General features: G+C 33.9%; 1 protein-coding gene across 11 annotated transcripts; it reads left to right on the top strand.

Moving 5' to 3' along the window:
• The first annotated feature begins 58037 nt into the window (after nucleotides 1-58037).
• On the top strand, nucleotides 58038-143771 carry LOC143252678 (uncharacterized). Of its 11 annotated transcripts, XM_076505186.1 has the most exons (7): nucleotides 58038-58254; nucleotides 67255-67325; nucleotides 117034-117197; nucleotides 127508-127635; nucleotides 130746-130984; nucleotides 139596-140481; nucleotides 142364-143771. In XM_076505186.1, the coding sequence occupies exons 5-7, from the start codon at nucleotides 130915-130917 to the stop codon at nucleotides 142758-142760; spliced, it is 1353 nt and encodes a 450-aa protein (XP_076361301.1). In that variant the 5' UTR covers nucleotides 58038-58254; nucleotides 67255-67325; nucleotides 117034-117197; nucleotides 127508-127635; nucleotides 130746-130914; the 3' UTR covers nucleotides 142761-143771. The 11 variants fall into 11 exon arrangements, with proteins under 11 accessions (XP_076361301.1, XP_076361303.1, XP_076361305.1 ...); XM_076505188.1 differs by lacking the exon at nucleotides 117034-117197; XM_076505187.1 differs by lacking the exons at nucleotides 58038-58254; nucleotides 67255-67325 and adding an exon at nucleotides 95433-96102.
• The last annotated feature ends 408 nt before the right edge of the window (nucleotides 143772-144179 follow it).

Here is a 144179-nt window from a genome sequence, read left to right as displayed (position 1 = left end):
ATTAATATCCGAAACGCTTAACACAAATATCTTCCACCACAAATTTGTAACTTACTGAAAATGTAAAACGTATATACAGTCGTGGAATGCGCGGGTGGTTGTACGCACAAAGAGGACACAAACGATAGGATTTTGCAGTCAAATAGTGAATTTATCTTTAATATTAAAAAAGGGATAGGTTGTACAATGTAATAGTCGCTAGACTTTGTTCAAATGCTATCATAAGCTTATCGATGCATTATCGCGAAATATTTTTCCGAATGTTATTGTTATTTCGCACAATTCACCCAAGCTGTTTGCTTGCCGTTTAGTCTTCTCAACCCAGATCAATCTAACACAACATTACTAATGTTCACATCAGAACTCTGTTCAGGTCAAGCCATGATTGGAGTGTTTCTTTAGTTTTTTTTCTTTTCTTTCAGGTATAGTTTCACCACGTTGGCTGCATGTCTGGAGTCATAATTTTGCTGGAAGATGAATCACCTCGCAACAGGTCTTGTTTCAGGGGGAATGACATGATGAATAAAAATCTGATTGTACCTGTCAGAAGTCAAGGTGTCATCAATTTTGTGCAGACATTCAAAACCACAGACAGGGATACAGCCCACACTTGTGTTAGTACCAAGCATGTTTCAGTGTAGATGTTGGACGTTGACCGTGATACGCCTCCTCTCTGCCATCGAACGAACTATCTATCACTGTTGTCAAACTATTCGAATTAGAATTCATCCGTAAAGAGCATCCTTCGTGAAGCTGTGGTCATCCTAATCTTTAAAGCCCGATACCCGTTTCAACCTTTTGTTTTAGTTACCTCTCCCAAGCAGTATTTTATTTTGTTGTTTTGTTGTTTTCTTTTTTGAGTAGCTACGGTTTAATTGAGGTCCCTTTTCTGAAGGTAAAATTTCACGCCTGTGTTTACAGCTTTGAAATTGACATTATATCTATTGGGTTGTCTTGTGTCGCGAAAAGAGAATACACCGAGTTACGTAACATCACTTATAAAGAGCGTGAGTTTTCTTCATCGACTGTTTCTATTATCAACGGTAATAGGTTCATTACTCTGTAAATAGTTTCAGTGCAGCTCCTACTGAAACTTTAAAACTTTCCGTAGTCTCTAACATGGCGTAAGTAACTTTTACCAAACAAAACTCTGATTTATGTACTTTCGTAATATATGTGTCCTGGGAACCATGAGTGTTATTTACTACACAAGTGCTTGAAATAGTATGACTGCCTCAGCTTTTAAAGGTATTATTCTAAGGACTTATGACTGAAAGGCATATTAGAATAAATAATATGTTATAATATGCCAAATGCATAAGGATCACACTCTCAATAACAATATATTCTGGAATAGTTTATGTCAGTTAATGACTCTATTCTGGGATAGTTCATTTCAGTCACTGACTCTATTCTGGGATAGTTCAAGTCAGTCACTGACTGTATTCTGGGATAGTTCATGTCAGTCACTGACTGTATTCTGGGATAGTTTGTTATCGTACAATAGAAGGGAAGTTGCAATCCCATAATGTTGGTACTTAATTAACACTTTATAATGTTTTTCTAATTGTTTTTGAAACTGTATGTACATCCACATTGCACACTCTCTTTCATAAAATTATACATAAATAAATGCTTTTCCAAATAGTTGTTATATTTTTAACAGGTAGACAATAAAAACTACTTAGCGTGAATTTTGGTTTTAGCATTGAAATATATATCTGCTAAATATACAGTATTCTAAAGGAAAGCATTAAATTATCATGTTTGGATACTATCCAGCAATACTATATGTTTTAGTTTTAGATACCCTAGACATCATTTATTTGGATATGGTATAGCCTACATAAAGTTCACAACAGTTACGTGTGAAATCTTACAGATTGATATGGTATAACCCATATAAAGTTCACAATAGTTGTCTGTGAAATATTGCAGATGGATGAACTATACACCACAAAGCATGAGGATCATGACATACTATGTTAAACTTCGACAACAAGTATTATTACTTATAATAGTTACTATTATTGGGCTGTGTAGTCTAACCTTACTTCTATTTTCGAACGTTTATTTTAAGTGAAACTGAGATCAAAGAAAGTTGAATAATGTAAATTGTACATAATAGTTCCAAACTTGTAATAAAACACGCATTCTTTGTACTAACCTGCTTATAATCCTTTCGTTAATAAAGTTGCACTCGTTCTGATGGGTTTAGTTTGTTTTGAATTTCGCGCAAAGCTACACGAGAGCTATCTGCGCTAGCCGTCCCTAATTTAGCAGTGTAAGACTAGAGGGGAGACAGCTGGTTATTCACCCATCGCCAACTTTTGGGCTACTCTTTTACCAACGAATAGTGGAATTGACCGTCACTTTATAACGCCCTCACGGCTGAAAGGGTTAGCATGTTTGGTGTGACGGAGATTCGACGTTCTGATGGGAAAGATAATTCATAAAGTATGCATTTCGTCTTCGAGTGTTAGAATGCTAGTGAAAACAGTATTGTAGTGATATTTATTAAATGTTCCGTCTTATTTTATAGAGATCTTATGTATCTTATTACACAAAAGTAAATAAAAAAGAGACTGGATTTATTTAAATTTATTAATTTGATCGTGTGTATGCTTTTAGTTTTGCTACGTCGAAGATTACATCTGTTCTAATAGCTTCTTTATAAAACTGTTTTCCTGTATTAATAGGAAACTGAAAGATCCTTTGATTATTTGTTGCCGAATTATGATGTACAAATGATTAAAGGAACCCATACACGTCGCTAGGGGACGCTATAGTTACTACATTGTGTCTGACGTGATAGAAATGCGATATAACGTCATAAATTACGAGAAGATACATCTCTTGCTAAACAATATAACAAAGAACATACATTACTACACTGTTATTGTAATTATTCAATAATGATAATATTATTTTTCTTTATTTTTCAAAATATACCCGTGAATATGTGTAAAGTTGATGATGATATCATAGCAAATTCTGCCAATTTTCGAGGGAAAAAACAATAGGAAATAACTTGATAATTTTAAAAAGAACTTTATCACTATATTGTGTCATTCTGTCCTCTGTCTGGGTTGATGTATGTTCATACAACACCCTCATAGCGCCACTCCTTATGTGTTTTGAAGCAATAAAAGCATCACCGTGCAAGATAAATGTGGAATAAAAGGGCTAGCCGACGATCAAAATCTCTCTCTCTCACTTGTTTTTTTTATTAGACCACTGAATTATTACCAGGCGTGTTTTTCCACAACCTCTCTCTTTAGTGCCAACACTGATCAATTCAGAAATACGATAAAAGACTTCATCTAAGAAGGTGAAACCCTTAATTTTCGAGACCTTCTTTGTGATGTGATAGTGTACACTAACGTTTGATTTTTCAGGGCGCCAGAACGTCGGGCTAGAGCAAGACCCTTGGAGGTGGTGTTGTGAAGGTCAAGGCACCTTAGCCAGCGTGCTATCGTGTACAAGCAGTGCTGATTCTCAAGTGTACGATAATCACAGGTCAACTTTCTTGCGCCTGACTGGTGGCAGATAAAGGTCTCAATGACGAGCGTGCATCTGCTCACACTGGACTTCGGCAGCTGCAGGCATTACAGAACTCGTGGGCTCCACCCCCACTCAGATGATTAGTTTTAAGGACAACCTATAAAATTCGAATCGTATTATCTGCCTTTCGTTTTTTTGTTCCTTTACGACGCCAAAAAATAAACATTTCCGAACCAAGTGATTCTAGTTTTTTGGTCAACTGCAATTCTTAAAATATTTTCTTGTTAATATTTCGTAATTTTCTAGGCGAGTTAAGGCGTTCGACTTGTAATCCGAGGGTCACGAGTTCGAATCCCGGTCGCACCAAACATGCTCGCCATTTCAGCCGTGAGGGCGTTATAATGTGACAGTCAATCCCACTATTCGTTGGTAATAAGAGTAGTTCAAGAGTTGGCGAAGGATGATGATGACTAGTTGCTTCCCTCTAGTCTTAAACTGCTAAATTAGGGACGGCTAGCACAGATAGAGGACCGGTAGCTAGTCAAAAGCACTAGCCGCCAGCACTTGCGCTACTTTTGTGTGATCGAGTAGTGAGTTTGACGGCTGAAAAGTACGGAGCGCAGTTTTGAGGCACCACACCGCAAACCATGAGCCCGCGGATTCACATTCCGAGCGTGGTAATTACTATGCTCCGCCTGGTCAATCAGGACTAAAGTGACAATAAAATGAGATAAAGGAAAGAAAGGGTTGAAGTTAAATGGAAGGTGAATATATAAACATTTAATTTTGAAATGAGATTAAATATACATTTTAGTTTTACATAAATTTGAGACTGAGAAACATTTTGTTTTGTAAACAAAAAGGTTTTTTTACCTTAGTTATAGTTTTACAGAAGTGTGTACAGACAAGTTCTTATTGGGATTTAATTTCTCTTCAAACAACTCTAAAAAAATACAGTAAAAGAATAAAGGATTGAAAGTAGGATACCTAGATAAGTCGACTTGTTAAAGTATACTGCAAAACGTGGGTATAAAAACAATTAGATTAATCGAAATTTAGATAAACTTGGATTTATAAGCCAGCGCCCACCAAGCTCAACTTTGTGGTTATCAAGTCTCAATAGGTCAATGAGGAGAAAAAGAAAGTCTAATGTGGTAGCAACAAAAGATACAATTAGCCCAGGATTGCTCTTCCATGAAACTTAGTAGCAGTCTTGTTTCAGACCAAACCCAATGTTTACATTGACTCAGCTCAAAGCGTGTGACCAGTTCGGATAAGTCTCCTGTTGATGGAGCCTTGAAAACGATGTAATTAGTCAGATTATTCACGGACGTCCTTCTGCATGTCATTTGGTAAGCTTGTACCTAAATTTAGGCTTAATATATCAGTTATCATCATAGTTAATAACCTATATGGTAATCTTAGCCAACAAAATAAATTATTTCTGTATTACTAAATAGTATATACTAATTAGTTTATGTCTAACGTTTTGGCTGCTGATTTGTTTGCCCTCTTCAGGGAGGTCATGAGAAGAGCTATGTTGTGGTGAGGAAGATTCGATCCTGAGTATTTTGTTAGAAACGAAGCTGGGCTATCTAATAGTAATAATAAAAAAAAGTAACTGAACTTAAGTATTGCATATAATATTAACCAAGACGAGAGATATAGTTTATGATAAGAATTTTTCCATATTTTTAACTCCACCGTCAGAATCCTGTACTTCTTGATAAGCTTATACTTGTTGTAACAGTTTTTGTGTTTTTGACAAATTCTTGTTTTGGATTACAAGCACTCCAACATATTAGTTTCTGTGTAAGATGATTTAAATATTGAATTTGTGTAATTAACCTGGATTAATCTGGATTCTGAACTTATTCCAAAAGCTTAAGTTCGTTCACAAGTACACCTGATATTTGAACTTTGAACACCATAAAAGTTTTCAACTTGAAAAAGAATAAAACAACAGAAACGTGATCTCCTGTAGGTTCTTCAGTTTCATTAATTAAACATTTATAACACACATTCAAAACTGTTTATCTTTTCAAAACCCAATTGTGCAGATGGTATACATACGCATTACACTCGTACATTTTTACCATTATAATTTATTGTACTAATAAAATATCTCCTCTTTGATTTTGATATTACTTAAGAAAATTTCTTACTACATAAAATTTTAATTTAAACTACCAATGACACGAAACTATAATTATTAAGAGTTTTTGATTCGATAATTTGCTTTATTCTTTTCTTCGGGGAAACGCCTACAGTTTAATGACTCGTCACAGATGATTTTGAAATCCTTCCCTTAATACCTCCCCCTTTTATATTCACATTTTTCCTTTTACAGAAACGCCCTTTTATCGCCTTGATTTTACTTTCCATTAGGATTTTATTTTAATATCTTATTCTGTGCTAAACTTTAAATTTCCTTTGTGTGGCAAAGTTAGACAAATATTATGAATTTTGTCTTCTCATCTGTTATGGTTGTTTTACTTGGTCATTCATCAAGTTTTCAAAAATAAACTGATAGATTTAATTCAATATTTATACGTATATTGAATAACATAAGCATTGGAGAAAAATGTGTAGAACATTGTAGTATAGTGTATGTTTGTTGTGAATTTCGCGCAAAGTCAGACGAGGGCTCATCTGAAATAGCCGTCTCTAATTTAGCAGTGTAAGACTACAGGGAAGGCATCTAGTCATCACTACCCACCACTAACTCTTGGGCTACTCTTTTACCAATGAATAGTGGGATTGACATTGACATTATAACGCCCTCACGACTGAAAAGGCAAGCATGTTTCATATGACGGAGATTCGATCCCGCAACCCTAAGATTGCGATTAGAGCGCTCTAACTATCTGACCATGCTGGGCCACGCCAAAAAATAAAATTACACTTGATAGTAACCAACATTAGCCCTACAAACGCGATTCTCAAAACAGACCTATACTTTACTGAACCAACCAGTTTTTAACCATTTATGGTGGTAGTTTCTCTCTCTAAAACAGTGTTTTTATTAACGCTGTGGAATTTAGATAAACGTTTCCTTGTCTGCGCTACCCGTCCCTAACTTAGCAATTTAAAATTAGAGGGAAAGCAGCTAGTCATCACCACCCAACCCCAACTCTTAGACTAATTTTTCCCAACGAATAGTTGGATTGACCGTTACATTAGAACACCCCTACGGCTGAAAGGGCGAATATGTTTGATGTAACTGGGGTTCGAATCCGCGACTCTCAGTTAAACTTCGAGCACCCTTACCACCTGGACATACCGTGCCCTATAGTATAGTGAATCAAAATTTAGTTTCTCAATAAAATAGTTCATTGTATTTGCTTACGATTTTAATTTAGTTTAAATATTATTATGTAATATTACATATTATTTAAATATTATATTATTGGAGTTTCAATGATTTTATTGTGACTCACGACATCGTATTAATTTTGAATCAAAATAATTTAGATGATTAACTAATTGTTATTGAATTAATTAAACACATTTTTAAACAGCTTGAAAACTTCAAACAAAAATTAAAGAGGGTAATACGGGATGTTCGGGAAGTTACTGTACAGTTTTGTAATCATATGCCTATTCAGTCTATTTAAAGCCAGCAACTGATAGCGGTGTTTAGAAACAAAATAAGAAGGATCCAAGCCTATATTGATGCCAACGGGGGTCACTTTCAACATTGTTTATAATTTTCATTTATATTTACCTCCTGTATTATATATTGAAACATGTCTGTTAATAAATATATAAGTGCACAGTGACTTTCCGAACATCCTGTACAATAATCAAGACAAACCTTTGTTTGAATTGGCTTAATTGAAATTAAACATATTTATATGGTAGGCCTAATTTCTTAGTCGTAATTATCAGTCGCTTACACAGTCTGAGATGCGATGTGTCTGCTCGTGGCTGAGTATTATTAAGTAACGTTATTGTCCTTAATACCTCATGTTGTGTAGTTTTGATATCCACAAGTGTTGTACTTAGTATCGCCCAGTTGTTAATTATCTCATTGTTTAAAGCAGTACATTTTTAGATTAACTGAAACCTGAATAAGAAAAACTTTTGTAGCTAATTACATATAGGTGAGTCTCAGATTTATAGATTTTATTGAAATAAAAACAAATGAAGTATGGTATGACCTCACTTCTTTCAACGAAGGAAACTTTCTCTAATTTGAAATCTAGCATGGCGTATACATATCTAATCAATACATATCTAATTTCAAATCTAAGGCGTTTTTGATTAAATATCATGACATTTTATTAATAGACACCAACAAACCACACCAACTAAATTTGTTTCATTTTGAATATCGCTCAAAGCTACACGAAGGTTATCTGCTCCAGCCTTTCCTAATTTAACAATGTAAAACTAGAGGGAAGGCAGCTAGTCATCACCACCCACTGCCACCTCTTGGGCTACTCTTTTACCAAAGAAAGAGAGTATCCCAAGAGTTGGCGGTGGGTGGTGATGACTAGCTGCCTTCCCTCTAGTCTTACATTGCTAAATTAGAGGAGGCTAGCGCAAATATCCTTCGTTTAGCTTTCCGCGAAATTCAAAACAAATAGTCACCGGCTAATGTCACACTCAAAGATAAATGAAATACATCCATAAGTTCTTGAAGGAAATAAAAAAAAAACAGTATGCTGTATGAATTCAGAAAGTAGTTAATATTTCATCAACATATTAATAAAAGCAGCTTGGCATTACTCGCATTGTATCCACGTGTTGTAAAATCATCATTGAATCACACTGAACAACACGTGATGTGTTGAGCTGGGAGCTAAGCTGGTTCTAAATTGTGGTAGTTGATTAGGGAATTTATGTAATCGTCGTAGTTCTGACTTGTGGGCTAACCTTTTAAGTCTTCACACTTAGAGCTGAACCACTGAGAAGGAGTGGTTGAGCTTTTTATAATTTGTTCTAATGTTCTAATACGTTTAACGGATATGTCTTTTAGCCAGCCAACTACTCATACAATGTGTCTAGTGTCAAATGTAAGTCTATTTAAATATTTTTCATTAAAATATATCAGTTAAAGCTTTCATTCGTTACGTCATTTTGAATACTATCGCAACTAATGTTTCACTTAAAATTTAAAATCTTTGCAATACTTGCAATTTATTAATCAATCATCTTTATAGCACGTCATCAGAATCGTCACCAACTTTATAAAAATAACATAATCATCCGATTTAGAAAGATAAACCAACTATGTGTTAAGCTATCCCTCCTGCCATAATCTGATGTAATATCACTACGTAATTTTTTGGATTATTTTTAAAGGCTTTTTGTTTGTTGCTAAGTTACAAAATGGGGATTTAGCATTATAAGCCTTCACACTTACCGTTGAGGCGCTGGTTCTTTTTGGAGGTAATGATAACCTTGTTATATTGTATAAGAAGATGTTTTAAGTAAGGTTAAGAATATCGTTTATTTAAACTATTTTTGTATTTATCGTATCTGGATTATATTTTGTTCCCTTTTCAAACAACAGATAAAATCGATTTTATATTTAATAATGAGAGTACTACATTTCAATCTCCAGGACTGTTTTGTTATTACGTAACATTCAAAGAAATATTTATGATGGGTGTGTGTGAGTCTCCAGGTTTGTTTGTCTAAAAAAAGTAGGATTCATTTAACATTATTTTGCTAAAACCATTCGTGATTTCCATGCACTGTACTTATCCAATTTTAAGTAAGTCATGCTTTCCAATTATACGCGTGTGTGGGGAACTTTCCTTTTTTTTTTTTTTTTTTAGCAAAGATGATGACGTAGTTGAAATAGTCGTGATTTGAACAAAAGTAGCGTATATAGGACGTGAGCTTAGTTTCTGTTTCCTCAATAAAAGGCGTCAGTTGAGTGTCTACGTATGGTCTGTAATAGAATAACTATCAAAAATGATATGTTTGGTTTCCGTCGCTAGTGGAAAATAACAAACTTCTAGACGAAGAATTTGAAGTTACAGTAAGAAAAAAATGCAGGATTCTCAGTTAATATTATTATTATATAATGCCACCTGTTGCACTTCTGGCGGTTAAGAAGATCTAAGGGCCAATTATGCAAATAATCACTTTGAACAGGTCGGCTGACAGTTCCTGGCAATCATTGGATGACTTTCGTGTAAGCTATATATGTTGTTTGCGCACGCGCAATTTATGCAGGTGATAACCGTCTATTTTGAGGGTGGGAATCACGACTTTGTGGTAGACAAAGCAATGCCGTTTCCTAAAGCTGACGATTGGGTGTTTTCCATTCATTCTTTCAGTCTACGGTAGCATATGGTTCTACCAAACTCGTGCAACAAGCCACCCCCAAAAACGTGTAGGGTGAATGAAACCTATGTGAGATATTATCTTCGCCATGATGGATTAGGCTTAGGGATGTAAACAAAAGAATGTGCTAATTTAAAACTTGTAAGACAGACTGAAGTACTTAAAGTTCATGTAAGAGATGAAAAGGGTGTATGATTATACATTTATTCTACTTTGCAACTAAAACATGATTTTTAACATTTTCTTCAAGTTTTTAATTTAATAAATATTCATTACTAATGGTATAATTATTCAGATTGTTATTCTCGACTTTATTACGTGTATTATTGATATTTTCACAACATTTCGACCAGTGAATAGTCTTCTATACATTAATATTGAGGTTCATTCGCGAGTTATGCAGCATTAAAAGGAATAGAGTATATAAGTTTAGCTTATGTAATAAAAGACTGCTTATTTGTCGGCTTCGGATTTTCGCGCAAAGTTACACAACGGTTGCATGCGCTAACCGTCCTTAATTGTGAACTGGTATAATGAAAGGAAGGCACATAATCAACAGCAGCTATCAATAATGGTATTTGACAGTCATCTAAGAAGCCAAACATGGCCTCATGCGGAACATGATTTTGTGGCGACGGGAATTGAACCACGGATCATAGAATTCACATTCCGGCACGCTAACAACTAGCGACGCTTAACGTGTAACAAAATAACTTTTGTTGGACTGTGCATTTTATCTGAAAGCTTTAGAAAGAGAAAATTTCTGTTAGTCATTTTTTCTTCCTGCGATGTAGCTTTCGTGTTTCAATGTCTGGATCTTTCTGATTACTGGTTGCGGGAAGTATAACACCAGAGTAGTGGGTTTTTAAGAACGCGTAGCAAGGTTCTTTAATGGCGGCGCTAGCTTTTAACTCAGTACTCATTCGCTACATGATTACAGAGCAGAACAGTGAGAACTACTGTCGCGTTGTTCTGACCTGGTTCAGCATGGACCATTCATTGTGTACACAAGTTATTACTGTAGTGACAACAAAGCCATTTCATTAGCGGCGCCAGCGTTCCATGTATTTTCTTAAATTCTACGTGTTTGCCTTTATTTTTTTTAAAGTCTATCTACGTTTGCACATCGTCTCATACTTTCTTTAGCACGCTTGATCAAATGCTTTGTTCAACTTTCCGCCGAAACAAAACGATTATATTTTACTTTTATTTGAGGAAGCGCAGAGGGTGTAATTTGTTTAATATTAGGTTAGGTGACCATAGCTTCGTGTCACTTCTCTGAGGAAGCAACCTCACAAGCAGCTTGTCTCCCTGTTCACAGGTCATATGAGATTACTGGGCTTGGCCTCCATTTGACGATAAAACACAACAGCATGGGAACATCAAGAGAAAATAGAGGCTTGTCATACGGATGTTGTTTGATTCAAATGGCTTAGGTAATTATTAAAAGGTCATCTGTTACACAGAAAATCATCTTAATGTGAACTCGGTTGAACTTTACCACTTTTGTTCCTGCTTACGTAATTTTGGAGATCATTTTTTTCCGTAAGGTAAAAACAAAATTAACATTAATTAAGACTTTAGAGGCACAAAGCTCGTGAGAACAAAATGTACATTGAATTACTAAAAATCATAAATCATTGCTTTTTTTTTCACATTGTACTCTTAGTACATAATTAGGTAGAAATGACAGTTATGATAATATATGTTCATAGTTAATGTCACACAGCCCTTTACTTTAACAACTAGAATTGCGACAAATAAACTAAAACCCTATATTTTTATTGATTTCTTAATTTTGTCAACGACGTAGTTCCACCAGATACTAAAAAACAAAGAAGGGGCCATTAGCTGAGTAACTGACATGTTCTAATTGATTTGGATTTGTAAAGGGTTCGCCTCAGTAAGAGGGTAGAAAGAATCTTTAAATGGTGAGAAATTTAGATTAAATCGGCATTTACTGTCAAAGTGGGAATCTTTCTAAACAGTTCTTTCAGCTGATTTCATCCGTAAGTTTATGGACTTAAAACGCTAAAGTCCAGGGTTCGATTTCTCTGTGCTAAAACATCAACAACAAAATACTTCCTAAACGGTTTTCTTAGCTTCTAAGCAGTTATCTGTTAAACATTTTATTACCTGAAGCACAGTGAATTTAGATTTATACAGATGACTATTATCTGAAACGATTTCCAGTTTCTGAAGGAACGTCAAAGTTGTTATCCACTGAATACAGTGTTCTTTGAAATAAAATGAGTTTAAATTTATATAGTTAAACATTATCCAAATAAGTGGAATTATTGATTTATTGGATCTTTTTTTCTCAGGAAACGTAAACTTGAATATTAATTTTTGCAGTTTTTCTTTATTTTTAGTTTTCTGGTCAGACTATTAAGCTTACTTTACTACTTCGTGAGACAGAAGTGGCATGTCAGAATTCTGAAAAAAAAAGTGTACGTATTGTTACGTTTTTAGAAATCCAGATCTTTTTGTACATTATGAACTTAGTATCACGTGTAAAAACGTTTTGGTGTGAATATAAAATAACAAAACAATACACAAATAAGGATACAACCCTCTAAAACAAACAATAGAGAAATAAGAATACAATTCTATAAACAAAAACAATACACAAATAATGATACAACCCTCTAAAACAAAACAATAGACAAATAAGAATACAATCCTATAAAACAAAACAATACACAAATAAGGATACAATCCTGTAAAACAAAACAATACACAAATAAGGATACAATCCTCTAAAACAAAACAATACACAAATAAGAATACAATCCTTTAAAACAAAACAATACACAAATAAGGATACAATTCTCTAGAACAAAACAATACACAAATAAGGATACAATCCTATAAAACAAAATAATACACAAATAAAGATACAATCCTCTAAAACAAAACAATACACAAATAAAGATACAATCCTCTAAAGAAGGACAAGAAGGTCGGTTCTCGGTTGATAAATACGTAGTAAAATATTTTTATTATTAAGTTTGGTTTGAATTTCGCGCAGAGCTACACGAGGGCTATCTGCGCTAACTGTCCCTGATTTAGCAGTGTAAGACTAGAGAGAAGGCAGTTAGTCATCACTACTCATCGCCAACTTCTAGTACCTCTTTCACTGACGAATAATGGGATTGAGTGCAACATTGTAATGCCCCTGCTGCTGAAAGGGCGAGCATGTTGGGTGGGACAGGAATTCGAACCCTCGACACTAATATTATGAGTCGAGCGCCCGCCCTAACCACTTGATCACGCCGGACCACTTATTTTATGAATCATGTGAAATTTGTAAATAGTATTTCAACAGTAAGACGGTAGAAAACCTTGATCGTTGACACCGAAACAGATGATTGGTTAATTTTTCGTCGTTTCTAATATGAAAATGGAAACGAAATTGTCAAATTATATGTTATATAACCTCTGCTTCCACATGCTTAGTGGCTGAAAAAAAATAATTATTTTACACACATAAATATATATTATATTGTTCACTGTATACGTAAGAGTCTAACCATGTGTGTTTTAACTGAGGTTTACCTCATTTAATTTGTTTTTTTAATGTAATCCAGTGAAGTGTTTTCTTCTGGAATACACCCACTACATTATTTTTAGCCTAAAAGTTGTTTTTGCCCATTTTCTCTAAACAACCTACACAGTAATTTCGTGTCTTGGACAAAGCTTTCAATTCCACACACATAATTAAAGCTTTCTCGATTTTTAACATTCCTCCGTTATATTCTATTCTTTAAAAACAAAGAATAAGTTATGGTCATTTCTACGGTTCATCCTCCTACCTTTCACTTCTAGATTTACGAAGGAAAGCCAAAGACCCAGTCGTTGGTATTCGCACAGATTTCTGGTTTAGAGTTGGACCCTCCCAGCTGCCCGATGTCCATTGTACTCGTGCGTGCAACAGGAATGGCGTTTAATTTTGAACATTTTCAACCCCATAATTAAGAAACAAATCCGTGCAAGTGATGGATAAAGATAAAAAAGGCGTTATAGTTCTTTGTGTACAAGACCGATAGTTCTCGTTATATGATTCTCAGTAAAATAACACTGCTTAGTGTTGTGGTACTTTAGTTACAACCTTTACACGTTAAAATTATTCACTCTGTTTTTACTCTTCACATTTGAGTTGACGATTTCAATATACACGCGTTTCACAGCTGATGTCCATTTAAATGTAAGGGTGTCTTGCCCGTATTTGTATAACTGAAGGTGTTTGTTTTATACTTATATTGGTACTAAGAATGGACCGAAACAAAACATGGATAAAAGTTTTATATATTATTTTTAGCGGATGAAAAAAAGGCCAGTATTGTTTCGTCATTTAGTTGTTCTAATAATTTATGAGTGAAAATGCTATAACATGTCAACGACACACACTACTTCTATCATATCCGTTGTTGACGCGACCTTTTTTGCTCAAGGTTCATCAGGCTACTTGGGATACACCAGATATACTAGTAGCCTTGCTACGCTATATATTCAACTTTCATGAACAATAACTGATTTGGTGTGAATCAGATTAAACAAGTGATTTGTAATCATCATCAATTCCATTTATTTACAAATCAGAAATTTAGAGTTCGAATTAATAACATAACATTACTTACTTTGTTTTTGGTTTTAACTTAAATAATTTATTTTATATTCTTATACTGTTGTTATTACCTTAGAACTGGTGAACCGTAAATCTAATATTTTTTGTCCCTGGAATGGATAACACAAACAAAGTGCCAACAGGAGAAAACCGTATTAGCACGATAAATAACAGCCCTAGGTCCGGTAGACGCCCTTGAAACAGTTCTGGTGTTATTAACTAAAACACTAATTATATGTTAGAAAAACTCAAAATCTGTACGCTTACAGCATATAAACACAATGTATATAAGCACTAATTTATTTAAAGAAAAATACTACTGAATGCACATTGTGCGTTACAGACGAGTTTTACATTTGTCTTTACTAATAGATTATTATAAAGGCTACGTTAGTTTATGTGATACAGACAGTTGCATAGTTTATATTAAAACTATTTTAAACATGAACATCGCCAAGTCGTATTACAACCACAGTAAATATAAAACTTGTGGTGGAATGTTATATATCAATTATGCTTTGACATTGTTTGGCGTTTTTTTGGGTAGTGCGATATCACTAAACTTTTATATTGTTTGGAAAGGTATATAATATTCATTTTCGACGTCAAATATTGACACACTCGTATCATAAAGATATGTTCAAGGTGGATATCCATTGTACTTAATGGTACTTGAAAACAAAGGAATGTTGATAAACTTGAGGTTTTAGAATAATCCAGAAACAGATCTGTAATCAGTTGTATCCCAACTGTGGTATGTAAAGTGCAGTTTCATGTAACAGGTGAGAAGCCACGAGCATAAAGGTCAAAGAAGGTAACAATAGTAACACAATCCAGAAAGATCTCCGTCTGGATAAGCGACGCAATTCACGCGTACGTATACTGCTTCGACGATATATCCTTTCAACCGACACATGTCTCAAGCAGCTGGAGAATGCTATTTCATAGAAAGATACGCCATAAGCTCGTAGAACGCAGCATCTAAAGGGTTTTTGTGTGATTGGACTGTTGCAACTTGTGCTGTGAATCTATTTTTCTCGCACTTTAGAAGAACTATGGAAAGCACTCAAAGAGCAGTTGTAAGCTTTGAACATGCCAGTCTCACAATGAAACTACTATGCATAGCTATGGCCAGGACGCACGGTAATTCAAAATGAATTTGTATAATATGTTTCTGTACTTACTTTCTCGGTATTTAGGTGAATTAATCAAATCTCTTGACTGAATTCTTAAGACTGCTTTTTGTATAACATTTTCAAACTCACTGAAAGTGAGTAGAATTTCCAATAAAAGGGGTAATTTTACATCCAAATTAAGTAATTTGCAACCAGATAAAAATTTATAATTTTACCAATCGTCTTTTAAAAAGGAGAAATTTCTTGGTACAGAGTAGACTGAAGAAAAACGTCGGTACATCAGTAGTACATCATAAGAAATTGAACTTACACAAATTAATCAAAATAATATTTGAGTTACTTGACTCAAGCTAGAATGTTGCAGAAAATAACAAAAGTTGCTCTTTACTTGCGTTTCATATTTACATTTTTTTATATTTAATCACAGAGTTTAAACAAGGTTAATAGTAAAAAAGTTTGTTTTCAACACCCATTTAAAAGTGGCTTGAAACAAGATATATTAAGAAAAGAACTTACGCACGTAGTGACATAAAATTAAAAATAGATTTTGAGGAAAACGAAAGTTTTGTAGAGCAAGCATTAAGATTTTCAAAGAAAATAGATTAGGTTTCACGTCTGTTAGACAATTCTCAATTACCATAATATTAACTATCGATAATATATAGTTCTTAAGGGTCACTATGATCTATATAAGACCCAAAGCTATAACAAACAGTGGATGGATAATGTGAACATATGAAGAGTTCAATTTATAGAAAAATGCAAAATATCGATATTTTAAAGTCAATAATAAATGAAAATAGTTTTCTAAAAGCCTTAAGTTTTAATGAGAGCTTACTTTTGTTTTACAGAAAGTCCGTCCATAATACATACATGGTTATGAGCATGTGTAATATTGGATGTTGACCTTACTATTTGTAGGTGTAACGTGCATGACACGTGAGCAAGGTTCGTTTACAAACTGCTCTTTAACGTTAGGCATTCTTATTCTATTAATCCCTTCCATACTTGATGCAAGATAAAAAGAATCCGGTTTACACTCTTGTCTCTTCTTGTGTTTTTTTTTTAAATTGAGCTTCTGGCTTAGCTGGTTTGTGGGTGGCTACTTGAATTAATTTTAACCTATCAGGAATTGATGTGGAATACTAGAGCAAGTTTCATTGGTTATGTATAGTTACAAAACAAAACATGATTGACATTCAGATAGATAGATTAATCTATGGGTGGGGCTTCAGTTTATCCGTGGGAGGGCCTTCACTGTTACGTATATTATTATAAAGCCAATAATACCCTGTAATTTCCGACTATTACTAAGGTATCTATCTATCTTTTGCTAGCTGAGCCACTCATATATACAGCTATTGTATTCACGCTTGAATAACTATCCCAATGTTTTTTTTTCTAGTGACATCCTAATACATATTATAATCGTACACTAGGTAACTTACATTAGAATGTATTTCTATAATCTTGTAACAATAACAGTAAGCCTATTTAACATATTAAGATTATAAACCAAATGTTATACTGATACAATACTTGTAACCTCTTTTCTTTTTCTATTGGTAATAACATGCAATATTATAGTGGCGAATAAGAGCACTGGTCCGTTGGTTTGTAGTTATTACTTCTTATAAGGTACCTTTTCGACTTTATTTAAGCACTTGGCTATGAATATCCCGATTTTGAGTGACAAGTTTTCAATAATATTAAAGTTCATGTATGAAAAGAGGGCATTTTCAACCTAGATGTTACTCCTTTAAATGATCTTCAGGTAGAAGATAATACATTTGTGACATTCTAGAAATGATGACATTTAACTTTAAACTTTCAAAGTAATTTAATATAATACTTGGTTGAAATTTATCAAAATTAAAATTTCCTCAGACATTATGTTGTTTAACTAAACAAGAGAGAGCCCTGAATAGCTACGGCACATGAAATTATTTTAGACAGGATTAAAGCAACTTAATCTATGAGACACTTTTTCTTCTTTATTAGCTATGTTTTTGTGCAACAGCAATACCATCTGTAGGACGCGAGAATACTCAAATCACTCACCGGGATGTCTGCCAACCTATCCTTAAACTGATATTATTTTAGGCAGGATTAAACTAAATTAATCTATAAGAATTGGGTGTGATCAAATAATCAATCGAAAGGGTTTAATCTATTGAGTCCAAAACTGCAATTAGATCTCAAATCGATCAACCCCTCCTTAATGGCACAGCGGCATATCGGCTGACTTACAACGCTAGAAACTGGGTTTCGATACCTAGGGGGGTCAGAGTACAGATAACCCATTGTATAGCTTTGTGCTTAATTTCAAACAACAACAACAAATCGATCAATATGTGACATAAATACGAATTAAAGGTTTATACTTGAAAAAAATGAAACTCAAAGCTGTTCCATGAGCGATGGCTAAAACCTCCTCATAGTCAGGTAATTAGGGTGCTCGACTCGCAATCTGAGGGTCACGGGTTCGAATCCCCATACCACCAAACATGCTCGCCCGTTCAGCCGTGGGGGTGTTATAATGTTATGGTCAATCCCACTATTTGTTGGTAAAAGACAAGCTCAAGAAGTGGTGGTGGGTGGAGATGACTAGCTGCCTTCTTTCTAATCTTTCACTTCTAAGTTAGGGACGGCTAGCACACAAAAACCCTCACGTAGCTATATTCAGAACAAGCCAACAAGCCGTGGGCAAAAATAACGATAGGAAAAAAATCATTCACGTTAGTAAAGGATTAGAAACTGATATAATAAGAGATAGGAAGAGCGTTTTTGTAATTATGGAAAAAATGTAACAATATGCTATCTTAAATTAAGTGGATTGTTTTGGTCGAATTAACGAATTACAGTTTAGATTTAGTTGTTTTTTTTATATGCAAAGAGAAGTGGAATGTATAATGAGAAATGATTCTTCAGATTTCGTATATGTTCTTTATAAATATAATAACCTAAAAGTAAGTATAATAACGGTTTAAATACACTGTTTTATGTCATTCCAATTGTTAGGGGAACAAAGAAAAACACAGAACCTCTTACTGATTCGTTAAACATAGGACTAGTACGGGTTAAGATACTCGACTCGTAATCTGAGGGGCGCGGGTTCGAATCTCCCTCACATTAAACATCCTCGCTCTTTCAGCCGTGGGGACGTTATAATGTTACGGTCAATCCCACCATTCGTTAGTAAAAGAGTAGTCCAAGTACACTGCTGAATTAGGGACGGCTAGTGCATATATCCCTCCTGTAGCTTTGCGTGAAATTCAAAACAAACGTTAAACATTTTCCTGAAATTTTTTAAAAGTTGAAAGGAACCTGTGTTGTTTTATTTTTATTATTAAAATAAAATCACCAATTTTAATACTTTTACGTTGCATCCCAGAATTTAACATGTTTACACATTACAGTAGTTAAATATTAGACATAATCGTGTGTTATTTAAATAATCTTTTATTTTTTTAAGAAATTAGAATTTGTATTAAGTAACTAAGGCACTACACGGAATGCCACCTTTAATAGACTTTTAATGTGAAAATAATGGTATCCGTTTCCCCGATTCCCTGATAGGCCAGAAGTAAGTTTACAGACTAGCAGTGCTAAAATTTCGTGGTCTGGATTTCTCATGGATGACATGGTGGTGACAGCGCAATGAGTGGCTTTGTACAAAGAAAACAAAAACAAGCAATCTATGTACAAAAACAAATTAATATACGTTCAAATACATTGTTGAACTTTCAATTAATTTTGAGATCTATTTTGAACACTCGCAATTTATATTTTAGGCACATCACAAATGCCCAGTTATCATAGATCTAGGGTATTTCAGACGTCTCACTGATCAGTTGAGGTGACCAGAAGACGAACCTGTTTCTGGATCGATTACTCGGCATTCACATCAGAGAATGGAACAAGGCATGAACATTTGAAAGGTCCGGGTTGGTACAACTACGTAGAGTAATATACGTTTATAATAAACTTCATTCACCTGCTATCAAATTATAGCCTGCCGAAAGTATTTTCTAATTCGAGAATGTTTGTAGTCAAAATGCCAACCCAATTATATATATTTACATATACGAATGTGTACAATGGTAGAGACGAAAATGAACCTTTCTCATGTAATAAGAGATGTGATATTTATAACAAAGGCTACCTAAGTACTCATAAAAAGTGTACATGCGATAAAAATATTTTATGTTAATTCTTTTCATAATCGCGACCATAAAAGGTAGTTAATGCTCTTTGTTTTATAACCTTTCATAATTACTCTCTGAAGAAAACTCTAACGTAAAAATACAATACAACATCCTATACGCGCTAGTAAATATTTTTAATAATAATTAATTATCATGGAACCTTGCAGGATAAAATTATTTATTTATTTGTCTTTTGTTCTCTAGTTATTTAACAAGAGGTTTATTTAATAGTGACTATTATATTAATCTCTATGTAGCTTAAGAGGTTGAAAAGTGTCTTTGTTGAAAGTTATTTGCGGTTAGCAACCCTAACCCCCGGCATTCAAATTGGTTGTTATGATTTAAGACATCCTCGGGACTTTTAGAGACCCGGATCTAGCGCGAGGAATAGATTGATGCAAAACGAAAATTAGTACATTCCCTATCAAAAGACAAGACAGAGGTGGGGTTTTGGTTGGAGGCGCTGAAGGAACTTTAATTCTATAACTCCTTTTTTTCTGATTGAACAAAAACGTCTATATAATACAAGTAAAATCAAGATTCATTTACCAGGTGTTACTTCCATAAATGAATAAAATACTTTCCAAAAATACTTTCGCTGTTAGTGGCATGCACCAAAATATCAGGCTTATAGAAATGGGACAAAATACTCCAAACATAAAATTACTATTTAATAATGTAGAAAGAATTAGCCACAAACGGACAAAGTTACCAGAAATTAAATCAGCTTTTACACACTTAACAAACGGGCCACAAAATTCGCCACTAATAACATCACGTTTTGGTATAAAATAAAACAAATTATAGAAAGATTCCATAGTGCAGTGTTATAAAGGTCTGGAATGGCCAGGTGGGTTAAGGCGTTCGATTTGTAATCTGAGGGTCACGGGTTCGAATCCCCGTCGCACCAAACATGCTCGCCCTTTCAGCCGTGAGGGCGTTATAATGTGACGGTCAATCCCACTATTCTCTAGTAAAAGAGTAACCGAAGAGTTGGCTGTGGAGGGTGATGACTAGCTGCCTTCCCTCTAGTCATACTCTGCAAAATTAGGGACGGCTAGAGCAGATAGCCCTCGGGTAGCTTTGCACGAAATTCAAAAAACAAACAGCATTGTTATAAATATTGATATAATAGTGTGGTCACGTAGAACATTGTTTTAAATCACTCTAATATGTGATTTTTTCTCATGGCTGAGGAAAAAACAAAACAAATAAAAATCATGTGAGACCTGTTCAAAACCTCACAAAGAATTAAAGTTTGTTCCCATTACAAAGATTTGCCAAATTTAAAGAAGTCAGATATCACTTGGCCACATATTAAATGTCATCCCGATCTTCTATTCTTATCGACTTAAAACAAGTGGAACTACCGAAACACAAACATACTAAAAAATGAGAATTAGCACGTATATCACACGTTCATAAAATATACGATGCACAATAATCATACACACATCCATAAAATAACACATCTTTTCAAACGACAACTTCCTAGCCAGCTCGTACTTCAAGTAGACTATTCTTCCAATATTTGATTTAATCTTATTCAAGATATTTGCTTGTTTGTTCATCGGAGCATCACACAGTGGGCGAAATGTTCCCCATGTTTCAATAATAACCTTATTGCTTTTCAACCGTGGATCATTACACGGGTAAAAATTCGGAATCAAAGATCTTGCGGTAAAAATAGTATTATTTAAGCAAACGAAACATTTCAACTCAAATATATTCTTTATGTTTTTCTATGCACAAAGTAATTGGTAAGGCCAAACATTTTAACAAAGTACTGATGCGTTTTATGAAGAGAAAAAATATTCTATAAAGCTCCTGAAGAGAATAAAATACAACTGAGTTTTACTTAAGAATAGAATTTTAGCTTTACCACTATTTAGAATAGCGCGAATAATCCGAGGGTTTCATGCTCGCCCTCCCAGCCGTGAGGGCGTTATAATGTGACGGTCAATCCCCTATTCGTTGGTATTTGATGACTATCTCTAGTCTTACACTGCTAAATTAGGGACGGCTAGCACAGATAGCCCTTGCGAAATTTCCAAACAAACAAACAAAATCTATTTAAAGGTTGTTAGATAAAAATTTATTGAAAGCTTGAAACAAATCACTGTCATCGCGCTATTTGAATTTTCAGGCCAAATGGCGTATGGTGTTTTGAGTCCGTTTTTCTATCTAATATGTTATAAGGAAGTTATAATCGATCTAACCCTCAATTTTTCTACGTTGAATCAAACAGAAAAACTCTAATATTTTTACTAGAACCACAAGCATTGAATAATATTTAAAATAATTTTAAAGAGCCCAACACTGACCAATAGAAGACACGGAGTGAATTATGTGTTCGATTTTCATAATAAGCACTGTACTATTGGTTCTTTTTTACTCATTTGGGGAAAAAAAGCATTTGAAAGCAAGTGCAATATAATGTTTGCACCTATTGGATCGACTTCAGCAACAACACATCTGAACATTAGAGAAGTTAAAGTGAAAGTTCATGAGCCATGCTTAGTCCGTCATCCGAGAAGGGGAAGTTTCGTAAATGAGATTATTATTGCATTCTACTTTCTTAAGAAAATTAATGTGTAACCTCTTTAAATGTTTGTCCGACTACCTGGAGCGTCATCTTTCTGGTCGCTAAGGCAAAAAAAAAAAAAAAAGGAAAAGACAGAAATAATCCAAACTGGTTACAATTGGAAAGGTGTGATATTTCTAAGCCGTAGGCTACCATTGATTAAGAGTGGGCTTAGAAATAAAATCAGTGTCTGAAAACATTCACGATTTTCGACAGTTTTACCTTAGAATAGGGTAGGATTGATAGAAAGAATTATAAATTTCAATACTTTATGAATTTGAAGCTAAAGTTCAGTAACACTTGAACGCCTGTTTTCTCTTTTGTAATTGTACACCTAGTTATAAAGCACTACAAGTGAGATTATTGGAACTGTAATATCTTTACACAGATTTTTGTGCAGACCCTAAATTAAAGAAGTGAATTTCGACTTCCCGATTTTAACAATCATGGACAGTGACTGACATAACACCAAAGTATAAACAGTTATAAACTCTCGCATTATCTCATTATCACTCGTCATGAACTTTAACGTTTATGGAGAGTCACCTAGGGGAAATTGATGATTGACCAATATAGGATGGCAGAGGTGAAGGTTAAACGTTTAGCGAGGTTCTTTTCTCTCCAAGGGTTTTCTACGTTTCTCGTTTGATGGCCTTTCGCAAAAATAAAATAAAAATTGCTTCTTCGTAATTGTCTCTTGTTTAATTTATTTTCTCATAAATAAAACCAAATATGTGTTGACAAATATTATTTTTTATTTTTCTATTAGTTTCATAAAAGTTTTTACGATTCGTAGGCCTTTTTAATTTTGAGTCTATACATTTTGTACATTGTTTAAGATTGTAACTCGATATACTTTTATATTTATAAAATTTTCCTTTTAAGATTTTACTCGTTGGTAAAAGAGTAGTCCAAGAGTTAGCGGTGGGTAGTGATAGGTATCTCCTTTCCATCTGGTCTTGCACTGCTAAATTAAAAACGACGAGCGCGACATTCAAAATAATCAAACAATTGCTTGACACAGATAGCCCAGTTGTTATCAAATTATAAAAGATAGCCCAGTTGTTATTAAATTATAAAAGGTAGCCTAGTTGTTATCAACTTATAAAAGTTCATTTTTCCTATCCAGAACGATGTATTCAAAAAAGAAAAGAAAAAAAAAACAGTTTCGAAAAATACCACACATGTAATAGTATAGCTCTATACGAGTCAGGTGTTTATTTTTTGTCATTACTATTAGGAATTATCTCAGAAATGTTTCTCTTTTTTCGATTAAATTTCTGAAAATTTCAATGAATTTACCATCAATTTTCTGTTTCCTTTGTGAATAACGTTTCGTGTTTGTCTATAAGTTTAATAAATCAACCATCACTTCTATTTGTTTCCTTTGTGAATAACGTTTCGTGTTTGTCTATAAGTTTAATAAATCTTCCATCACTTCTCTTTGTTTCCTTTGTGAATAACGTTTTGTGTTTGTCCATAAGTTGAATGATTCTTCCATCACTTCTATTTGTTTCCTTTGTGAATAACGTTTTGTGTTTGTCCATAAGTTGAATGATTCTTCCATCACTTCTCTTTGTTTCCTTTGTGAATAACGTTTTGTGTTTGTCCATAAGTTGAATGAATCTTCCATCACTTCTCTTTGTTTCCTTTGTGAATGACGTCTTTTTTTTTGTTTATATACTTTAAATACAAATGGCTTACTTAAGCTGATGTGGGAGTGAATTGACAAACAACGATTTATAAGCATAATGAAGTGGTTTGTTTTGGGGGAACACACTACATGTTTTGATAGAACACTGATGTCAACATAGACAGACCGATACTCTGTTGAAAGTTGTAGTACATTCTCCCTAAAATAAACCATTTCATTCTGCTTATACATTGTTGTTTACTTGTATAAAAAGATATTTTTTAGTATTGTATTGTTGTGTTCCACTCTTTTATGCAAGGATAACATGCTACTGTTAGTCCAAGAAAATAATGTATGTGTTCCTTTTATATTTCATTTTTGCCTGAAAACACATTTCTAAAATTCTTGTTTATTGGGTAACATTTCATCTACAATAAGTTCGATTTAGGTGTGAAAACATGTTTAACTGAACATGGTAAATAACTTGTACAAAAAATAACACTGGTCGCCTGTGGGTTAGTACGAAAAACTTACGTGTGTTTCAAACCACTCAGTTAATGTTAATTGTTGTTGAAAATTGTAATTAACAACAGCTTTCTACAGGTCCCTTTGAACACGCTGCAAGGATGGTTACTGTTCCGCAAATGTCTTCTAGTTTTTTCGGCGACTTCAACGGCAAGAGAACAAGGCGTGAACCGCTGAGCCTCGAGATTTGTCTCTCGATAATCGGCTGTCATATCCAACAAGGTCGACCGTCCGCACACGGTGGTAGTTTCTCGCTGCAGTGGCAGGTAGTGGTTTCAGCCATGAGTAATTAGTAGAGGGTTCGATCCTTTGATGAGGAAATTTCTTCTTTAAACGTATCGATACCTCAAGGCTTTTACTGGACTGTTTGAATGTTCAACCCACAGGTTAGAATCGTTTATCTAATGTTATTTTAATGTACAATAGAAATGTTGCCAAATTAAATAATAAAGAAAGGCGTTGACAGGGAGAAAACTGTCAGAAGTTAGATAGAGCAATGAAGTTTATCTGAGGAGTATCGACCAAATCCATCTTTATGACAAATTGCAACTCACATCTCATCCCTTAAGTAATGTTTGTTTTTCTAATTTCGCGCAAAGCTACATGAGGGCTATCTGCGCTAGCCGTTCCTAATTTAGTAGTCTAAAACTAGAGGGAAGGCAACTAGACATCACCACCCACCGCCAACTCTTGGACTACTCTTTTACCAACGAATAGTGGGATTGACCGTAACATTATAACGCCCTTACGGCTGAAAGGGCTAGCATGTTTGATGTGACCGGGATGCGAACCCGCGACCCTCAGATTACGAGTCGCACGCCTTAACACGCTTAGCCATGCCGAGCCATATACTTTTCGACTGTTGTTTTATAAATACGACGGTCAAATCATTCATTCAATCAGAAGAGAGTTAGTAACTGGTACTATTAACTAGCTGTCTTGGAGATTACCATCCTCAGGTAGCCTTTTGTAAAAGGAAAACTAAAACAAACAGTCAGACAGGTATTTTAGAAGTATAGATGTCTCAGATCGTTATTTACTACAGTGAAGCTTTTCGTATTCACTGAACGTAAATTTACTCGAATACTAAGAAAAGAAGTATTTCTGTCGTCTGATACCGTTCTTATGACCGAAATCCTCTTTTTTTGCAATAAAAAATAAGGGTTCTTCATACCCTTGAACTGAGCAATCAAATTTTATTTTATTAAAAACGAACAACAACTGATAAGGCGACCGTAAAATGACCATAAGTAAATAGGACGTCATAGCTGATGACTGAACATGAAATCTTAGCTACAACTACATCAGCAAATCCAAAGTATTTTTTAAGTGTATGTCTCAAAAGCGAATTCAAAACGAAGGATGCGGTATACTAGCCTTTAGGCTTAAGCTTGAGTACAGGAGAAGTTAAAACTTAGAAGTCTACTTCAAATGCACTGATATCCGCAAGTAAAATGTGCATTTTTTATGTTTGATATAATGTTATTTTCGTAGTTTCATACACGAGAGTGTTTCAGAAAAAAAAACGTAAATGATAAACAAATGAGTTAAGGTGGAGTGGACACTGCAGTCTAGTATGAAAAAAGGTCTTACATCTCATTCTTGACGATTGATCAATAAAGAAAGTAGGAGGGCTTGAACTGATGGTACAAGAAAGAGAGCAGGGCATAAGGGTGTTTGAACCATGTATTACTAAGGACAAAGCATCAGAGTATTTGGTTTTGTCACTTTAATTATAGGCCTCAGAACGAGACCTATTTTACCCCTCGTGACGATCTTTCAGTCTTAAAAGATTTCCAAGTGGTTCATTCAATTGGCACCTTGAAAAGATATGTTCTAGCATCTTCGCTTCATACCACTGATATACTAGTTCCAAATAAGGATCTTAGGGACCTACCAGGTAACATTAAATTTAGAAATGTCATTTATGGATACTAACTTTCAAATGAGTAAAATTCTGAAGTTGAAGATACTACTAATATTCAGCTTCACAAACGGTAAATTCGATTATTACAAAGTATCGAAGAATCGGCTGCCATAGACAAGTTTACATAAAATGGTTAAGACATCTTGAAAGTCGATATAGTACTAAAGACGTCCAGTCTAGATCACCTCTGCAAATGAAAAATACCTAATGCTAATATAAAAAAAATCAGCAAAGAAAGAAGAAAAGTAAGAAAAAAAAGTCCTGAATATTATAATAGTTGAAGACTTTTGGTACACACTGTACAATGTTCAGTAGGTAACGGGTGCTATGAAAATGACCTTGCTGACCTTCATAGTGAATTTCTATTGGCCAGTTATAGATAGTGTTTGCTTGGCTCTTTTGTTCAGTTAGAATTAAGCAATGATATTATTTTTACCTACAATTACAGCTTTACTTTCATTTACCGTCAACTTTAATGTCTTTATTCGCAAAAAATGAAATGTTATAAGTTCAGGAGAGAGTTTGTTTATTTTGAATTTCGCGCAAAGCTAATGCGCTAGTCGTCCCTAAATTAGCAATGTAAGACTAGAGGGAAGGCAGCTAGTCATCACCACACACTGCCAACTCTTGGGCTACTCTTTTACCAACAAATGGTGGGATTGACCGTCACTTTATAATGCCTCCACGGATGAAAGGGCGAGCATGTTTGTTGCTACGGGGATTCGAACCCGCGACCCTCACATTACGAGTCGAACGCCTTAAATCACCTGGTCATGCTGGACCCCAAGAGAGACTGAATAAAATGTACATTTGGCTGTCATACAGAAATAAAGTAATTTTAAATTTACAAATGGAGTTCATTGATTAGGTAAAAATGAACTGACAGCATTTATTCCACGCGTATTTTACCCCGAGAAGTTTGTGTTTATTTCTTTGTTTTAGCGAAAAGGCACACAATAGGCTAGCTGCGCTCTCTCCATCAGGTTGAACCGAGCACTTTATTTCATCGTTTTAAGTACGTAAATTTGCCGCTGACCCACCGGAGGACTATACCTAAAAGATGAAATAAAACTTTGGTCCTAACAGTTTAATGTTGTACATTTTGTCTCTCGTTCGTTTTCTAACTTTACCAAACTTCAGTTTAAGGGGACCAAAATTCTAATTTGATATTTTGAACCTATTTGAGTTTTCTTAGAGTCTACACGTTTACTATATAAAGCTAGGGATATATTTAAACTCCATGGGTATCTAATCTATATAAAAGTGTCATGCCAAGCTTGATTTCTCGAAATGAGAGGAGTCTTAAAGCCAAAATGCATTAATCCAGGAGGTTCAAGATGGTCGTGGGGGGGGGGGGAAGAACCTTGTAAGTGTAGTAAGTGTTGGAATAATAGGCCTAAATTAAAGACGTAGTGTATATCACCTAACCTAGATCAAAGTGCATAATATTTATCACGAAGGTAAAACATCGATTCAATTTTAAACTTAAATCGTTTCTGTTGTATCGCTAACGTTTTTAATATAAAATAAACCTCTTTAATTAACGGAGACTGTAAATTAAGAAATCATCAAATATTTTTCCAGTTTTCTTATATATACATTTCATGCTATACTTTTAATAAATATGTAAACTATCTAGGTTATATTTTTGTTGCTAAGCGACATGACACAAAGTCTATTATTGGAACGTGGTGTTATCAAAACGTACTGGCTTTTCTATATATCAAAGGTTATTAATCTTACTGATTTTACCAATAATCATTCTGCGAATATACTACAAATTCAATTTATGAATGATCTTAAATTTGATTGACTCATAAAGAAATTTATTGACGTTTGACTACTTCAACTGCACTTTTCTGCTTCTTTCTTGATCAAGCGTGATTTCGCAAAATTTGTTTAGCTTTCAAATGTAAGATTAGGGCATACCATGGGGTGGGGTGGTATTACTTGCCCAGTCATTTTTCACAGGTTTTACGCCAGTATTGCTATAAATCATAAAATTGATCTGTGCAGGAATAAAATTGTTGTTTCACCAAAGAAATGTGGATTGGTTGGTTATCGCTCTATCAAGAATGACGTTTTGCACAATTTCTACATTGAAGAGTTTGTATCTTTTATTTTTATTTAAGCGCAAAGCTGCACGATGAGATACATGCGCTATGTTCAACACATGAATCGAGCGCTTAAATTTAGTTTTATAAAATATTCAGTTTTAGCAGTGAAACACCCGAAAGGCATGTTGAAAGACAAGCGTCTAAGAACACATATTACAGTTTCATTAGAAACATAAGATAGAACTCTGAAACTGTCAGATAATGTTGAAATCCACATCAAAATAGTTTGCAGATGAACACAATAGTTGTACTGCTTAAATACACTCAATATGAAAAGTCTAAAACTTTCTACACTGGAAATATACGATATATTAATTCCATTTTACTTATTAGGTATTGAAACCCATATAGTTTTGTTATTACACGTACTTGTATATTCACTATATATTGTTGTCGTATAACTAAGTTTCTAGTGATATGACTCTTGTTAAAAGCACTGGCTCCCACCTAATTTTTAATTGAATTCGTGTACAAAATCAAAAGATATTTCTATTTCTAATAATATTTTGCATATCTCTAAGCATCCCCATTTGCTCAACGGTATGTCTGCGGATTTACAACGCTAAAAACCTGGTTTCGATACCCGTGTTAGGCAGAGTACAGATAGTCCATTGTGTAGCCTTGTGCTTAATTCAAAATAACAATAAAAATAGCATATTTGTAAATTAAAACCTGGAGTAAAGTAATATTGAAGAATTGTCCATCAATTATTATAGCTGAATATCCTGTATTTTTCCACTTTTGTAAATATTGAGGATAAAATTGTGGATTTTAAGGTAAATATATGGTGCCTTGAGTAAACTAATGTTTCTAATTAAATGATCCAGAAATATTTTATTGTATACTATATCATAGCATAATTTAATGTAAGTGTCTGTGTTTGTTTATTTTTTGAATTTCGCGCAAAGCTACTCAGGGCTATCTGCGCTAGCCGTCCCTAATTTAGCAGTGTAAGATTAGAGGGAAGACAGCTAGTCATTATCACCCACCGCCAACGCTTGGACTACTCTTTTACCAACGAATAGTGAGATTGATCGTCACGTTATAACGCCCCCACGGCTAAAAGGGCGAGCATGTTTGGTACGACCGGGATTCAAACCCGCGCCCTTCGGATTACGAGTCGAACGCTTTAACACGCTTGGCCATGCCGGGCCCAATGTAGGTGTCAAATACAACATTACAACATAAAATAATATAGTTTTAGAAAATAAAACTTATATTAGGACATTTTTAAATTCATAATTATTAGCGTGAATTAAAAATAATCTATGAAATGGATTTGGTGTATTTGTTAGAAATACCCGTTTTACTGTACAATCCAAATAATGTTTTGTGATTTTCCAACAATGTATTTGATTCGTCTCGTAACACAACACAATGCTCATACTGTGTTACTAGACGAATCAAATACATAGTTGGTTACGGTAATCTATGAGATTGACTTGGTGTATTTGTTAGAAATACCAATTTTACCGCACAGTCCAAATAGTGATTTGTGATTTTCCAACAATATATTTGACTCGTCTAGTAGCACAATACGAACATTGTTAAAATATTCGTTAAATCTCTTCTCCGTAAGAATGACCGAAACACCTTACATCTTTTATAAAATATCCTTCCTCACTATAGCTCGTAACTAAAGAAAGAATTCTCTTTTGTTTGTGTGCCACTCGTATGCATGTCTGATTGTGTAACTGGTACATTTCCGAAGAAAGACACTTTACAATTATTGGAAATGCTTCGCGTTACACCAATATTATATTAATAGGCAATCACTTTTAACAGACGGCTTTTGAATAATTTTCTTTTTAACTGTATTTCAGCTTCCTAATAATGTTCATCGTTAGACCAAAACATCGTTGACAAAGAGACACACGATAAGCTGATAAAAATTATCTCAAACTGTTTCTAAAACTGTTGTATATAAATCATATTAACATTTATTTAAATTTAAATTTCCGGTTAGTTGAAATAGTAGTACGTAACATTGTTTGAATTTCGCGCAAAGTTCCACGAGGGATAGCGCAGATAGCCTCTAAGAATAGAAGGAAAACAACTGGCCATCACCACCCACCGCTAACTCTTGGGCTACTCTTTTATCAATAAATAGTGGAATTGACTGTCACATTATAATGCTCCCATGGCTTAAAGGGCGAGTATGTTTGGTGTGACGGGGATTCGAACCCACGACCCTCGAATTACTAGTCAAGCGCCTTAACAACCTGGCCAAGCCGGGCTTAATACGTAAGATAATAAATCGAACACTCGTCCGAACTAAATTATAATGCATAACAAAACTAAGAGGAAAAACTAGTTTTTAAATTGTTGTTGTTGTTCATCAATATTTCCCGATAGGTCTGAAGTAAGCGTAAATGTAGGGTTTGATCACTGCAATAGATACGTCAAAAATCATTGTGTAGTTTTGCGCTAAAACAAACGAATAGAATTCAGCCATCTTTCGTATAATTTTATTTAGAAACAGAAAAGTGTGGAGCGATATATATATATATATATATACACGCTGTATCCCAACCCCAATGCGGGTCCTACTTCCACAGTCACCTCTAAAACCTAGGGTTTATTTTATATTCCACATTATAGCCTGTACTCTAGGGATCCTTTCAATTAGTGTAGCGTTTTTGATTTTATAACAAATTAACGTTAGTCAGACTTTGCTGTTTTGCTGTTTTAAACTTAGTCCTTATTTTTTTTTATTTTGGCCCGGCATGGTTAGGTGGTTCAGGTGCTCAACTCGTAATTTGGAGGTCGCGGGTTCGAATCCCCGTCGCACCAAACATGCTTGCCCTTTCAACCGTGTGGGCATTATAATGTTATTATCAATCCCACTATTCGTTGGTGAAAGAGTAGCCCAAGAGTTGGCGGTACATGGTGCTGACTAGCTGCCTTCCCTCTAGTATTAGACTGCTAAATTAGGGACGGCTAGCACAGATAGTCCTAGTGTAACTTTGCGTGAATTCAAACAATGTTACGTACTACTATTTCAACTAACCGAAAATTTAAATTTAAATAAATGTTAATGTGATTTATATACAACAGTTTTAGAAACGTAAAAACAATACTGAGTCTTCAGTCTGAAAATTAATATTTTATCGACCATTTAGGTCCGCGAGGCGCAAACTATTTTTTTTGTTGATACACAGATATACTTTACTTGACGGGAATGCTAGCTAGCTCCAGCCTTGTTCAGCCTCACACCCTGACAAGCTGAAAGTAATTCACTGAAGTTGAACAGTTTGTAATTTTCGAAATCTATAAACGTTCGTGATCAAATTTTGTAGTTTTCCGATTAATGGGCGTTAATCACAATTATAGCTCCCGAGGCCTATAACACACTGATTGTAGCTGACCAATAACAATAATTGTCTCTCGGCATGTCTGTTTGATATACCAATCACGCGAGATTCTCGAAGTTTCAACAACGTTTAAAAACATCTAGTGTTTTCCTAAAAACAAATGTTATTAATTCTTGCTTTCAAGAATCTTCATCCCTCGCTAGTACAGTGGTAAGTCTACGGATTTACAACGCTAAAATCAGGGGTTCGATTCCCTTTGGTAGACTCAGCAGATAGCCCGATGTGGCTTTGCTGTAAGAAAACACACACACACACACTCAAGAATCTTCTACAAATTTACAGAACAGGCTGGACTGGCGCAATACGCATCCGGCAATACACGTCACATACATCACACCGAAACAAACGTAGATATCAAAATAAACGTATAACGGCAAATCCTTACAGTTTTCACAACTATGAACATCGTGTAGTTTAAAATGTTGAGAAGTAGGCGTTACTTACATTGGAACTATCTAATTGAGATGCTTAACATTAGATGTGTTACAATGTGAAACGTCATATATGAACAGTAGATTTTTTAATAGTAAACACGAGTTTAATCAACAAAGAACAATTGTGTATGTAAAACTGTTTCTCCATTTTTAAAAGTTGAAAACTTTTCTCAAAGGTACAATCCACAGAGAATCCAAGCAGTGGATATTTGATATTAACAGCTTTTGTCAGATGGATTGGCTTTGCTGAAATATTTGAATTTATGTTTAGTTCAAACATAATTTGTCAGGTAAGTTTCTTACGTTGTCGATGTATTATTTATATGTTTTGTTATTAAGCCCAAATATACGCAGTGGGTTGTTTATTCTGTATCCACCACAGCTATCGAAACTCGATTTTTAGAGTTATAAGCCCTCCGATTAACCAATGAGCCGCTGTGAAGCCTTTGTCTTATGAGTGTCATAGAAACATCAAGTAACTATAAACTGAAATTTTATCGTGTCTCAACAAATGAGATAAAGATAATAAGTCTCTAATTAGATTCATAGAAGAAAAATAAGAACCATATATTGTATAGAAACTTAGTTTAAAAGAAACTTTGTGTAACACTTTGTTATCTAACAGAGAAAGCTGGTGTACTTTCTATTACACTTTTCCTGTGGCAGGTGTATTTTACAAAATTCTTGAGATACCAATAACTTCGAACCCTACGGGAATATCAAAAATTGTGGCTCAACTGGGCATAACTCTTAGAAGAAACTAAAGCATACAGTTCAAGTTGATTTGCAGTCTGTGAGCAGGCAATGTGGCTCAAGATTAAGGCTTGACAGCTTGTTCTCTTTACCGTACAATTAGCAATGGCAGCTTAACTTGTAATGGTATAGTTTCTAACAACATCACATCATAGCAACCTGGATTTAACCGTTTCCGTAGGCACAGATTCAGAGAGAATGTTTGTTCTATAAACGTCCATTTCAAACAGACTAGTGATTCGGGCTTCGAAACATCAAAGTTCTCTACATTACCTTTTCTGAACCATAATTATAGTTTGAAGTATATCAGCTGTGTAGGTACCAGATAAAGGTATACATACGTGGAATATATAAACCTAATACACATAACTGCGCCCTATTATTATTATTTTGTTAGCGAGTGACTGCATGTGGATAAAAAAAAAACCTGCAAAAAGCAAACTTAAAATAATGATTATGATACACTTATGAAACTACTACAATGCTATTTTCTAGAAATAAAAACGATATTTATGAGATTGACCCGTCAAAACTGAATCAATGACTAAATAACTGAGGATCACATTACCCCAAAAACACTTTTGATCTTTATACTTTAGTTTGTTAATTTCCATAATTTATTACCAGCTTTCTATGTATTAAGTGAAAGTTTGATCTTAATGAACTTTCAAGCTGTCCCAGTTACCTCTTTTCTATTATATATTATACATTTATGACTTTCTCTGCAAAAATGATGATATAATTTCCAACTCTAACAATGTCTTGAATGAATATCATTGCTTAATCTACCTCAGTAAAAAGATATATTTTGCAAACACGTTAAAGTTATTGAGGACAAGAGTTGTTTTTTATGGCTATATATTCTATAAATGACACTAGTTGATTGCACTGTGTACATGAGGAAGTACAAATACATTTCTTATCTTTATAATCTTCATTCAAATATATATTTGCAATAATAACCATTTTGTACATCAGCTCTTATCCTACATTTTTAGACAAAGTTCTTGACTTATAGATTGTAGCAGACTGACAGGAAATTATATACGAATGTAACTAAGTTTTAATATTTCTTCATAAATAAAATATCCATTAACTATTGTTTCCTGCAGGATTACGTAATAATATGTTGTTTTTCATATGATGTCGTAACAAAAGTGTAGATATACGCTACGTCTATTTCAGGTAAGGGTCTAGCGTGGCTTATCGGTGAGCATTCACAGGCTGTGAACCCGAGGGTTCGTGTCTCACGGCTCAAACACTCGCTCCACACCTCATAATGTGCTAACAAAGCAACGGTCACCTAGAAAGTGCTGTCAGTCAGAAAATCGCTGGCGATAGACGCTGTTGATTAGTTGTCTTTCCTCTAGTTTATCAGATCAAAAGTAGAAACGCTGTGCATAGATTACACTTTGTGTAGCTTTATAAGAAAATTTGGAAGCAATAACTTCCGATAAGGTAAGTCGAATGATGGAAAACTAACAATGTCTCGTGAATAGCAATCACACAATACTTCTGAATACACGTGATAGAAATGTCTTCAGTACTTTTAGATAAATGTGACAAAGTTCTCAGGTACTTTTGGATACATGTGACAGAAAGATCTTAGGTACTTTGAATACATGTGATAGAAAGTTCTCCAAACTCTGAACTAATTAAAAAAATAATTTAAATACATTTCCAAGTTAAAACCTGGAATGGACAGTCAACATGGTTGGTAGTTGAATGTGTATTTTTAACTGTAACGAGACAAAGCAGAGTAAAATGGTAAATTGAGATTTCTCAACCCACAAGACTCTATCATGTTTTTAAACAATTGTTTTAAAGAAATTTATTACACTACACTTTATTCCTATAATTATTTATATAACGAATTAAAGCAACATGCTCACCTGGACGAGCCAAGCTTGTTAAGGCGTGCGACTCGTAATCTGAGGGTCGCGGGTTCGCGTCCCCGTCTCACCAAACATGCTTGTCTTGCTTGTCTTTTCAGCCGTAGGGGCGTTATAATGTTACGGTCAATCCCACTATTCGTTGGTAAAAGAGTAGCCCAAGAGTTGGCGGTGGGTGGTGATGACTAGCTGCTTTCCCTCTAGAATTACACTGCTAAATTAGGGAGGACTAGCGCAGATAGCCTTCGAGTAGCTTTGCGCGAATTCCAAAAAAACAAAAAACAAACTGAATAGTTTTTCGTTTATCGCGCCATCTAGGTTTTGAAATAATCCACCATAATAGCATACTGCGCATAGAAAGACATTAGACAAATTAATTTTCATTTAAATTACATAAATTATAATAAATTTCAATGTCTGTTCCTGTTAGAATGCAAATATGTAAGTCGAGTGTCCAGTAAATTGTTTCATATTATATTCCCCAAAGACCTTTATTATATATATATATAAACAAAACTTGATACTCTAAACCAGATAAACTGTATTGATTTTACGAATAATGCTTATAACCGTCCTCTTTAAGTTAGAGTCGTATTCAAATATTGGGGTATGAAAAACAAACGTCAGCTGTTGTATTAATTGTGTAAACGTGTAAAATCAAATCTAAATCATCCTATTGTAGAAACAGATTTAAAAAATCTATGTTGTCATTTTCCACTCGGCTGTTGATAGACAATGTTATAAATACATTTGCTTTTGACCTATTCCTAATTGGTTGGCATGGCTAAGTAATATGACTTAGTATGGTTTATATTCTTAATACGAAAGTAAATATATATATTATTTTTTAACCTATTGCAAAATAAAAGTTGAGGTGAACAAATACAAATTACTTTCAAAACTTTTATGTCTTTTTGCATTTGAACCCGAATGTTCCTTCTTTCCTTTTAAAAAAAAAATGAATGTGCTTGTTACCTCTGACCGAAACGAAGGGAAGGTGGGGGAACGTTATTCCTAGAGTTCTTTTTACAGGTGGAACGCATCTTTCTATTAATTGAAATATTAAACATGTTTTTTTTTTATCGTCTCTAACTTAATATATTAGTAAATAACCATTAAAAATACTTTTTTTTAAATCTACCTTGCATCCTATTATTGAGAATTACACCCGAAATCTCAGAATCTATTAGTGGGGGTACTCTACATTATATATTATGCACTATACAATATTAATTCCTGATCCAAACAAGCTACCCACCAAATTTAAATGCGTAACTTTCATATTTACTCTGAAATATTCTTTAAGAAGACAGAGGTCAAGTTTAGAATTTGTTTTGCTTGCAGTTAAACCCAAAGATATCTACGCTGTGCCGACCGCGGGTATCGAAACCTAGTTTTTAGCGTTATAAGTTTTCAGATTCACCGTTGTGCAACTGAAGGAGGGGGGATATGTTTAGAAATCCATGTAACATTTTTAGATGGATTCAAACAAATATATATATTCCCACAAAACTATTGCGCTCACGCTTGCGTTTTCTATTCTTTGTATTTTACTGACTGAAATACTTAAAATGAAATTAAACATTCTGCACTCAGTAAGTGAGTATGGCTAAGTTGATATACTTTTCCAACTTTCTTATTTATAAGTTATTGTTTTATTAGTTGAGCATCGTCCAAACAAAATAGACATCTGGAACCGCGTGTTATTATTTTCTGTTTTCTTTAACATTGCTCATTTCTTGTTATAATTCACAGGTTTTATTAAAGTAATAGTAATTAAAAGTAACTTTCCAAGATAAAACCTTAAATAATTTAAATAAAGTATTATTCGCTTTGAGAAAGATAAGATAAAACCTGCCAAGTATAGATTATTGTTATCAGTATAGAAAAAAGTGTAAAACAATTAACCTTTAAATAAAAAAAAATCATTTGCTATATTTATAAGAATGATAAGCTAAAATTCCTTCAAACGTGAATTATTGTTATCAGTACAAAGGGAACGGTTATAAGCGTCAAACAATTAACTTTTATTCGGAGAATTGTTTAAAGAAATAACAGTAAAAAAAACTGAACTTCTGTACTTTTTCGAGTAAGACTTAACAACGCCTGATTTGAAAGTGCCTGAATCCATCTCTAAAAGTATTCGTTATACGAATACAACATATAGAAACAAATTGTGAATTTTGTTTTTCCATAAAGTACGCAAACTGCTTTGTTTTCTATTTAGCCTCATTCCTCTTAATATAGGCGTGGTTTAAAACGTAATGAATTTCCTTAATTGTCAGCGGAATTCGTAACAAACCCTAAAGGCTTCGAAAGATCTGCCTTCTTCCTGACAGGAGAAAGATCGATTAATTAAGCTACACTTTAACAAAGGTTATATTTAAGTGCTTTTAAGAGGCTCTATGTTGTCATAGAAATTAACACTTAATGATAAATTTCCTGCACGTAAAAAAGAAAACTCCTAATCGTCATAATACGAGTCAATTTATTTATGTGGTAGTTTTTTTTTGTCAAGTTTTTATTTATTTATTCAAAAATAGCCTCAGCTGAAGGGTTATAGTATTTATCAGATATCTATATAAACAAAGGTTGTCAGGGCAGTCTGCTGTCAGTTTAGCATATGTGGAAAGCACTAAGATTACTAAGTTATGCTTTATCGTTTCTTTAATGTTAGCCTGATTAAAGTATTCGTAACAAACCCTAAAGCCTTCGAAAGATCTGCCTTCTTCCTGAAAGAGCGATTAATTAAGCTACACTTTAACAAAGGTTATATTTAAGTGCTATTTACTGTTTTACTATTGTTTGTGTTTATTATATGTATATTTATTTTGCACTATTAATCTAACAGATTTATCTAAATAGACTAAATTTTATAAACTACTCGAATTCCATGAGATTTCATTGGGATGACGATAATAAATACCTGCATTAGCAGAAGCACTGAACCGATGAGTTAATGTATTCTAACAATTATAAGTTTTAGTTTTATACTATTGTATGTTTATTGTTAAATTAGCACATTAATATTAGCTCTATTGATTGTCAAATGATAATTAAATTCTTATATTGATAGGTAGCTTCTTTTGATCAAAAGTGTTGGAAAGTGAAATTCAGTGAACGTAGAAAACATAAGCGTAAACATAATAGTTTTGCATGGATATATTTTTATTTAAATCTATCCAAGAATGTTTAATGGACTTTCATATCTGAACGACTTACATAACAGAAAAATGTTATATATTAGGTTTTTAAATTTGTTTTAAAAATTAAGTTTTAAGGTTTATATTATTGAGTTAAATATCCCAGAACATGTTTGAACTTAACCGTTTACCTACTAGAAAACTATGAGAAACGAAAACTACTCAGGCAAACAACTTTTTGACTAACATTGTTGGTTCATGATATACGGAATAATATTTCAAAATGTTAATGTAAACAATATTGTCCACTTTACTAAATTAAACTAACGAAAAGAAACAAACTAATTTTCAAACACCATACGATAGATATGAATAAAATTTACTTATCTCTTACCATGTTTCTAGAATGTAGATAATGGATAGATAGGTAGGTCTTGGTGACCGTGGACGACCCTTATTCTGAACTTTAGCTACACTCAATTAAAAATAAAATGTGTTCATGTTTTCTTACGACACTGGTCTAGCGTACAATACAACACACAATACTATGCCATACTACACCGGATACAGGCATAGTAAGTCTCTATATATACATGACTAAAAGAAACATTTTTATAAAGATTAAAATTATTCCTTCCTCTGTTTATGTTGAACCACTAACAATTCTCACTTGAACTACGTGAGAATGTTTTTATATCAAATATTGGTATTCCTCACTCAAACTTTGTGAGGATATTTTTATATCAACCATTGACAATAGTCACTGACATTGTGAGAATGCATTAATATCTTTATTATATTTAGCCTCTAGGTATTAAAAATGATAAATATTTTAACAGACAGACAGAGTGATATAAAGGCTTAACTCAGTTAAATATCCATTGCCAATGCAATACGCGCATAAATGTTGTTTAAAGTCGTCAAATATGAAACGAAATCGAAATTTATTACCTATTTAACCCCGAAAATGTTTCTCCCTTTCGAATTATTTAGACAAGAATAAGCCTTGAATATGTTTTCGTTAATGATAAAAACTAACGACAAATGGAATGTTTCTCCACTAGCAGACGATTACTAGGTCGTTAATTGATTACGATATTTGGATAGCTAATCGTTAATTTTAAGTACAGTGTAAGTCACGGTAAAAGATAGCGATGTTGAAACACCTTAACACATCAAAGTAAAGATATTATTATTATATGGAAACGTGAGAACTGACAGCTCAGTGTAAGTAAACAGAATACACTGCATGATACCGAAAAAAGTTATTTACCTTCTATTTATTTGGGTTAAATGAATAGCAGCACAGATAGTCCTTTGTGTAGCTTTGTGTTTAACAACAAACGCCAATTACAAAGAAAATTAACATTAATTTCTAATCCTTAACATAAAAGAATAAATGCTATTTAAAGAAAAAATATGTTATTATTGGAAAACTGTTTCGTTGGAAGTTCGGGCAAAACTACATGAGAGTTACCTGTGCTGGCGGTCCCTAATTTAGCAGTGTAAGACTAGAGGGAAGGCAGCTAGTTATCTCCATTAACCGCCAACTCTTGAGCTTCTCTTTTATCAAAGAAGAGTGGGATTGGTCATCACATTATAAAGCCCTCACGGCTGAAAAAGCGAGTATTTTTGGTGTGACCGGGATTCAAAACCGCGACTCTTAAACTGCGAGACGGGATCCAGACTGTTTCAATTTCTTTTAAATTACATCGGGTCATTATGACCCCAATCACAACAAATAAGTTTTATAAGTGGGCGAATGCCTTAATAGTATTGTTTAGCAGCATATTTATAAGCGTGTATTTACTCAATGAACTGATGAAACATGGAATAAAAAAACTGCCTTCTAATTTTAACACAATGGTTACATTTAAAAGTTTCAGGGAAGAATATTTATATAACATCTTGTGACTTTCTTTGGCCATTACTTGATTAGTTGTTACTAAGTTGTTGTTGTTGTATTTGTTTGTTTCAGGAATATACAGTATAAGTTTGCATATCTTATGAACAATCAAATTTAACACTCAGTAACAGTGCAAACATATGTTAGCTATACGAGTAAAACAATATAAACTCTATTTTAATATAGCATGATGTTGTACAGAGCACGTGGATAAATATTTATGTGCTATTAAAACTATAAAAGATCATGTTTTATAAAGAAACAAAATTACATATTCGTTGAAGGTAGACAAATAAAAACAACGTTTCCTTCGAACACTGAGTTATTGAGAGGGTGAGCCAAATCTTCGGTTAACATCACTCTAGCCTCGACATGGTCAAATGGTTAAGGCACGCGACTCGTAATCCGATGGTGCGGGTTCGAATCCCCGTCACACCAAACATGTTCGCCTTTGCAGCAGTGGGGGCGTTATAAAGCGATGGTCAAACGCACTATTCTTTAGTAAGAGAGTAGCCCAAAAGTTAGCGGTGGGTGGTGATGACTAGCTGCCTTTCCTCTACTTTTACACTGCTAAATTAGGGACGGCTAGCGCAGATAGTCCTCGAATAGCTTTGCGCGAAATTCAAAAACAAACATCAAGTGGAACCGTTCTTATGCGCTCCCTATCGGCCTTTTTTTTATCTCAAAAGTTGTATCATAAGCAGAAAAAAAAACCTTTTCATGAAATTAATAGTTCCAACATGTGTTAGATTTTAATTGAATGTAAACGTTATATAAATAAGTAATGCATATAATAAAAGGGTTGAGAAACACAGAATAATTAGTGAATATTAAAACACGCTGATAAATAAATAAATAAGAAAAAGTGTTAAAGCACATAATATATATATATATAACTAATAGGATAATGCTAACACCAAATATATAAATAAATATAAAGTGTTAAAAAGCACAAAATAATATATAGAAATAAAATATTCCACGCAACTTCATTAAAATTGCAGAAGTACTTTGACTGTTGAACTTTGCTGGTTTAACCTTGGAAAATTTCTAGGAATATAATCTAAAGTTTATGTCAACACTATCAAATTATGTGCAGGCAAAAACCGTAAAGTCACTGACAGAATACTTCCTTGGAAGATAATTTATCGCTCAATGCTTACACTTTTGAGCTAGCTATAAAAAGTAAGGAAGGGTATATAAATTACTAACATGAAGATGGCGGAAAAAAATCCGTTATGGAATACTAAAGCTTTTTCTTGTTTCCGACAAAATAAGGGCTATAAATCATTACAGGAGAATTCCTTTGGAGATGATTTAATGTGTAAGGGTTATACTCTGTTAATATCATAATTTAAATAAATACAAAAATATATATACAGAAAATTTGAAATAATTGTTTAAAAGTATTTAGTGTTACAAAAACACTATTTATATGTTACGCATTTTCCTCTGAATCTTTTTTCTCATGGAATTTAACTCATATTTCATTGGCGCTATCATAATTACAATCTGCTGTTATGCCTTGAACATATCAATTTTAATAACTGTTACATCCAGTGAGTAACGTTTTATACGGTTCGAGATGCTTTAGCACAAAGCTCAGTTAATGTTGTAACTCATCCTTAGCCTTAAATAGTAGCTAACAACAACGTTTACATTTTAAACTTTTAAAACTGTCAGTACCACCCCCTAGTCAAAAGTCCCTCAGTCTTTTTTTTTTCTTTACAAAGGGAGCACCAGAAATATTAGAAAAAATAAAAAGATTATATATTTATATTACTGGTATACATGCAGCCATCGGAAAACTTCTACAAGTGTTACAAGTCATGTAAAGGAAATAACAAGCTTCTAGAATGAGCTATCCAGCTCTAAGATTTGCTCTGAAATAGATTTATAATGATATAAAAAGTTGTTATTTACCCATTCTATACGGTTTATGATATTACCTAGTCGCTCTGCTAGACTTTGAAAACCGGCGTATTTATCAGCATTATCAGCAATTCGGTGATAAGGATAACAGAAGTCGAGAAATAGTAATAAAAGTTAAGAAACTCCGGAAGTTAACCCTCTGTAAACAAGCAAATAAATCACCATCCATTTTTATATATATCGTAATTATTAATTAGTCTTTTGTTTAGAGACAAGAATGTTTCTTTAGATTCTATTGAAAAACGTTTTAAAATTATGGTAGTAAAGGAGCTCTTATGGAATTCTATATTTTTGCATTATTGTAAGCAATCTGCCTTGGTTTCTTTGCATTTTAAAACCGTTCGGTTTCTCTTGAGGTCGCCCACCATTCACTCTCGATTCGCCATTGGAAATATACACTGATGATACTACGAGCTCTGATGATGCCTCAATAGCAAAACGTTGGCTGAAATAAAAAGTTTTAATTTATTTGGGGAGTAATGATAATATTGTTTCTAAATTTCTTATCAAAAGATTGTTCTTATTATTTGTTATTAAGTACAAAGCTACACAAAGGGTTACCTCTGCTGTGCCCACCACTAGTATTGAAACCCGTTTCCCGGCAGTATAAGTCCGCAGACATGCCGCTGTGCCACCTGAGGAATTGTTTAATGGGAAACATAAAATGCAAAATAAAAGCAAAAACGGATCAATGAGAGAAGTAGGCCGCGTGAATAATACAGTAAATGTTTTTAACACATTCGTAAAAGCTATGTCGATAAGCCTGAATGTTTTAGATTACATATTTTGAGTACATATTGCAGCAAAATTACTAACTAATGCGCTGTAAATAAAAAAAACAACCATAAGTAAATAAATTAGATAATAAATAAGACTATATAAATAACACGCTATAAGATCAATAACACATTTCTAGAAACTTCTTTACTAAGCCTAATTCCACATCTGCGTACGTGCATACGTTAGTTACGGTATTATAAGACAATATGCTTTAATCTCGTTTTCAGCAATCAGATGAAGTTGCAATATTCTAATCGTGTACTCACTGTTGCAAAATGGAAATTGGCACAGTTTACGCATAGATCCTCGATATTTCCCTTTATATATAACACGCTCGACGTGTTTTTAACAAAATCCTCTTGTATTCAGCGAAGCCTATAACGTTTCAGGTTATATTGATTCTACGAAATTTCAGGCTAATATTAACACTCTTGACTTGATAATATATTTTTCTTTGCATGACGTTTACTTTTTAAATATTAGAAATCAATGTGAATTCTCATTATGTCTTGTGTTTGTCTGTTAAACGTAAAGCTACACAATTGATTTTTATGCTGCACTTGTGTGTTTGTTTCGAAGTTAAGCATAAAGCTACACAATTGATTTTTATGCTGCACTTGTTTGTTTGTTTCGAAGTTAAACATAAAGCTACACAATGAACTGTCTGTGCTCTGCCCACCAGGGATATCGAAACCTGGTATTTAGCCTTGTAATTTCGCAGAGATACCGCTGTGCCACTAAGAGGCATTTTGTGTTGTGCCCATCATGAGTATCAAACCCCGGTTCCTAATATCATAAACCTTCAGACTTAGTGCTGACCCACTGGGGGCTCTAGTTATAATAAACTCAAAGATTTATTTAAATTGAATCATAATGTTGCGGAAATCAGTATCGGGTCGAAAAGACCCGAAATGTAACAGGGTGGTTAACCATTCATTATTCGGAGTCTATTTTCGGAGAGAATAAAGGTTAGAGTTAAGAAAATATTTGTATTTAATGGGTAGAATCAGAGTAACTGTGCATAACTGAAAATCAGTAGGTCATTTTTAAAAATGATCTACTCTAAAATTAAATGTCGTTAACAAGCCAAGAATAACAGTTGTTGAAGCTACGTAATACATACCCACATCAACTTACCCTGCTTTTTGCTCAAGGGTTTAGAGAATAACGCTTAAAATAATAACAAAGCATATGATGAAACCAGCGTTGCCAACACCATTTGTTTATCGAACCTATGAAAGAGCTTTATTGTAAGGCGTTATGCAAACAAAAAATAACAACGCGGAACCTTTCATGTTTATTAGTGTTTAATATGTGCACGTGAGTTAACATCTTACAACACCTCACGTGAAGATTGAAGGAAATATTCATGTAACACAGAGAAACTCAAAGAAAGCCGACTATTACATTTACCTGTGCTATTTTTTTCTGGTTATGGTATAAACTCTTGTCTGAAGACAACTTCTCAGGTTTTTTACATAATTTACCGTGTTTTCGATCTCGATGTAAAACTTTTCTGATGAAGAAAAAAAACAATATATTTTCAGTGCTTGAATACGGAGTTTAATGCACACCAATATAACAACAATATCAACGCAGATAATGGAAAACGTATTGGATCATTCCCCACCAAAGTGCAGCTAATTGTCGTATTATAGACGTAGGAGAAGCAAAATTAGATACAGTGTAGAATAACATTGATCACTTAGTCCAATGCAGTCTATTTACTTGCATTTGAGATAAGTTAAGAACACGGTAGCATTGATTCCTTGAAGGTATGTCACATAACATTATTTAAAATATATTGTTTTGATAAAATATTATTGTAGAACCGTTTTCTTTGTTTCTTGTTAAGCACAAACCTTTTGCTTTTCATCAGTATTCGCTTCATGTTCTGGGTCAGGGAGGGTCACTTTCAGCGTTGACCTTTTTCTCCCTCTCGGGAATCGTTTTTTTGTTTGCACTGTTACCAAATCCTAAGCAATGACCTTTATTACGTTGTTGCTTTGCTCACAGTATGTTAAATGTTGCCCATTGTCCATAGTTTTAATTAACACACCCTTTTCGTTCCACGTCCCATTCACGCGGCAATGTTAACTCGTATATTTATGTATATACACATTCGCTAGCTTCACTTACGTACGATCGCACCAGAACTCTGTGTTCACAATACAGTTCTGCTTAGCAGTATATATATATATATATATATATATATATATATATATATACAATTATAATCATATTTCTGCATACAATATATTTTAAAATAAAGCTACGAATGCGTCTAGGGTTCAGTTAGCCTAGGAATGTTTGGCCTTAAAGTTCGTTTTTTTATGATGTTTACATCGGAAATGTATTTAATGCTAAGTTCATCATGTATTAAATAACTCTTTACTTTGCTTATCACTTCACTTTTATTGAATCTTTTTTATAATATTAAAACGAGCTATAAAGGAGTCTGATACAGTTGGCATATTTAAATAGTAGCAAGTTTTTCTCCCAATTTTAGTCAATAATACAAAGGGCGAGTTTACACTCTGAGCTGTCCTTTCAGGAAGATCTTAATTTTGACTTGGAACATTCAACCGTGCGACTAGACATTGGGAATACATTGCATTTACTTACTAGTTCATACTGCTGGACAGATCACGGCTGAAAGAAGCTTGCTCGATGTCTATGTTCGGCCTTATTTGGTTATAAACACTCAAACTTGCCGCAGAATTACCGGAAGGAAGTGGGGGACGGATGAAAAGCTATTATATTTTTAATAATGTGTTATGTAATATTCACCGAAATATGTTATGTAATATGCTTGTAAATATGTTGTATACTGTGGAAAACTTTGGTTAAGGAAAAGAAGAACGCGATTAGTAATAATACATTAAAACGTATTATGTTTGCTGTTACAATAAACCATTTCAACATTACAAAACTAGCCACTTCTAGAAGTCGAAAAAGCAAATGTCGAGATAAAGTTTGTTGATTTATTACAATGGGTTGTTTTGATACATAAAATTATTTGTATTTTCTGTTTTTTTGAATTACGTTATCCAATGCCGAAGAAAAGAAAACTCGATGGTTCAGACTCCCTGTTTGTTTTTGTTTGTATTGAATTTCGAGTAAAGCACGAGGGCTATCTACGTTAGCCGTTCCTAATTTAGCAGTGTAAGACTAGAGGGAAGGCAGCTAGTCATCACCACCTACCGCCAACTCTTGGGGTACTCTTTTACCAATGAATAATGGGATTGACCATCACTTTATAACGTACCCACGGTTAAAAGGGCGAGCATATTTAGTATGACGGAGATTTGAACCCGCGACCCGCATATTTCGAGTCGAGCGACTTAACCGCCTGGTCATGCCGGATCAATGCTAGAAGGAAGGCTGCTAATCAACACCACAAACTCTTGGGCTAATATTTTACCAAAGAATAGTAGAACTGACCGCACTTTATAACGCCCCCACAACAAAAAGGAGAAACCTTTTGGTAAAGCGGGAATTCGAGCCCATGACCATCAGTTTGCGAGTCGAACGTCCTAACTACCTGGCTATACCTGGCCTATTCAGACTCCATGAGTTTACCAACTCAAAATCAAAAATTGTAATCTTTCCAACAAATCGAAATTGAAGCGAAGATTTCAACTTTGTTAAGTAAAAAAAAAACAACACAGAAACAACATATTAAAAACACACATACACACACAGAGACAACATATTAAAGGTCTCGGAGGATAGAGGGAGTAAATTCCCGACTACCCGAATGGGTTTTATGCTCTAAAAATATTTCAGAGATGCTATTAAAACACTATAAAAATAATCTGTTGTTTTTTCATAAATTGCTCAAAGCACAGTTACTTGATATAACTGAGTTACGTGTTTACACTAATCAATCTCATGAATCACAAACTGTACTCCAGTGAATTAAGTAAATTAATAGAATTGAAACTCGTAATTTAAAGTCGTAAGTCTGTTTATTTACCACTGTTTCACGGGGAAGACAAGTGAATTAAACAGACAGAGAAGAAAATGATAAATGAACACAACAGCAGGCTTAAATGAAATACAAGATTTTAAATACACGTTTGTTCCTTTCTCGTTTTATTACATTCAATGAGAGCTGGAAGGATGTTTTAAATACCAATATATCCTTATAATAGGCATTAGAAAATATTAGATACCATTATATTCTTATAACAGATATTAGAAAATACTAGATACCAATATATCCTTATAACAGACATTAGAAAATACGACTGTGATTACGTTTTGTATAATCGTTTAATGTTGTTTTTTTTTCGTTCATTCTGTCAGTTTAGAAATGACGTTAAGTCAGCCAACATCTGTAGACAGCAACCAAACTAATTCTAGTTAAAAATCCATTCTGATTTATGTAAACATCTATAATGCTTTCGGTCGTTTTTGTTCGTTACCGGCAACAAAAGGTTTCATATCGCTTCACTAATTGTGTCAATAAGATTACAGTATTTACTCGGTGTCGGCTTTCATGTGCGTGTTTTAAGTAATCAGAGAGAGACCAGCCTGGTTATATCACGTGGCGATGTGTTAACAGTCCGGTATATAGCACATAATGTTTAATTCAAGACGGAATATGAAATGTATAAATTATGAACCCAAATGCTGCTCTGTCAGTTGATGGCTGAGCAAACATTATGGATAACAGAATAGCTTTATAGCTTTGTTTTACTGATATAGAACAACACTGCGTTTAAGAGCCATTAATCATATAATCCAAATTTAATTGCGAAATGACGATAGAAGGTATTTTCTATTATACGAGAACAGGAAATAATTTTTAATGTCCATGTCTTACAAACTTCCTATAGACTTCATGGTATTGTGAATCAATGTTTTCATCTTAGATATTTGTACAAAGTTAAGAGAAGAGAACGGAAAATATTACATATTGGAAAAAAAAAAGTGCAGTTTTGGTGTTTAGACATTGAATGTTAATCTATTTCACATTGGGCCCAGCATGGCCAAGCGTGTTGAGGCGTTCGACTCGTAATCCGAGGGTTCCGGGTCCGTAAGGGCGTTATAAGTGACGGTCAATCCCACTCTTCATTGGTAAAAGAGTAGCCCAAGAGTTGGCGGTGGGTGGTGATAACCAGCTGCCTTCTCTCTAGTCTTACACTGCTAAATTAAGGACGGCTAGCACAGATAGCCCTCGAGTAGCTTTGTGCGAAATTCAAAACAAACAAACAAACAAACGAATAGTAAGCTTGACCGTCACATTATAACGCCTTCACGGCTGAAAGGGCAAGCATGTTTGGCGCGACGGGGATGCAAACCCGCGACCCTCAGATTACGAGTCGCACGCCTTAACACGCTTGGCCATGTCGGGCCCCCCACTATTCGTTGGTAAAAGAGTAGCCCAAGAATTGGCGGTGGGTGGTGATGACTAGCTGCCTTCCCTCTAGTTTCACACTGCTAAATTAGGAAAGGCCAGCGCAGATAGCCCTCGAGTAGCTTTGCGCGAAATTCAAAAGAAACTATTTCACATTGATATTTCTGTCTCCTTCAGTTAAAACGTGAGGTTCTCGAAACTATCTTTAGAGATTTAGAAAAATAAAAAAAATTGGGATTTTAGTTTTGTGCAATGTTATGAATGAACTCAAACATGAAAATTTCCAGACCCTTATGAGAAGCGTGACTGAAACTCACTAGTTAAATTAAAGAAATGAAATCGGGAGGTTATATCAGCAAACCACCCTGAAATGTCTGAAGAGAAAATTAAATATAACAAAGATAACATGTTTACAATCTAGTATAAAAACTGATTAGTCGAAAGAGAAATGATGTAAAAATACATCTTTGCTGCTGAAAATCTAAGCCGTTATTTTATTCAATAAAAAATAAAGGGTAAAACGATATGAAACTTGTTTCACAATGATTCAGTCCAATACAAACAACAATAATATATTAAACGGCATGGAACTCGTTTTACGATCGTCAGTTACAACAAAAATAATCATGCGGGTGATGACAAGAAACTGTTAATCTAGATTTTTTGACATTACTACGAAGGAAGGTATTAACCACCACCATACATTTTAATAATCTGGTTGGTTCTGTAAAGTGAACGTCCGTTCCAAACAATGTTGATTACTATCGAATGTTACTTTCTTACTTGCTGTGGCTTGTTAGTGAGTATTTACAAAAGAGTTGTGATATTTAATCAAAAACATCTTAGGTGTGTAAAAAGGTGTAGGCAAAAAAGGATCCAGCGAGCAACGTAAAAGAATAAAATCAAAATTGGCGGCCATACTGGTAGCTACACTTATAGCATTAATAGAACGACAAATAATTATTGATTAGTCAGCCAGACCGCATCTTCCTACCCACCATCATATCCAAAGTTGGTTTCATTACTTTAAGTCACACATTCAAGCCTTTTTTTTACACTTAAGGTATATTTGATTAGATATCATGACTTTTTGTCAATACAAACCAGTAAGTGAGTGACGCTCGATAGTAACCAACATTATTCTAAACAGACTTTTACTTCAACCAACCAGATTCTTAAAATAATGGTGGTGGTTAATAACTTCCTTTATAGTAACACCATAAAATCTAGATTAACAGTTTCTTGTCATCATCCGCATGCATTCTTTACAGATTATCAAAAATCATCATTTATGCTAACTGCTTAAGCTTGCATCATGTGACTCTTTAATTAAGACCGATACCTCACGGTACTTTTTGTGTAGACGTGCGCGAAATTTTTCGTTAAATTTGAGTGGTTTTGTTGAATGTTTTTCTGTAAAATAAAGTTTCCATACTTTCGATGCAAAGAAAAAACCAAAAAAACTATCACACCTGTTAATAGCACACTGTGTGTCATGCCATTTTGTTTTTGTCGCACAACACACTATCTTGTGTATTGATACCAAAATATTAAACCCATTTCAAAAATGATCCAGTCCAAGAAAAGAAACAACTGTAAAATGTTAAACGGTATCTGCATTTCTTCAAGATGATCAAATACAACAAAATAATGAAATACCAAAACAGTAAACAGTATGAAGTTGGTTTCACAATGATCCATTTCAAGAACAATCCATACCAAGATGTAAAACTATACGAAACTTGCCTTATGATGATCGTTCCAAACAAAAAGTAACATCAAAACAATGAACTGTATGAAACTCGTTTCACAATGAAACCACCCCCCCCCAAAAAAAAACCAAAATAGTTGACAATCTTGCTTCAAATTTAACCAGTCCTTACGTAAGCGACCCCCCAGTGGCACAGCTGCGTGTCTGCGGACTCACACCGCTAAAAAACCGGGTTTCGATACCTGTGGTGGGCAAAGCACGGATAGTCCATTGTGTAGCTTTGTGCTTAATTCAAAACAAATCTTATGTAAGCTGGTGTTTATGAACTTTTTATAGAAATTATTGAAACAAGTTACGTAAAAGTTGAAACAATTACAGTATTAATTTGCCGTTTCTTTGTAAAAAAAATCCAGCTTACTTTATGCATTCTGATGCTGGATATTACACATTCAAAATACGTTCATAATTCTGACAAACCTAAAAGTTCTTTTTTCTCACTTAGAATTATTCATAAGAATCTATTCATCGTTACATTTAGGAAACAGTATTTTTCTGCAAAACAAACGTTTTTATTGTGTTTGTAATGATAAAAGCAGTTTGAGTACAATGGAACTTTATAGTGCTAAGTGTCATCTGAAATGTGATGAATAGCTTCTACATATTGCTAATGTCAAGTGTTTTATTGTTCCCCTAACATTTTACAGCTCATCTAATACTTATATTAAAAACAACAACAACATGAATTTGCATAAGGACTGCAATCAAATTCATTTACATAAAATTAGGAATGTAAATCGTGGAATACACGTAGTTCTTATTAATACTTTGTATTTAATATTTGTTTTGCGTGTCCAACCGCATATTTTTAAACATGCACAGTGGCTGTAATTAGGAATATGAGAGTATCAAACGAAGAGAATTGTCCACTGATTCAATTATGTTTGATCTAAGGCCGGCATAACCACGTGGTTAGAGCGCTCGACTCGCAATCTGCAAGTCGCAGGTTCGAATCCCCGTCACACCAGTTTACTGAATCTAATGTGGTTTCGTATGACTGGACGTAAGATATAACGTTTTTTCAAATACCTCTTTGATACTTTGGAAAAATTGGGATAAGCAAGTCTCGATTCGAACCCACGACCCTCGGATTACGAGTCGAGTGCCTTAATCACCTGGACTTGCAACAGACAACTGTCGAAACATATTAGAAAACAGAACAAAATGACCGCTTTGGCATAAAAAGACATAAAAGTGAAGAGTTTATATATTTCCAAAATAATTTATTGATAGGTGTTATTTGGTTCTATTTCCTTCCTTCAGACCTAAATAATCTACATTTATATCCGAAGCAAAGCCGACCGTAGCCCGACCAATTAATTATAATTATCAATAAATGAAGAAATGTTAGCAATATATAAACAATTCACACTTTTATGCATTCTAAAGCCTATCTGATAACTACATTGCAGAATAACAAGAATTATTCAGGCCATGAATTATTACGCTATACTTTAGTAGGACGGTGACTGAGTGAGAAGAAATAAAACGGATAAATGTAAATCAACGCAACAAAATGAAAATATATCGTGATATTTACTGTTTGACTTTTAGGGCATAAAGTCGTACAAAGTAAACAGAATAAAGTTGTTACTTAGACGTATTACTTTATTCTTTATTACATTTTATCCCAATTAGGCTAGAGATTACTAGGGCCCTCACCTCCGCCTTGTGACATAATATCTTAATAGTTTGTGTTTTTTGCAGGACAATGTGCGCAATTACCCTCGCCCTACGCGTGTCTGTGTTCTCGCACGAGTATCCCGAAAACTAATACACTGATGTACATTAAAATTTTACACAAGATGAAAAGTCAGTATGGAACAGTCCTTTGGTCTCGATTCAAGTTCGGATCCGGATTCTGGATCACTTTGAATAATGATTTTTTTTATAATGGGAAGATGGGGCATTTTCGCGATTTTCCGTTAATACATTTGTAAAGTGTGACTGGATTTCTGCCAAATATCGCGAGCTAATTAAGATTGAGACTCCTCATCCCACTATGAAAAATGATTCGAATCGTTGATCATTTTGGATCTAAGAAGGATTATTTGAGTTCTCGAAGGTGAAATTTAACATTATACAAGGACCCGGCATGGCCAAGCGTGTTAAGGCGTTCGACTCGTAATCCGAGGGTCGCGGGTTCGAATCCCGTTTGCACCAAACATACTCGTCCTTTCAACCGTGGGGGCGTTATAATGTGACGGTCAATTCCACTATTCGTTGGTGAAAGAGTAGCCCAAGAGTTGGCAGTGGGTGGTGATGACTAGCTGCCTTCCCTCTAGTCTTACACTGCTAAATTAGAGACGGTTAGAGCAGATAGCCCTCTTATGTTCCCAACTGGTATAGCAAAATATCTACGGAGTTACACCGCTAGAAACTAGGTTTCGATACCCGTGGTGGAAAGAACACAGATAGCCCATTACGTTGTTTTGAGCTTAATTTGAAAACAAACAAAGAAAGCTCTCTTGTAGCGTTGCGCGAAATTCAAAAACAAAAACAAACAAATTATTTCAACTTATTAGATGTCATTGTAGATAACAATGAAATTAGGCTCTGAAACGTTTCTCTAAATATATTACGGTAAATTCAACTTCTTATCACTGATGTGAATGAAAGATATAAACACTTTCCCACATTGAGTTATAGACGTCATCAAGTAATAATTTTTCCATTTTGGTAAAAAGCTTAGTTTACGTTTGTTAAAAGCGAATTGCTACGAGATGAAAACATGAAAGAAACTCAAAGAACTATAATTGACAACTGTAGAAATCGGCTAATTAATCCAATACAATATTTGTTAACTCGGGGAGACATACATACCAATACAGGCCTTCAGACATTGATAAACTTTATTAAATCATCTCAATGCGTTTCAGATGTGAATCTTGTTTAGACTACATTACATTATTGTTTACTTTCACCCTGTTTTTTATATTTATTTTGAAGGGGAAGTCATGAATAAGTGGTTAGCAGGCTTCGAACCTCATTTCAACCATGGAATGTGTTTATGTTACGATCAATCCCACTATTCGTTGGTAGAAGACTAGCCCAAGAGGTGGCAGTGGATGGTGATGACTAGTTGCCTTCCCTCTAGTCTTACACTGCTAAATTAAGGATAGCTAGCGCAGAAAGCCTTCGTGTAGTTTTGAGCGAAATTCAAACAACAAATCAACCAATCATTTTTATTCGAGGATTTCTAAGATTAGTCAGATTGGCGCTCCCATTGATATACCTTCCCAATATAAAGTTTTTGTTTATAAGTCTGTATGGAGAAATACTATTAGGTGCACACCCGACTTCGGTAACGTTGAACGTATATATATATGATCCATATAAATAAAACTGCAAAAAAAAAAGACGTTAGCTCCGCATATCGAGCATATTTTACTTATTTTGGTATTCAAATAGCACGTGCGCATGCGATTATCCTTTACCGAATCTGAATAGTGAGGAAGACTCCTGACCTGAAGCGGTCACGAACTTCTACATCAATGACCGTTTTGGTACTCCCACACCTCACCTGAGGTCGTTCGTGCCTTGTAGCATCCCCCTTCCCCTACTCTCTACCACAGTTGTTTAAGATAATATGACCTTAATATAAATACATCTATGTTCTTCGGTACTTGGAGTCGTAGAGAACTGAGTCTGTGTGTTTGAAACAAATACGCATTGTCTATCCTACAATACATTTAAGGGTCAGTGTCTTCTACACGGTCACTGATGAAAAGAACTAGTGAATAATGCTTTGATGTTTTTATTTTGCAACCTAATTTCCGAGAAAATACCTACAAAATGAACACTTAGTCTGTATCACTTGTGAAGGATATAGTTTTTCTGTTATTCCGCCCCCAGCTGTGCCTAACTAATTACATAGTTGTACTGTTAGGTAAGAGTTTCTGATGAAGAAATAATGCACGTGTGTAGCTAGCTATACCTGGAAAGGTTTGAATTCCAGATACAAAGATAGTTATACAAAATGGTAAAGGCAGGCAGAGAAAAATAAAACTGTTGGAAATACAAATTAGTAATTTGATGATCATTAAAATAGACGTGTCAACATGACAGACAGACTGTAGTTGTTCAAAAGCTTGTAGGTATAAAAGATTTTTATAAAAGGGAAAACTTGTGAATGTAATGATATTTTTGTTGGTTGGCCATTGAAAATATTGTTAAAATAAGAACAAGTTTTAAGATACTTTTGTTTTCTGTACTGGAAGGACATTCAGTCAAAGAAGTATGTATGCTTTTGCATGGAGGGAATCACGTAATTTTTAAAGTAATAATCAATAAGATTTGCTGTAATATATATATTGTTCTCATTGTGTTTTTAGCGCAATAACCTTTAGAGTTTAACTTCTGTATTTTGAGCTCTTTTTAACCTACATATTGATTCTCATTATTTAGATAAGTCTCTATCGAGTCTAAATATTAATTTTATGTTACATTCGTTGATCACGAGTACTGATTGATATAAATAGCGTCTAGCTCGTTTCTATATCTGTCGTATCGCAGCTAATCTGATGAGTTCTGGTATTTAGGTATCATTCATCGTCGGTAATGAATAGGACAGATTTCACTAATAAGTGTGTGTTCGTTTGTTTAATTTTGCGTAAAGCTGCACGAGGGCTATCTGCGCTAGCCGTCCCTAATTTTGCAGTGTAAGACTAGAAGGAAGGCAATTAGTCATCACCACCCACCACCAACTCTTGGGCTACTCTTTCATCAACGAATAGTTGGATTGACCGTCACGTTATAACACCCCCACGGCTGAAAGGTCGAGCATGTTTAGTGTGACGGGGATTCGAACCTATGACTCTCGGATTACGAGACGAGTACCTTAACCATCTGCTATGCCGGGCCTCATTAATAAGTGATTTAGATGCCAATGTAGTTGTTTAATTTTACCCGGGAATGAGAAGACAAGTAGATTGCTGGTTCACCAGCTGTTCTGACTTATATTAATAATATTCATATAAAAATTAATATAAAACATTACAAATAAATAAAAGGCATTAAAAATTAAAATGAATAAATAAATAATATTTTGTTTTAATTCCTATCCTACAAAATTCTGATTTATAAACGATTTAAATAAACTGATAATGATTACAAATCTCTTAAATTTATTTCACACCGTAATTATCGTTGTCAATTACAAATCACTTAATCTAGTTCACACATGGAATTTCTTTCTGAAACAGACCAGCTGAGTTTGGAAATAAAGCGTTCATTATAGAATGAACCCGGTCCTCGGGAAGATATAGGCTATCGTTTGATAACACTTTACACTTATGCTACTCTGACAAAAACTGCCCATACCGTTACACGACTCCAGCTTACTTAATTAACAGCACAAGGCGTTTAGGCTTGTGAAATCGTTTGGTTTTCATCATACATAAACGCACACATTTGTAGGGAAAAGTGTGAAACATTATTCACCTGATCAAAGATTCGCAGTTTACCCATGAAAAAGAAACATCCACCTTTCGCTCTGGTTTTCATCAGTTTGCATGAGATCGAAATGCACTCTTATACTGATTTGAACCAACTTAGTTGTTATGCTCTTTCAACCATTTCAATCGGGATTTACAATATCTTGTGTTATAAGAGGTTGCCAGGGTAACCCAACACGTCCGGTTAGTTCCCTTCGAGTTATGACAGAGATTGGTTGTTGCAGTCTAACCTAATATAAGTTATGCCTATACAACTGACATTGAAGTCGTTTGTTTCCGTCTCACTACTGTGTCACGATCTGTCAACTTAGTTGTTGCACCATTATTATATCTGTCTGATGTGGTCTTATTTCCCATGTTTATACTGGCATCATTTTTGACACTGTTCCCCTGGAAACATTCATTATTACAGGCTTGACTTGACATGTTTAAAGCCTTTATCTGAAAAATTTTTATAACCTATTCGTAAACAGACAAATCCGATGATATTGAGTAATTTAACGAGCGATAAAATTAACTAACGGCTACATTTTCCCTGTCTTAGAGACACTGAAACTTGGGACTAAAAGCATTTAAATAATGACACATACAGTTGCAGCATTTGGATCGTGAAATACTTACTAAACAGGCATAGATACGTTTACATAGATAGCATAGATTTAACACTTTGTAATACATACCAAGGTTTAGTGGACTTTTTACGCAGGTGTCAAAATGAAATAATACATTTTGTTTGTTTAAAGTGAAGCTCTTTTATGGTGTTCACTTTAATAGTGTTTACATATAACAAACATACCAGGTTCGCTTTTTTAATTGTGCAACTCGTCTTACTTCAAAATTACCTGTGCTGTCACTACCTTGTCCTGTTCTATACATGTTTAATTCTTTATTGAATAAATAAAATAATTTGAGAAACAAAACGAAAATTAACACACACACACACATATACGTAAGCTTAAACTTTACTTCTAAGCATGCATCTAAAATTAAGTTAAAATACAACTCATCTGACTAAATAGTTCTGATTGAGATACATGTCTGTTTGCTTTGAATTTCGTGCAAAGCTACACAAGGGTTGTCTGTGTTAGCCGTTCCTACTGTAAGACCAGAGTGAAGGCAGCTACTCGTCACCACTCACCTCCAACTCTTGGGCTACTCTTTTACCAACGAATAGTGGAATTGGCCGTCACATTATAGGACCCACACGGCTGTAAGGACGAACATATTTGTTGTTCTGGGGATTCGAACCCGCAATCCTCAGAACGCGAGTCGAACTCCCTAGTCATATAGTAATGCCAGGTCCCTCATACAAGTCGTTTAATACACTATTTTAAAATTAAGTACTATAAGTTATTATTAAGTTGAAAGCGTTTCTTCATCTCAACTTGTGAGATGTTATATGTCACGTGATATGTCTGATTTGAATCAGGTGATTGTTTTATATCACCTAGATAAAGCGAAAGACTCTTTCACAACTGATACAGTTTCGGCTCTCGATACATCTATGCTTCGTTAGTATTGTGAAGACTTCTAAAAATAAAAGCAATTATTATTAAATACTAAACACAAGCCAGTCACATAAAGCGTTCCATATTTTGTCAGTTTATATGTATTGTTTTTATTTTGGTCCATATTTTGTCAGTTTATATGTATTGTTTTTATTTTCGTTGAATTGTAATATTTCTTTTTTCTTTTCTTCAGCAAATCTCTTGATATTTCAAACATTTTTATTCAATTAAAACGTATACTAAGTTTGCCGCTTCCAGAAAATTAAATCATAACATGTTCTTGAATGTCTGAAAATTAGATAAGTGTTTTTACGATCTGAGAACACAGAAAATTAAACAGAGAATCCTGATTGATATAAAAAAAAAAAAAACACTAAAATTATATGTACAAAATAACTTCAAATAAATAGGGAACAAATAAAATATTTCTTTTAATGGACACTCTTAACCAAAGCACTTGTCTATCAAATAAAGCAACATTTAAACAAAGATTTTGTGTTTTAAGATATAGAGAAGCTATAACCCTAGACTGACACGTAGTTGTCCTTTTATTTGAACCTTTTTTTAATGAATTGACTAGTTTAAAAAAACTGAAACTATTTCGGATTACAACGTATTATATACTTTCGATTCGAAAACTGTCTACTAATGAATAAAACAACAATTAGATTTGTTTTCGATCCAATGTATCAAATGAAACTGCAGCAAAAGACCTAAGGTAATTTTCCTCCTATTAACTGTAAACAAAATTACCGATTATTTGTAAAACCTGTTTTATCATAAACAACTATTAATTTCTAAACTTCTGTTGTTAATCAGTGTCTCATCAGTTAGCACTCCCAAAATGTAATTAACTATTCGAACTAACAAAAGACATTACAGCAGGCTTTTGATTTTAGCTTCTTCTTTTTTTTCGTTTTGTTTTGTTTCCACATTCATTGCTCTCGTGTGATCACATGCGAGATATGGTCAGTTAATACAAATCTTGGCATTAGGCCAGAAGCAATCAGAAGTTCTACGTTAGGCTGGTTACTTGTACTGGAAGGTGATTGGCTAAATTGCTGACTTTTGGGTGGGATTACAGCAGTAGTACTACCAATGCCAACGAGATTCAATGTTGATAGTTGAGAATATATGTGACACAACTTAGTGAATATTCCAAGCACATACAACCGCCCCTAACACACATAATACTTTGTCCCTCAGAAGCCAACCAGTAAGGCTGTAGTCAGTGCTCCCGATTTGGCTGCCGAGATTAGCTGCCACTACAGGTTTTTGGTCTCGATTAGATCCACTATCTCCTTGCAACATCATCCACTCTCACTTTCGATCTTACTGAGAGGGGGAGCCACGTTACAGAACGGACTGAAGCTTTTCAGGTAGGTTTGAAGAAGGAAGCAAGCAAACACGTGCTTCTTCCCTTTAGTTACAAATATGCTTAAAAACGTAATTTACATGCACTTTTATACTCGACAACCACAAATGATCAAAAGTTAGGAATAACAATTTTTGGAAACATTTTTTAGGATATAGATAAATCTGTCAAAAATATATTCCTATAATTTACAAATATTTTGATCAACAGAAACGGAGCTTAGGGCATGAACTACGCAAGTCAAATTCGTTTCCTGAATTGGCTACTCACTAAAATAATTATTCTGCATCTGGCTGAGTATTAAATGGATTCTGGTTGATAATTTAAAGTTGACTGTATTCTATAAAGAATAGGGTCGGAGAATTATCATGAAGGAAAAGGTAGTTGTTTTTGAGGCTTTTCTATCGGGAGGATCGAACTCCAGTATTTAGCGTTATTACTTCGAAAAATTACTGCTGAACTATTGGGTGGTAAAGGGCAAGGAATAAATAAACAGAAGCCCATAAAGTGCGCCCAATTAAGGCAGAACCATTGTTCGTAAAATTTAAATTTCTTCGAGATTCTTACAACTTTAACAAGGCATTTGTGTGTGTGTTAAAATAAGTAACAAAAACAGCTATACGTGGACATTTTTTTTCAGTTTAACAACTGGCCATTTGCTTCCTACCTTATACAATTATGTTTTTTTCTTTAATTTTATAGGTCCTACGAATAAAGTAAACACCTGATTTTTTGAACATCCAAACCGACATTAGGGAAAACGTTTATGATGTATAAATAGGAAAAATTGGTTAGAACTGAGATACGAATTCAGTAATACTTAGTAAACAATCGATAGAGTTTTTGATGTGGTCAAACAAAAAAAAACGTATTATGATGTTCATTAAAATGATTATTCAAATCTTTGTCCACTAACTGCATTTACGATTTTAAAAAGAATACTTCATTTCAAACTTTGGAGTAAAAATGAACTGCATTGCATTAGGATCAACAACAACAAAACTTACCAATGAACAAATTATTTCATGCCTCGAACACCACAAAGCTCTTGCTAGAGAACGAATTATTCTAAAGTGTTAGTATATTCATATTTACATCTATTAGCCAAACGACGAAATATTTCACATTTCCAAAGTTATAGTAAATGTGTCTAGCGCTTGGTGATAACCCCAGGGATTATTGTACCGTGAGGCGTTGATCTCTCATGTGGAAGCCGGCTGTTTCGCAGGAGATACGAGGTAGCTAGTTTCTTCACTGATGTGGCCTACTGACACTTGGGAATATTTTAGATCTACGATTACTCAAAAATGAAGTTTAATTTTTTAAGTTAGAACCGTTCTATTGAGAAAAACAAAAACAGGTGGCTATTTTATTTTGTCTCATTACTCTATTGAAATAAAATTGTTCAGGAAAGGGAAGGAACAAATCTTAAGAGGTATTTGGTATTTTCAAACTCTACGTGACGAGAATTGAGCTGCTAGACCAAAGAAGAGGCAACAATCAACAGTACCCACTGTCTGTGCTGTAACAATCAACAGTATCCACTGTCTGTGCTGTTACTCTTAAGATGATCTTCGCAACAGTGGTCTTGTTTGGTTTAAAATGACGTCTCTAATTTTGAGTCGATAGAATAGAATAATATCAGGTGGTCAACAGCACCCACCTCAACTCTTACAGCGCACCAAAGGCCTCAACGTGCAGCAACGAGAAGCGAAGAGGAACCCTCGGATTCACGGCAGTAGTATTCTAACTGCGGATGGTCCAATAGTACTCAGTGAGTTGAGAACAGAGGTCTTGGTGTATCGAAGATGTGCAGTTCTGTGAAGATTATTGTACGACTTGTAACAGAAAGAAGTTGTGGTTCCATTATCTGCTAAATATATTCCTATGAACACGTGTCCGCAAGAGGAAATATTAGGATGAGAATTCTAAACACTTTTATTTTGTCTAATGCTCACCAAACTACACTCACCAGATAAAATTAACGACGAATAAAACAAAACAAAACAATACTTCATCAACATCAATAAGTTTCCTCCAGAATTCTAAACACTACTGAGAGAACCATTAAAATTTTCACGAGAAGGCTACAAAATTCCGATGGGTGGACTAAAAATGACTAAAATGTATGTTTCTTCCATCCTAATTACCAATATTCATATGATTTTTGTTCCCATGATAACTCCTGGCGTGTTTGAAAGAAGTATTTATTGAGACTGAAAAGTTTTAAGTTTAAAACTTTGTGAAATTCAAAACGAAGTTTTGTAGATTACCTTACTAATCAGACAGTTATATTTATTTTAGCACAAAGCTATACAATTTTCTATCTGAATGTTCATATCTGCGAGACAGAAAAACACATAATGTACACAAATACATTGAAATTATTTTTTTAAATAAATGCTTCAGAATCCTGCATAAGGAAATTTAAAAAAAAAACAACAGATAATGAGCAAGACTAGAGTATTTTAAAAGTAACAGGGGTAAAGCAGTTATCGCAGAAAAACACTATGAAAAAATTCCGAAATAGTAGACGTGTGCATAAAGTTGAAGCAAAAGCAGCTCATAAAGACGGAACTTGCGTGTCTTTGGAAATAATATGTTAATTAGAAAAGACGGAACTTGCGTGTCTTTAGAAATAATATGTTAATTAGAAGAGGCGTAATTAATCTGCTGTGCTTCACCTCTAAACTGGACCTCATTTTTTTCTTCAGACTGCTCATAACTTTAAGACCATTGAGAGACTTTTTTATGATAACTGATGGTGAGAAAAAAAATCTAAAGCTTTTAAATGGCCTTCATGAGGTATCCGTTTAATAGGGAATGGTTTTATGACATAGTAACTTAGCCAGCATGGCTACATGGTTAAGGCGCCCAACTCGTAATCCGAGAGTTACAGATTGGAATCCCCATCACACCAAACATGCTCGCCATTTCTACCGTGGGTACGTTATAATGTGATGGTCAATCCCATTATTCGTTGGTAAAAAAGTAGCCAAAGAGTTGGCGGTGGGTGATGATGGCTAGCTGCCTTCCCTCTAGTCTTACAATGCTATGTTAGAGATGACTAGCGCAGGTCGCCCTTGTGTAGCTTTGCGCAAAATTCATGAACAAAGAAAGTCACTTCTCTTAGCAGTTGGTTTGTTATGTTGACTGCTTCAGTTTTCCTATCTTAATTTCTTGCTATTCAAATATTTGACTCATTTGCTACAACTGAAGATAATCCTTTACCCATAGGACTTTAATGTATGATACTATGAACCTTTTTATGCTCAAGATATTTTATCAATCAAGGGCTTTTGATCAAAAGGAAAATTTGTTGTTTTTTATGAAATCATTCTTTTTCTAGGGTAGGGAAGTGTTAGTGTTTATTTGTTTTTGAAATTAGCGCAAAGCTACATGAGGGCTATGTGCCCTAATTGAGCAGCGTAACACTAGAGAGAAGGCAGCTAGTTATCACCACCCACTGTCAACTCTTGAGCTACTATTTTACTAACGAGGAGTAGAATTGACCGTCACATTATAACGCCCCGACAGCTGAAAGAGCGAGCATGTTTGGTGTGACGTGGATTCGAACCCAAGACCTTCTGATTAGCAGTCGAGTGTCTTAACTACGTGGACATGCCGGGCCGAAGTGTTAGTGTCTTTAAATAAATATCTAGTTTGATTTATTTTTGCTTATTTCCGAAACGTATGGTATCAGTGCCAGTTTTCATAAGTTTTAACAATAAGTTTTGACATATTTGTATTACTAACTTTCATTCGATGGAATGATTTCTTGAGAATGCTTCAAAAAACAGTATTATTTTTGTAGTTCAGCTTTCGCACCTGTGGGTTGAGGTAGTTTTTAGAGAAAAACAAATGAAACAGATATACATTTTTTTTTACAATTTATTTAAAACGTTCTTTAATAACATTTTTAATGTGGTAGGTGAAAAAGAATAATTAAAAAACACAGAGTGAAAAAGTGTGGAAAAGATGCATAATAAGAGATATTAGAATAAAGTAGAAATAACGTAGAAACGTAACCAACTCGTGTTAAATTAGAAGATACAAAATTTCATTAATTACGGACTGTATGAGAGAAAGTGAGTGTCAATATATATCACTTTGTCACAGACATGTACGGAACAGTGAACTCCGTGGTTGCTTTGAAACTGAAACGTATACAGGTTATGGTGTTGAGGCTACGCGTAATTCTACTATGTAATTGGAACCTAAGTAAGGCTGGCACCGCATGTGTGCTGACACGGTTAGCAAACGTAAATCTCAGTATAAGTTAAACTAATTAGTTTAATTAGTCGTACTCATATTTCTCAGTCTGCGTTGAGAAATTAAATATTAGAAACTTTAAATATCATATTATACAAGTGAATGAAATAACCATTATAAAATAATTATTATAAATAACCGTTATAAAATAATTATTATAAATTATTATTATAAAATAATTAGTTTAATATAAAATAAGTTTTCGCCGCCCACCTTTTTTCCAGCATTTTTCTCTGAGCGTTTATTAATCTGTAATAAAAAATAATTTATTGATACTTCGCTATCATGAGAGAATACGTCGAGATTTCTAATATAGCCTGGACCTTGCCTGAGCAACTAAATCATTCAAGACCGTTTGAACAACGACAAGGTATTAACTACGTAATCAAAGTAAAGGAAACGTTTTAATGTCCCCTTTATAATTTACCTCACATGTTGATTTGAACAAAGCACGGAAACTTCAGACGTTTTGGTCTGGTAAATAATGCGAGCTCTATCGTTTACATGTAGAGGACAAAACTAGTTTAATATTATAATTAAAGTATAGAATGTTAAACAAAGTCAGAATTCTTTCTGTGACTCAGTGACAGGTCTGAAGGGTTATAACACTAAATAACAGTGTTTCGCTACCTGTGGTGAGCTTAGCACGAAAAGACCATTGTATAACTTTGCGCTTAATAACCAACACGTGTCCTGCGGTGGTATAGCGGTAAGTCTACGGATTTACAGCGCTAAAATCAGGGGCTCGATTCCCCTCGGTGGACTCAGCAGATAGCCCGATGTGGCTTTGCTATAAGAAAACACACAATAACCAATAATGTTACAAGTCACCCACATCTTTTGTAGCAATGGGCTACATAGGCCTGATGGTTAGAGAGCTCGACACACAATCTCTGGATCTTAAGTTAGAATAACAGTCACACCGAACTTGCTAGCTCTTTAAGCCGTGAATGGCGTTGTTATGTAAAAGTCAATCCCACTATTCGTTGACAAAAAGAGTAACCCAACAGTTGGCGGTGAGTGATGTTGCTTAGTTGCCTTTCCTCTAGGGAAATTAGGGACGTTCTGTAGCTTTGCGCGAAAGTCAAACCAATATGTCCCTTAGTATAACCATACCCGAAACTAAACATTAAAATAATTAAAGCAAATCAAGAAAAAAATTTTAGATAAAAAATAAAATGTGAAATACTAACCACTTCAGTGGTATAAAAACAGAATACTTCTAACATAGAAAGAGAATAAACCAACAAGCTTGCATTTAATTAGTGCAATGAAAACGTTTAAAACAGTCGTTTAGTTATCTTCCTGAGTATTTAATTGTGTAATGAAAACGTTTAAAAGGTTTCTTCTTGTTGCTGAAAATTTACGTGTGCAATGACAACGTTTAAATCACTTGTTTCTTTATCTTCCTGTGTATTTACTTGTGCAATGAAAACATTTAAAATAATTGTTTCTTTATCTTTCTGTGTACGAAAAACGTTTAAAACAGTCGTTTTTTGTTGCTGAATATTTACTTGTGCAATGAAGACGTTTAAAACAATTGTTTATTTATCTTCCAATATATTTACTTGTGCAATGAAAACATTTAAAATAATTGTTTCTCTATGTGTATTTACTTATGCCAGGATAAACGTTTAAAACAATCGTTAATTTATCTTCTTTAGGCACAAGAAAGATATATAACTTTGATAATTTTATTTTTTGGTTATAATGTTTGTACTTTAAATTATTTTATCCGAACCGGGAAAGCACATAAACTTGTAAAAGAATGTTCAACATTTTATAACGTTTTAAGCTAAGTTTCTGTTCGAATTGTTGTTTCAATTAGTAAAGCGTTTATTAGCGAAATAGTGTTTGTAGCTTTCAAAAAAATAAGCTTATATTTTTTTAAGTAATCTACTTCTTATTTAATTAGGTCTGTTTTGCGGTAAAGCTGCATAATGGGTATTAAACCTTGGATTTTAGTATTGTAACTTCGTAAATGTAATGCTAATCTACTATGGGATATTTAACTATGAAATTGCTTTATCTTACATACTACATAATTTACAACGTTTTCGTCTAGTACGAATTTAATTTCTGTTTCTTTAATGTAGTTTAATCTTTTTACTGAAGCTTCTTACCTTAGTGAATAAGTTGACTGACAAATACGTGTCTTAATTCATGTAAAATGACTCACTATTCTAAGTGAGCATCGAAACTAGATATCACTAACAATAGTTTGGTTATATTATTCTGGCTGAAAATGGAATATAGAATGGCGTATAAAGTACCATACTAATAGCAAGTTAAAGGCTACGCACACCAGTAGTAACAATTTGATGGGCTGCATATCGAAAATTAAATGGTTGTTCAAAGTAGGTATACAGATGGACAATCTCCAACTTTCACTTGTAAAGACGTTATAGCTGTAACATTCGATCATGCTTTTCGCTTAAAAGTAGCCGCATAGGTGGAGAGTACTACTGACTGGTTTCCCTCCTTCTGATTAATATTTAGGGTTGGCTACCCTCAATATTAGGGGCCACTGACCTGACCGTTCATTGCACGTGTCGCTAACGGTTCCGTTCTGGTTGCAAAATATTAGTTACTATTCCACCTGACCTAAACTTATTCAAATCATACAGTAATTAAAAATTGAATTAATTATGCTTAACAGGTACTGGAAACTGAGTCTTTTTTTTGTCATTAATGGTACAATTAACTCGAGTTTTCTAATAACCAGAAAATTCCTGACCCTGTATTGCATATTGCAAATTTATTTTTGTTGCTTAATACACATAAAAATATCTCAGTTCTGTGGTTGGGTGCTCTTAATTTCATGGGTGTTTGTAAATGTTTCTCAATTGAACAGTCTTACTTCTAGGTAACGTACCTCTTTGTAACTTACTCAAATATATTCACAAAAAATATTTTTGTGCGATACAGACCTATTTACGAAATGTGAAGCAAAGAATTATTTCCTTTTCATAAAGAGTGCAATAAAGAGTTAAAGCGAGGATGAACAACACATATTCATAAATTATAAAAAAATACTATAATTTCTTCCGTTTAGATACAGTTATATAATAATGTTAAACAATAACTTTATAATATACTAGAGCATAATAAATTATTAAATAAAGAATCTGGACAGGTTTTAGGACAAATATATTTAAAAATAAATCTTACTATTAAACGATCTTGTTTAACCAGGGTCGCGGGTTCCAATCCCTGTCACACCAAAACATGATCGCCCTTTCAATTGTGGTGGTGTTATAATGTGACGGTCAATCCCAATATTTATTGGTAAAAGAGTAGCCCAGGAGTTGGCGGTGGGTGGTGATAACTAGCTGCCTTCTCCCTAGTCTTACACTGCAAAATTAGGGACAGCTAGCGCAGATAGCCGTCTTGTAGCTTTGGGCGAAATTTAAACCAAACCAAGCCCGAAACAAACCATTAACTACACACAAGCGAAGTATCAGCTTTCCGTGCTGTTGTTTAATAACTGAGCTTCTCACTTTGTTGATGTTGAAAAAGATATGGTTTTTATCGAGGCTTTAGAACGATACGAGATGCGCAACTCGCAATTCGATTGGGGCCTAGTTCGGTGGTCTACTGGTTAACGTGCCGGTCTATAGATCTTCGCGTTCTGTTACCGGAAAAACAAAATCAAGTTCCCTTGTTTGAAGCCGCAGGTGCTTCGTTAGGATGACAGTGAGATCCCCTTATTCAGTTAAAGTAGTCCAAGTATTGGAGGGGGGACTTGTTGACCAGCTGCCATTCTTCTAGTTCAGTGGTTCTTAACCTTTTTCATCGTCTTACCCCCTGAGACGCTCCAGGGTATTACCATGACCCCTATAATAATTTTTGTAATGATGAGCTTTGCGTAAAGGTAGAATGAAACAAAACTATATAACGATTCTAGTTTATTGAAAATGTTACAAATAAATGACCTTGAGAAATACTACAAGTGCTAAACAAATACAAAATCCATGGAATTACTGAACATTATACTGAACCTACTTATTCACTCAGTGTGAGGGTTGATATAATATATATATATAATGAGAATATATACCAAATACGATGGCAACTTTGATATTTAAATTTTAAGTTCGATGTATTAATATTATATAGTTAACAAAATTTAGGCAATTCAAAACGTTGTAATATATGAAAATGTTTATTCAAAATTAGACAGATGGTAGCGCAACAAGCATCTCGACGAGGTTCAACTGCCGCACTTCAGCGTGTTTCTCATTGGTGGGCAGTAACAGGCACTTACTACAAAAACTAAAACTGCTCCGTGATTTCCCCAATAATTCCCAAACCTTCCGTGACCCCCGAGAAACTTCAAACGACCACCAGGTTAAGAACCACTGCTCTAGTTGATCAGTCGCAATAGTCCATGAGTAGCTTGGTGTCTGAAAACAAACAGTTACTGTTTCAATTATCTCTGAAAATTTTGTTCTTTCTAGAGCCACCTGGCATATATATATATATATATAATCATATATATTTATATAATTACTATTATTTTATAACATTTCTTGAGAGTACATAAGCATTATAATAATATCTACGTGTAATATTCTTCATTCTTACTTTAACAAATAAATATATTATAAGGTTATACATCTTATTTATTCTAGGCTATGCACTGTAGACCAATCAAAATATATGTTTAACTTTCATCTGTTTCTGTAAACCAGGTGATTAAAACTACTTTATCGTGTTCCATTTTCTCTAGGAATTTCTACATGTAAAGATTGCTGTCCCATGAACCTTAGTAAAACATGTCCAGCGTTTCTTCTGAAGATGGTAAGTTTGAAATGTTTTACTTCAGAGACTATTAGATGTTACAACCAGTAACAGAAAGGACTAGAAGTCATTTATTACAGTAGTTACATGTTTATGATTTTTTTTACCGAATACAAAGCTATTTTTTTGAAGAAACAAGTAAAGTGCATCATGTTTTGTATATGGAATGTGAAACATGATAGAAAACTGCAACTCGGTTAAAAGGTTAATAACGTCTTTGTCGCACACAAATAATATAAAAGTGTGCTAATATTCTACTATCATTTTCAAGTGTTTCTAAAATCACGTGCAACACATCTGTTAAACAAATTTGAAAGTGAAAGGGATTGTAAATCAATGAATGAATTGAACGCCTTGTATCATTAAAAAATACAAGTTTTATTTTCTTAAAAAATTAACAAAATTGTTTATTTTTTTATAATATTAAGAAAAACACAACAACGTGAATTCGGTTTTGAGGCAAATTGTATTACGTTTTTGTATACTTGCTTTAATACATTTTTTTTCTCCAGAATTTATGAAATTATTACATCTTTGATGTTCTTCGAGACTAGATCTATTATTGTATCTTAAAGTGTAGAGAAGCCATTTGTATCACTGAGAATTTATGGCAAAACTCTGTGTTCTTTTAAAGTTAAAAAGTGCATTCATTTACAGAAATACATTCAGGAAGATGTTAGCAAGGAACCATTTATTTATTTATAACTGAATTATCTTTATCTTACTAATTTTTCGTTATAATTGCATCTTAACCATACTGTTACCATCACGATTCGAATTTTCGTAACACTGTAAGAACAGTGCAACGTGAATAACACTATGTAACAAAATTTTTACTTTTTCTTGATCTTGGGCAGAAAGTGTTATTTCCCAATTGCTTATGCCTAAAGTAAATATAATTTTTTTTTCTCTTCAAACTTTGTTTTTGTGACCTGGGAGTGTATAACGAAAACATGATGGAAGACTATATTTGGTGGTTCATACGTGAAAGTTATTCACATTACAGTTGCAAATCTCAAAAACTACTCACTTCTAAACATTTTTGTATAACTTTAGTATAAATACATGTAAATCTTGATTCATAATATGTTTTATTCAGACCTTATGTAAATAAAAATGTGTAAATTTTCCCGTTTTTACATAGAAACTAGGTTAATTTCTAAATTTCATTATACAGGTCACAAAAGCAAAGTTTGAAGAGAATAATGGCCATTTTCTGTATTTCTACAATATAAGCAATTAAGAAATAACACATACTATCCTCTAAATTTTTGTTACATAGTGTAATTAGTATCACATAGTGCCCAACAATATAACTTATAATAAAGTAAATAACGGGTAATTAAAGAAACTACAATCAAATTTGTTTATCTGCGATAAATATACAGGGTGAAACAGAAGTCGTGTGCTATCATGATTTTTTTTTAACAAGTCCTGCCCTTACAGCTGTTGGAAATATGCACCTTTGATATCACGACACAATGTCACTCTTTCATATGAGTTATTGCTCACATTCACGCATTCTTGAGGTTAAAGACATTTAAACCAAGTGTTGTAATAAAAGGGAAAGTATTTAATGAATAAGAAATACTGTTTACAAAAAAACATAGTTAAAGTGAGATTTTGAAATATCACAAAGCTACTCGAGGGCTATCTGTGCTAGCCGTCCCTAATTTAGCAGTGTAAGACTAGAAGGAAGGCAGCTAGTCATCATCACCCACCGCCAACTCTTGGGCTACTCTTTTACCAACGAATAGTGGGATTGACCGTCACATTATACATCCCCACTGCTGGGCGGGCGAGCATGTTTAGCGCGACGCGGGCGCGAACCCGCGACCCTCGGATTACGAGTCGCACGCCTTACGAGCTTGGCCATGCCAGGCCTTCACTCGAATTAAAGAAAAGTCTTCATTCTTAGCATTGTGTTGCTCTCAGTTGTACATGGGTCGCAAATGAGGTTAAAATGTATGTATGCAGAACGGCGAAGAAAAGGCTTAATCGTTTGATATGAAAAGCGAAACTGATTTTATTTATTTCTACGATTATCTATTAATGTATAGTTAAGTATAAATATTATATTAAAATTAATATTTTGGATGTGCTTATTTCAAAAGTACGGAACTTGTTTCTGCTAAACCAGGTCGCTAACTTCGGATCCTTGGGTTCAAAGTCCGGGTATGTTAGTCACTGTGCCACACCCAGCCTAGCAAGTACTTAATAAAGCTGCACATTGTAACAACATATGTATACATAATCGTGTATGTTAATACGCAATTTCGGAAGTTAAACTTTTTGGATTTTTGTAACACGTTGTTAAAGATTTTCAGCTAAATTACTTATATACGATTTTTTTTATTGATTTGTCGTATATCACAAATACATATATGCACGTAAGACATATATATCAAATACACATACATGCATAAGACATATATGTATGTCATTCTTATTTTATTCAAAAACGTTTACAGTCCTTTAGCTTCTCACAAGATTTAAAGCGATGCTTCAGCCTCAAATATTTTGAACGTGTATTTCGCGTGTTGTCAAGTTCTTGGTTTGAAGGGAAATCCATCTCAAAATCACTAATTAAGTTTAACCAAATTAATAAGCTGAAAAATATAATAAACGAACATACAGCTTGATAAACAGAAAGTTGAAACTACAGATTTCAAAGTTATCATAAATATATAAATTTTTTGTATATTTAGCTTCATCCACCCAGTCTATGTATGTGTCTTAATTAATGAGAACAGGAGACAAAAAACAAACAAAAAAAAAAACCGAAATAAAATGATGATTCATCACCCGATTTCATGTATGTATACACACACATATATATATCTTTACAATATATTTAATGACCATTAAAATCTGTTACGCCAGTTTCTTATAAACAACCGTGACGTCGTTAAGGGAATAGAGGTAACTTTTTTGACGAACATTCGTTCTGCTATTGGATGATCACTTTGCTTTTCTGAAGGCGTCTCATTAAATTTTAAACTAAAAACATTAGTAGAACAAATTACGTCATATTTTCTAATTAGGTTGTGCACATCACTGCTGTTAGACTGGCGAAATATTTCTCTATTGAATCAGATAAATAAGTCCTTTTATTTTTCGCAATGTCTGTGTTTGGCCATCACATTTATTCAATCTGTAATAATATCCACTCTGTAAATAGTTTTGTACTTTTCATAACGTCTTGTATCGTGTACTGTTTATATCTAAATCCTAAGAATTTCGGGTATGAGCAATATTATAAGCAAATAGTTACTGAAACTATGCCGTGATAAAACCAAAAACTATCTGCTCAGCTCTACTTTGGCTTTCTCCACAAATCATCAACCGATTCTGTCACATAATAGGAAGATGTTTTTAAAACACGAAACACAATAAGTACCTTTATCTTTTCTTCAATCTTATTAACTGCATAAGTTTCTCATTTTTTAAATTTAAAATTTTACAAGCCCGAAAATAACCATCTCTTTTGTCTTTGGAACGTATCAAGTTGCGTCCTTTCAGCCTAAAATGTCAAAATCTAATTTAAAATTAACCTTAGTAACTATTTGAGAAATTTAACGAGCTGTGTCGTAACACCTAGAACTTATCATCCTGTGTCTTTATAATCTAAAATTTTAAAATCTAACTTGAAAATAGCCTTTGTTACTGTTTGAGAAACTTGTCTAGTGTCGTGTCTCTACAATGTAAAATTTGAAAATCTTGCTTGAAAATGGCTTTGGTTTTTGTTTTGTTAAACTTTATAAGTTGTGTGTTAAAACCCAGGACACACAGTCTCGTGTGTTTATAACCTCAAGTTTTAAAATCTAAACTGAAACTAATCTAGCTCACTATTTTCGAAACTTCTCAAATTGTGCCATCATTTAGCATCGTTGAGTAAAGTTTTCAGTTCTTATGACCCATACTTTTTAAAACAAAACAAGGAAATCATTATAACTAATCGTATGTGTCCACGTGATTCGAAACATCTAAAAGTAGAGTTAAGCCTTTTTTCTGTAATTTAACAATGCCTATAAAAAAGTTTTTGATCTTATGATCAGAATGTTGTGAAGTTAAGTTTGAAGTTAATCGACCTTTGCTAATATTGATTATAGAAGTATGTGTACATAATGTGAGGAATAGGTTTTACACATATAATTTCAGACTTAAAACCAAGGATGATTTTAAACATTAAAATCTCGCTATGTCATTCAAAATGTGTGATTTTGCGAGCTAAGTAGACATATAAATTGCCTATATCTCTTCTAAATATATTGCACGGTTCTGCTTGTCGTTAATAATAATATTCAGTTGGAAATATACCTTTGCCACTTTTTAAATGAAACTTCTTTGGTGTGTGTGCATTCTTTCCAAGTACATACCTAATGAAATCAGTAAATCTAATCTCTGTATCTCACGTATTCTATTTATTGAAGTGATTCTATGAAAAATAAGCTTACGTAATTAAGCTAATGGAACTAAGTATCACGTATACATACTTGTGTATTAGGACTGAACACTTGAAACTGAATATTCCCTCACGCACAAGTGAGTTAACTGTTTAGATCATAGATCGTTACGATACAGGCAAAACCGTTCCTAATGTCAAACTACTGGTCATTTTAGCAGCACTCGTAAACACAGGACGTTATCCGGTTTAGTGAACCGAATAATTGAACTTATTGACAGTTTTATAATCCATTCACAGCTGAAAGTACGATGTGTGTTCCACGGTACCATGTCTTGGAAGCAGGACCCTTTGATCCAAAGCCTGACATGCTAATATCAGGCTACGCCCAACTCTGTTCAGACAAGAAGTATTTTAAGGCTCATATCAGTATAATAATAATAATAAAAACCTAACATATTGTGACTTCAGTAGCTTTACATGTAAAGAGGTAACAAAAATATCAGTTGTAGAATTGAAAATAACTATTTAAAAATCATGCTTTAAGCGAAATACTTACATTAAAGCCTGGCTTGAGGCAAACATAAATTTTTCTAACTTCAGTGATTGCATTTATAGCTGTATAGATTACGTGTATTAATTTTTACAGTGTTAAGTATCTGTTTCACATTAGTAAGACATGTTGTTTTTCAGTCAATCTTTTTATATCTTTTTGTTTTTGTAATTTATGATATCGTTTTTACAGTTTTACAATTAATTACACTTTACAGAAACGATGTTCCAGGTTTCATACATCCTGGTAACTAAGTACTTCCTACAAATTTAATGGTGCTCAGTTTGGTGATCATAATTACGTATTCTGTGATGACGAGAAACCCACTTGAAGTAAAAATGTATTTTCAAGATGGCTGGTATGAATATTAACACTTTAATTAAAATAAAGTACAGAACAACATTTCTTTGTTAACTTGTAAATGACCTAAGAAGGTTGAACCATTATTCTGTACTTTATTTTAACACTCCTACGAAAAGACGTTTCTAGTCCTGATTTCTCCAAACCCGTTCGCCTGGCTGTGGTTTCGCTAGATAGTAGATAGGGACAGTGGGAATCTCGTTAATCCATTCATTAATGGATTTAAATGGCAATTTCGTTTAAATACAAAATTATTAGCCTAATATTAATAACCTTTCAAGTTGCTCTGGGGCCTATTAGGCCCCACTTTTCGTAGGAGTGTTAATTAAAGTGCTAATACACATACAATCCGTATTGAGAATATATGGTTACATATTATTGCCTAACATAATTTTCAAGGCACAAACCGCATAATGGTTTTGGCAGGTTGTAAAAGATTGCTGTCACCGGAGTTACTTTGGCCGTCTTTCACAAGTAGATACATAAATCTCGAGGTGTGGCAAGGTGTTTGTGACCTTTAGTGATCCTTTGGTATTCGTTTATTGTCTCTTGACCACTACGAACTTCGTAGCAATAACGTTATAGGTTGAAGGGGTTTCTTTCGTAACTATTAGAAAATAATTATTAATCCGTTTTTGAATTTCAAAAGACATGTTAAAACAAAACGTAGAAATACTGTTAATTTTTGCAATTTTAATTCAGATAACGTTGAATACGTTCGATTTGATTACTGCGTTAAAGTGAGGGTTTTAATATGGTAATGAAAACAAACCTGATCTTGTTTAAAATATTAGTGTTAACATGTGTAATAGCTAAAAAAAATGCGTTTTTCTTCTTCAGGAAATAAGCATTTATTTGCAAATACATATGAGTAAAGAGTCCATATATATATTAAAGCTATAAGGTGTTTAAGTGCCTTTCACACAAACCTATGATAACAGATACAGCACTATTGAGTCATAAGTGTTTTCACTATATATAGAGCTTTACAGCTCAAGCCACGTTTTGCGGTCTTTCGTGTGATATTTGCTTAGGTCGATATACATGAGAATCTTATCAAAATCCAAACAAAGCCTGCTGTCTATCTTTGTCCTTTACCTGACTTCAGCGTTTGGTTAATGACTAATGTAAACTTTGTTGCAAAGGCCAAACCGCCTGAGTTGACAAAGGGGGAAGACATCAAACGCTGCGGCATATCAGTTTTAACATAATTGCACTATAGTTTATGTCACCGCGTTCAAACTCCGAAGTTCTGGCGACTCGAGACCATCTTACCCATTAAAAACATGGATTTTTCGATTAATGGCTGTACCTCTGAAATGATAGCTAGCCAGCCCCGCACTCATTTATGGATAACATACCATGTAATACTGGTACTAAAGTAAATAACAGACTCGCCATGAGGGCGCTACAGTGTTTCTACCAATTCAGCAGAATCTTCAAGATGTATTTTATAACGTAACATTTAATTAAATAAAGAGCAAAAAATACTTGTCTATATTTATCCTAGAGAATTGATTTTCCTCATTTTTATTTATATGTCGTTAAGTTTACAATAAAACTCGCCATCCTCTTCTACTTCACACTTTATTCGACCAATTTCAGCATCTGCTGTTGTTAAAAGTTTCGTTTGCTGTGTGTAACAGGTCTAATTAGGTAATATTACTTAGCAGATTAATGGTTAAGGCATAACATTAACCTTTAATGGCGCCGATCTGTCGAAAGACGAGCAAACAAACAACGACGGAATTATTTATATAAAGGGTAAAATCGAGTGTTGAGATGCGGTTAGCAGGATTTAACTAGCAACTAAGCCATATTTCATGTCTGAATGTTTCTAACATGCAATCCTAATTTTTAAAGCGCCATATTAGAAAATTCTAAGCCCTGTTTCTTAAAATACAGACGTTTTTCTACGTCATACTTGTAACCGGTGCGTAAATATAACAGTAACTACGCGGTTTGAATACTGCGAAAATATTAAAACCTAAGACGCATTCTAGATTTAACACAAAATTCCTGACGTAGTTTCTTCCTCTTTCTAATATCTAAAAGTCATCTGAAATGAACAAGTAAAGATTTTAATATTACATAACGTAGCCAGGATTTTGACTGTTTCTTGAAGATTCTTTACCCTTGTAAGGAAATTGCTTGATATTTAATTACGCATTTATTTTTATTTTATTTGTTGCTGGATAGGGTAAATTAAATAAATAATTAAAACACTAAAGATGTCTCTGTGTTCTATTAACATATTATCTTCTAATTGCAATAATAACAATTATTCACTTCATAAATATTATCACGACATAACTGCTAATTGCAATAATAACAATTATTCATTTCATAAATATTATCACAACATAACGGCTGCTTAAACCGGGCGCCATTAAATAAATGGGAATGATCCACTGATACATATTATAATAATTATACATTTATTTATTTTCACAGCTGTTTTGCGTTATAACCAGTTCTTGTTTCAACAAAGGTAATTGCAGTGAATGACCAACAGAGTGTCAACATCGTCCAGAGATTTTGAAAATTTCCTAACACCTAGCGTTTCGCAGGGTATTATGATCCAAACAATATATAAACGATATGGAGATATTCTTTTTTCTCTGAAAGCACAAGTTCCTGATATTGGAAGAATTTATTAGATTAGAATAAAAGGATTAACATCAAAACCTTGCATTTAGAAAGATGCTATAATTGAAATGATATATTAAAACGTTTCGCGTTTAAATTTGAACAAGAGACAAGACGTGAAAAACGTTAAGAAGGAAGAACAATTTCACTGAGGCAATTTTATCGAAAAATGGAATGAAAGTATTCCTAGGACTGAAACCAAACATAGTAAGTATGCATGCAACAAGATAAATGTTGAAAAGTCTTCACAAGAAAGTGGTCTCTAGTTACAAAGGTTGCAGACAATATCCTAATTTTTCACATGATGGAATTTGGAAGAAGGCCTGGTTTCTTGGATGTTCATAAAATACGCAAGGAATGATACTCAATTAGCTCAAGCTTTGTATTCTAGTATGATAATAATAGAAAATTGACAGCTCTGCTCAACAGCAGGTATTTAAAGAAAAAATGAAAGAATTGATGAAATAATGGTCCAATGTAAAACACTTGGTACCATTCTTCGGTACATCAGGAGATTGTACAGAGAAATGGAAAGAAATACGCATTTGATTGATATAGGTATGGAGGTAAGGTTAGAGGAAGACTTACTAAACGTTGGTTGTTCAGTTTGTTACATATTAAAACAAACTTTTTTATGTTTAATATTGTGACATATAGCTCAACTATCACTTTTCGTTCGCAATCGTTCATAAACAAATCTTATTGTTGGTATCTTGACCATAAACCTTACTGTGCGGGATTTATTTTACCAGTCTCTTAGTTTTCAACAAAACTAGCTTAAAAAATCTTATGTGTTTGTGTGTGTGAGAGACAGAATTGTTTTTCTTCAATTTTTTGTAGTAGCTTGAGGACTACTTGTTGGTGTAAGGTTGCTAATATCACGCTTTAAATTTTATTTTATGCTTAAAAGAATGTTAAAAGTTAAGAAAAGAGTTATTTCAGACACATAGTTTCTCAGATGCAAACGTAAAGTTACGACTTCAAATGGTGTTTAACATGCGATGTGCTCTTATGAGTTGTATGGTAATATCTGTGAACCGACGGTAAAGTAAAAATGTAAAGCAAACAATATGAGGCAGTTGACCATTTTTATGTTATTCCATTAATATTGTTTGTTTTCAGTTTCGCGTAAAGCTACTCGAGGGCTATCTGAGCTAGCCGTCCCTAATTTAGCAGTGTAAGACTAGAGAAAAGGCAGCTAGTCATCACCACCTACAGCCAACTCTTGGGCTACTCTTTTACCAACGAATATTGGGATTGACCGTAACATTATAACACCCCCACGGCTGAAAGGGCGAGCATGTTTAGTGCGACCGGGATTCGAACCCGCGACTATTCCATTAGTAAAAGCCAAGTTATGTGATGTAGTAGGGTAGGAAATGTTCTTGTGGTAAAATGTGAGTCTTTAGTTTCTTCAGAAGTGTGCTAAATTTTCCGCGATGAAAAATGATTCTTCTAAAACGTACGTTTGTTTTAACAGAAACTGATGCAAAGAGTTGGCGAATCTGTGAATTCAGATTTCAGTCATATTTCCTGGAGAGCAAACATATCGCATTTTAATATGATTGAATATAAAAGGGATACTTTTCAACGACGCATCTGACACCATAATTTTCTGCTGCCTTTTAAACTAAATTTAAATTGTCAAAGAATGAACTACAACTGAACAAGACACCTTTAAGCATATTATGGAAACATGCCACGTCGGTAAAAACCGATTAATGTGCCTGAGAGAAAAGAACTAAATAGCTTCAAATTACAAAAAATGTGGACTGTAGAATTCTTAATAATGCACTAACGTCATGGGAAAAATCGCCATACCTTTGCAACTGGATTTTTCCCCATCAAACTTCTTCATACAAGTTTAATATTTAAAAATAATGACAGTCGTGTCTGCCCGGTCTCCCTCCCGCTCCAACAGTGACACAGAGGCATGTTTCCGGACTGCTAGAAACAGGGTTTTGATACTCGTGGTGGGCAGAGCATAGATAGATCTTTCTATAGTTTTACGTTTAATAACCAACAAAAACAAAATGTCTGCCCCGACACCAGTTTTATTGTACACTTACTCTCTCAATAGCTAGCTTTCATAACTGTCTGTATTTTAATGATTATTTTTTATCTATGCCTCACGCGCATTTCGGAGAAGACGGTTGGGTGAAATCAAGCATGCACTTAAAGCAAAAAAAAAAAGTGTTTGTTGAATAATCTTAACTCTTGCGAACTTACTTAATTTTGTATTTTAAATAAAATTCGTCATTTTTGCTCTAGACTTTATAGTACATTGTTTGTTGGTTTGATTTTCGAAGTTCGCGCAAAGCTACACGAGGGCTATCTGCGCTAGCCGTCCCTAATTATAAGACTAGAGGGAAGGCAGCTATTCCTCATCACCCACCGCCAACCCTTGGGCTACTCTTTTACCAACGAATAGTTGGATTAATGATGAGGTTGCAGCCGCCCCCCATTTGTTGATATTTTGTAAAAATAGGTCCACATAATAAACATTTCAAACACTTTAACTTTAAAGCTATTGGAAATGCAGAAAATAGATAATGAATATATACAGAAATTTTCTTTCGTTAATACTCTTCCTTGTAAAGTAATACTTGTAACCTGGATTTGATTTAACTTTATTAACCTGAAGGGGCGTACGTATTTACTAGCATTCCAATGACTTTAGGATAACGTTTTAGACGCGTGTGTTCTCGTTTAGTTTTCCACGATTAATCACGATAGATATACAATTATAAAACTGCGATATTTATATATATAGATGTATGTTGTAAATGACAGCTTTCTGTCAGCACCTTAAGATTAGTTATTTCAATAAGATTAATTGTGGATCTAATTTAAAAGAAGAGGCGAGCATGTTGAAAATGAAATATATTATTTTTAGAGTAAGTAGGTGCCCATTCAAGATATCTGCTTTCGCAGAACTTCCACACAAAACCTGTTTCGTACATATTAAAGAATTTCAAGATACATGCGCGATGATTTATTAAGTATTTTAAGATAATCTGAAGAGGTTTGGTGATTTATCGTCTTCTCCATAATTACTTGATGTTCCCTGTTTCCTAACTGATGTACTCTTAAAGATGTCAAACACTACAGCACACTTCAAAAGCAGTGATAGCTTATTGTGCAGTTTTACGCGAAAATAACAAACCTCTACGAAAAAATAGGCCAGGCATGGCCAGTTAGTTAAGGCAATCGACTCGTACTTTGAGAGTTACGAGTTCGAATCCTGTCGCACTAAACATGCTCGCTCTTTTAGCCGTGAGGGCGCTATAATGTGACGGTCAATCCCACTATTCGTTGGTATAAAAGTAGCCCAAGAGTTGGCGGTGGGTGATGATGACTAGCTGGTTTCCCTCAAGCGCAAGTAGCCCTTGTGTAGCTTCGAGCAAAATTAAAAAAAAACAACAAACAAACGAAAAATTAATTATATAATCCCCTTATAAACCTGACTCGATTTTAAACTACCTGAGGAGATATTTGTGGTATTTTAAAATAAATTTGTGCTGAGTAAACATAGATGTGGAATTTTCTATTTGTATACAGCATCAGTCATTAAAAAAACATTTTGAAAGGAGGTTTTGGATTAACGTTTCAAAGAAAACCCACCAGAACTACATACAGTATAATGAAAGAGTCGTAATAAGAGCCAAGCAATTATGAATAAAAAATGAAACTTTGACCCTCAGTTTCTTCCAAATAAAGGACATCTTTTGTACGGTTCAACCACCCAAAGTTCCTCGAAGTGTGCTTAATCAAGAGACATAAAAATGCTTTTTAACACTTAAGCCTTATAGTATTACCCTGTCTGGTGGTTTGACACCACTGATAAAAAAAAAAAAAATTGCTCGTCAGAGGCCCATTACTGACTCACCCGTGTTAAGAACAGTTTGGTGGACAAATAAATTTGTACTAATACTGATAGCTGCACATAAGCACGTTATAGAATAAAGCTTTATCTCTCACTTTTAGAGCTTTAAACCTTAACCACATAAGGTGTTAACACGCAAGTTTGTTCGATCCAAATTCACTGATGATTAGAGGGTGTACCTAATGCTTTTGAAAACTTCTTAATAGTTACTATTACACAGGATTAGGTAAAAACCATAAAATCACGCTCTTGTTATAAGTACATGCGTATTAATGATAATTTCTTAAGGTAATAATTGCACACGCTTCAATCAGTAAACATAAAATCACGTGCTTGTGTTTGAGGATTTGTATACATGACCTTTGAACTTGGCTTGCAACTGGACTCCGGGGCCATAAAGCAGTCTCGAAATGACTCGAGGGTCTTGTAGTCTTTCATCTGTCAGTAAGCAGTTCCCATCAGTCAGAGAAAAGTTCCAGTGAGCGTGAAACAGAAGCATCTGGGAAGAAAAACGGTGTCACTGCCCCCAAGTCCTTCCCTCTTTTCTTTGCTTCGCTTGTGAACTTATTCAGGACATTACCAAGAAACCTCTTCTCGTGAAGAAGGTAAATCCCAAAGGACTTAAAGAAGCTTTACCATTTAGCTCGGTTACCAATTAATGGGCAAATTGAAGCCTAATCACTATTTGTCAGAGGCCATCTGATCATACCTAATATTGATATCTCGATCTAGTATATATCTCGATCATACCTAATATTGATATCTCGATCTAGTATATATCTCGATCATACCTAATATTGATATCTCGATCTAGTACAACAGGTTAATGGCCTGGAACGAAAACACTGCGTGTTTCATTTGTAACATTAAACTTCCAATGTGCCATTTCTTTATACATGTATCATTTTCTTTCAAGCAAGTACAAACATACAATATATATGGGCGTGTATTTTAATTTTACTAAAAATAATACTAAATAGTTGATAAAAGAAGAAAAAAACGTGCTAGGTAGTCGCAAAAAAAACAAAATTATATCATTGCTTTTACAGACTTGTCTCCACTTCCATCACTACACACACACACACACGGCCGTGAAAAAAATGATTTTTATATCTCTATATGTAATCGTAAGTAGAAGTGAAGCTACCCTTTGTGAGCGAGTACCTTTCATACAAAGCACAACGATGTGCGGGCACATTCTACAAACAATAGAATGGGTACAAGAAACAACAAGAAACAAGCCCAACGTTATCTAAAAACCAGCTATTAAACAATAAACATATGCTAGGATGTTAATAGTAGCCGTCAAATAATAATAAATTCCGCTAGGAAACTAACACAATTCTGCCTATTAACAACCTTAAAACAATAAAGTCCTCTGATAGGTCAGCGGTAGGCTTGCGGACCTATAACGTAAAATTCGGGGTTTGTTTTTACGGTGGAGAGCGTATAAATAGCTAATTGGGTACTTTTACACTAAAGCATAAAAAGAAAATAATAAAATATACCAAGTGGCTAAAGCAACAGTAATTAATTGATTTGCAATGTCTTCTATTATCAGAATTCGATAGTTAGCAATAAGCCATATAAAAAGAAACACAAGGCCGGGCGTGATTTAATGGTCAGTGCGCCTAACTAAAGATGAACGCCATTTTTTGTGAACGCACTATTTGCTTATAGCTGGAGGTGAATTATAAGAATGACAGCAAATACAGTTGTTCAGTTCAAAGCTAAATTAAGCCCTTATGTTAGTGGGTGATGTTGGCTGACTGACTTCCCTCTTGTCAGTTGTTCAGATATAAGATCAGTTGTACCTAGATGCCTTCTTTCTTATCACTTGTTTAGATTTACAGGCAATTGAGCCTTAACATGAAGATGTATTTGAGGTGCAATAAAAAATTACTTAATTACATTGTAACAGGTACAATACATTTGTTTTGAATTTCGCGCAAAGCTACACGAGGGCTACCTGCGCTACCCGTCCCTAATTTAGCAGTGTAAGACCACATGGAAGGCAGCTAGTCATCACCACCTACCGCCAACTCTTGGGCTACTTTTTTAAGTAGGATTGACCCTTACGTTATAACACCCTCAGAAACTGAAATAGCGATCATGTTTGGTGGGAAAGGGATTCGAACGAAAGACCCTCAGATTACGAGTGAAGCACACTAACTATCTAGTCGTACCGGGGCGGTAAAGTGGGAAGACTAAAGTATGCACTATAATATGTTGGAGAAAAACAAAAACATTCTATTTTTCTATGATTATGATCAAAATTTGAGTTCAACCAGCTTTATTTCAGTCTCACATAAACATGAAATGTGCTTTAAATTAATTATTCAGAATTTGTTTTTCTATATTATCTTTATTCCCATTATTCAAACTTGTAGATACTGAATGAGATAATTAGAAAATGCAAACTGTATATATATATATATAGTGTTTGTTCTTATCTGGCATTTTTGTTATGATTTTGTTCTTGCCGTAGCAAAGTCATTGTTGATACTTAACCTAGACATATTTGTCGGTATACAATTCCCTTATCTGGCGTCAATATGCAGCATTTAAGCCTCTTCAAAGATAACACTAGGGGTTATGAAGCATTTTAGCGAGACTGCAACTTCCAAGCTGTCGGCAGGGCAACAAGAATCGTGTTAGTGTCAGATTAGGCTTAGCTAGGTGGTAGAATCGTAGATCTGATTGTATAAACACTTCCGTCTAAGTAAGTGACAATGTACGTGGAACAGTAACTTGAAACTCAGAGTATGGGAGCTCAGACACAGGGCTGGGTTATATCGCATTTGAAACACTTCCTCGAAATCGTGTAGCTTAATTATCGCGACAAACTGTAGCGGTTCGCTGACAGACAAAACCAACATGGCTACCCCCCTCTACTGTAACCTTAACTCGAACACTACCGTCTTTAGTTTATTTACTGGCTTTAAACTCGAGGTCTTTGTCACTCTATGTGTCTACTGTGAATGCCATTTGGTGATTGCCGGTGTCTGCAACCGTGATGTTTTCCAGAGATAAACCACGTTTTCTTGTTAGAATTCGGTTCCACCACATTTCAATGGCATGCAAAGCTAAGCCATAAGAAATGCAAGGGATTGCAGTGTTGGCAAGGCGAAACCACGTGGGTCATCGCCCTTATTATTATTTTTTAATCAGGACAACTTATTAAATCAAATAACTCTCAACTGGTGGCCACAAAGACTGCCAGATAGTGTAGAACGATAGTGAAAAAGTAATTACGTATCTAACTTATCTATAATCCCAGATCACTTGAAAGAACAAATTATCAAACATCTATTCATCAAAACATATAAAACTATATTTTATTACTGTTAAAAGTAGCAATACCTTAATTATCGACTAGATTTACCGACAGCTGTCAATTTTTAATAAACTAAATTCTCTGTAGTTTCACAGCGCTGTTGGTTATAGAGCCCCCCCCCCATAATATATGGACCACACTATAAATATGTAAACAAAAATACTACTAATACTGCTATTAACCCCGTTAATTGTTGCTAGAATTCCCTATATATTTTATATAGAAAATGAGTGATTTCACCTTTTTTTGTTTGTCTCCGAGTGGCTTCACAAATAAAAATATAAATTTACTCAACATTATGCACTATGTTTGATTTCCACCGCTAGTTGGTAACTCTAAGGTCCATTTTTTGAATTGAATGATACAAAATGAAAGCAAAAGAATCGTCGAAGATACCCTGAGATACGGTTTTATATCACTTCTACATACCTTATAGGGCATAACAGAACGATACTTTGATATTACTGTTTTCTTGATTCTGATTACTGAAAGCTTGCACCCGATAAGATCTTATACACCTGAAAAATCAACAGCTGTTTACTTTCCAAAATAACTATTCCGTTTACAGTGTGCCTCCCGCTAGTACAGCGGTAAGTCTCCGGACTTACAACGCTACAATCAGCGGTTTGATTCCCCTCGGTGGGCTCAGCAGATAGCCCGATGTGGCTTTGCTATAAGAAAACACACACCGTTTACAGTGTAATTGTAACTTAGAACGTTTTTTTAAACGTTAAATCTACTTTACACAATCCGAAAACACAAAAACACACACAAAAAAAAAAACACACACAACGCAACTTAATGTTCCCAAGCGTCCTATCTATGTAGCTATTGTTTCGTACCAATTTATACTCTGTACGTTTTTCGCTTATGTCAAATCAACTTTTTTTTATTTTCCATTTATTCTGTAAATCGTCTGTACTTTTCGATAAACTGAAATACCTAAATTTTGTTTACTTCTGTAACATTAAATTAACTCTTTTTAATGTATATAATCGGATACCTGGGTTGTTCCCACCACGAGCACAGAAACCTGGTTTTTAACGTCATATTTTAAAACTCCAGACTCACCATTAAGCCACTAGGAGACTCTCATACGATCCCAATTTTTAAAAAATTTCCAAATCCGTAAGAAACTATCTCTTTTAAATTTTGAGATGAGGAAAAGAAATGTTATGTATTACATGTTCTTCAATTAAAACAACAACAACAAACAAAAATTTGACTGTTTTTGAGTAGGCAGTCTTGCTAACGGCGGCTTTCATTTTATAATATTCAGATGAAGACTTCTACCAAAATCTTGGTTTTATTACTGCTGAAGAAATTATTGATAACCAAGTGAATATAAGAATATTTAGTGAAAATGTGTATGTTATAGCTATACACATTAAGAGTTGTGACATACACATGCCACATAAAAACTTTCAGTTTGACTTTAGTTCATGTCTTAAAGAGAAAAGTTTTGTAACGTTTAGGTTGTACAAGTTACTTTGATGAGGATTCGCCGCTTTCATTAGTCGTGTCACACAAGGTGATTTTGACTTTACTGTTGTGATGGGGATTCCTTGCATAGCCACCCAGTCCTCGTTATTATAGTTAGGACAGGGAACTCTGTTAACCCTTCAAGAATGCTAAGAAAATTTCAAATAAAAGCCATGTTCTAAGGAGGTAATAAAATAGGGCTCAGGTGACACTGGCTTATGGTACCACTACAGATGATCTCAACCACAAAAAATATTCTCTTATATAGAATTATAATGTTCAGAGGTTGTGATCTGACTATAGTATTACACGTTAAATATTTCGGCCTGTATAAATAGTATACTAAAATTTCACTCACGCTCATCACCTCAATTGCGGTGTTTGGACACTAAAAACTATTTTGGGTTTTTTTAATGCGGATGAGGTACTTCTATGTGCCGGAGGAAATGTTATTCAGCGCCTCTCCTTTTGCGCGTGCCATAGGTTCGTAATCACCGTATAAAACGTACAGTCAGATAAAAAACTTTTTATTTAGAAAACACTTATTCTCCATACTTTATTTTACTTTTAGTGTCACTGTATTTTATAGAGAACTGACGGACACTATCCATACCTTTAAGAAGTTATTGGATACTTGGTAATGAGGAATCCACTTTTTAGAAAAATAAAAGTTTTGAGACGATTTGACTAGGTAATGAATAAACTTTATTATAAACGTACGACATCTCTGAGGATGACAGGATATTGTTGAAACGTTGTGCATTTATAATAAAATTTTTATAATTACTCAATAAAGCCGTCTCAAAGCGTTTAAATGATTGGATAAGTTACCACAATCAAAGCAGTTTCGTTTATTGAGCTACAGTTATTACAGTGATTTTTACACTTTTTTTTTTTCCAAGTTTATTAACAACCAGTTTAATTCTACAGCAAATCAGCAAAACAGTTATAAGGGCTTTAATGCCCTATAAGTTGGTTCCACAACTTACGTTAAAACAAATTATATAAATCTGAAATGTCTTTGACTTTAAATTTAAAGGAAAACTTAGGTTACATAGGTTATATATTACATTGAATACATCAAGTTATACAGTTATCTAAGTTTCTTTACTTTAGGTACAGAGCTGGCGATGTCAACTATGTTTACAGCATAAAATCAAATCACGTATTTCAACGCTGTATGTATCCAATGAGATAAACACATATTATGGATATTTGTTGCAATAAAACTGAATATTAAAGTGTGTTTTTTTCTAGTATTTAGTTCAGAATTCAATCATATCTATACAGTTATTATAACGCCTCCTGGTTGCTCAGCGGTACGTCAGCAGGCTTATGAAGCTAAAATCGGGTTTCGATACCAGCGGTAAACATGGACAGATAGCTTATTGTGTAGCGTTGTGTTTCACAATAAACAAAACTAGTACAATATTTGTGATATCAAATAAGATTTGGTGACTGCTTTTCTTGATGTCATTTTTTTACCTAATAGCCAAAATTTTATACCAGGAAGATACTGATCAAGGCTATCTGAGCTTGGAAAAAAATTTATAAAATATTATATATATAGAAATCCAGATTTTTATTCACTTGTACTGTGGCTAAGATACAAACATTCAATATAGAGACGTTTTCCAAGACATTATTGCAGACGTTGTTTTCAGAATTTACATTAAAATATTTTACGATTATTATTATTATATTCAAGAGAAATAAGGTGTTAAAGTATCAAAGAATGCTTTACATATTATCTATAAATTATAACAAGTTAAGTATCGCGCTGATTATTCATATTTTGATACATGAATGTGAAATTAAAAATCAGTTTACTTTGCAAATTTCGAAGTTATTTGGCGAAATACCTCAGAAATGTTAAATAGCTAAGATTTATGTTTAACTTATTTTCTATAATACGCCTTAATCTTTACTTCCAAAATATCTAACAATCTGAACATGTAATTCTAGGAATTGGCAGTTTAACCGAAACTTTCACTGGCAGCTGCTGCCCTGTTTTACCACAGTCACGTTTCTGTTTCACATTTTGCCAAATCATTCAGTTTAGACGTATCTCTGTGCTCTTCCGTTTTCTTAAATACTGTAAAAAAGCAGGTGGGTTGGTAGAGAAACCTGGGTCAAACCGTATTGTTTTTAAAACTATATATTTTATATCTCTCGTTGAGGTGTTAGGGATAGCTCTGTTTTTCTACGACATATATATATGTATATCAAATATGACTTATGATTATACAAACTGTTCAAAATTTATAACTAAAATACAAAAGCATTTTTTTCTCGTGTTAAAGGTTTGTCTACCCTAAAGAATGCAACGAAGTCTACTCACTGCATGCAACGCAATGAGTAAGTACCATTGTTGTATGAAAGTTAAACACCTGGTTGCACGCTTTCAAAATACCCAACGTTTAACAGAAGAATCAAATATCGTTGACTTACGCGTCATTAAATAGACCAAGAAATTTGGTGGTTTCTTCATCGTAAGAGTTGAAATACACATACACTTTTCAAATACATTTAAGACAAATAGAATATTTAAGTTACTTGTGTCTAAAGGTATATAGAGAAATAAAGAAAACACCCTTTATTACAGATAGATTTTTTTTCTTAAAATTCAGCTATTAAAACATAGTATAGCATTGCTCGTACCTATTCAAGAACATACGCAAAATACCGAATTATTTCATCATTGTCTAACTCAACATTTATTATGCGTAAATGCTTAACTTAACCATTCCTATAACTCAATGATTAACTCAATCGTTCCTATAAGTTACTGATTAACTCAACCAATCCTATACGTTAATGATATTTTATCCAGGTTTTTAGCCCGTAAATACTTTAACTGATCATAATAAAATGAAACTTTCTATTTAATAATTAATACTAATAAGATTGAAAAATATCTATACATTAATCACATCATCATATAATGTTTTAACTGTCCCTTTAAATTAATTATTATTTATACGACATATAAGTATGCTTTTACGGTTGTGATCAGAATATAATTACCCATTCCCACTAATCCCCTAAAATATAGTCTAAGTATGCATTATTGCTACATATCTTATTACAACTTTTAACTTAGTGATCAAAATACAATGTCACCAAGTTTTTGATCAGTCTCCCTAATACTTTAAGCTACTGATTATAATAACACGTTTTATCAATAATACTAATTACAGTAACTTCAGGATTTCTGGAAAAATAGTGTTTATACTACCTTGAATATAATTTTAATTTTTAATTACATTATCTTAGTACCTTTAATCAGAATTTCTTATTGCATTTTTATAAAGTTTTCAAGTTTTACAAAACCATTTCCACAAACTAAAGGTATACAAAAAATATAACTCCTGAATGAGAAGTCTCATGTTTACCTGTTGTGTCATGTTCACTTGTTATCGGTGAAAACCAGGATGAGAAGTTTCATGTTTACCTGTTGTGTCATGTTCACTTGTTATCGGTGAAAACTGGGATGAGAAGTCTCATGTTTACCTGTTGTGTCATGTTCACTTGTTATCAGTGAAAACCGGGATGAGAAGTCTCATGTTTACCTGTTGTGTCATGTTCACTTGTTATCGGTGAAAACCGGGATGAGAAGTCTCATGTTTACCTGTTGTGTCATGTTCACTTGTTATCGGTGAAAACCGGGATGAGACGTTTCGTGTTTACCTGTTATGTCATGTTCACTTGTTATCAGTGAAAACCAGGATGAGAAGTCTCGTGTTTACCTGTTGTTTCATGTTTACTTGTAGGCTATGAGAACCAGAATGAGAAGCCTTATCTTCAAGTGAGAAAACATTACACTCTTGGTGAAAATAAAAGTCTAAACTTTGAGCAAGTTAAGAATTTTTAAATATTATCTGGAGTTTACGGTTGTTTTATTTAATCACAAAATATGTGCGTTATACTCCAGTCAGCAGTATGTGACTTACAAACTGAATGTGTTATACTCCAGTCAGCAGTATGTGACTTACAAACTGAATGTGTTATACTCCAGTCAGCAATATGTGACTTACAAACTGTATGTGTGTTATACTGCAGTCAGCAATATGTGACTTACAAATTGTATGTGTGTTATACTCCAGTCAGCAGTATGTGACTTACAAACTGTTCAGTAAGTTAGTCTTTGTTTATCTCACTTCCTCTTTTTGAGTTTTACAGATAAGCACTGATTATCTCCCAGAATTTATTGTAATATGATATGTTATTGTAATAAAACATAGTTCTCAAGTAACACATAACACATCAACGACAATATTTGTGAAAAATGTAATAAATCAACATTTATAAATCGTTCAAGAACCAAAACAAAGATTAACTCTAATTTAACATACGCATTCGAAGTTGACTTCATGAAAATTCTTTCTCTCAAGCAAAACTAAATAATGTTATTATTATCTTACGTGTGAGACTGCGTACGAATCTGAATAAAGTTTCGTGTGTTTAAGAAAGATTATCAATTATTATACGAAAAGTTTTTCCCCAGAAAAAAGTTTGTTTCTGACTATTTTGAAATACAATAATTAACCTCCTGTATCAAATGTTGATAAAATATAAATATCTTTACTATTGATGACAATAAAACACAGCTCTTAGTGAAAGTAACGCTGATCACAGTAAAATATATCATTTTATTTGATATAAACCATACCAAACAACACCGGTTAATAACTGTTAAGCATGTTACAGACAGCGCTTTTCATTCTGTAGCAAGTGAAAACTCTCAAAGTATGTATAGAACCATATAGTAATATTTAGGATTGCAGTCCACACGGGATAATGCCTGGCAATTCTAGTTGAAGTATTATTTAGGTCACTGAGTATATGGAAAGAAGACTGCGTACATACACGTGCAGTTTTTGGCGATACGTAATGTATAACGTATTTAATGTTGTAAATCTAAGCTATACAGCTATATATGGCTTTACAAAGTCTAAAACATAAATAATTAACGGTAAATACTAAACATTTTCCACTATCATCACTTCGTCAGGAAAGAGTTGTTAGATGCTCTGCAGTGTCTAACGGTATGCTATGAGGGCGTTCTTTAAAAGCAGTCCTTTTCAAAGGACAAATGTTATAAATAACTTGCCATCGTAAATTACGTGCGTTCTTATTACTGTCCCAAGTGACTAACAAAACACATATAGGCTTTTTCCTATGGTGATTCTTCTTGGAAACTCTGAATTACGAGCCAATCTATTTTCGCTTCGAAGCCTCGTTCTTAACTAAGCTGAAGACTTTAGAGGTCTGACGAGTGATGCACTAATATGAACAATACACACACACAAACATATATATACATTTTAACAAGAAGGGAAACACTATCTTTTAAAATCTGTAAATAGTTATGCAGATACATATAAAAGGGTCAAAGTAAATTATGTGTATTTTTCGTATATGAATCAGCTCCTCCCAGTTATGAATAATAGACATGAAACATTAGTGACTTTTCGTCATTGAATATACCCTAATATTAATTACGATATTCGAGTATCGATACTTGATAGGCTAGAAATATACAAACATTAGTGTGAAAGTTTATGAAGAGGGTCTATGTACGTATTAGGATTAATCTATAACATTTTCTTCCATACTCTTCTAAAATCTATATAACAAGAGGTAAATTTACACTTTTACCCATTAATCACTAAACGTTTGTGAAGAAAGGATTCTTATTTCTACAAACAATATATTAATATTTAAAGTTTTAACGGTATTAATAACCTTTCAATTACAGTAAAAATAAAGTCACTACACTCTTTAATGATTTTATTTTAAACTTTATTTATAAATATGTTTTATTTGTAATTTTGCGAGTCTTCCCTATAAATATATATCAGCGAGTAAAATATCTTATATATATATATCTGTGGTCCGTTGAACATATGACAAGCATTTTTTGTTTGTACTTCGTGTGAGAAAACAGGATAAAGAATTTCAAAAAATATTTATTTTTAACGTTCCTGAAAATAAAGAGTTGTTCCTGTAGAAGTGCAAGGAGCTAAATAAACAGGATCGTTTGGAATATAATGTACATTCATGTCACTGTGTTGAATAAAACTGTGATGTTACAAAACGTGAAATACATTTCTTGTCCATGAGAGAGAGATTGTGTAGCTTCATTGCATAACGTCTTGACTGCCCAGTACGTATAGTTATAAAGTTATTCTACGCAAGTTTTTGCTATGAGTTATTCGTTGTCAGAGCAAATGCTCTGATTTTTATTAATTCTTAACTTTATCCCGTTTTAAATAAAGCAATAGAGTTTAGATTTAACTCTCAAAAATGCGCTTTCTAAATCAGTTTCAATTTGAAATGTGAAGATAGACCCTCGTGCGTTCTCTGAAGAGAGAGTGTTCTCGTATTGTTTTTTTCTTCTTTATTTTTGTAATTATTGTAACAATGAGGTTTAATAATCTGTTGTCTACAGAGTTTACGTTTAGTAACGAGTATACTGACAGAGTAAGTTTGTAAGACCTGGAGTTTTGTTTGTTTGTTTTTTTAATTTCGCGCAAAGCTACTCGCGGGTTATCTGCGCTAGCTGTCCCTAATTTTGCAGTGTAAGACTAGAGGAAAGGCAGCTAGTCATCACCACCCACCGCCAACTCTTGGGCTACTCTTTTACCAACTAATAGTGGGATTGACCGTAAGATATAACGCTCCCACAGCTGAAAGGGTGAACATGTTTGGCGCGACCCTCAGATTACGAGTCGCACGCCTTAACCCACCTGGTCATGCCGGGCCATACCTGGAGTTAAATACAAGAGATGAGGTAATTCGAAGGCTAACGAATCGGAACGTCTATGGAAGTGAAAGGTATTTCAAAGATTAAAAATTCAGGACATATACTGCAGTGGAAGGTACTTCGAATATTAAATAATTACGACACGTATTGAAATGGAAGGCATTCCGATGGTTAAAGAATAAGGACATATATTGAAGTGGAAGACGCTTTGAAGGTTAAAATATCAGGACATACACTGAACTCTTTATGCAAATTTTCAGTTTCTAAGGTAGACAATTTCTGTTTTTGAGCGCTGTCTTTTAAGTCGAATGACGTAGATTTCTACAAGCGATGTAACTTTCATTGCTGGTTTATAAACTCATGTCGATTTTCCGTCTGGATGGCTGAGTACCGTGTAATCCAACGAGTGTTTAGCGATAGTTAGAAGATTTCCTATCGTTTATGAAAACGATAGTTAGCAGTTATACAGTATTGACGAATAATTTTGTAGAAGGCGGTGATATAATATTTTCGTACCAAATCATATACATAAAATATAATACTATATTACAATTGTTACACTACCTATTAGGCTATTAAACTATAAAATATCTTCCAAAATCGCAGTGTGTTTGCGTACTTCACCTGCAGATTTAATGTTCACAGACATACATATGATTTTCTCGAAATTGTCCTAAATTTTTCTAAAATATATTAGTTTCAAATTTAGCAATAACAAAGTTAAACAACCGAAAGAAAATGGTTGTTTTTAGTTTTTAACTGAAGCCTAATTTTAAGTTTAAAACGTTAGAAATGGTTAATACGAACTGGAGTAGACAATGCACAGTTTGTTTCATTTATTACAATGAGCAATTACTGTTCTGTTGTTGTTACGTGTGACACTGTAACCGAGCGTAGTTTTTAAATGACCAATCCCGGTTATTTGTAATCGTTTTGGGGTACATTGCTATGTCCTAATATCAAAGGATAGGTACCGTGTATTGATATTAACGTTATATTAGTATTTCAACTTCAATTATGCCTTCTGAATACCATCCGGCGTGAGAGCCGTGGTTTTAAGTAAAACACATGGTCGGCACTGAATATAGCGGATATAGTGTTCTTAGCTTTTGTTTAGAATTTAGCATTAATACTTTATGTTGTAGGTAGACCGATTCCAGGATTAAGAAAACTAGCTTTCTGGTTCTCTATGGTCATGTGAATGATAAACAGGCTAATTCACTTAATAATACACTGGTGTTATGATAATTAAATTGCATAGTGTTAAAACTCTTACCGTAATCTTGATATGTGGTGACATAAATACAAAAGCTAAATATTAAAATCCTACATCTTGCTACAGTTTTCATTAAAACAGTTGATGTTCAAGCATTTGTAATATAAATATTGTCTCATCGTTCTAACTACTATTACCATCCGTACCATATCCTAGCTGGTTCGAAGAATCGTGGTTTATTGGACGTAGGGTCTCGCCCTACTGGATGTAACTCATATGGTATGGCTCAAGTGTATTCTACCTTACTTTCACTCAGACGTTCTTATAATTATAAATATTCTGCAGTTTACAAACGTACGAATTTTATGTGAATGCTTGGAATAAGTTATATACTTACTAAAGATATAGATTAAAAAGAAACATCATTAAAAGAAGCAGAAATACGTTGTAGTAAAGTTGATATTGGTCATTAAAATAAGTACTAATACGTTGTAGTAAAGTTGTTATTAGTCATTAAAATAAGTACTAATACGTTGTAGTAAAGTTGTTATTAGTCATTAAAATAAGTACTAATACGTTGTAGTAAAGTTGTTATTGGTCATTAAAATAAGTACTAATACGTTGTAGTAAAGTTGTTATTAGTCATTAAAAGAGGTACTAATACGTTGTAGTAAAGTTGATATTGGTAATTAAAATAAGTACTAATACATTGTAGTAAAGTTGTTATTAGTCATTAAAAGAGGTACTAATACGTTGTAGTAAAGTTGATATTGGTCATTAAAATAAGTACTAATACGTTGTAGTAAAGTTGTTATTAGTCATTAAAAGAGGTACTAATACGTTGTAGTAAGGTTGATAGTGGTTTGCCAATGTTTTATGAAACTATATTAATGTCAACAGTTTTAGGTGACAGAGTTTCAGTAGCTTCATTTCGAGTACCCTAATTTATACATGGTTTTCCCAAACGTAAATTCACAATCAGAATTCAAGCAACTAGTGTAATTTCAGAATGTGTCGTTGCTTCATTCAAGTCCATGTGGTGTCCGTGAAGGAGAAGTAAAATACGTTTCAACCTATAAGAAGTTTTACTGAATGACGAACATGCAACGACAACTTTAATATGTTTTAACGACAAATAACGAGTAATTGTCAGTGTGTTCTAAAGTAAAATCGCCAGGCTTATGGAAATTCAACTAGTTTATTCTGAAACTGTATAAATTTACAAAGCGGAAGTATAATATCTTGATTCACTAGTATTGAAATAAATATCTTAAATGTTGATTTGGGAGTTAAAGAAGACACTGATATCTTAATAATAATAAATAACTGGTTGATTTATAATAACAAACTAATATGAGTGATTAAAAGTAACAATCATTTATTTTTCTATTTATGTCTATTCAAGCTCTCCAGATGCTCTAAAAAATACATAACTTTACAAATATTTTTGTACATGCAAAAAAAACGTGTTAAATTTAACTTACAAAATACAAGTTAAACTATAAAACAATGTTTACTTTACATTTCAAATTAAATTAGCTTTGTGTAAAAAATGTTCGACTATTAAATAAAAATAAATCATTCACTATATTTGCTCTAATAGTAACTGTCTGGTCTAGTTATCTTTGTAAGCAAATTTGTGTAAGTGATTCATAATAATTATTGTTGAGTTACATGAGGATCCTATCACGAAATGCAGGTTAATTTCTTGTATTGTTAGCTATTCTGAAGTGTAGGTTACAATAAGCTTCTTTGTTGTATGGAAAAACTACTTTTCTTTGAAACGTTTCTATGTTAAATACAACTATAATAACTATAAAGCATTGTAACTGAAGAGAAATAAATAAACTCAGTGTATATAAAGGGTGGCGTTTTGTTTTTGACTATAAATAAGATTATATATTATTATAAAGTGAGTTATCGTTCCCAAAGACAAATTATAATATAAAAACTGAACGTACGTCATAGTGAGGCAAGTAAAACTTTACAGGATAGTGAAATGGACTACAAATGTTATTTCTTTGACAACTTAAAGTTATTTATGAACTAGACTTGTAAACTTACTTTAAGCTATTACCAAATTTAAAAACAAAATATTTTCGTAATACGTTATTATATTAAGATAACGAAAGCACTTTGTTTTTACAATGTTCAACAGACAAAATATTAGAAAAACTTATATCTAGAAGTTATAACTTACAGTTCATAACATAATGTGTGGACTTTTCGCTTTTTGTATTGTTAGGAGATTCCATACTAAAGAAACACTGAATTATCTGGAACAACTTTAGTATTTATTTAAATAGACTTTTTTAATTAATAAATTGTTAATTTATTTCCTTTTCCAGACAGTATAAAACAAGCCAAATGAAATACTGAAGATATAATTTCACTGGTGACACTTTGATTTTATCTCTTTGTGGAAAATGTTTACATGACCATAAAGAGAAATTGTGAAAGACAAAGATTCTTGGATATCGTACAGATACTTAAAAACAAAAATGTTGTAAATATTTGAAAGGTTAAAAAGTATTTCTACAAAAACAGAACATTTTTTTACAGTTAAACAGACATTACGTTTCTATAGTTGTCGCTTGATTCAGAGGTTTAATTCATAGAGTTGCTATTAATAGAACATTTCTCGTTTTCACACCTTGGTTATTAGAGAACTATACGTTCTTGACGATATGAAACTTCTTATTATTAAATTAACAAAGTGCTATTCTAGGCCTTAGCTTAGAAAACTTGGTATATAGTTTCGTTTATGTTTCTTAAATAATTATGGATATTTTACTTAGTCAGGCAAAGAGGTAAGAAATTTGAATATCTTTGTCATCGTTTGATAATTTTATTCTCTAGGTTTTAAGGGAAAATGTCTTGTATATTATTTCAATCTCATAAATGACTTATGTGTCTAATACATTTCTGAAAATAACGTTATCTTATTTATCTTTTATTCGAGACTATTATTTTACTTAAAAACACCAGGTACATTTTTTACGCATTTGCTGTAACATGCGATGTAAAGTATTTTCTAGAAACCTTGTGTTATTTTACATATTTTTGTTCCATTGTAACATGAGAATTGCTGAAAATAGGGTAAAATCGGCGAGAATGTACGGCTATGTTTAATATTAAGTAAAACTTAGCTAACTGAAAATTATTGAATAACTGTTTTCTAATTTCAGTCTTTATACGTTTAAAGTTAGCGCGACAGACGGCCATGTTTAAACATGTCACTTCTTCGTTCATTTGATTAATGAATCAAAATTTATTTTTAAAAATACTTTCACAGTGAGTTTATGAAGAAGGCCTTGTCTGTGATTTAATAATAACACGCCCACGTCCAGTCGTCATGATTGGAGTTGAGTTTTTTTGAGGCGGTGTCCTAAATACATCAATGTCTGAAACAAGCGCCAAACCAACTCTGCAGTGGCACCTGCTGCCACAAACTGCCCTGTACAAGTTGGGACGTCACGCGCCCCGAGCCCTATGCGGGAAACTTATGCTCAGACAACCTTATCACGCGCTTGAAGATTGCATAAAGAACCTCACAGAGTGGCACTTCACGCGCTCACGAGGCACGTGCAAAACAGTTTAGAAGACAACGTCACGCGTCTCACGAGACACACGGACTATAGCAGCTGCGTGACTGAAAACCAGGTGCCTTTTTATCAACAAACTGAAAAACCTACCAATGTTTGAAACATAACTTATGTGCCCGAGCTTAGTAAGAAACTAAACATCGGTTTGTGATTTGCTGTGATCAGCGGTGGTCAAGGTTCACTCAAACCTTATCCTGTTACAAAGATTGAAAACTTCATCGACCACCGAGAGACTGCCGACACGCGCAACAGGCATACGTCGTCTACAACGCTGACCAATAGGACTGAAGCGTATCCACTTTTTGTTGTTTTAACTTATTGGCTGAAGTTTCTGTCAGAAATTCCAACGACAAAATAACTATCAACATTTTGAGAGCTTCAGACCAAAATTGTCAGTTTGGGGGCAATACGGCAAGAACACAATCAAGATCATACGGTGCTTGTACGCACACACATATATATATATATATAAACACGCATACACAGGGCGGAGGTCCGGCGGGTGAATATTTTAGGTAAGATAGTTTTAGTACATTAAGGATAAGCCTGAAACTCAAAACTAAGACTCATTGTAAGAATTGCATGATTAGAAGATGTAGGATTCTTTTTTTCACATATCTGATAGAAATGTAAAACTGGAACATTTATAAAGAGCACAGAACAGTAATTGAAGTCTCGTTACGTGTTTGATCTGATTTTGTGTTACAATCGTCACCTTCTAGAGCAATTATGTTACGTGAACAAATATTTTAAGCTAGATAAACATTGTAACTGTTAATTGGTGATTTAACGTAATGTATTTAAGTCTAGTTTCTTAATTAGACAGAAGCATTAAGATCATACCTTACTTTGTAAAATGAATATTTGATTTGGGATTTAATGCAATACACGGCACGTGCCCGTAATTCGACTGATTGTGATAAATTTGTTATACATTACATGTATTATTGAGGTTATTGTTTTTGACAGTCAATACACTGACGGTCGCGTCAAAATTCTAAATGCACGAGATGAAAACTACATATTCTTCTCTTATATTGTAATAATAGAAAAACACATATATATAAAGATAGACAACGGGGAGGCGTTTGGAGTCGCGAGCAAAGAAATTTAATATTTCGGTGTATGGGTTTATTAAATTACAGATGTGAACATTTAGTGGTACATATACAAACTCAATGCGTTAAGTAGTTCTCAACGACTTTTTAGGATCTTTTAATTTCATTCAGGCCTGTTTTAGTAACAAAAGCAAAGATAAAGTTAATACACAGTATATGTAAGGTTGCTTTTGTAGAACTGTTGCACAAAGCTATACAAAGGGCTACTTGCGTATAGCCGTCATTAATTTTGAACTGTTAAGACTAAAAGGAAAGCAGCTAGTCAACAGTGCCTACTGCCGACACTTTGGCTTCTCTTCTCGGACGGAATGGTGAGATTTGACCGTCACTTTTATAGTGTATCAACGTCCCCAAAGTGCGAATTGCTAGCCATCAACTCTTGGATTAACAATGTAAGAGAACTTGGTTTAGTTGTATCTGGAGTGTTGATTTTCACAACTATTTATTGTTTACTGTTTCTTGTGAGAGCCCATCTTTATGTGGACGTAAGTTGCCGCATGGTGTATTCTTTTATTGGATACGCACCTGATAATGTAACATATTTTATATAAGAATATAAATACGACGATATTGAAGTGTGAATTTACACAAGCAGGTTTTTTAGTTTCGCTCTGTTTATCGATTGACTTAACACGTAGACCGTTACGCGGTTAATTGAAATGTGTTTCAGCATATGTGATAAACAGGATTTTGCGGAATTTTTGTGTTCAATCGAAAATACTGTGAAAATTTTGTGCCAAGCATTCCCCGTATTTTGAGACACGATCGTATATCATGATTTCGTTCTTCGTCGTAATGTCCTCAGTAGGATTTTAATTTCCAAAATAAATGGAGCTAATTATGTTAATGCACTCTGTAGCATGTTGTACACAAAGGGGCTCTTTGAACCTGATTCTGGATCTTTATCCGTAGCTTCTCCATCAAGCAGAAATTATTTACCGCTCCATAACTTTCAACTTTATCACAAACTTTCAATGAAAATAACCATATGATTCGGTAAAACTTTATTAGCACTCTTGCATCTTATCCTGAAATAGGGCCCACATATTTTTGAATGGTGTGTAGTGCCAGTTTTTCGGTTACACCTGCCTAGATCGTTACAATGTGAATGTCTTAAAGACATAGAACAAAGCAGCAATTAGTACTTCAGTTTGTGACAGTTGAACACTAGGACCATAAATTTCTTTGTTTTGTTTGTTTTTTGAATTTCGCGCAAAGCTACTCGAGGGCTATCTGCACTAACCGTCCCTAATTTAGCAGTGTAAGACTAGATGGAGGACAACTAGTCATTACCACCCACTACCAACTCGCGAGTTACTGTTTTATCAACGAACAGTGGGATCGACCGTAACATTATAACACCCCCACGGATGAAAGGGCAAACATATTTGGTGCGACGGAGATTCGAACCCTCGACCCATGGATTACGAGTCTAGTGCCTTAACCACCTACCTGGCCATGCCCATAAATATTGATAAGAAATTTTGTTTGAATTGAACGCAAAACTGCACTATAAGATATCCGAAGTAAGATTCGAACTTCGAATATTAGCGTTATGAGCCCTCAATCTGAGGCTAATTAAGAATATTGAAAAGTAAAAGAAATGAATGAAATTACACCCCAGATATACGTACTGTATATTAAGAGATTCATTAATCATTAATGTGCTCATGAAAGTTTTACCTTGGTATGGGGTTGGCGTGCTGGGTGTGCGCATTTGAGTTTTCGTCCCCACTGGTGCCAAAAGGAAATAAATCACGCTGTCCACTCTGAAGCCGTAGGTGTATTAAAATAGTGACAGTCAAATTCCTTTTTTTCTTTTTAACAAGAAAACCCTGAAAATTGGCTGTGGGTCGTTTCACTCGCCACCTTCCCAAGCCCGTCTACGATAACTGTAATTAATTTGTGTTTATTGTGAAACACAAGGCTGATGGGTTGAGTATTTGGGCTTTCTTCGACCACTAAAGGAGTCGTACACCTAATTTTAGGAAGCATGTATTTTTCAATAAAATATATTGATTCATACATTTCTTTTTATTACAGAGTTCAGATGCTGAAATAATTGTTAATTTGAACGATATGTGTATCAATAACTTTTAAGTGATTTCTAAAGGGTCTTCCCCATCGGTGGCTCATTAGAAAGTCTAAGAACCTATAACACTGAAAATCGGTTTTCAGTATTTGAAGTGAGCAGAACATAGACTGTTCATTATGTACATTGCGCTTAACAACAAACAAAGTGCCAACTCTAATGCGTGCGATATGTTAAATATCTGAAATTTCAGTCTTCGTTGTAATAAATCACTTGTCTCACAGCTTATCTTAGTCCTCTCTGAACGTACAATGATATCTAAAATGTATTAATAATTTTATGCGATGCATTAAGTACATAATAAATGCAGTCCAGTTTGAATTTCTTACAGCGGTCACATTACAATTGTACTTTCGATTCAAATTTCCTGCTTAATGTTTGATGTTAGCGTTTAATCGACTCTTTCAGAAAGTTACTTAACAGTTAATTGTTTTAATTTAATTTTTGCATCCTCATTATGTATTTTGATAATATACCAACTTCAAATACATCTGTATTTTATCAAGTTTAAAACTCGACTTTCTTTTACACAGATACAGTTTTTATTAAATCCATCCTTGAACTTAACTTGAAATCCTGTCTTCACTAAACTTGATCTATTCTATACTGATGTACTACGAATAATTTTCCTCATAATTTAGTTCATATTATATCTAAGAATGAGTTGGATTCATTTGGATACAACCGTTTTTCAGTTTTGCTCTCAAAACTTGTTGATACGATACGATAAATATATGTTTCTGATTTGGCCCTATTTTGGCTTTGTTGCGGTTCTTTTTACTGAAGCAAAAAATACTTTAAGGCAGAGAACTTTTCTGTATGTACATTGTACATCCTTATCGTACACAGGATATGTATAACTCTTTTCAGCGTATTGTACGAATTGGTAGAAACGTTATGGGGAAAGAGTTAATATCGTTAAAGCCTTTTATTTCCATTATCCCTCTACGATACAGCGTCAGATCTTCAGATTTATAACGTTAAAATAAGGAGTTCAGTTCCCTTCCGTGGACACAGCAGATAACACGATGAGGCCTTGCTATCACAATACACACATACGCGCCCTTTTTTATTACTTTACTAAATTGTAAGTTTTACAAAAAATCATGCAGTGTTCACGCCTGGTTTAGATGCCTTGACTCATATTACTTGTTTGAATAAGTACATTTAGTACATTTCTATGTCTTTATACTTCAAGTTTGTTTATACTAATCAACGCGTGCGTCGATAAACTAAGACGATGGAATGTTTTAAACAAGTCACGATAACCAAAGTGACAGAACTTATAAGTGGGGTACGAAGTTTATTTCTTGTTTTAATTCACGTTTATCTGTTCACTTGACAAGACGGTCGATTCTTTCAATGCATATCCATTTGTAATACAGCAATTTATTCAAAATGTATATAATTGTAAATAAACTGAATTTTAATCACCATATCATGTGGTGTTTCACTACTGGTTCACTCATTTCATTATCAATCCATGCTTCAACAGTTACAGTTTGCAGTGGGTAGAATCCTCAGTCCAATCATATTATTCACTATTGATTCACTCATTTCATTATCAATCCATGCTTCAACAATTACAGTTTACAGTGGGTAGAATCATCAGTCTAGTTATATTATTCACTATTGGTTCACTCATTTCATTATCAATCCATGCTTCAACAATTACAGTTTACAGTGGGTAGAATCATCAGTCTAGTTATATTATTCACTATTGATTCACTTATTTCATTATCAATCCATGCTTCAACAATTACAGTTTACAGTGGGTAGAATCCTCAGTCCAGTTATATTATTCACTATTGATTCATTCATTTCATTATCAATCCATGCTTCAACAATTACAGTTTACAGTGGGTAGAATCCTCAGTCTAGTTATATTATTCACTACCGATTCACTCATTTCATTATCAATCCATGCTTCAACAATTACAGTTTACAGTGGGTAGAATCCTCAGTCCAGTTATATTATTCACTATTGGTTCACTCATTTCATTATCAATCCATGCTTCAACAATTACAGTTTACAGTGGGTAGAATCATCAGTCTAGTTATATTATTCACTACCGATTCACTCATTTCATTATCAATCCATGCTTCAACAATTACAGTTTACAGTGGGTAGAATCCTCAGTCCAGTTATATTATTCACTATTGGTTCACTCATTTCATTATCAATCCATGCTTCAACAATTACAGTTTACAGTGGGTAGAATCATCAGTCTAGTTATATTATTCACTATTGATTCACTTATTTCATTATCAATCCATGCTTCAACAATTACAGTTTACAGTGGGTAGAATCCTCAGTCCAGTTATATTATTCACTATTGATTCACTTATTTCATTATCAATCCATGCTTCAACAATTACAGTTTACAGTGGGTAGAATCCTCAGTCCAGTTATATTATTCACTATTGATTCATTCATTTCATTATCAATCCATGCTTCAACAATTACAGTTTACAGTGGGTAGAATCATCAGTCTAGTTATATTATTCACTACCGATTCACTCATTTCATTATCAATCCATGCTTCAACAATTACAGTTTACAGTGGGTAGAATCCTCAGTCCAGTTATATTATTCACTATTGGTTCACTCATTTCATTATCAATCCATGCTTCAACAATTACAGTTTACAGTGGGTAGAATCCTCAGTCCAGTTATATTATTCACTATTGGTTCACTCATTTCATTATCAATCCATGCTTCAACAATTACAGTTTACAGTGGATAGAATCATCAGTCTAGTTATATTATTCACTATTGATTCACTTATTTCATTATCAATCCATGCTTCAACAATTACAGTTTACAGTGGGTAGAATCCTCAGTCCAGTTATATTATTCACTATTGATTCATTCATTTAATTATCAATCCATGCTTCAACAATTACAGTTTACAGTGGGTAGAATCATCAGTCTAGTTATATTATTCACTATTGATTTACTCATTTCCTTGTAAATCCATACTTCAACAATTACAGTTTACAGTGGGTAGAATCATCAGTCTAGTTATATTATTCACTATTGATTCATTCATTTCATTATCAATCCATGCTTCAACAATTACAGTTTACAGTGGGTAGAATCATCAGTCTAGTTATATTATTCACTATTGATTTACTCATTTCCTTGTAAATCCATGCTTCAACAGTTACAGTTTGCAGTGGGTAGAATCCTCAGTCCAGTTATATTATTCACTATTGATTCACTCATTTCATTATCAATCCATGCTTCAACAATTACAATTTACAGTGGGTAGAATCATCAGTCTAGTTATATTATTCACTATTGATTCACTCATTTCCTTGTAAATCCATACTTCAACAATTACAGTTTACAGTGGGTAGAATCATCAGTCTAGTTATATTATTCACTACCGATTCACTCATTTCATTATCAATCCATGCTTCAACAATTACAGTTTACAGTGGGTAGAATCCTCAGTCCAGTTATATTATTCACTATTGGTTCACTCATTTCATTATCAATCCATGCTTCAACAATTACAGTTTACAGTGGGTAGAATCCTCAGTCCAGTTATATTATTCACTATTGATTCATTCATTTCATTATCAATCCATGCTTCAACAATTACAGTTTACAGTGGGTAGAATCATCAGTCTAGTTATATTATTCACTATTGATTTACTCATTTCATTATCAATCCATACTTTATCAATTACAATTTACAGTGGGTAGAATCATCAGTCTAGTTATATTATTCACTATTGATTCACTTATTTCATTATCAATCCATGCTTCAACAATTACAGTTTACAGTGGGTAGAATCCTCAGTCCAGTTATATTATTCACTATTGATTTACTCATTTCATTATCAATCCATGCTTCAACATTTATAATTTACAGTGGGTAGAATCATCAGTCTAGTTATATTATTCACTATTGATTTACTCATTTCATTATCAATCCATGCTTCAACATTTACAAGTTACAGTGGGTAGAATCATCAGTCTAGTTATATTATTCACTATTGATTCACTCATTTCCTTGTAAATCCATACTTCAACAATTACAGTTTACAGTGGGTAGAATCAGCAGTCTAGTTATATTATTCACTATTGATTCACTCATTTCCTTGTAAATCCATACTTCAACAATTACAGTTTACAGTGGGTAGAATCATCAGTCTAGTTATATTATTCACTATTGGTTCACTCATTTCATTATCAATCCATGCTTCAACAATTACAGTTTACAGTGGGTAGAATCATCAGTCTAGTTATATTATTCACTATTGATTCACTTATTTCATTATCAATCCATGCTTCAACAATTACAGTTTACAGTGGGTAGAATCCTCAGTCCAGTTATATTATTCACTATTGATTCATTCATTTCATTATCAATCCATGCTTCAACAATTACAGTTTACAGTGGGTAGAATCATCAGTCTAGTTATATTATTCACTATTGATTTACTCATTTCATTATCAATCCATACTTTATCAATTACAATTTACAGTGGGTAGAATCATCAGTCTAGTTATATTATTCACTATTGATTCACTTATTTCATTATCAATCCACGCTTCAACAATTACAGTTTACAGTGGGTAGAATCCTCAGTCCAGTTATATTATTCACTATTGATTTACTCATTTCATTATCAATCCATGCTTCAACATTTATAATTTACAGTGGGTAGAATCATCAGTCTAGTTATATTATTCACTATTGATTTACTCATTTCATTATGAATCCATGCTTCAACATTTACAATTTACAGTGGGTAGAATCATCAGTCTAGTTATATTATTCACTATTGATTCACTCATTTCCTTGTAAATCCATACTTCAACAATTACAGTTTACAGTGGGTAGAATCAGCAGTCTAGTTATATTATTCACTATTGATTCACTCATTTCCTTGTAAATCCATACTTCAACAATTACAGTTTACAGTGGGTAGAATCATCGGTTTAGTTATATTATTCACTATTGATTCACTCATTTCATTATCAATCCATACTTTATCAATTACAATTTACAGTGGGTAGAATCATCAGTCTAGTTATATTATTCACTATTGATTCACTCATTTCATTATCAATCCATGCTTCAACAATTACAGTTTACAGTGGATAGAATCATCAGTCTAGTTATATTATCCACAACTGATCCATTCGTTTCCTTGTCAATCCATACTTCAACAATTATCGTGGTTAGAGTCGTCAGTGTAATTATATTATCCGCTACTGTTTTCTACGTATGTTTAATGTTCGGGTATGTTAATCAACGTAATGATTAACGCATAAAACTTGTATATATATACATACGTAGAAAACAGTAGCGGATAATATAATTACACTGACGACTCTAACCACGATAATTGTTGAAGTATATAATTTTCTACGTATGTATATATATATACACGTTTTATGTTCGAGTATATTAATCATTACGTTGAAGGAAGGAAGGGTAAATTACACTAAAACTGTTTATCAATTACCCAAGTGATGTCTCTAAGAAACTAAAAAAAAAAAACAACAAAAACGGACCGATGCGAAACAAACTCGCTGTTAAAAAGAATTCATAGTTACAAATTATCCCTCAAGGCTAAAATATTTATAGTTTACTTAATTCTAGTTGCATCAGGTGGATGTTGCTTCTTCGTTAAAAACGAGATCTGACTTAATTGAATAAGTGAGTTTTCATACTCATTAACCATTCAATGGAATCTGTCAACCATTAACGTTCAAACGAGCGGATATGTCACAAGGACGCTACTATAATAGCAGAGAACTAAAGCCATTAACATAGCACAATGTTAATGCTCACTATACGTTACCCAATGCCATATCTAATGAGGATATTACGTTATTTAAAGGCCTTGTTAAACGGTTTGCATACTATTGACAACTAATACAGTTGTGCACGAATGAGTTAGTTGTCTGTCACGCGCCGCAGTCTTTGTAACTGTATCATTTATGTCTATTTACACCGAAAGAGGCGATAAATTACCAGCCTCAAAACCAACTGTCTATTTTTTTTTTTTTTTGGAATTTCGCACAAAGCTACTCGAGGGCTATCTGTGCTAGCCGTCCCTAATTTAGCAGTGTAAGACTAGAGGAAAGGCAGCTAGTCATCACCACCCACCGCCAACTCTTGGGATACTCTTTTACCAATGAATAGTGGGATTGACCGTCACATTATAACGCCCCCACGGCTGGGAGGGCGAGCATGTTTGGCGCGACTCGGGCGCGAACCCGCGACCCTCAGATTACGAAGCGCACGCCTTAACGCGCTAGGCCAACCAACTGTCTAAGATAACGATGTAACGGTTCTAAAACAAGTTTAGCTGTGCATGAACGCAGCATAAATATAAATGTTTTATTTCAGTTATTTGCATATATATATATGTGTGTGTGTGTCTGAACACATATATATAGATAGGTAGGCCAATAATAATAATAAACATTTTACCCCACTAACACAGCGGCAAGTCTACGGATTTACAATGCTAAAATCAGGGATTCGATTCCTTTCGGTGGACTCAGCAGATAGTCCGATGTGGCTATGCTATAAGAAAACACACACACACCCACACACAAACTAACATTATTATTATCTAATAATTCATACAAAAGCATAACTTTAGTTCTACATCTAATCAATGTTTTTTTTTTCAATCTAAATGTGTTGAACGTATTTGTTTACTTTGAATTTCGCGCTAAACTACAACGAGGGCTATCTGCATTAACTGTCCCTAATTTAACAATATAAGACTAGAGGGAAGGTAACTAGTCATCACCACCCACCGCCAACTTTTGGGCTACTTTTTTACTAACGAATAGTGGAATTGCGTATCACATTACAACACACTTACGATTGAAAAGGCATGTTTGGAATGAAGGGGATTCGTACCCGCGACCCTCGGATTTCGAGTCGAGCCCCTAACCAAATGGCCATGCCGGGCCCGACCATATTTGTTCTCATTATTGGTGTGCGTAATGCACATTGTCTTTCATAACTGATATTGTATCGGAAAAGATATTGAATATGCAGCTGTAGTAAAAGTAATGTGTTTTTTTTATGATATATAAAAAATGCTGTGATGTGCTTTTATTTTATACTTATGGCGAAAAATAGCTTATATATTTTACAGCAAGTTTCAAAATAATATAAATATAAATATATGTTTTAATAATTGAATATTGCGTTTTATATTGTTTCAAGGGTAATTTAAGTAATATAGGCACGGTAGAAACAGGCAAGAGCAGTCCATTAAAGAAAGTCAAATAATCTCCACTATTTATATGCAAAAACGGCTCGTTTGGGCTGAGAAAACACTTTTACATAGAAGAGCGAACAACGTTTCGACCTTCTTCAGGTTGACGATGACCGAAGAAGGTCGAAACGTTGTTCGCTCTTCTATGTAAAAGTGTTTTCTCAGCCCAAACGAGCCGTTTTTGTATATAAATTTTCTCAACAAGTGGGTTTCTCGTCATCACTGAATCTCCACTATGTTTTACGCCATTTTATGGAATCGTATATTTTTAACTACGTAAATTAAAATAATTTTGTGACATCCCACGTGATTCAATATTACCAACAAATACTGTAATGGAAAGTAGTAAACTTAGCTAATATATTTAGTTCACTTCAAACCAATATTACATAATCGTTGATTTAAGCCAGTGTATTGTCTTAAGAGCGCCATCTGTTAGGTCCTTTTTATACTTGTAACTTTAGATTTAAACAAAAAGAATACCTGTTTGTCTGTTACTATCTTTTTTATGAGTAGCCTTAAACTTTACCGCTTGATGAACTTCAAACTTCATGTGTTTGTCTAAATAAATACACTTAGTTAGAGTAATAGGAACTATCGGTATCAAGGTAATATATATATATAGTTATCACAAAATATTTGTTTTTGTAACATAAACTTAACAAATACACGTATACGATCCAGTTTAATCTCACTTCAAATATTCTTATTTACGTAATTCATATTTAAGATACTTCCCTTCCTACATATAAACAAACAAAATCAACCTTTATTTTTCCATAATTGACTTAGAATTATAATCCAACGTCTAATAAGAAATTTACAACACATAATATTTCCAAAAATATTTTAAATATGATAACTCTTACAATCGTATATTTGCTTGGAAATTTTAATCAAAAATTATATTTTTAAATATACATTATTTAAAATAAACACACACACATACATTTATATATATGATGTATGGCTAAAACATGTTCGTCTTAAAAAAAACTATTTTGATATAACAAATTTTTTCAAGAAATCAGCAGAAGAACTGTTACACAATACCGAAACATTTTCGTTTTGCGTTACTCATAAGAACACAACAACAACAAGATCTGAAAAAAATGTTACAACAGATTATGAACAAAAGGTTTAGTAGAAATTTATTTAATAAATGTAAGTCATCTGTATTCACGATGTTTAGACAATGACCATAAAATTATAAAATATAGAGCAATTAGAGACACAATCCAAACCTGTTATTTTTTGCATTTTATATAACCGGTTTTTGCTGTTTCTCTTGTCTATGTGACAGAAGATTTGAATTTGTCTAAGAAAAAGTTTAAATATAATTAATATTATATTATTTAAAATAATCTCTATAATCCAAACATTGATATAATTGCAAAACAAAGCGCAATAATGCCTTATTAATCTTTCACAAAGGAATATTTAAATTAATATAGCCTTATTAATCTTTTATAAATGGGTAATTAAATTATTGTAGCTTTATTAATATTTTAAAAGGGGATAATTAAATCTTTAGAACCTTACTTATTAATCTTTTAAAAAAGGGATAATTAAATTCATATAGCCTCATTAATCTTTTAGAAAGAGATAATTAAATCCTTATAACCTTATTAAACTTTAAAAAAAGGAATAATAAACTCCTTATAACCTTATCAAACTTTAAAAAATGGAATAATTAACTCCTTATAGCCTTATTAAACTTTTAAATAGGGATAATTAAATCCTTATAGTCTTATTAAACTTTTAAAAAGGGATAATTAACTCCTTATAGCCTTATCAAACCTTTAAAAGTGGGTTAATTAACTTCTTATAGCCTTATTAAACTTTTAAAAAAGGATTAATAAATCCTTATAGCCTTATTAAATTTTTAAAAAGAGATAATTAAATCCTTATAGTCTTATTAAACTCTTAAAATGTGATAATTAACTCCTTATAGCCTTATTAAACTTTTAAAAAGGGATAATTAAATCCTTATAGCCTTCTTAAACTTTTAAAAAGGAATAATTAAATTCTTATAGCCTATTAAACTTTTAAAAAGGGATAATTAACTCATTATAGCCTTATTAGACTTTTAAAAAGGGATAAATTAAATCCTTATGGCCTTATTAAACTTTTAAAAAGGGATAATTAACTCATTATAGCCTTATTAAACTTTTAAAAAGGGATAAATTAAATCCTTATAGCCTTATTAAACTTTTAAAAGGGATAATTAAATCATCCTTATTTACAACCAAATAGTGGCACTGTAATTGGGAACAGTATTGTTTCGGGCAACGTTGACAGCAACCTTTTAAATGTGTTACAGTGCTGTTTGGTTAAAGGTATTTGAGCTAGATGTTATGTTCTGCCCTTTATCGAAAATGTGCTCTTATCGTTACACGCTCGTTAAGATTGCTTTTATGTCCAATTTCAGAGGTTGGGGCACATGTCTTGCTGAAATGTATCTATTTCCTTAATCTACATATCGGTTAATTAGGCCTTATAGCTGCTGACTCGTCTTTCTACTTCGTCACACAAGGCTGTGCAAGTAAATGTTTTGAGCATTTTCCAGAAATGTAAGTCTGTGAAGGTCATATTACATATTAAACTTAAAAACATTTTCAGGACCCATTATCTTTCATTTATAGGGTCGTGATACTTAATTTTTTATTTAATGTCTACATTTATACCTACGAGCTAAGAGTAATTTCCACGAACTTGTGTTTGGCAGAAGGTTTGTCTCACAGGTACTTGTGAAATTCATTTTGATTTCAAAATATAGACACAAAGCCTAGCGTCTCTTTCCCGTAAATTTTCGTTACTATTTTTCAAAGAAATAAAAAACGATAATTGACAAATAAAGTGAAATACTATCATAGCTGTAATTTAGTCGGTAAATGTTTTTATATTGGTTGAAAGGGACCTTAATTTTATCTAGTTTTAAATATTATTACTGCAATGTGAAATAGACTCAGTTCTATTGACAAAACTTATAGCACCAGCTGATAACTGTAGTTCTCATCTATAAAATCATATGTTAGAAAAACAAACATACCTGAAGTTGTCCACCCTTTCAGTTAGTTCTAGCACTTATTTCGTCCATCTTAATCTGTAGGTTTCTATGGCTTTCGTCGTTTGCATTGTAATACAGATACGAATAGCCAAGAGATTGATGAAAATTTTGACATCTTTGTTAGTCCATTCAACTTCGAATACGTCATCCATTTTTCCTTCATAAATAGAGACGAGAAATAGATTGAATGTAAACCTAGAGAGAAAGAAACGCTTGGAAGTTCATGCTAACATCTGAGGGGCGTACAAGCACATTTTAGATACAACACAGCTTCACATGAAGAGTTAACAGAAAGATTTTCAAGGTGTGTTCGGACATCTTCTCTTCTCAATTCTTATCTTTTGGGAACTGACTTGTAGTTACTCCGAACTGAGTCATGTCAGTTACTCATTACCCTCGAAATACGGAAGTAGTTGGTATGATTCTACTAAGTTATTGAAGAAGTTGAACTGATAAAAAGAAATGATACCATTGATGTCTTGCAGGACAACACAGATCACTTACTATAAGCGAGGCCCGGCATGGCTAAGCGTGTTAAGGCGTTCGACTCGTAATCTGAGGGTCGCGGGTTCGCATCCCCGTCGCGCCAAACATGCTCGCCCTTTCAGCCATGGGGGCGTTATAATGTTCGGTTAATCCCACTATTCATTGGTAAAAGAGTAGCCCAAGAGTTGGCGGTGGGTGGTGATGACTAGCTGCCTTCCCTCTGGTCTTACACTACTAAATTAGGGACGGCTAGCACAGATAGCTCTCGTGTAGCTTTGTGCGAAATTCAAAAAAACAAACAAACAATACGATAAGCGATGTTTTTTTAAGGCTACATTCTTGAGACGTTATATTCAAATTTTCGGTTCCGACTTTGACTATACCTTTTGTGAGCTTAAAATACGTCAATCAGATCTTATACTGTTTTAATTTCACTGAACAGTACAAGACTTAGAATGTTGCCTATAAAATCATTCAAGGTTCTTACCCTGCTGATCCAGTGTAACATATTTGTATCGTTCTGGCAGTTATGTTCAGTTTGTTTGTTTTTAAGCACAAATCCACATAATGAACTAACTGCACTGTTTCTAATATTCTTATGTGAGACTAAAGAATTGGAGGTTAAGACTGATAGATTGTGTATCCCTACCGCAATATGGGTCCTACTTCCGCAATCACCTCCAAAACCTAGGATACATTTTATAATCCCACGTTGTAGCTTGAACCCTAGAATCCTTTTAAAAATATATAGTTATGAGTTTGTAATCACTGAGCTACAGAGGGAGGGAGTAAAAAGATGTTCAAAAAAGCTACACTTTCCACATACTGTTCAGGAAAACCAGTAATAACTATTTTTGACCTTGAAAAACAGCTTCTCGCTGATTGAGTTCAATACTAGTACTCAAGAACAAGTAAGGCACCTGCATGTATGCACCATTATTCAATGGGAGGTGTTCTGTGTAATTGTACACAACGTGTGGCCTAAAACTGTGATATTTCGTGATGCTACTTCATCAAAATGAGATAAAAGATTCTCTAAGCTTCATTCAGTTTAGACGATTATGATAGTTTTGTTTTAAACTAAACTGTAAAGAACTGAACCTTCACAAAGCGAATTCTATATTCTCATTAAACCGACATAAAGAAATGCATATACGGTAATGCAAGATGGAACTTCTATTAGTGATAATAAATTAATGTGTAATGAAGTTATGACATTTTCAAAGAAATAATAATCTTTTAAATGTTAGTTTTATATCGCAGTTGTATGCACATATATCAATGCCACGTTGTATTGAAACGGGAAACTGCATTTTATCAAAGGGTGTTAGCGTTTACAAGAGATGGACAAATATTTAAAACTTGAGACAGAAATTCAGATATATTTTAAACAAAATATTTTACAAGAGTTTAGCATGCTAGTCGCTAAATAACACACACACACACACATATATATATGTATAACGACTTTTAAACTTTTCTTTTTAAATCGGGACATTTAGTTTACTTGGATTTCCCTTAAAAGGAAAGTGGAGTTGAACACTAGCAATTACGTGAAGATTTTGTACCTCTCCAACAGGATGTTCCCAAAATGGCACCCTAGGTATAGTTTGGTTTAATTCCCATAATCTCTTCCAGCAACAATGCGCTAAGCAGTTTGACTATGCATGGCACTGATCTTATCTTAAAGGATGTGCATCATGCACGATGTAAGTGTATGGGCTTATCAAGAAGGTTGAGACTATATATAAACACACATAGATATTTCAGGTAAGACCGTACTAAATACGTGTGTCTATGCTTCATACACACATCATTATGTTTCTTAAAGTTGTAACGTATTCTCAATGGTTTATTCTGTTAATTATGGTTCAAAGTTGTTTTAAATACCTTAACATTTAAATTCTATATCCTACCTGATTGTAGTTAAATGTAAAATAAAGTTAGATTTTCAAATGCTAATTAATCCACAAACCCACACCCTCATCCACTCCAATCCGCCTTCCTTGCATATTTGATTGCAGTTTTCTTGGCATAATTTATTTGAAAACTGAGTGTTACCAAATAATTAATTTCACTATTTAGACTTTGATAGGATGAAACGAAGTTCAATGGAATTCAATCTCTATGTTATTGGTAGTGTGAAACGGAACATAAAACTCGAAAACATTGAAATTCCCGAACCTCAGATACTGTTCATTTGAGATGAGAGCAAATATTTCCTAACATCGACGTGTTTTTTGAACGTTACTATCTACTAAATGTTTATTAAAGTATATTGGCTTTTCACACTTAAAGACCAGCTCAAGATATATAGATAGCTTCAACTATCATACATGTGGTGATCTTTGGCGCTGGTTATTTTTAGTTGCCAATTATACTTTTTCTTTAAAGATGATCTTATGAGAACATTATAAATGTGGTAAATTAAAATAAAAGATAAAAGAATTATTGTAAAATATTGTATTATCCTATGGTTAAAGATGTCATTATGAGATGATGGATGTGATAAATTAAAATAAAAGGTAAAAGAAATATTGTAAAATATTTTATATCCCAAGTTTTTCTAGACTGGAAAGAACTAAAGAAAACGCAGTAGTAGCTTTTATTTAATTTTGATTTCGTGTAGCTTCTGTGTAAATAAACAAAACCAAACGAAAGAAGTTTTAATAAGATATTGTATTTATACAACAAAAAAGGGGTCCGACGTGGCCGGGTGGTTAAGGCACTCGATTCGTAATCTGAGGGTCGCAGGCTCGAATACCCATCACACCAAACATACTCGTCCTTTCAGCCGTAAGGTGTTATAATGTGACGGTCAATCTTATTATTCGTTGGTTAAAGAGTATTCCAAGAGTTGGCGGTGGGTGATGATGACTAGCTGCCTTCCCTCTAGTCTTACACTGTTAAATTAGGGACGGCTAACGCAGATAGTCCTCGTGTAGCTTTGCACGAAATTCAAAACAAACTAAGAAGGAAGATATATTTTGTTTTTTCTTGCATATTTAGCACGCAAGGGTCTTATGAGATTTTAAACGGTAAGATTACCCCCCTTCTAAATGTACTTATTTAAGAATGAATATTAATCACACCAAACAACCACGCTCGTAAATCTGTTTGAAGCCAGCGGGGCCAAAACTGCAGAACTGAACTGGTGATTTACTGCATTGCGCCCCCATACGGAATTCATAAATAGCAGTTTTTCTCTCAAGCGTAAGTAAAACCTGGCGGTGTTTTTATAGCTAAGAAATATTTTTCGTTTTACATTTCGGGGCTGTGTATATTTCTCTCTACTTTTGTTTGAAGCTAAGCAGGAAGCTATACAACGTGCTCTTTCTACCACGGGTATCAAAACCCGGTTTCGAGCGTTCTACGTCCATTGACATGCCGATGCGCCACTGGGGGATAGGTTCTAATTCTAAATGAATATTGTTGATCAAAATTAGTGTTTATACAGAAAGTAACGCTAGACCTTAAACGATAGGTTCTCTTGGTAAGCTTTCATTTCATGATCTGACAGCAGTGTCTTGGTCATGAGAATGAAGTATTAATTTATGTGATGTGATTGGTTATAGCACTAAAGTAATCTCCACATGTTTAAGTTTAAACATGAACATGCTTTGATACCTTTTGTTTTCCACATCCATGAAATTCTAGATTATAGATCCGCACGTTTCTCATGGCTGCAGTATACAATTAATTCAGTTCCTTTGTAAACTAAATCAAACACCAATGTTTATAGTAAGACAGACTTTTGACTCGTGAAATGTTTCTTCAGCGGAAGCTCGAGGGTCCGTGACATTGAATATGAAATCATGGGGAAAGCACACTACAGATAATCAATTATTCAGCTGTGTGCTGAAACAAACAAAAATACTCGTAAGGTAGGAATATGAATAATACTTATTACTAAAATCACCTCTCATGGTTTTGAATCATCTTTGTACAAAACGTTTGACTTATATATGTAAAGTTAAACAAGTCAAAAGGTCAAGCCACTAATATTTTGTTTACCTTATCAACAAACTGTCTAAAGTACACGTTTAAAAAGTGATTATATTATGGTATTTCTTCAAATGTCTGCTTTCCTAACCCTTCGCCCCCTTCCCCTCCTGTGACACAGTGGCATGTCTGCGGACTTCTACTACTATAAACTGGGTTTAGATATCTGTGTAGCTTTAGGCATAACATTAAGAAAAACAATTGTAACCTTTTTGTGTGAGTGTGAGTTTAGCACCATTATATGTGTAACTTGTAGTCATGCTTTTAGTACATTCACTTATCACTTAGAAATGACTGATATTTCAATTGGACTAAATTTACTATGTTTCGTCTTACCAAGGGGCAGTTTAACCTATTATTTATAGACTAATATTTTTACACATTGTGTGCAGCTTTTCTTAAGGTCATGTCTTTGAAATGTAAAAGAAACAGGAGTTGACATCCTACGAAAACTTGTAGTGTAATTTAGTCAACTTATTTAAAGGATGAAGACATATTTGTTACACCAGGAATTTGGTCTAGAGATGTAAATTATTCTATTATATTTTTACCAAAGGTTTGGTTTTAATTAGCATGTTTATAAAACGTAATAATAGCAAATATATTCTGAGTGAGTTTCACGTACGTGCTTTTAAGTCTAATAACATACTCAAGCTTCAATGTTTATCATGTGTTTTTAAAACCAAGGGTTTACTGAAAATGTTTTTATTTTTACACTTCTAGCGATCTGTCAGATGTTTGGCGCCATTTCTTTGGAATGATATGGATATTTAACTGTTTTTTAATTATTCTAATTAATTTGATACTGGTTAAGTACTTCAGCGTTTACTATTGTTTTGCGATATATGGCTTCGAAGTAACGAGTTTAATATTGTAATGAATTTATATTTCATGAGTGAACGTACTAGTTATTACTGTAAGATTGATTTTAAGTAGCAATATATAAAATTATTTGCTAAAGCTACAAGTGACGTCAGTAACCGAGAACAATTTTCACGCTCTCCTAACGACTCGTTGGTGCCATGGTGATTGATAGAGAGAACGAAAGAATTCCAACTCGAAATCTCTTCTTCGCTAAATATGCTGGCGTTACAGCTAACGATACTAAAATAGTTGTAAAGTTAGTCATGTCCATTAAAGTGTCTTCTATGTATATAATGGGGTTCAAGCAACCCCCACTCTAGCTCCTACTGTGTTGGCACACTTAGAACGTATTGGTACTTTTCCAGTAACACAAGGCTGTGGTTACTGGTATATTTACCGCTATTTAGATGATCTAAAAGCATTTAGGAAATAATCGAATTCTTCGAAACCATTGTTAACACGGATTACCGGATTATATCTTAACTCCAACACTCTCCAAAATGCTATCCTTTGTCTTGGTAGGATGACTTGTCTTGGTAGAGTTTGTTGAAACGTTTGTACAACATTTTGAAACACAACTGTGGAATGTATCGAGTGGAACACATACACGTGTGCAAAAAAAAAAAAAAAAAAAAAGACGAGGGGATGGTAATTATTACAGAAAAAAAAGATGAATAAATTATGAAGCTACATTTATAAAACAAACAAACAAATAAATTAATAGAAAATAGACAGATTAATATGCAAAAAAGTAACTTGACCCGCTGTCTTCCGGAACTCGACATTTTAAATAACTGATATAAGCCTACACTTGTGCATTATTCTCAGTTATTTTAAAAACATTTGTTGCTAAATCAGTATCTTTACTGCAATCATATTTCTTTAAATACAGAACTTCTAGAAGAATACAAAATAATTCTTTTTAATCGCAGACATCGAAATCTGAAAGTCCAATCGTCTTAGGCCTAACATTAAATAACTGATATAAGCCTACACTTGTGCATTATTCTCAGTTATTTTAAAAACATTTGTTGCTAAATCAGTATCTTTATTGCAACCGTATTTCTTTAAATACAGAACTTTTAGAATAATACAAAATAATTCTTTTTACTCGCAGACATCGAAATCTGAAAGTCCGATTGTCCCAGGCCTAACATTACTTGAGCCTTTATTAAGTACGACATATATTCGATAAAGAGATAAATTAGCACTGTAACTTGTGTGCCTTTTTTTTTTGCTTTAGTTTAACTAGGGTTTAACTTTCACGCATTTAATACAATCAGTAAATGAAGTTATAATCCTATTCTACGATCTTGTGTAAGCTCTTTTTGAAAACTCCGATAAGGTTTTAATATGTTGTTCTACAAAATGTCTACTAAAGTATGGTCCCATTCTTCTTTTATTTACATTCGTTGAAATGAAGTTCGCACGTGTATGCATTTGGGTGGTAAAATACGCAGGACAGACAAAAACTAAAATTATTACAACAAATTCGTATAGCAGCAGTTTCTGCTGGATATGAATAAATTTAAAGAGAAACTGTTACCAACTTCACTCGTAATCTGAGGGTCGTGGGTTCGAATACCCGTCGCACCAAGTATGCTCGCCCTTTCAGCCGTGGGGGCGTTATAATGTTACAATCAATCCCACTATTCGTCGGTAAAAGAGTAGCCCAAGAGTTGGTGGTGGGTGGTGATGACTAGCTGCCTTCCCTCTAGTCTTACACTGCTAAATTAGGGACGGCTAGCGCAGATAGCCCTCGTTTAACTTTGCCTGAAATTCAAAAAACAAACAAACAGTAATGACGAGAAAATCCACTTCTAGAGAAAAATATATCTGTAAACACGGCTGGTTTGGGTTGAGAAAATTTTTTATGTAGAGGAACGAATAACGTTTCTATCTTCTTCGGTCACCGTCAGGTTCACAAAGAAAGAACGAGGTAACTGACCGATAGCTGACCACATGTTTGAAGGGGGTTGTGTAACTGAGTGTAGGAATGTAGAGGGCGTGCTTAGATGTTTGATTATATTTATAAATATAGGTATAAAGGTGTTCCTTTGTATTGGTTTATTTTGGGCTTGAGTTACCAACTTCACTGCTATCAGTTATTATACAATATATATATATATATGTCGTATTAAAATAGCCTGAAAATAAATACGATAAAAATATTTTTCTGGTGAATAATTGTATTTATGATAATTTACAAAGCCTGTAAGTTTCCAATGTACCTTCACATTATTAAAAAATAAAACAAATATTTCGATTGGCTATACGAATATAAGCCAGAATACATTTTACACCCTACATTTTAAATCAATACTTCATTTATCAAAGTAAAAACATACAAAATACACAAATTGATAAATGTGTCATAATAAAGTTTGCATTTGTTTTACAACTGCGTGAATTTTATAAATTTCGATCAATGCTAGAATGTTAGCCATAGCACTTTTGTTGAAGAGTTAAAAGATGGTCGTGGCATAACTTTAACTTATTTTATATTTCACCAGAATTACCCTGCATGGTCAGTATCTCTCTTTTTCAGACTTTCGCGACTTACAGTCTTGGTTGTCTTATAGCCCACGTGCGGGCTCCAAAGTGCGGAGAAAGATCTTTTGAAGCAACGGGTCGGTAACCATTAATCCTAGGTTTCACAGTCTTAGCACGCTAATAGTTAAGCCTCACTCACCCAGGCAAGAAGCAGACAAGGTAGTTACCTTTTATTTATTGTTAACGTTATATTTTGTATGAAATGGCTAATAATTATGCGGCGGTCGATTTTAACAAAGGTTTGTTCAGAGCAAATGTTTCAAAATTTGAGGCTTATTAAGTCCACATTCATTACACTTTTTTGCTTTCACCTTTAGTCTGCTTTAAACTCGTGTATATTCATACTACTAGTTGTATTTTGATTAAATACTTTTCATAGACTCTGACTAATGTAATTCAATATATAAACCAAACTCAAACAAAATTTCAACAGTGCAAGTTGTTTATTTTTGAATTTCGCGCAAAGTTACTCGAGGGCTATCTGTGCTAGCCGTCCCTAATTTAGCAGTGTAAGACTAGAGGGAAGGCAGCTAGTCATCACCACCCACCGCCAACCTTTGGGCTACTCTTTTACCAACGAATAGTGGGATTGACCGTCACATTGTAACACCCCCACGGCTGAAAGGGCGAGCATGTTTGGCGCGATGGGGATGCGAACCCGCGACTCTCAGATTACGAGTCGCACTCCTTAACGTGCTTGGCCATGCCGGGCCATTGTGCAAGTTGTAATATCATAAACCAGTTGGTTCTAATATGTTTTTTCTTTCATAATTAAGTATATGCATTAAAAAATCGACATGGTTTCTGTTTTATCACAGTTAATGTTGTTGAATATATATATATTCACTCCTTTGTTAAGTTTAAGCAGCCTTTCCGTTTGGTCTTAATCGATAAACAAGTCCATCATAATTAGATATCATTGGCTATTATACTATCATAAGGTTTCTTCTTATACTTTTGTAAATAAGTATTTGATTGGATAACATGACGTCACTGGTAAAGAGTGGGAGGGATTATTGCTAATTATCATTAGCGTAGACTTTTGCACAACAATAAAAGAGTGCAGTAAAAAAAAACATTGTTGTGGAAAATAAATCCTATAAATCGTAATTTAATGATGAACAACACAGCCACAGAAGGGACCATTAAAAATATATTTATTGAATATTTTGGAATACAAATTCCTATAGCAAATGGGAAAACAATAATTACAAATAACACGAATATTGAATAGAATTTGTTTTTATGATCACCAAAATTTCAAATAAAAATATTTAGATCAAAAGAAAAAAAAAAAATTGAAACTCTAAATACCAGTAAACGAAACTGGATATAGGTTCGAGATAATAAATAAATATATTTAGTTATAAAACTTACAAACATGAAGCCAAATAGATTAACATCAACAGACGTTACTATTTAAGTCAGAAAAAACAAATACTAATTCGTTGTATCAAAAGTAACGCAGTCCTATTACATATATAATAGTTCATAAATAATTATTGTAGGTGGTTAATTAAAACGCGAAGATCAAACGTGTGGTTTTATTCGCTGTCGACACAACTTTTTTGTTTACACGGAGAAGAGTAAATCTCCTGTTGTATTCAGTCGTGATGGAACCGTCTATGGTGCTCCATGCTAATATTTATTCGAACCTGATCCTAACTAAGATCAGACGTTACGAGTGTTGTCTGTTGCACTGCGGGTTGATAACTTGTTCGTTTCTGGTTCTTTGGTTGACATTCATGAGATGAAGTGGAATTTGGTAACACGTATAAAATAAGTACTTAAGATGCTGGCGTTTTTGTCGGTCGATAATTGCTGAGGATTAGGGTTCTGATAAAGCTTTACTTCTAAGTGTTCTGGCTGCGTTAACATTTGTAACGGAGTGCCATATTCTATATTTGGTAGCAAAGGATCGCCTCGTAGAGTCACGAGCCATTTCGCGTGCAAACTCTCAACGACTGAAACAACAACTTCACCAAGTGGCACGCGCTATGTGGGATGCAATAATACCTCTAACGTCCCACCGTTTTCCCGTCTGAACGCACGAGCCCACATGAGCAAGCGAGCTTACGATGCCAAGGCCAGTGAACGTGTATCACCGTTGGGATTCAAGCCGTATCTTCGTAATTAGCAAAGGAATGCCAGGCCCATGAATAATGAAGCTTGAGAAGTTCGTATCGTCGTAATGAAGAGGTGGTATTTCAACAGCAAAATGTAAACTGAAAAGTATTCAACAAAAACACATTTGTGTATGTTCGAAACTAAGTCATAATGCGCCGTTTTATGGAAGAAAACAGAACAAATGACAAGATAAACCATTATAATGTGATTATATGTCTACCAGTAATACACTGTTGCCGCAAAACAAACAAACAACAATAAAAAACATCTTCCATTCTTAAGACTGTGAATGCGTTGTAAGAGTGAAGGTTAATTCCACTATTCAGTAAGAGCTAGCTCTCGTGTAGCGTTGCGCGAAATTAAAAAACAAACAAACAAACCACTAAGAGCATTCCAAGCATTGACGATGGGTGCTGCCTTTCCTTTAGTCTACTAGTTTAGCCTAGACGAGCTCATGTGTAGTTTTGTGTGATCGTTCAGAATACACCAAACGTATTTTATGTTACCCACCAACATGCCCCAACTTGACCAAAACAAACTCGTCCTGGCTATCTAATGAATGAATATTTACTGTAAAGTTCTTATAAGCGCTATAAGTGAAGCTACCACTTTAGTCATCAATTTTCATTCCTTTTCTTTAAGTCACATACTGAATCCTTTTTTGGACGCACCTTTTTACTCACATCTGGGGTGTTTTTGATTAGAGGTGATGATTTCTTTTTGTCAATACATTATCAACAAACCTTAGCAAGTAAGTGACACTCGATAGTAACTAACATTAGCTTTACGATCGCAGTCCTGTTATTTGAAAAGAATTATATTTCACAGAACAAACCACATTCTTTAAAATATATGGTATGAGGTTTTTCCTCCCTAAATCAGCGTTAATAGCTTCTTTTATATTACCACCATGGAATTTAGATTAATAGTTTCTTGTCGTCACTGCAATCGGTATTAAGCATGATTATTTGTGCTTATTGCTTCAGCTAACATCGTGTGACGTTAAACACTCTTGAATTAGGAGAATTTCATAAAATTTAGCAAATATGTATTTAATGGTTGACAGTGAATAATCGATAATAACCGTCCACCTGTATGATTATTTTGAAAACTTGAGCACGAAACTGCTATTTTAGTTTGCTTGGCCTAACTAGTATTTATGTATCTGAAAGTCATTTTACCTTATAGTTTTGCTACCTTAAATCAGTCGTCTTTAATTCGAACGACAAAATCTGAAACTTTTGCACGTAGGTGAAGCTGTAGTGAAAATGTTAGACTGATATCTTGTGTAATTTTATGTGTTGGCCTGCACAACAAATGTTCGTTAAATATGAGCGATTTTTGTTAAATAACTTTGTACATAAGACCTATAGTTACACCAAATGAGACTCCTAATTGTAGATTTTAAAGCTCTAAAATATACCAAATGTACGAAATAAATCAATAAATGTTAAGTATGTTTTTCTATCTAATAACATTTATCTATCTAATAACAATTATCTATCTGATAACATTTATCTGTCTAATAATAATTATCTATTTGATAACATTTATCTGTCTAATAACATTTATCCATCTGATAACATTTCCGTACTTTTGATGCAAGAATAAAAAAAAGGAAGAAACTCAATCAAAAATGTTTAATGCATTACTTTGAAGTTTGGTATGTGAAGTAAGAGACCAGTAGAATACATCCACTGAAAATATGTGATAGTTTGGATTACCACAGCCTGAGCTGCAGAAGGTGAAACTAAACTATCACTCCTGTTTATAACATACAGTGAGTGTGCTCTACAGGTTTATATTTTTCTGTTGTTTTATTTTTTTGGCTCCAAGATACACTAACGTGTGACTTGATTTATATAATTAAAATGCAGGTTGTTTTTTAATTCATAAATGAATTACAGTTTTTTTCTAAAAGTATGAAACGTATACGGATTAGGCGTTTAAGAAATCTTACAAGGCAACAGCAAAACGTTGAATTGAGGTCATGGCAAATTTCAATATAATTTCCGTCTCTTTTTCGATAATGGATAATTTCCTTTGGTCATTCTGTAAAGAAAACATTACTCTAACGGAATGGCTTATTATTTGTTCGTATTTAACACCAATGGCTTAAAAATTAATGCTAAAACGCTTTTTATATTTGCTAAATAATAACGAAACATTATGCCATTTATAATTACCGTCTCTTTTAATGATTACATATATATATACACACTCACTTACTTTGAAGAAACAGCAATATCACTTGTGTCCACTATTTCCTTAAAAGGCTTTCCGCCTTCCGCTCATCATGTTGTTATATATCCTGTAACAATTTTTTTCGTAGTGTGTGGGCAGGGCTGTACCCTAGTTTCTGTTTGGTACAATTTTATCAGCTTTTACAACTTTGATCCTGGTAATCCATCATTTCGGCTTCCGGCAAATTCGACTCCTTTACAAAAACCAACTCAAAAACTCAGACATTTCGTTAACTTCTGCCCTGCTTCGTTCAAGACAATGCCACCTCTGTACACAGTTAAGTACCCAGTGCTTTACAGACTCGAAAGTTCTTTTTTAATCGCTTCGCTCGCCTTCATTTCAGATCTAGAAACTTTTAAGCGCGGTTTTCTTTACACAGTCATGAATTACACAATAATTCACATATGTAGCCTATTTGACAATTTGAGTCTTGAAACTCAGATTTTTTTCAATGATTATTTAACCCATTTCAATCATTCTACGTTTGGGTTTCCTGTATATTTATTTATGACATCAAGACTTTTGGCCAATATGCTATACGTACAAGAAATAACGTGACATCGCTCTGATCTATACAGTTAACGTGTTGATGATCACAAGCATTAAAAATCCTTACAAGTCTAATTAAGCATCTAATCCGTTCTCTCATTCAGCTTCTGATGAGTTGTGGACATGTGTAAAAGCGCTCTGAGGAAGATAATTTCTCATAATGCAGCAAAATCTTCTAACTTCACTAGTATGTATGGGGAACGAGGATTGGGTTTGGTCTGAATTTCGCACAAAGCTACACGTGGACTATGTGTGCTAGTCATCCATAATTTAGCAGTGTAAGACTAGAGGAAAGACAGCTAGCTAGTCATCACCACCAACCACTAACTCTTGGGCTGCTCTTTTATCAACGAATAACGGAATTGACCGTTTCATTATAAAGTTCTCGCGGCTGAAAGGCTTGTATTTTTGGTGAGACGGAGAATTGAACCGGCGACTCACAGAATTCGAATAGAGTCACAAAATCGAGTGTGCGATTTCTTCTTGCAAAGTTCACGTGTAATTTGAAATTGATTCAGCAATTAATAAAAGATTTTAGGCCTACGAGATTTTGACAACAGATTATGGTTACGTTCTATGGAAATCACCTAGTGATTTTGAATGAATTTAAGAATGTCTTGAATTGATACTTCTAGTTAATAACAACATATTTCGGAAAATAAATAAATAAAAAATACTGAAGTTAACTCTCCATTAATTTAAAACCAATACCTTTTTTAAAATCCTTTTGAATTGGTTTTGGTTTTTAAGATATATTCCGTATAGTTTTCGGTGTTGAAATAATATTGTTATTTTGCATAAATAATAGGTGATAATTATATTACAATACTGCATAAGATATTTGAACAATGTTTTTGTTTTGTTTGTTTTTGAATTTCGCGCAAAGTTACTCGAGGGCTATCTGTGCTAGCCGTTCCTAATTTAGCAGTGTAAGACTAGAGGGAAGGCAGCTAGTCATCACCGCCAGCTCTTGGGCTACTCTTTTACCAACGAATAGTGGGATTGACCGTCAGATTATAAAGCACCCACGGCTGAAAGGGCGAACATATTTGGTGCGACCGGGATTCGAACCCGCGACCCTCAGATTACGTTGAACAATATATAGGCAAATAACAAAAATATTAAAGTAACTTCACGGTTATTAGTTATCTCTATCATTGTCAAGCTTATTTGTAACTATAACTGCGTTTCGATATTTATTCATCGAATTTAGTCAATGTAACTAATTTCACTCAAACCTGACTGTCGTAGAATGAGTTAAAAGAAATATTACAGGTAACAACTTCAATAATGAAAGGAATTCATGTTACTCTTTTTAAAGTTAGGCTTAGCTTTTAACCACAGTGCTTTTGAATGTTGGGCCCGGCATGGCCAAGCGTGTTAAGGCGTTCGACTCGTAATCCGAGGGCCGTGAGTTCGAATCCCGGTCGCACCAAATATGCTCGCCCTTTCAGCCGTGGGGGCGTTATAAAGTTACGGTCAATCCCACTATTGGTTAGTAGAAGAGTAGCCCAAGAGTTGGCGGTGGGTGGTGATGACTAGCTGCCTTTCCTCTAGTCTTACACTGCTAAATTAGGGACGGCTAGCGCAGATAGCCCTCGAGTAGCATTGCGCGAAACTAAAAAACAAAACAAAAAACAAGCTTTTGAATATTTTCATTCTATTTTCAGTGGCTATATTTCGAAATAGAATGCTTCTTTAACTGAATAAAAAGTGGTCGTTATCAGACCAGAAAAAAAACAACAACACTTAAATCGGAAAACAAATAAAACGGTAACTGAAAACCAAACTTTTTAAATAGAGTGATTAAAAAGTATGCCATGTAGTCCCTGAGTCATACAAATGTATACATGTACGTATTCCTGTTGTAAAACAAGTTAATATGTGGTCGGTTTTTCCTCAATGTAATGTTCCGCTGTTCCAAGATTGTCTATTTTGTAAGTGTCTGTAGCACATGTGCAACACGTGTCTCATTGAGATGGCACGTGTTATACATCTAAAAACTAGCGTTACGTCATCAGTTCTATTCATTAGGGTTTGATTGGAAACAGGTCAAATGCTTTATTGATACTTTTAATTCTATGCGTCCTTGTAAAGTGAGACACCCCACAGCTTATTTCCTAGGTTTCCGGTTCTTGTCTGCGCAGTACAGTACACAAAATGATCTCTAAACGTTTAGTGTCGGACACTTTAGTACATTTTGTTGCCTAGGGTAAAATGCTGGCAAGGCTCCAGAATAGTGTAGGCTTGCAAAATCCGTCTCATTTGGCGGTAGATTCTTTAGAAGTTTTAAGGGGGAAGGGCCCTGTCACTTAGCAGAAACGAAAAAACTGCCGCCGCACTCATCTTGTCCCGTGACTCTACGTCAACCACAAGAATGATTGTATACGGCCTAAGTACTTTTGTACATCAGCGATTTTGTATCAAATTTCAATAACGTATATATTGTATATATATATATATATACACATAAGATAATATATATGCTTTTGGAATATACGAATAGATAGGCAAAGACAAGAGAATGAAAACACAGTGTGCGTGTGTGTTTTCTTATAGCAAAGCCACATTGGGCTATCTGCTGAATCCACCGAGGGGAATCGAACCCCTGATTTCACCGTTTGAAATCCGTAAACTTACCACTGTACCAGCAGAGGAGGAAGAATCGAATAGTGCAAAGACGTTGAAGAAGTGTTTTTAAAATGGAAGCGAAAAAAACGAATAGAAGGAAAGAGTGTGTGTGTTTTTCTTATAGCAAAGCCACATCGGGCTATCTGCTCAGCCCACCGAGAGGAATCGAACCCCTGATTTTAGCGTTGTAATCCGGAGACATACCGCTGTACTAGCCGGGGGCAGAAGGAAAGAGAAAAAAGAGAAAATCTAGAAGTCATTGAACTCAAGATTAAAAGGAGGGTGGGTAAAAAAATCAGGTTGGGTAAATGATGGATTAAAATGAAAATGAAATTTAAAACAAGAGTAAACAAGAGGAAGTTTGCGGTTTTTTTAGACATCGCACATGAGAGCAAATAAATATAAACAAATAAGGATGTTTTTTAGCACGATTAATCGATTAAAACGCTTTATAGTTTAGAATGGAACATTTGTTTGTTTCAAAAGTTTGCCGAAATACTTTACAAAAACACTTACTTGTTCATTGCCATCCCTAATTTTGTGCAGATAAACTAAAGGGAATGTTCCTTGTAAAAAAAAAAAAAAACCCACGGTCAAATCATGGAGTTTTCTTGTCGGAACGAAAAGTGGGATTTTGCACTCACTGTTAAAATACACCTTATAATTCTCCAAAGTCCAGATTGCGTTTTTTGCGGCATGGAGCCATGAACCATAAATTCTCGAATTCAAAGTCCGACCATTCTAATCATTAGCACACGTCTTGTTGCTTAGAGCAGACAGGCGAAGTGCATAAAAAGACACCCAGTGGCAGAAAAGCGAAACAACAATTAAATAACCCATTGAAAGGGAAAGAAAGGCAGATAAAGGAACAAATAAGTGAAGGAAACGTTAGGAAAACGTGATATAAGAAAAAAATAGCGAAAACCACATTATGGATGAAAGTTAAAAAGAAAACATATGGTAGCGGAAAGAAATAAATGGTTAAGACAAGTAGGAACAAGGGAATATAAGTTGAAAAATATTATTAAAAGAGATAAAGACAAAGAAAGAGAACAAAACTGGACCAAAGAGGATAGGAAAATAAAATATCCGTGGTGAGCACAAAACTCACCACAGGTGAGACAACTGAAAATTACATTGAAAGCGAGAACAAGGTAGAAAATAGAACGAATAAACAAGGAAGAGGAGATAGTATCGAAAAGCTTGAAAGAAACAAAAATTATTTAAAAATAAATTAATACTGGTTGGCATATGCATGGGCCTGGCATGGCCAGGTGGGTTAAGGTGTTCGACTTGTAACCTGAGGGTCGAGAGTTCGAATCCTCTTCACACCAAACATTTTCGCCCTTTCAGCCGTGGGGGCGTCACAATGTGATGGCCAATCCCACTATTCGTTGGTAAAAAAGCAGCCCAAAAGTAGGCGATGGGCGGTGATGACTAGTTGCCTTCCCTCTAGACTTACATTGCTAAATTATGGATGGCTAGCGCAGATAACCCTCGAGTAGCTTTGCGCGAAATTCGAACAAACATACAAGACATGCACATTTTGACATATTATAATTCGTATGAAAATTTTTAATCGGAAAAAATGTGTAAGTGTTTACATGTTTATGACACGTATACTTTGTGAGATAAATATCAATACATGCACTAAAATAAACTAGTTTTGTATACCAGGAACAAAAACATTGGGGATTTTTTCGTGATACATAAGTTTGGTTTGATTTATTTTGTTTGGAAAAGGAATAATTAAATTAAGATCACAAAGGCTTTTGATAATCACATTCGAAATTTAAATACTTAACGTATCAGTTAACTGCAAAAGAGTAAATAAATTTCTCTTGGAAGATCCTTCAGTTGGTATTTGATATATTCTATATGTTCAAAATGTTTAGATATGATTTTAAGGTTGTGTGAGTTTATTCAACATGTAATAGCTTCCTCGTATACAAACAATCCTGCTTTTAACTTCAAGAAGACACGTTTAATATATTTTTTTAAAATAATGTCTTTGATGGAATTTGTACAATCCTGGTCAAAGTTTTGGAAGGTTTTGTTTCATGGCAACATTTCTTCATGATACTTCAAAGTGATCTGCTGACATTAGTCGGCCTTTGACGCTAGAATACCATCATTAAGTTCATTTTAGGTCATGGATGTCAGTGTATAAGTAACGATCATTAACCAAAAGGCAAGTCTTGTTTCTTTATTTCTTTCTTATACGTATATAAATCACTTAAAGGCTCATAATAAGATTTAGTATTATGTTCCTTCTTGTCACATTTGTTATTTCAGCTTAAACAGTGAATTAGTTGCTTAACGTAAATGTAATTATTTTTTTTTCTAAGATAACATGAATTCGTATACTGTAAGTTAACCTGACAGCCTCATTAACTGAGCAGCCATTCAGAAAGTCAAAAGTAACTACCCTCCAGTGGCTCAGCTCGTACGACTGTAGACTTATAACGCTATAAACCGAGTTACAATCAATATCCGTGGTGTGACTTTGTGATTAATCACAAACAAACGAAACTAATATTAGGGAGAGATGTGGCACTTTAACACGTGAGTTGTTCTTGACTTCTTTCACCTTCGTAAAACTACCAAACTCATTCCTGTGGCCAAACTGAAGTGTTCATATTACAACTACTTGCAAACGTCTTCGTTTGTCTTTTACGATACAAACTAGCTATTTGGTTCTGTTTTCTCTCATAAGGTATTTAAATATTACAGTTAAAATGTAGAAGGACCAGTTTATAGTATTGTAACTGGATATACAGGCTTGTGGCCTATACACAGGCACTCGTTGGCTTGATACTAGCAATTCGGATATAAAATATCTTTATGAAATTTTGTGTGTATAATTAAAATCGGATTTTTGGAAAACAAAGTTGAAATCTTAATTTATACAACAATAGAAGGAGATACCTAAATGAGTGAACACGTTACCTACAACGACGAATAGTTTAGAAGCCGAGGCATGCTCTCTGACCAACACCTGCAATTAAACATGGATGTGTCGGCTCCTAGAACTCGCAATGAATAGGTGAGACTGCTTTGTCATAAACATATAATAACATAGCACATTATTAATGCCATTTCAAACATGCGTTTCTCGACATTTTTTGGTAACCTTCTACTGTAGAAGGTAGGATCTTTTTTGAAAATTATGGTGTGTTTATAACGATGATAACCAGTTCTGTAAAAAGGTTAAAGTACGTAAGGTGGAGAGGAATAAAGGGAAAAATTACTAGGCTTTTAAAACCTAAATTAAATGGTGAACCTACTGCACTGCTATGTACTAAGTACCACTCAGCTTATGTTGTAGTGTCACAGGATGAAAAATTGCTATCCTATGTAAAAACCACACGGTAATGCATTTTAGAACAGCAATCACATCTCGTATTTTGAAGCAAATTGTCATTGGCTGTACTGCCACTGGCCCGTGGTTAGACCCCATGAGCTTCTACTTACAACACCTGTCAAGGCTTGGACCAGTGAGGTTGAATTATGATTGTAAAATGCTGGGTGAGCCTCCAATTTTGATTTCAACCGTGTATTTTACTGATATCAGTGGGCTTAACCGCAGCTTCGAGCGAGTAATAGACATGAGTCGCCCAGCGGGTACGCAGAAATTCGGCCTGTAGAGTTATCGCAAGTCTCTGCTCATTGTTGTCTCTTTCAAAGTCGCCTTAGCGTACCGCGAGACACTACCTCGACGTAATGTTTCCTTTGTATTTGAACTATAAATAATAAGAGAAAAATATAAATATTTATAAAAAAAATAGATACAAGAAAAACTATAAATAATAAAACAACACACGCAATGCATTGTTAAAACTCAGCTACGCAACAATATTATTTTATTTGAATTGTAGAGTTATCGATAACTTGACGACTGATACGTGAATAAAGTAATTTTCTCTAATTAACTATAAACTATCTTACCTTTAATTCGTGAGTGTCATGTTTTTTTTTTAACTCCATCCAAGTTGATCCTTTCATTTTGTGGTGATATGATGTACATGCGTTCATTTTGTGGTGATATGATGTACATGCGTTCATTTTGTGGTGATATGATGTACATGTGTTCATTTTGTGGTGATATGATATACATGCGTTCATTTTATGATGATATGATGTACATGCGTTCATTTTGTGGTGATATGATGTACATGCGTTCATTTTGTGGGGATATGATATACATGCGTTCATTTTATGATGATATGATGTACATGCGTTCATTTTGTGGTGATATGATGTACATGCGTTCATTTTGTGGTGATATGATGTACATGCGTTCAATTTGTGGTGATATGATGTGCATGCGTTCAATTTGTGGTGATATGATATACATGCGTTCATTTTATGCAATCTGTAATTTTTTAAAGTATTTCTTAAATCATAGTGTACCTTATTTAAAATATCAACCTTCCAAAACGAATGCCTTGGAAAGAGGTTGTTCGCGTTTTGTAAGGTCGGAAATTTATCAGAGATTCACAAACTTTCGGAGAAATAAAAAACTTTTCTAAACAATTAAAATTGTTACAAACTGTCCTAAGTGGAATTGTTAGGAACATACACTTAAGGAAAAAAAAATCGAAATCTAGCAAAGGTTGAATTAAAACCTGTGATACTGAGCCAAGACCTCAATACCGGGCAATATTACCTTCATTCTCATGTTACTTAAATTTTTGTAGAATTCCATGGCTTCAGACAATGATTGATTCAGTTTGTGTAAACGAGAGATATGTATTTTTAAAAATATCGATAAGCATGTATATTGAATCAGCCAGCTTACTGGACAGGTCCTGTTGATAAACGACCTTAGGCGATCGTGACTTATTAGCTAAAGGTGGGATGTGATCGTGTTATCTTCGTGGCGCCTTTTCTTCGGTCGTTTGTTGCCGAAGTTTAAGGTTAATCACCACAGCGCATTCTACGTAAACGTAGATGTGATTATCGGAATTAACTTTTAACAGTGCGTTAAGCCTACACATAGAACATTGCTATATAAAAACAGAGGACGAGAATTGTTATGAAAAATTCTGTGTTCACAGCGATGCGGAAATAAGTTTTATTTCTACGCTGTGATATTCTGTGATACACAGTGCGATTTATTTACTTTTATAACGACTCAGTAATATTCTGTGGTATTGTTTTTGCATATCATATAATGCTTTCTATTATTTCAAATTAAGAGCACACCAGGAGAACTAACCTTTATATCACTGGATAATATCACTAATACGAGCAGTCGCTTACTTTTGTAATATGCCACATAAGAAATACTTTCTTCCATCAACAGAAGACGTTGTAGTGAACCCAAAAAAACTAAGTTTAATGTTCTTGATTTTTGAAAACTTCAGTTTAGGTTTTTCTACAAATTCATAAATTACACTACTAAGATTAGGCTAAAGCTGGAAATGGACATTACCAACATATACTCGTTCTACAATATTTCACAAAAAAATAATTGACAAATCATCCTGTAAACTTTACTTATAATGATATGTTTCTTATGAAAATTACCACATTTAGTTAAATTTGATGTCTGATTATCAATGAATGTTCACATATGTTTTAAATGTTGGTAGATTAAGATAAGCCTGTGTGTAAGGAATTGGCACATCAGTTGTAGTTAAAAATAAATTACATTTAACATGTCAAGACTATGTATTCCATTATTATATCAATCCTTTTCGCGGAAAGTTTCCCATGATTCATAGCTTTTTTTATTCAAGCCGAATATGTCATTTGTCTTCTTTTTTTTTATATATCATGCCTTCAACCGTATTTTCTAATCTATTCAGTGTATTTAGAATTTTCCTTTCTCAGACTCGTTCTTTATTTGCTGATGGTACTTGAGTAACATAACGATACAGATTAAATGTGAGAAGTATCGGAAAATTATGATAAATTGAGTGAAGTACAAAGAACATGAAACAAGTTCGGAAAATTATATGATGTCTCAGTATTACCTGTGTCGATATTTATGTTGAAAAAAAATCGAAACTTTTTTTTCCAAAATTAAATACTGTCTGCAACTGCGTAGGTAAAATGAATGTTGTTCGACTGTTCGCGTATTAAAAAATGTCAACAAGCAGAAGAAAATTAGTAAATGATTATTTGTTTGTTTTTGAATTTCGCGTAAAGCTACACGAGGGCTATCTGCGTTAGCCGTCCCTAACTTAACAGTGTATAAATAGAGGGAAGGCAGCTAGACACCAGCACCGATCACCAACTCTTGGGCTACTCTTTTACCAACGAATAGTGGGATTGACTGTATCATTATAACGACCCCACGGCGAAAGGGCGAGAATGTATGGTGCACCGTGGATTCGAACCCGCGACCCTCAGATTACGAGTCGAACGCCCTAACCACCTGACCATGTGTAAGTGATTGAGCTCTTCAGAAACTATTGCAACCCGTAGGTTTATTTTTTCTTGTATTTCAACATTCTTGTTTTCTAAAGTTATATATACATGTACAACATATAAATATTTCTTTTTTTTTAGATCCAGGCTTGGCATAATCCATTGGCTAAAGTGCTGAAACTGTGAAGGTATCATGTTCGCGACCCTTCATCGTAAAAACATTCCTTCACATTTTAAGACGGTGGGGGTGCTATAAACGTTAACGTCTAATCTCATTAGCAGGTCGGATAATTTTTTTTCTTTTTAAGTGCAACGCTACATAAGGGACTATCTGCGCCGTGCTTACCACGGAAATCAAAGCCCTGCTTTTAACGTTATAAGTCTTCAGATTTACCGCTGAACCACCAGAGGGCAGTGTGACAAAAGTAGCCCAAGAATTGGCGATGGGTGCTTTCCTTCTAATCTGTTAATTTAAATTAGGGATGGCTATGGACAGGCTGGCTCTATGCAACTTTGAGCAAAATTCTGGAATAAATTGTTTTTTTGGAAATGTATATTTCAAAATTATTGTTATTTATTACTATTAGAAAAAAATCGTCTGCTAGAATTCCAAACAAAGCTATCATCAAATTACCGTGTTTGTGTAGTTATTACAGTGGTAAAAGGAAATGTTTCCTATGCTAAAATTCGAGGCGGTATAAAATAAAGATGTGTACATATATATATATATATATATATGAATAAATATATAGACTAATGATAGATGATAAAAATTCATTAACGAAAACATTAAATATTGTTTCAAATGCTTATTAACAAGAATCAACAACAACGTTCTTTGCATAACAGTTATTTGACTGTCTTTGGTAGAAGTGCGATAATTCAAGTTTTTTTTTTTTCATTTCCTAGACCCAGGTTCAAACCTGATTCTCGGATCCAAAGGTTAAACTTTTAATAAGAATGTAATTACTTCATAGATGTTGAATGGCTAGATATCGTATGACTGAACTAGCATTATACGTGATGGCGTCCAGTGAGCTTGTCAAGCGTGTTTTCTGTTCATCCGACAGTAGAAAGTATTTATGTTTTAGGCAAAAAAATTAACAAGAAAAGGCTACAAGTATGCAAGAAATATGCACTCTTTTAAACACACAATAATGAAGGAAAATTAACATACTCCTTGTTAGAATTGTCATCCTACATATATTGTTATTTTCCATCGTTGGCTAAATGACCTAAACAGTGTCGTTTTATCTTTAGCCAACTGCACTACTTTGGGAAATGTCGGGTTCCTATGTTCTTACACTTAGTCGTAATTATGCCTCTAAATCCAAAACACCTCTTGGCGGTGTGGCGAGTTGAACTATACTGATGCAGACTTTAATGTTCCCATTTATTCTTGTTTAAATTATGGTAATTTTGGTAGATGGTAACAGTGAAATTGGTCATATTTCTCAGCTGAAAACCATTATTTTGTATTATAATTATATAGAAATACCAATGAAGAAATTTTAGTAAATAGTGGAACCATTTTGTGCTGTTATCTTCCTATTGGTGCAGGGTATTTTCTGTTAATACTAAAAGGTACGGTACCAGGACAGGGGGAATAGTAAGGTTAGTGGCAATGAACCGAGTGATTTTGTTTCCCACATGCATTAGAATTGTTTTCCTGTCGTGGTTCGTAAAGGAACATGTTCCATCATGGTAAGGATCTTATACATATATATATATATTTCTGTACATACGTTATTGGTTTCAGAATGAAGTTTTTTCCGATGATTTTACGTCGTAGATGCTTTAATTTTGTTGTTATTATAAAAAGTTTTCGTAGAATACGCAGTTGTCAACAATACATTATAGAAAACATCATAGACATTACAAACTTTCCAAGCTGTCCATTACACCGCATATTTCAGTAAAATATTTCTGTAAATATCCTCATTCTTAGCAGAATATAAAATTTAGATAAGTGTTTGTTTAAATAACCTGCCTTCTGGTGGCTCAGAACTTATAATTCTAAAAATCTAATTTCGATATCCGCGGTAAGCAAAGTACAAATAGACCCTTGTAGTTAATAAACGAAACATACCACTCTTGGTAAATTGAATTATTTTAATAGACAATTTTGGAATTTATACAGTCTATTTGTGCCCTTAAACTTTCATTGTTTGCTGACACCGCTAACCTACGCATGAACATAATTAAAATTACTAGCTTTTGTGTATGCTAACAGACGAAGAGTTTTCCGAAATTTCGACTTTAAAGGTAAAGTCATGCATCTAACCAAATCGATCATTTTACTCGAGAATTTTAGTTTGCAAGTCTTAAAGCTCAGGACGATCTTTGCAGGTTTTATGGTCGCTTTTAAAAGTTATTTTATCTAATGCTATAAAATATGCTTTAGGGAAATATCATGGCGGAAGCTACTTCCAAAGAACAAAGAAAAAGGTACAATCTCAGTCTAAAATTAAAACTACATTAACATATGTAAATGTGTGTGTGTATCTATACATGAAACATAATAGGTCTAAACAGTCTAATTAAATAGTCTTTTGTAATTGTTTTAATTGTTTTTATATCTCAATGCTAGAAACGATTTCAAAATTACAACACTTTCAGTTTCATCTAATTATATGTACTTCACTAGATTTATTCAACGTATAATTTTAATACTTATTAATATATACTAAATTTCTTGTGTAACCACGTTGCTATTGTTAACATCATGTTTAAAGTCGTTGGTTGAAAGATGAAATTATTTCCTATATACATAACTGACAAAATTGTGAAAGTTCCCTCCAGTTAACAGACCTTTGAGTGAACAAAGATAGCGCACTTTTATATACATTAAAAGAGCAGGTAGCGCTTTATGTCTCAGTATTGACAATTTATAATTTAGATTAAATAGTAAGGACATCTCTGATGACATGCTCCCTCAATTTCAATCTTTATTGCATCTTATTTTATCATATTTTATCCTTGTTGTGTTAAAAGCTTACGAGATTGATGAACTGAAATAAACCATGCCATTTCAAATTTATCTGTTTTTTCTTTCAGAAGTAATACAGGAATAGTTACTCGTAGTAAGAGACATACCGTTACATTATAATCAACGATCATCTCCTACTGTATTGCTGCCCCTCGCTAGTACAGCGGTATGTCTCCGGATTTACAACACTAAAATTAGGCGTTCGATTCCCCTCGGTGGGCTCAGCAGATAGCCCGATGTGGCTGTGGTATAAGAAAAAAAAACATACACACACTATATTGCTAGTTTTGGTCAATTAAACTGGTAGACCTTAACGTTGAAAATATACCGTCTCCTCATATCAACCACAATTTCCTACTATACATACGAGTATATATATATATAATTCTGTAGTTTATATTAATTTAACTGGTAAACTTGAAAGTTAGAAACATACTGCTGTCTTCTAATCCAGTGGTTCCCAACCTTTTTTATGCCCCACACCCCTAAAAAAATTTAATATGTTCTCGCACCCCTCACAGAAATTATTTATTTAAGAATAAAGGTGAAGGTGGCCAAAACAAATGTTACCTTACACCCCCTGGAACGCTATCTTGCACCCCTGGTTGGGTACCACTGTTCTAATCAATCACCATATCCTATTACAGTGCGTTACTTTTTCAAATTAAACTGGTAGACAGCATTAAAAACATCACATACCGCTTTGTCGTAAACGAACGTTTCCTATAATACATCACTAACTATAAAAGACGTATTTCCTTTGTCACTCTTTCGAGAACACTTTCACTGTCTTTTTTTTGGTAATGCTCAACAATATGCGTCGTCTCTTAGCAACAAAACTATCACCTGATAGTTCTTAGGCCAACTTAGGTGCTTATGTTGAATGGTCAAATGTTGATTTGCTAGTAAGATTTGTTTTTATTCTTTATTTACCTGATAAGTTTGGTGATAAAACAGCAAAATAGTTTAATTTAGAAATTCTATGACATTGAGTTGTAGTGAAAAGCAAAATAAAACTTACCAAGTAATGTTTTAGCTACGCTTTACGTTATGTTTATATATTAAAGTAGACTAGAAATAGGCCTACCGTTATTAACTTTATAGAGTCACTGTTTAAAAGGTTTCAAATGGTAAATAAACGTTAATTAATAAATATTTGCTTGGTATTTCAACACATAAATTACTTATTTGGTGTTAAAAAATAAAGAAAAACAAAGGTTTATTACTACCAAATATCTTTTTTTTGTATAGTCGAAAAAGTAGAAAATTTGTGACAGAATGTCTGCATTATTTTTTCTATTATTTTCCTTGACCTAGAGTACATTAAAAAGGCTCAAGAGTGGTATTCAATTCTCTTTCTGAGTGCACCTGTACTTTTATTCACAATAACATTTCATTTTTCTACACAGTGTTTACTAAAAATGTAAAACTGATGAAATAAGAGAAGAGTAAGTGTATTTTGAAGGTACAGAAAAATTCATTTTAGTTGAAGTCTATAATTTTTGTTAACGATTCAGCAGTAATTTCCTATCACTTTTGATGGGTTTTTTTTATACAAGTGTATATAATTAAACTGTTAGATTTTAACGTTAAAAACACTAGCTAGTTCCTGCGGAAGGCTATTGGGCTTACTGTTTTTTTCTGGAATTCCCTGATTGTTTTATAACCATGTACTCACTCAATTTGACATTCAATAATGTTCACCATCCATGAAAAAGTGGATTTTATTGAAAGTGTTGTGTAAAAATGAGCTAGCATCACAGCATTACATCACAAAGCGGATTTTATTAAATTAAACAATTATCAATAGAAGTGCCTTACATTGCTGTTGCATCACATGATATTTTCACCAAAGAGAAACAACTTTTTTAAGTTTATTTTTTGATTGGTTTATATTTTAAACTTACTCGTTTATTTATAATTTTTATTGGTGAAATCTGAAAAAAAAAAATCAATTTTGTGGAAATTTCAGTTCCTCTATTTATTGCTAAGCTATAAAAATAGTACATACTTATGAAAATATTACCTACTTATGGTTGTTGATGGTAGGTGAGGTACTTTCTGAAATCCAAGTGTTGGACGTATACTTCGCAAGCTTTATTATGATAAATTGCCCAATTTCATGAGCTATCGTAGTTTGAAAAAGTGTTAGAACAAGATAATACTTTGTCATTCTTTAACTTTACTAGGCCCACTATAGAATGTAAATTTCAACACTATGGTAATGCTTCACTGATCCCTGTTGATAACTGGTTGAGTCAGATTTAGAATACGTGTCATTCTTAAGAATTCCCCTATACTTAAACAAAGAGAAAGTTAAAAGGGTTCTGCTTGAACGAACATACTGATCACTGTCGTAGTTTCCGAGATTCAGGTTTTAGGCGTATACATCACAAGCTCAGTTATAATAAATTGTACGATTACCACAAAGCTAACCCTAATCTCCTACCACAACGTGGTAAGCAAGTAACCCTGTTGTTAGAGAAATAATTGAGATTTGTAATTCATATGTTGAAATGCCAGTCCGGAAAATAGGTTGAACACCAACAGGAAGAGCGTTATAAACAGTAATAATGAACATAGAAACTTTTTATGTATGCTTCAGTATTTTGGAAATTTATGTCTGATTGTTTGTGTTTTTGCATTTTGCGAAAAGCTGCTCGATGGCTATCTGTGCTAGCCGTCTCTAATTTAGTAGTGTAAGACTAGAGAGTAGGCAGCTAGCCATCACCATCCACCGCCAACTTTTGGGCTATTTTTTTATCAAAGAATAGTGGGATTGACTGTCACTTTATAACGCCCCCACGGCTGAAAGGGTGAGCACATTTGGTCTGACGAGGATTCTGTCCGAAAGATGGAAATGAGGTTGTCAGAATGTTGTGTTTAAAAACATGAAATCCTTCTTAACACTGAGTTTTTCCCATAACCCTGAGGCATGTTTGCTTTTTTTGGTTTTAAACCATATATCCTTGGAAGTCCTTTTTACTGTCTAGATTCTAACAGTGAGCGAAATTTCTCACATATTATCACACAGAAAATAATAGCTAAAGTGTGAAATGTGTGAGTTTCCAGCTTGGACATAAAGTTAGGAGCTTAATCTTTGTATAACTTGCTGTGTACTTGAATTATAATAGTTTTTCGAACACTGTATTGCGCTTCTTATAACATTCGATACACGACAGATTATTGCAACATTTCTTGGTTTAAATAGGCTTAGTAAAACAGTGCAACTCTTATACTAGTCATGAGTATTTTGATCTAACAATTAGCGAATCCTTAATTTTTAACGTTTTTACCGAAGTCAACGTTGCAATTTTTAATTTAATTTATAAGAAAACTTTGCTGATGTCTGACATTATCAAATGCACTAACGTAGACAGGCTTTAATCACAGTAACACTACACAATGATTATAACACGTACTTTATGTAAGGTTTGGATAGTAAAGTACATATTACATACCAGAGTACATCTCTATCCTATAATATAAAAGATAGTCACCATATTAAATTACATGTTTAACATTAAATGTTTATGAGCATTGCCTACATATCCGTTAGAGTGTAGAGTGCATGTTTATGAAGAATTGTATTTAAAATTATAGAATTTTAAAAATATGTAACGTCTCTCAGCCCCTCATTCTTGGTGACGCCAAATGTCTCTTATTATTTGATTCGGTATGTCCAGGTGGTTAGGGCGCTCGACTCGCAACTGAGGGTTCGAATCCCCTTTGCACCAAACATGCTCGCCCTTTTATCCGTGGGAGCGTTATAATGTGACGGTCAATCCCACTATTCGTTGGTTAAAAGAGTAGCTCAAGTGTTGGCGATAGGTGGTGATGGCTAGCGCATATAGCGGGCCTTGCATGGCCAGGTGGTTAAGACACTCGATTCGTAATCTGAAAGTCGCGGGTTCGAATCTCCGTTGCACCAAACATGCTCGTCCTTTCAGCCATGTGGGCATTATAAAGTCACGGTTAATCCCACTATTCGTTGGTTAAAAGAGTAGCCCAACAGTTGGCGGTGGGTGGTGATGACTAGCTGACTTCCCTCTAGCCTTAGATTGCTAAATTAGGGACGGCTAGTGCAGGTATTCCTCGTGTTGCTTTGCTCGAAATTCGAAAAAGAAACAAACGAACACAACTATTTCACTTTATTTTTCAAATTGCAAGTACCATCTCGTCATCTTGTATCACGCTTTGCAGTTTAAGAACGCTGTGTAAACATTGGACATGAAAAAAGTCCTTACATTTGTTTAACCTACTATGTCGTAACTGAGCTTATAAAAAATGAAACTCTAAGTACTCTACTGAAATAAGTAAAACCGAACTAATAAAACGATACCAGCACTAACCGCCCTCCCCTGCAGGGCCGTAATCATTCTCATAGTCTATCCACCCTAGGAGATATTTGTCTAAATAACACCGTTAACATATTCTTGCTCTTGCGCTTATAAACCTTAAAAATTTTCTTTTCGGTCATTCATTATTTTCATCTTTAACATAATCGTCAGTAATGAGAACTATTTGACGAAAATATCTCATAAATGGTACCTAATTTAAAGAAAGAGCAATAACACTGAACAAGTGAATTATAAAGTTAAGAAGCACGTGCGACAGTATAGGATGTCTTAAGAAATATACAAATAGCCAGAGCGAAGCCTCGTCCTAGTTACTTAATGTCCTAATAGAAAATGTTTTAAGGTTTGGTTAGTCAATTGTTATTGAATATCTACCATGCGGTTGTTGGTTTTATAAGTCACTTTAGAAGGCTTTCGTCATTACGTTCTGAAGCTGGCTAATATCTGTGTTTAAAAAATGTATATATGTGCATGAGTTAATGTCTTTTTAACTGAGGTATCATATTTATAAAATACAGAAACGTTTCTTATTTGAAATGTACTAGTGTTTAATCTTGAAGAGTTATCATATTCAATATAGGTGTTTAGTATATAAGGTATAGAAAACGAAATAAAGTCTGATGACGTGTCTCGAAGTGGGTTAAAAGTTAACTAAATAAACACTGATTGCAAGATATTAACTTTATGTAAGCCTGTTGTCTTTAAGGTTATTGTTTTATTTTGTACGTTTGAAACAATAAACTGTCCACATTACGACTGTTAACAATACAAAGTGCGTCGTCGACATGTTTCTGCCAGTTTTATAAAGCCTATGAAATAATTTAATTTAAAGATTTGCTCGTTTAATGGATAAATTAAATATAGACGATGACACTGAAGAATTAGTAGCGTTTCTGTAACATTGCTAATAAATGACACATTTCGTGCCCCCTGGCGGCTAAGCAGTAAATCTGAGGACTTATAAAATTGTGTTTCGATACCGGCTCTGTGCAAAGTACTGTGAAGCTCTGTGTGAAACAACAAACAAAGAGATACTTTTAGAGAGTAAATCAGACAATTATAGTTTCATACGCCCTAAGAATGGTAAATTCAGTACAAGTTGGTCATTTTGTGGTTTTGTTTGGAAAGTTAGGGAATCATTTATCATTTGCTCAAAAACAATGGTTTCGTAAGCCTAAAGATTTATTTTTAGATTTGAATGGGATATTGTATCGAACAGAAGATTATGTTTGGTTTGTTTTTAAAGTTATTCTCAATTTATTTTTCATTTGTTCTCAACAGATGTCGCCTACCAGAAGACGCCATTAGCAGCAAGTATAAAATTCCCGAGTGCAGAAAGAAACAAGGTTCCTTCATCTGATTGCCTCATACTTAACTCACCTGGTTCCTTCTTCTCACACTACAAGACCAAACAAGTTCTTCCAGATTTAATGAATTCTTCAACAGTGAACACTCTTCCGCAGCCCATATATCCTCGACCCCAACTGCCCCTGGCCCCTCTTCCTCTTCTACCTGCGTACGCAATGGCTGGTTGTGGTCATCAGTTTAGTGCATATCCTTTCATTTTCGCTGCCCATTCTTTTGGGCAAACCCCCATTAAACCAGACTCAGTAAAAGGTGTAGAAGTTTCAGGTATGACATTAGAAAAAATATCCCAGAAACTCGTTAATGTAAACGCCCGACCAGTGGTATCTAATATTTTAGGTACTACCAAACACAAGGTTTCGAAATTTGACTTTTCTCGGTTGGCAGAATCTGCAACTACCAAAGACGACGAGATAGCTTGCAAGGAAACTTATAACTCCCAAAAGACAATGGTAGGAGTTGATAAAAATATATCTAAGGAAACTTATCACTCCCAGATTCCCTCAATCATTCAATCGACAGCTTCTCTTCCAGTCATAACAAGTCATTCATTTCCGTTTATGACACCTTATTACAGTATCGGACCGATTGGATTTGGAGCAGAGTTCTTCGAACGAAAAGGTCCTCGAGGTAGAGGGTCATCGAGACCGAAGAAAGAGTTTATCTGTAAATTCTGCCAGCGTCGCTTCACCAAGTCTTACAACCTGTTAATACACGAGAGAACACACACGGATGAACGACCTTACACTTGTGACATCTGTCATAAAGCTTTCCGTAGACAGGATCACCTACGCGATCACAGGTAAATTTTTATAATATTTATTTTTGTTTAAGTCATGCATAAGCATTAATCCGCATTTACCGGGTATATTCTACTGATATATAAGTACTGGTACGCACTTATAGGAAATATTCTATTGATATATAAGTATTAATACGCACTTATAGGAAATATTCTATTGATATATAAGCATTGATGCGCACTTATAGGAAATATATTGACATACAAGCATTAATACGCACTTATATGGAATATTCGATTGATATATAAACATTAACACGTACTTATAGGGGATATTATATTGATACAACTATTTATTAGGCGAAATGACACAGACAAATAAAATCAACGTTTGAAAGTTCAGTCTAGTTTGTTTGAATTTCCATTTACATTCTTCGTAATAAATAACATCTGTAAGTGATAAACATTTGCGTTTATACCTTAAAATAAATGTAACTTAATGGAAGGCTCAATCCCAGCAATACAAATGTAAATATAAAAAGATCGTAATCGAATCGTTCTTGTACGCATACATGTACTGTAATTGTTGAAGACATAAAAAGTTTTAATACATAACCTTACTGAGGTTTGTACAAGTTAATACATTAATTGTAACATTCGATTTACGGCAGGCCTGGCATGATCAGGTGGTTAAGGTGTTCGTCTTGTAATCTTAGGGTCGCAGGTTCGAATCCCCATTCGACCAAACATGCTTGCCATTTAAGCCGTGGGAGCGTTAGAAAGTCACGGTCAATGCCACTATTCGTTGGTAAAAGAGTAACCCAAGAGCTGCCTTTCCTCTAGTTTTACACCGCTAAATTAGGGACCGCTAGTGCAGATAGCCTTTGTGTAGCTTTGTGCGAAATTCAAAAACAAACAAATAAACAAACGATTTATGGCAACTGAAAAGTAGTCAAATGAATCAAAGATGATTTATAGCATTTGTTTTATAAACTAGAGTTCAGCGTCTTCTTTCACGAGTCTCGCCAACTTTGGTCGAAAAAATCCACTTGTGTTTTTGGAACAAATAATTTGACAAAGACTAGGAATGTAGCTTCGTCACTTTCTCGTGTATTCTTCTCAGTCCTATCAAATTTGTAATTTTTATAATTTAGCTAATATCCACGGTAATATATGTTTTACACTACTATTGGTCAACTTTAATTTAGCTAACATCCACGGTAATATATGTTTTACACTTCTATTGGTCAACTTCAATTTGGCTCATCCGCGTGCTCGACTGTTTCTCTCTTTACTAACAAAACCATGCTCTAAATATTGGACATATCGAGCTTGGTATGACAAATTCTATAAATAATACAGATTTGACGTAAATAGTAATATTCATAAACATTAGAATGCCCAAAGTTTTTGGTTACACTCTTCAAAAAATTAACTGTTTACAGTATTCTAAAGTAGAGTGTGTTGTTTTTATCAGATCAGCGAAGTTTTCGCGTCAGCAGCTTAACCGGTAGATAGGAAGTTGAGCTTAGGTTTTGGATTTACTGCCAGTACACATGAAAATATTTAGAAGTTTGTGATTATTGATTTGAAATAAAATATAAATAGAGATTCGATCATTCACAAACTGAATTAGTCCTAACCATTTTTACCTTTTTAAAATTATTGACTGTAAAATGTAAAGACCAATGTAAGTATGTACATGAGTTACAGCAAGATGTTCGTACTCATGAACTGAGATAGAAATAACATTTAGAAAAGCTTGATATAATTACTATAATTCTATTGCTGAAAAAATGTATTTATTTGAGAGACAGAAGGTAATGTTAGTGTTAATATAAATAAATTATTTAAAAATGCTTAGAATTATAAAATAAATCAGTAGCATGTCAGGTTCGGTTTATTTAAAAGCTATTTCCATTTTTATTCCGAAAATTCTTAGATATATTCATTCCAAAGAAAAGCCTTTCAAGTGCACCGAATGTGGAAAGGGCTTCTGTCAATCCCGGACCCTAGCCGTTCACAGGATACTTCACATGGAAGATTCACCGCACAAGTGTTCCACATGCGGCCGCAGCTTCAATCAGAGGAGCAACCTAAAGACCCATCTCCTCACCCACACCGACATCAAACCGTATACTTGCGGTTCCTGTAATAAGGTATTTCGGCGGAATTGCGACCTTAGGCGTCACATCTTAACTCACTCTCTTGGTATCCCTGATCAAACGGAAGATGTCCCTTCTCCACTAAACTCCAGTATTCCAGACACGGAACAAGGAGAAAGTTTGTCTGGAGATTCGGATTCTTACACGCACGACATAGTAGACGTGGAAAATTGAAACATTGGTTTCTGTACTGTGGTACCAATTCTATGAAAATATCACACACCAAGAATTCCTCTCGATTTCAACAGGGTGATGTGCAAAACATAATTCGATAAACATATACTGACATTCAGCAATAATCTGTTTTACATCTATTTGTGTATAATAAACACAACACAGCGTGTTAATAAAAATATTATTGTCACTTGACTTCATTAAAGTTATAATTGACTTTTCTATACAACATTCTTATATCTTGCAAGCTTTTTTTTACCGTTTTGCACTAAGTATTGAAGTCTATGTAGATATATATTTGAAAGAGGGCCTGTGTAATTAATTGAACCGTTTTATTCACAGAATTACTGTGCCAAAGATATTGTTAAATAAATGCTCTTATAAACTTGTATTTATCTCGGTATTTATTACCATGATTAAGTGTCTACCACCTTATTATATTTTGTTATTTTGTTTCGAAACGTGCTTTAACTTTGTTAATTTTCTACTTGTAATACAGTCCACAAAATAGGTCAGAAATGGCGTATCCAATAGTTTATTATTATCAAAATATTCTGATAAAACTCTTCAGTTCATTGTTTACTCGAAGGTAGATGTTTAGCTTAATCTGAATAGTTCAACCGACTTCTTCGATGCTTTGTTTACTGGACCGTAGGTGTTTAACTTAAGTCTGAATAAGTAAACGGCTACTTCAGGCCATCATTTTTATTATTGTAATAATCCACTAAAGCACGTCTTGATTAAATGGTGCAAATGAAACTGTGTTTTATATTAATTGTTAGATCGTACAGTTAAATATGGGGAAATTCTTTTTATTTAGAAATGATAATGATGTTTTTCGAATATTACCTCAAGGATCATCAGAAATTTGTACATATCTTTGTAACACACGACATGACTGAAAATGGCCTGATTTAAGCATTTTGTTATTGTCTTTGTTCGCTGACTTGTATCATACATTATGATATTTTGCAGAATAAACGCACTGCGTGAGCAGTGAGAAGAATGGCATTATATGTAATACTTTCTTTTGATCGTTCACAAGCACTGTGATAGTCTTACTCAAGCAACTTATAACAGTGGGGTTGGAGCTCAGTCAAGGAGGTCTGGGACATACCCCCCATAACATTAATATTATAATAATATTTACAGTTGCTACATAAGTCAAATATGTAATTCGTGTTGGATCCATGCTCTGGGTAGTTTGCTCACCATCATATTTTACCGTACATCTTGCGGGTATTTTTAAAAGTTGTGATGTGTTATCACGGAACACTGTAGTGTGTTGTGCAGCCAAAAGAACTGGCTGCAGGGCACATTGTATATTATTAACAGGGGTGATAGTTTAACGGTTTCCCACCTCCCTTATTTTGGAGTGTCATAATTTAAACTATCACATATTTTCCGCGGATCTGCTCT

Source organism: Tachypleus tridentatus, chromosome 6, assembly GCF_004210375.1.
Source record: "Tachypleus tridentatus isolate NWPU-2018 chromosome 6, ASM421037v1, whole genome shotgun sequence".
Taxonomy (NCBI): domain Eukaryota; kingdom Metazoa; phylum Arthropoda; class Merostomata; order Xiphosura; family Limulidae; genus Tachypleus; species Tachypleus tridentatus.
Note: the sequence above shows the minus strand (reverse complement) of the source record. Positions and strands in the feature narration are given on the sequence as shown.

What these genes read in the sequence shown, in the direction of transcription:
- LOC143252678 (XM_076505188.1), top strand. Translation starts at nt 130,915, where the DNA reads ATGGTGCACCGTGGATTCGAACCCGCGACCCTCAGATTACGAGTCGAA. An exon ending in CCCTAACCACCTGACCATGT is followed by an intron (nt 130,985 to 139,595) that starts GTAAGTGATTGA and finishes TGTTCTCAACAG; the next exon opens with ATGTCGCCTACCAGAAGACG. An exon ending in GATCACCTACGCGATCACAG is followed by an intron (nt 140,482 to 142,363) that starts GTAAATTTTTAT and finishes GAAAATTCTTAG; the next exon opens with ATATATTCATTCCAAAGAAA.